Below are 140,273 nucleotides of genomic sequence, written 5' to 3'. Positions count from 1 at the left end.
ATATTACCTCTTAAATTCATTTCAAATATCTGAACTGCTGCCCATAAAAGCATTTGAAAAAAATAACTATACTCAAATATGCAAGCATATACCATTAATTCAATTCACTGTGAAAAACTGAACATTTGACAGTGGGTCACTGAAATTACTTGGCACAAGTGAGAAGTGTTAAGTCTGGAGCTTAGCCTCCAGCCCCTGACATCGATCCCAGCCAACTACCCCTGGGAGTTGCATTAGCCTGGATGCCAAATCCTAGCATTCCAGGTACAGACCCCCCCCAGGGAGGGGTCAGAAACACTACCACAGCATATTTAGGTGGGATCCTAGAGGAGAAATATTTGGTTCCATGTTTGCATGGGTTCCCCCCTGTCCTGTCTCCCAACATGGAATTGGCCATTGGAGGGAACTGTACTTAATAAAATGATGCGCATTTTGATTTGGTTTCATTTCACCTAATTGGACTTCTATGTGATAGCAGAGCTTCGCAATCTTAGGATTTTTTCTTAACAAGAAGGAAACACAGAACACACAAAAAACACTCTTTGGAGTTTATTGGAGGGGGCAGGCACAAGCCTAGGAAGTCAGTGTGCAGAGAGAGGGAGGAAGATGGCTCATCCAGCTTTTAAAAGCTGCCTGGTGCATGCACACAGGGGTTGACATGGCTACGTCCTATGCAGATGATGGGGCTCATGCAAGCGGGCAAGGGCTTAGCTGAGTCATACGTGGATCAGGCAGGAGGGCACCTTTAACATCCCTGGGTGCCTGAGGGCTTGTGTGCCCCTGCATGACCCCTAGAATCTACGAGTACAAACCATATGTGGCTTAATCCATTACAGTCACCACCAAACCAAGCGATGTGAAATGCCCATCATGAGCTGAGTATTACTGGATCTATCAAGTTATAAAGTAGGACATTTATAGCTGCAACCCATTATCAAATGGAAGTGGTATATTAGATATTAGAACCAAGTAGGACCTGAAGACACAAGGAAGATACATGAAGAAATGGCCAACTTCCAATGATTTCTCCTCTTGTTACGATGCCTTCTGCTGTGAAGCATGCACCTATAGTCTATTCCCTATAATTGCTTGAATGAGGAAGAGAAGACTAGGCCCTGGCTGATGGTTCAATCCATCATGCACAAACCACCCAGAATTAGGCAGCTGCAGGATTACAATCCCTGGCTGGGACAACCCTGAAAGATGCTTGTGAAAGGAAATGTTCACAGTGGGCAGAAATTCAAACAATACACATTTCAATGGGGTTTATTTGGAAGGAGAAATGGTCTAATCTACAACTAGCAATGCACTGATTGATAAGCTTTATCCAGTGATTTGACTGAATGCTGAGGGATTAGTAAAGAGCATGATTAGAAAATTGGTGAGAAGCCGGGTGGTGGTGGTGCACGCCTTTAATCCCAGCACTTGGGAGGCAGAGGCAGGCGGATCTCTGTGACTTCGAGACCAGCCGGGTCTACAATAGCTAGTTCCAGGACAGGCTCCAAAACCACAGAGAAACCCTGTCTCAAAAAAACCAAAAAAAAAAAATTGGTGAGAGAAGACATCTGAGGAAGAAGAATGTGAATAATCTCTGTGAAAGGGAAAGTGGTATAAAGATCCTTGTATTCCATGTAAATGCTGATAAAAAGGTGAATTCAGAGCCAGGCGATGGTGGTGCACGCCTTTAATCCCAGGACCTAGGAGGCAGAAGCAGGCAGATCTCTGTGAGTTCGATACCAGCCTGGTCTACAGAGCTAGTTCCAGGACAGGCTCCAAAGCCACAGAGAAACCCTGTCTCAAAAAACCAAAAAAATAATAAAAAGTGAATTCAGCTGAGGAGGAGTTTAATACTCTTCCATGTACAGTCAGCCTCTTTTCCCAGTTACTCATGTCAGTGTCCAATGGGCCCATGACCAAAGTTCCCCTATTGACAAAATGGGAGATAGGCATGGGGTCAGCAACATGGAATTGCACTCATCATGGCTGACTTGGCTACAGCTTTTGCTGAGTCACCATATCACACATCAGCAGAGACCAAAACTTAGCCCCATGTATGACACCATTACTAGAGTGACCAGACACCAACCTACTGGAAGGTTGACTACACTGGAAAACTTCCTCTGTGAAAAGGACATTTGGGCTTCAAATGCTCTTAAACCAACAGACTAAAGAAAGAATAACAGCCTTGGGCAGAGTGATATATCCAGATTATCATGGGGAAATTGGATTGTCTCTTCACAATAGAGATAAGAAAGATAATATGTCTGGAATACAGAAGATATTTTAGGGCATCCCCTTGTGATACCATGTCTTGTCATTAAGATAAATGAGAAACATGAACAGTATACTCCAATAAGTATGACAAAAGTCACATATCCATCAGGAATGAAGGCATGGATCACTTCTCTAGGGAAAGACCCAAGACCTTGTGAAGTGCTTGCAGAGGTTGGGAGAAATACAGAATGGGCAGCATCCTCGTTAGTATAGTGGTGAGTATCCCCGCCTGTCACACGGGAGACCGGGGTTCAATTCCCTGACGGGGACCCAAAAAAGAGAAAAAAAAGAAAAAAAAAGAATGGGCAGCAGACTATGGCAGTTCTAAATACCATCTAAGGCCACATGACTATTGCAGCAATGTAACTTTAACTGATATGAGTGCTTCTGTTGTATTTTGTTGATAATGCATTTGTAAAATTATTTCTATGTCCTTTAAATTTCCTTATCATATGTAGTGTAAGACTTTAAGACAATTCGTAAGCTATTTCTGACAATTCTGAATTCTCTCAGCCTCCTTGTCATAGTGCTTCCTCTCCTCCCCTGGGAACCAAGGACCTAACAGCTACACATGCACGTACTCAGTTCCTGAACAATTACCCATATACGTATATTTTGATTCAGTCCCCTGGGAAACACGGTCAAAATGACCCCTTACCTCATCTGATCTGGCAACAGCTCTTCAGCCAATTATTGGTAATAGCCATTTTGAATAAGCCAATCAAAACCCCTTTGCTTCTGTGGTCTTCTCCTTTAAAAGTAGCTTGTGCCTGCTATTCGGGGTCTCTCAGCTTCCCAAATGCTGAGGGACCCTGTCATGACAGAATTAATAAAATCCTTATGATTTGCATCGGCCGTGGTGTATGAGGTGATCTCTGGGGGCGACTCCTCCTTTGTGTTTGGATGCTAGAGTCCAACATTTAGTTCCCTGACCAGGAATCTAGTTGCTCCCAGACACACTATAAACCCAGTTGGTGATATAAAGAAATGAGCTCATTTTTATATATTGAAACGGGGCTAAGGGAGGAGGCAGACGTGTTCTGAGATCCCTTGCCCTAGCCCTGAAAGACGTTTCACAGGCATTTATGGAAGGAAGTAGTCTCTAGGGGAGGCATGATCCTCCATCTGTATTTTTGGATCTGCTGCCACGCGGCTTTGAGTCTATGTCTGTCTTTTTGTTCTTGTGTATTTTCAGTTCTGCACCAGAGTGGTGGTGAGAGCACAAGTTTCTCTGAGTTTTGCAACTTGTTTCCATGAATGCATCAAACCTGTTGAAGTTGACTAGAAAGGTGTTTGTACACACAGCTTCCTGCTCCCAAAACTCTAAGCAGATTAAACCACAAAGGAAAGTCATTCAGAGGTCATGAGTTAGCAGGTACCATGTGGGACTTCACAATACAGGGAATATGGTGGCAGGTTCCCACCCAGATCCAAGGAGGATGCACCACATTGTCTTCTGCACCTGATCCTCTGCTCTTCCCCATCTGGAGACCGCATTCCCTCACTCACCATGTTGTGCTTCTCCAGCCCACCAAAGTTCTCAGCTCAACATCTCACTAAAGCAGCAACTGCACCCCAGAACAAGAATCCACTAGTGCCTGGTCCTCTTCAAACCAATACTGAAGGTGGCTGCCCAGAAGAGATCTGCCAGGCTTCTAACTGGCAGGTCACCTGGAGTGCATGATTATCTAGTGATTCCTGAGGGGCAAGAGCACCTCCCATAGTGCTATACAGTGCTTAAAGAGACAACACTGTTGTTCCTGGTCATTCCATCCAACCCATGAAAGATCTTTTCCAGGTCTGAGAGCATATGCATTTCAATAGTACTTGCCCCTGGCTACAAAAGCAGTCACTGTCCTCTTCCTGCCCTCCTTAGGAACTTTCCCTTTTTTTCTAGGACAGAACTTGGTTAGCTATCTTGTGCAGTGCTTTGTGCTAGGTGGGTGGAACAATTAATAACCTGTCCCATAGGGGGAACGATGCCTAGAAAATTAATAACTAAAGAGAGTTTTAAAGTTCCAAAATGAATAATAAAAATAAAAGTAGTTTCATGTTCAAATTTGAAAATGTAGAGAATAATGGAGCTAGGAAGAATGTCTTCATGAGCACTCTTTTCAGTCAGCACACAGTCAAATGAATAAAATATACAACTGCAGCATTCAAGATTTTCTACATGAACAGGACAGGTAGAATGAATCTCACCAAGTATTTTAAAAGTGGGCTTATTAGAATGTCTCACAAGCTGTGGTTCAGGTAACTTAAGAAGAGCTGCCTACCAATGGCAACTGAAGAATCCAATAGATTGCTTCTCAGCCTTTTGTCTCAGATCAAGTGAAGAATTCAGTAGTTGTTCAGCCCACAAAACTCAGCATCGCAGCTGGTTTTAAGTATTCACCAAAATTACAATGAAATAGGCTCTAATGCTAGTATAGAAATGAGTTTGGTAACCAGAGCTAGAGCACAGAGGCAATAAAGAGACTTTTCTTCTTCAAAATACTTTATACGTGACTGCTGCTACCAGAATGTAAGATGCTGATTAAAGTTCGCTCATAGTCTTCATTTGATTCAGATTTTTTTTGGAGATTTCAAGACAGGATTTTTCTGTGTAATTGTGGAACTCATTCTGTAGGCCAGGCTAGTCTCCAACTCAGAAAATCCTACTACCTCTGCTCATGAGTCATGGTGTTAAAAGTGTGCACTGCCACCAAGCAGCTGAAGATGGGTTCTATAATCCCAAATTATACAGATTAAAGGAGGGTTTTCCCATTTCAAAACCTTTAAGTAAAATCTCTCTCAGGTATAATTAATTCTTTGTGTATTAGATAATCACAGAGAGAGTCAATTTGACTGCCAAAAGTAGACACCTCAAGAGCCAACACAGAAGAAATGAGAAAATATTTCCTGCCTGCAGGAGGTGTGAAGAGCATGGAAGTTATTTTCAAAACAGTGTTTTCCTCAACAAAGGAAACATGGGCATTTTACCTAGAGAGTCTGAACATGCTTATGTAATGTTTTCCCTTTTCTTAAACATGATCAATTAACAAATCAGCTTCTAAACATAATCACAATATAAAAGCAGGGACATTTAGGCACCTTCTTACCTAAAAGTCATGTAGGAACATAAGTTATCCCATGGCGCTATAGTGTGCTTCAAAACACAGCACAAGGTTCCTTGCTATTCCCTCCCCCATCAAAGATCTTTTCTAGATCTCCCAAGATATGCATTTCAATAGCACTTGCCCCTGTCTCTAAATCAGACACTGTTGTAATCTTGCACTCCATAGGAACTTTCCATTTTTATTCCTGGACAAAATATGGTTAGCTAGATTGTACAGTGCACTCTGCTAGGTGGCTGGAGTTATTCCCTGTAGAACAGGTGGAAGGAAGCACTGAATATTAACAAACAAAGGAGTTTTCAGGTCACAAAAGGAGATGCTTGTTCTGTGGCATCATGCTGAGATCAGATATACTGAAGGTAATTTTTACCTGGTATCAGCAATTTCAGACAACCATGAGAGAAAAGCAAGACCCAGATCTCAAACCAGATCTTACCCCAATCTGAACCCTGGATGATAGCTCCATGGTGTTTCAAGTTTAATACTGAAATGCAAAGCAATGTGGAAACTTATATATGTAGAAAATAATGGTGCCAGGAAGAATGACTTCTGTGTATTGTTGTTAGCTAGCACATCTTCCTCCATGGACTGCTACATAAAAATGTGCAGTTGCATTATTCAAGATTCTCCACATGGACAGGACTGGTAGAATGAATCTCACCATTAAAGTAGAAAGTGGGCTTATTAGAATGTCTCCCAAGCTGTGTTCTGGGTCACCTAAAAATAGCTGCCTAGCGATGGAAATTTGAAGAATATAGGAGACTGCTTCTCAGTATTTTCTCTAAGATCAAGTCAAGAGTGCAGCAGTTCAGTCCATGAGACTCGATGTCTAAGTTGATTTACAGGATACACCACCATTCCAAAGAAGTCGGCTTTAATGCTAGTAATGGAATGAACATGGTAGCCAGAGCTACTGGAAGGAGGCAAAAAGAGAGAACCTTCTTCTTTAATATCCTTTATATGTGTCTGCTGCCATGAGAAGGTGAGATCCAGGTTAAAGGTGGATCATAGTCATTGCTTGGTTCATTAATTTTTTGTTTTTTTTCAACACAGGATTTATCTGTGTTGCTGTGGAACTCATTGTGTAGACCGGACTTGCCTCTGCCTCCTTAGTGATAGTGTTAAAGGTGTGCACTACCACCAAGCAGCTAAGGGTGGATCCTATCATCTCAAACAATCTAGATCGATAAAAGATCTACCCATTTCAAAAACTTCAATTAAGTAAAACCCCACTCAGATATAACCATTTTTGTGTGTGTATGAATTAATCCCAGAGGTAGTCAGTTTGACTACCAAATATAACCATCTCAACTGCCAAGTGAGAAGAAATGAGAAAAACCTCTTGCCTGCATGGGAGTTGTTTCAAAAGTAGCTTTTTTCCTTGATAATGGAAGCATGGGGATTTTACTTAGGGAGTCTAAACATGCTCATATAATGTTCTTCCTTTTCTTTGGCATGCTTAGTTAACAAATCTACCTCTGCACATGATCATAATGTAGAGTCATTTAGGGGCATTCTTACATCAGAGTCATGGAGGAACATAGGAAAATTACAAAAACAATGGAAAGAAATGTCTCTATGTTCATATTGCACCATAAGGTCTTAGTTGAAAATCAAGTAATTGACACTGTGAAAAGTAGATTGTCAATCTTGATGCTTGACCAAACAGAAATGTGCCAACATCATAATTCTCACAGACATAAAAGATAGAGATCAAAAACCAGAAAACTTCAAGAAAAATTAACTAACAGCCCTCTATATAGTGCTCCTGGATAAACGGTTATGATGACCTCTATTAATTCCAGTGCAAAGCTGTTTTTGCTCTGAGCAGGGTTACTAAGCAGAAGGCCACAGTTGTTTCCATGCAAGACAAGAAGCAGTCCATTTTTAACTAGCCCTGGCTTGCAGTTTGTCTCAAGGGTATGACATCAGTGTAGAGAATTTCATTCATTCTTTTTTTTAACTTTTAAAAATATTTGGTTAATTGGTGTTTTCACTGAATATGCCTGTGCACAGTACGTACAGAGGGCAGAAGAAGGGAGGAGATGGCTGGGACTGGAATTAGAGCAAATGGCTAGCTAAAATGCAGGGTCCAAGAACAGAATCATGGTCCTCTGTAAAAGCACCCAGGGCTCTAATGGCTGAGCCATCTATCAAACCCCCATTTTTTTTTTTATTTTTTATTTATTTTATTTTATTTTTTTTTTGGTTTTTCGAGACAGGGTTTCTCTGTGGTTTTGGAGCCTGTCCTGGAACTAGCTCTTGTAGACCAGGCTGGTCTCAAACTCACAGAGATCCGCCTGCCTCTGCCTCCCAAGTGCTGGGATTAAAGGCATGCGCCACCACCGCTCAGCTCAAGCCCCCATTTTAATTTAAAAGTTAGCCTCATGAATTTTTAATTAAAAAGTATTATATCACTTTTTGCTTTCATCTCTTCATTCCGTCCCTGCCCCCAAAACCTTCCAACTTCATCCCTGTCAAATATGGGTAAATAAGTATGCTGAAATACATGAATACAACCTCCTGCTTCCATTTTTTTTGGATGTGTATATATAATGCACTGACTACTCATATTGGATTAACAATTAAGGAACTATTCACTTCTTCAGGCTAATTCTCTCAAATGAGGAAAATTGTACTTTTAAATCATCTTCAGGTTTCTGACCCTGACTAGGCAACCTTGGACAGGAAACATAACCAAGAATAGAAAACGTAGGATAGAGAATTCCTCAGCTAAGTGGTATGGTACCTGCAGTTAAGAGCACTGGGTATTCTTTCAGAACATACAGCTTCCATCCCAATTACATACAGAAGCTCTCTACTATCTTTACCTCCAAAATCAGGGGTTCTGAGACCTTCTTGCAGATTCCCTGGGTTCCATAAGAAGAGGAGATTTGCACCATAAAAATATTTTCCAAGCTGTGTGTGGTAGTAATGTTTTTTTAGTGCCAGTAATCTGGACACAGAGGCAGAAAGATCACTATGCACTTTACAGCCTGTGCTACCTAGTCTATATGCAAACATGAAGAGACACACACAGGAAAAAAGAAAACTGAATAATATACAAGGAAAGGAGCACTGGAGAATGGGAACAAGATTTTTCTCGAATTCATCTCAAGTGTGTGCTACTGGTGCCCAAATAATCATTTCCAAAACTAAATATAGTCAAGCAGGTAATAATGTTCTATTAATTCCAGGCACTGGGACAAACTGACCAATGAACAGTGGGCCCATAATGAACTGGGTATTATCAGACCCATCAAGTCATAAATTAGGACATTCACAGAAGCAACCATTTTATCAAAAAGTAGTGGCATAAAAGAGATCAGGACCAAGTAGCTTCTGAAGGCACAAAGAAGCTACATAAAAAAGTGGCCAAATGCCAATGGTTTCTACTCCTGTTACAATGCCTTCTGCTGCCAAGCATATATCTATAGCTTATTCTCTATGATTGGTTGAATGAGGAAGAAAAGGATAGACCCTGGCTGGTGGTCCTTTACATCAACCTGGCACAACCAAGTATTGGATAGCTTCAGGATTTAACCCCATTTTGGAACAACCCTGAAAGATACTAGTGAAGGGAAACCTTCACAGTGGGCAGAAGAGCAGGCAGTAAACATTCTCATAAATTATATTTGCAAGGAGAAATGGCCTAATGTGTTACTGTGCACTGATTGATGGACTCTATCTAAGAAACTAGACTTTTAAATGCTAATTAACCCAATTAAAAATGGGGTACTGAACTGAACAGAGAATTCTCAACAGAAGTTCAAATGGCCAAAAGACACTTAAGGTCATGCTCAACCTCCTTAGCGATAAGGGAAATGCAAATAAAAACAACTTTGAGATACCATCTTACACCTGTCAGAATGGCTATAATCAAAAACACCAATGATAACCTTTGCTGGAGAGGATGTAGAGTAAGGGGAACACTTATCCATTGCTGGTGGGAACATAAACTTGTGTAACCACTTTGGAAATCAGTGTGGCAGTTTCTTAGAAAATTTGGGATCCATCTACCCCAGGATCCAGCAATACCACTCTTGGGAATATACCCAAGAGATCTGTATTATACTATAAAAGCATTTGTTCAACTATGTTCATAGCAACATTATTTGTAATAGCCAGAACCTGGAAACAACCTAAATGCCCCTCAATGGAAGAATGGATAAAGAAAGTGTGGAATATGTACGCATTAGAGTATTACTCAGTGGTAAAGAAACAATATCTTGAATTTTGCATGCAAATGGATGGAAATAGAAAAAACTATCCTGAGTGAGGTAACCCAGACCCAAAAAGGTGAATATTGTATGTACTCACTCATAAGTGGATTCTAGTCATAGATAAGTGACATTGAGCCTATAACCCGTGATCCTAGAGAAGGTAAATAAGAAGGTGAACCCAAAGAAAAACATATAGATATCCTACTGGATATTGGAAGGAGACAAGATTGTCAGGCAAAAATTGGAAACTTGGAGGTGGGGGTGGTGTTGGGGTAAGAGGATATGGAAAGAAAAAAGTGAGAAGAGGGGACAGGTTCAAATGATATTAACCCAACAGACTAAGATAGGAATAACAACCTTTGGCAGGGTGGTATTTCCAGTTTACTGTGAGGAAATTGAATTGCCTCAATGTGAGGGAAGTAAGAAGGATTATGTCTGGGATGCAGCAGATCCTTTGGGGTGTCTCTATCTGAAATTGTGCCTTGTGATTGAAGTTAATGGGAGATGACAACAATCTAATACAATAAGTATGACAAAGGTCACATATTCATCAAGAAGGAAGGAATAGGTCACTTCTCTAGGAAAAGGTGCAAGACCATGTGAAGTGCTTGCAGAGGGTGAAAGAAATACAGAATGTGTAGTAGTGATGGCAGTTCTAAATACCATCTAAGGCCATGTGACCATTGCAGAAATGTGAACTTTAACTGACGTGAGTGCTTCTGTTGTATTTTGTTGATAATGCATTTGTACAGTTATTGATATGTTCTTTTAGTTTTTTAATCATGTTTCAATATCAATAATGAGTATATCTGTGGTATTAGAAATAATTTTGAAATAATAGAAAAATGTGCTCCAAGGGACATTGCCACTATTCTAAATAGATAATACATTTACAATTGTATTTGGTATACTTATATTATGTTTAGGCATACTTACAACCTGGTTATTAATTTTCATTTGGAAATTAATAAGTTGATATAATTGTATGCCAAGTTGACAAGTGATTGATTATGATAGCTGCTTTTGGTTGTTAATTTTGCTACATTTGGAATGAACTATAGTTCCAAAAAGGAGAACACAGTTGTGATCTGCACCTCAAAGCAAGAAAACATGCCTTTGATTCAGATACTGAGGATGGATGACTCCTGCCTTTAATCTAGACTTTGAGGCAGGAAGGTACATGTTTGGTCTGGGTCACACCTTTTGCTGATAGGAATGTGGGCTGTTATTTCTCTCTCTGCTTTCCCTCACCTTGTCAGCACATGTACTCATTGTCATTGAAGTCTACTTCTCTGGGATTCCAGAATATACATTAAACAACTGAGACACCCAGTCTTGTGGGACAGAGTAACTACTAGATCTTGTACTTTCCAGTCACTGACAGCAATTGTTGGAGTGCAGTCTTTAAGTTATTCCAGTAAGTTGCCATATGCACACACACATAGACAGACAGACAGATATATAGATGGAGAGAGAGATTTAGTCCTTAAGTTCTGTTACTCTAGAGAACCCTGACTAATATACTGTGATTTTTAGTCAATTAAATTTTTAAACTTCTAGTTCCCAATTTTTTTATTTATACCATAATTACACACCTGAAGCACTTTTTACCAAATACTTCAGTATCACATTATATACATATGAAGAAAATAACCTTTCATACAGTAATAGTCAAAAGAATATGGGAAAAATGAAGTGTAATATTGTTATTTCTGATGAAAAATTTATCAAACAGTTTGAGCCATTAGATCTATGGAAATATTTAATCATTTGTTTTGATCAAGGTGAAGGTGCTTGTTCATTCTATTTATCTTTAAATTTTATCTTGCTGTCATTTATTCAAGTCTATTAGTTTTTGGTTTTTGGTTTTTCGAGACAGGGTTTCTCTGTAGCTTTGGAGTCTGTCCTGGAATTCCCTTTGTAGACCAGGCTGGCCTCGAACTCACAGAGATCCACCTTCCTCTGCCTCGCGAGTGCTGGGATCAAAGGCGTGCGCCACCACCGCCCGGCTTCTATTAAAATTTAAAATTAAGTAAATGGATGCTTGAAAAGTATATACCACTATTAAAGTTTAAACCACAGCAACGTAAACCCACTGACATTTCGTATTGGATATGTTGAATTAACAATCTGAAAATTTTTTCTGAGATAGATTTTATTCATAATTTCTAAAGTCTCTAGCTAGTAAATTATTGTATATTTAATACGAACATTTTAAGATTATTTTAACAGGCTCACTTATTTAAAACAGTGAAAGTGCTTAGACAGTATTTCTTCCCTTGAGAATTATGAAGTTGGCATCTACAATAAGTGCTAATCAGTTCTCCATTTTTATTTTAGGTATTGATTTCAGCATTTCCAAACAAATGGGTAGACCTTTGTTAGGTTTAAGAAATGTTAAAAAGAACAGCCGTCTGAAACGTTTGGGGAGGGGAAGTTTTGTTGACCAGGGTCTCACAAGATATCTTAGCCTGGTTTGAATCTATTGGTGATACTCCTGCATCAACTTGCTATGTACTGAATGAAATCTAAAGTATGAACCAAAAATCAGCATGAATTATGTTTGTTTAATGTTTTCTTTTGAGACAGGTTTTTGCTATGTAGACTAACTGGACCTGAAAGGCAAAATCCTCCTGTCCCCATATTTAGCGTATTGGGATTATTGGTGGGGAACAATGTGCCCAGCAAAATCTGTCTCATTTTCCAAGCTCTAATTGGTTTTAAGGCCCTCAGCCTTGAGCTGGGGAGATTGCTGAGAGCCTAAAATCACTCACTGCCAAAAGAATGATCTCAGTTCTATTCCCCATATCCATGGGGATTTGGAGAGGCAAGAAGTGAATGTGGCAGTTGTGTTGCTTCGCTGTTCTGTCAGCTTTACCCAATATCTGACTCTGGGATTTATTAATACTACTAATTAGCATCACACTTCAATTAATCATCTAGAATGTATTACCTAACTACTTATTTCTAAAGGGCACTACTTTAGTAAGCTTTCATGCTTCTTCTTGTCCAGCCCTTCCTCTGCTGGGACTACACATTCTTTAAAGTTGGTCCCTGAACTCAATTTGTACACAATCCATCTTCATTTGGAAGTTTGCACTATAATCCAGAAAAGGAGGAGGGCTCCCATTTAACAGTCTATTTTTTTTTCTCATGACCAGTTAAAGCCCAGCCATGAAACAGTTGCAGGACTTTTTAGCACTTGGAAGCAGAAGGAGGATTAGATGTGCAATGGAATTCTCAATGGCATAGTGTGTGGCCAGCCTAAGTTACAGGAGATATTGCTCAAAACATAAATAAGTAAACCAGACTCGATAAAAACTGGAAAGAAATCCTCAATAACCTGTAAACAATGGGGAATAGGAAGAAATAAGAGATTAGAGCGAAGATGCATTTAAAGAAATTCTAAGTTAAAAATTGAAACACATAGATTGTTTTAAAAACCGTGTAGCTGATAAAAACCATATAGGTAGACTGACTTTGAAAAACACTAAATTATTTTTTGGCAGAAGAAATGACATTAATAAGATATTATTCCACCCTGTCCTTAAATGTAATGTTAGCTGATGGGACCTATCACCAGACAAACACAGTTAGAGCTAATGGATACAAACATGACAAACAAGATTGATGTCTGTATATGAGAGCTCCTTTTTGGAATTTCAATATTCAATGGTTCAATTAACCTTCAAACATTGGACACCGAAATCTGGCCTGTCTTCATTACATGACATGGATCAATACATGCTGGGAAATTACAAAATCACTTATCCATGTACAATCATATCTTATTTCATAATGGAGACTTTAAAGCTGTTCGCCTTTAGTGATTCCCCTATAGTATACATAGCTTATCTATTCTATTAAGGTCTGAAGGCCAAAACCATGCTCCACACAAATCCTTTTTCTGTTACTGAAATGGAGTTGACTCCATGACAAAATTTGAAATTTCACAACTCGGTGGTGACTGAGATATTTAATCTAAAGATTTAGTTAGTTTAATCACCGGGAGAGCCAGGTCAATTCCCTGGGAAGCAATGGAGTGGGATCAAGGCTACCTGAGCCAACAAAAGAATTTTTGTTTCAGAATCATTTTTCTACAAGACTAGAATTAATATGCCTTCCCAGGAGTAAATCATTCCACACACTTAAACATTTAATTAACATAAATTGCTGTAACAACAGCCTGCATCTACTAGTGGTTAACGCTAAAAAGAGGAGCCAGCCTGGAAGACATTTTGCATTCCACATAAGCTGTCATCTTGGAGTTTCTTTTGAGTTCAGGACCAAGGTTATACTGTGAACAACATAAAAAGGGACAGGAGAAGTCAGGTGGTGGCAGCACACATTTTTAATCTGAACTCTAGGGAGTAAGAGGTAGACAGAACTCTGTGAGTTCAAGGCCAGACTCATCTACAAGAGGTAGTTGCAGGTCAGGCTTCAAAACTACAGAGAAACCTAGTCTTGAAAAACAAAACAACAAAAAGGAGAGGGAGACGGGAGAAGGCATGTCTAAACAGGTAGGTAGATGGAGATTTACAGAGCAAATCTATTGTTCTGATCAGGCAAGATCTAAAAGATACATTTAAAAGATATATCAACGTACATAGGAAACTGAACACAAATACAAAAATATAGGAAAGTGCTGTCCATATTGTAAAAGATTATCTTAAATGAACAGCTATTTTGAGCTCTTCCAACTTCAGAATAAGTCTTCTTTTGACACTGAAAATGGTGGTTCAAAGGAAGACCAGACATACTTGTAAGAAGGACCAAGAATAGTTCATTTTAACTAGCCCTGACTACTATCTGTTTCAAGGCTGTGAAATTTACTCTAAAGGATTTCGTTCTTTAAGCTTCATTTTATACGTATGGATGTTTGCCCAAATGTGTCTGTGTCAAGACCTGCAGAGGCCAGAAGAGGGAATCAGATCCCTTGAACCTGAGTTACAGGAGGTCTAGCAACATAACCTCTGCCGTCTTCAAAAACAACCATTGCTCTTAATTTCTAAGCTATCTCTCAAGCCACATTTTTATTAAAAATCCATTTTCACACATTTTAATTAAAATATATTACATCTCTTTACCCCTCTTGTGTCCTTTCTCTATCCCTTTCCAAATATTTCTCTTCCAATTCCTTCATTGTTAAATATGTACTAATAAGTATGGACAAATTTGTGAATAGAATCTGCTGGGTCCATTTCTGTTGGTTGTGTGTTATGCTTTCAGGACTGAACATGTTCATTTGAACACACAAATAAGGAGAACATCCATGTCTGAAGCTAATTCACCCACTTGCAGTAAAGTTTTATTTGTTATTGAGCAACATGATTCTGATCCTTAAGTGTCCTAAGCTGCCTTTTACAGAAAACATTAAAACTATGTTATGGGTATTTATTAATATTTATGTAATTTTAATATTATTAAGAATATGTAAACATGAAGAAAACCTATTTAAAACATAGAATCACCTATATACCTTTTTTTTTCTTTTCTTTTTTTTTTTTTTTTTTTTTTTTTTTTTTGCTTTTTCTAGACAAGGTTTCTCTGTGGCTTTGGAGCCTGTCCTGGAACTAGCTCTGTAGACCAGGTTGGTCTCGAACTCACAGAGATTCACCAGCCTCTGTGTCCCCAGTGCTGGGATTAAAGGCATGCGCCACCATCGCCCAGCCCTCATACCTTTTTCTTAAACAATTGCCAATCTGTTGTCCTAAGGCCAGAAGAATGCACCAAATCTTCAGAACTCCTACAGAGAGTTCTGTCCAATCCTATGTGTGTGCTAGGAATCAAAGATGTGTACCCAAGAGGACCAGTACTCATGAGACAACTCTCTGGGTCCCACATATGTCATTACAATGCTGAAGGTAAAGGTGACCCACTCTTCTTCCTGTGTCTTATCACTTGAAAGATAAAGTCACCTCTGGATGGTTGTCAAAGGATCCAATGGACAGAATGGGAATGAAATTTGTATATTCCTTCCTATTTTCTTTGTTAAGACAGCTCTATGTGAGTAAAGATTAAAAAGGATCATTGAATTCAGTCTAAGTCCAGCCAAATTTAATTAGGAAAGTTTCCATAATTTGAAGTAGGCTTTCTTCTGCGATTTTTTGAGACAAATATGTCTACATAAACATGGATGCCAGGAATTTATTATGAGGAACACGCTGGCCTCTATCCTTCAAACTCACTAAGATTGGCTCCACCCACACTCCTGTATACAGTGATTACAGCCTTACACCTCTAATTCCAGCTGAAATATGTATTTTAAAGGACATATCATTGAATGAGAGAAAAAAGAATAAAATAAGTTTTAAAGGGTAGCATGATTGTTTTGATATCAATATTTAGTCTCAGAGTGAGTTTGTAATAAGATTAGGCTATGGCACAAACATTTATAAGTTTTATTAACCATCTGGATCAATTGTTTATGAAGTGGCTGTTGTGTATTTGGGAGATTTTGGTAGGGCAGGAACATCTACCTAAAAAGGCGCCCAATGAAATGATAGGATAAAAGTGGAGATTATTGAATCTTCTCTACAAAGAATAAAGGGGGACATAGATATTATGAGACAAAAGGGTAGATTCTTAAATCTTTTTAAAATGCAACTGCTTATTTTAAATATTTTACATTGATATGGATATGTTTGCATTGGATACAAATTTGACATTATTTTTGTTCAAATATACTGTCTATACATTTATATTCTTGTTCAAGATATTGTACCTAATACAACTTACTTAACAATGTAAAGAAATATCTAGTCCTTGAAAGATATTATTATCAACTAATTAGGATATAAAGTACTGCATGTTAGTAGTTTGTCATTTATTGCAATTGAAATTATACTCAAGTTAGGTATTTATGAGGTTATACAGAATTTTATTAGCTGATTCAAATGTAGATGCTTTACAGAAAATGTTTGATGAAGTGAAGAAAATTTTATATCTTTGGGTATTAAAAATTAGTACTAAAATATACAAAGAGATTATATTTATATTTAGGACATAAAATACATCTATAAAAATTTGATCACAAAAGTTACAAATTAGGAGAGATCAACTGTGGGCTTCTAATGACTTTTAAAAATTCCTGGAAGGTATTGCTAACATATATTTTGGATTAATTCAGCAGCATTTATAATCAAAAGTCTTTTAGCAGCTATTGCTCTTTCCTCAGCATTCCAACAATTCAAAGACAACAAAATAACACACATTATCCAGACTCTCTGTGTATTTTTCATCATTATATGTGGTTTTATTTTAAACTTTATTTTTTCTTTTTCTTTTTAATTTTTTTTTGACGAAGGGTTTCTCTGTATATATCTGGCTGTCATAGATCTCATTCTGTAGTCCAGGTTGTCCTTGAATCAGATCTGCCTGCCTCTGCCACCCAGTATGGGATATGAAGCCATGTGTCCCCACAACCAACTACTCTCTTCCTTTTTTTATTAGAACTTTATCATTTTATTTCTATCCCAAGTCTACATATATTTTTAAACACACAAGAAACCATTTAAAGGTTTTTTCATTTGAATTTATCTTTAATGTATATCTCTCTTTTTCTGACCAAATGAGTCTATAATTTGCTAAGCAATATGGCTATGGATAAAACCTTGGCTTTGACAGCTGGATCCACCTGATTCCTTAGCTTTCTGAGAGTCTAGACTCATGGCTGATGTACTGGCAGGAGCCATGTTTATCGCCACAGTTCTATAGAGTTTCAAGGTCCCTATCACCACCAAGAAGCATGAGGGTGACTGTACATAAGACACCATTTAAGTGTTTGATGTGCTGCTTCTTAAAAGGGCTGCAAGGTTTTTACAGCTAAAACTGAGTCAGGAAGCTTCTCTTAAATGAGAAATGCTTGCCTCTATCAAACAGAGCCAGCTAAGAAAATGCTGATACCAAGAAACCATGCTTAACTGTTTTTTTTGTATCTAGAATTAATTTCCAAGCTCTCTCAGGTTTCAATTGGAACTAATTATCCACATTGACAACATTTGTTAACAGAGGTTTCTGTTCCAACTGGTTCTATAGTCATTCAGTCCCCAAAAAACAAACAGAGGTCTACATTGATTTTAAACTGGTGTGCCTATTAGATCATGCTTTCTATTAACCCTTACATCCTACAATCACCCATAATACTTGTCTGTGTCAGCCACATGGCTTGGTACCTTTAATCAGCAAGGCAATCTCATCTTTTGTCCTCTGCCTCTGGGTGATAACTACAGGCTGAACCTTTCCTCTTCCCAGAATTCTCCTGCTCTGATCTGCCTTGCCTATACTTCCTGCTTGGTCACCCAGCATATACTTCCTGCATGGCTACTGGCCAATGAACATTTTGTTAAAACAATAAATTGACAAATCTTTAAAAAGTCCATGACAAGCCGGGCGGTGGTAGCGCATGCCTTTAATCCCAGCACTTGGGAGGCAGAGGCAGGTGGATCTCTGTGAGTTCGAGACCAGCCTGGTCTACAAGAGCTAGTTCCAGGACACGCTTCGAAACCACAGAGAAACCCTGTCTCAAAAAACCAAAGGGAAAAAAAAAACGCCTGTATTAAAAAGTCTATGACCATTGCCCCACAGCAAACTTCATCTAATTTAGAATCAAAGGAATAGGTAAGGAACAGTTCAAAAGTACCCAAGTTACATGATCAAATACTTGTACCTGATTTCAGTATAGCAGAAAAAGTAGCAAGAGAAGTATAAATAATAGTCACTGAAGGGACCTGGTCAATTGCTCTTAGTTCTTGTTACAAAGAGATCAGAATTTTGGTTTTTAAACTCTTATTAGAAATTTTGTCTATTACACTAAAAAAAGAAACACATTTCAAAAAAAAACCAGAATGGAGTAAATTGGGAATGTCCATATGTCCCTTTCCATAGTAGACAGATAGTTTTCCCTGAAATTTTCTTTGGAAATGTAATGGAAGCTGAGAGGAATTCACCATGGTGATAGAATGAGACAGTGACAGCAAAGACACGAAATGAATGGGAAGTTTGTAAGCTTTCTTCAAATCTAGTACCAGTGCATCAACTCCCCCTATATTTTGTGTTTCATAAAGAAGTTTATGAGAACACACTAATTCTAATTCATGAAAAATTACATCTGAAAACTCAGTCAGTTGAAACCATCCTCCTTTAATTCAGAATGAATTACTTAGAATAGCTAGTAAAACATTGAACCCATTTCTCCTGTGTGGTTATGCAAGTGTAAAGATAGTTTCTATTGTATGAAATCACACAATAAAATATTACCATATTTTCACACACAAAAAAGGATATAAAGAAATACAAGTTTGGCCAGGAAATAGTGGTGCATGCTTTAAACTCCTGCACCTGGGAGGAAGAGACAGGCAGATCTCTGTGAGTTTGAGAACAACCTGCTGTATGGTTTGTGTGCCAGCAGAGCCAGATATACAGAGAAACCCTATCTTGAAAAACCCACTAAAGCCTTGTTGGCCAGAGAAGGGTGATGTACACCTTTAATCCCAGCACTAGGGAAGCAGAGACAGGTGTATCTCTGTGAGTTTGAGGCCAACCTGGTCTACAAGAGCTAGTTCTAGGCCAGGCTCTAAAACTACCTAAAATCCTGTCTTGAAAAACCAAAAAAACAAAAAACAAAAAAAAAACAGATCCTGTACCAGAAGACCCATCGGTGAGAGTCTTCATCTGGCACTAGATGGAGATAGAGACAAAGTCCCTCATCAGAGCAATGGACTGAGCCCCCAAGGTCCAGTTGAAGAGCAGAAGGAGGGAGAAGATGAACAAGGAAGTTGGACTGCGAGGAGTTGGTCGACCCACTGAGACAGTGTGCCTGTTCTAATGGGAGCTCACCAAATTCAGAGGAACCTGAACTGAATGAACATGTGATCAAACCAGACTCTCTGAAAGTGGCTAAAAATGGGGGCTGACTGAGAAGCCATTGATAAAGGCACTGGGACTTGTTTCTACTGCATGTACTGGCTTTTTGGGACCCTAGCCCATTTGTCTATTTGGATGCAAAGCTTCCTAGGACTGGATGTGGGGGTGGACTTCCCACAGGGAAGGATTCCCTGCCCTCTCTTAATGAGTGATGGGGAAGGAATAAAGGGTGGGGGAGCAGGAGGGGAAGGAGAGGAGGGGACGAAGTGTAAATTTTATGAATGGAAAAATAAAAAAAAGAAACAAAGAAAACCAAACCACCAAAAACAAACAAAAAAAGACTTCAAAGATACAGAAACCCCAGTCTTGTGAAAGTGTAAAGCAAACAAATGAGCAATAAGTTTAGAAACTTAAAAACTGAAGTTTAAGAAATATACTCATGATCCATTGGACCCTATATTCCACAAGTTCCACTCTGCCTCAAATCTCCAATTACACCCCTACAAACCCCCTGCCACAACCTCAATGGAACTCTGAAACACAGCCTGAAACTACTCAGAGGGGACCAAGAGGTGAGTGATTATCCATGCAGCAGGACACCACACTCTCTACGCCCTCCATACCAGAGCAAAATCCCAGGATACCCCTCCAGTGGCCTCAGCTTCCCTAGCCAGCTAGCCTGTGAGTTTCCTGAAAGTAGGCTGCTCCAACAGCCCCATCCCATCCATTGAACCTTGAAAGCTACAAATCCCACTCTGCCCCAAGCCCTCCTATCCATGCACCCACAACATAAGTGAACTCTGCAACACAGTCTGCTATTACACAGAAAGGACAAAGAGGTAAGTGATGACCCGACCAGAAGGACAACCTCTCTAGGACCTCCATACTGGGGCAAAACCCTGGGACCAAACACCACCTATTCAGTTCTCTAGCCTGTCAACAGGCAAGTTTCCTCCAGGTGTGCTGCTCAAACACCCACACACCATCCATCAGACCCTAAAAGCTACAAGTCTCACTCCACCCCCAAAACCTCCCAGCCCCTTGCAACTTCAGAGGAACATTAAAACACAAGATGCAGCTTCACAGGATGGAACAAGACAAGGACGCTGAAGCACATGCTGTGACTGCACACACTGGACCAAGAAAGTGACCCAGGAGTGCAGAGCAAAAGAGCAGGCCAAGAGAGAGTGCAAATACAGACCTCAGTGGCGTGGCTCTCTGAAACACAGAGTTGGCCAAAAACAGGTCTCAAAGACACAAACAACCACTTTAAGGATTGGACCAAGAGGCAAAGACACTGCTGGCACTAATTGAAGGATGAGACGGGTAGGTGCCAATGCAAGAATTCATCCAACAACATACAAAGCAAAATAGTAACACCAGAACCCAGTGGTCATACAACAGGAAGACTTAATCATCTTAACCCAGGAGAAGCAAAGAAAATGATTTTCAATGTATCTTTGTGAGGATGATGGGGTCCCCAACATAGCTAGAGGAGGGGGATGTAGGAAATAAAAATTCCCTTTAAGAAATCAACGAAACGACAAACAAAAAATTGGAAGACATCAATAAATGTCTCAAAGAAACCAAGAAAAAACAATCAAACAGATGAAACAAACAGCTCAGGACTTGAAGATGAAATAGAGGCAATAAAGGAAACACGAAGGAAGGGAATTCTGTATATGGAAAATCTGGGTAAACAAATGGGAACTACAGCAGGAAGTGTAACCAACAGAATACAAGAGATAAAAGAGAGAATCCCAGGTGCTGAAGATACTATAGAGGAAATCAAATCATTGGTAAAAAAAAAAACAATAAATTCAACAAATTCCTTACACAAAACATCCTGGAAATCTGGGACTCCGTGAAAAAAATTAAAACCTAAGAACAAGAGGGATAAAAGAAAGAGAACAACACCAACTCAAAGACACAGAAACTGTATTTAATAACAACAACAAAAAATCATAGAGAAAAACTTTCCCAAACCAAAGAAGAATATTGCTATGAAGGTACAAGAAGCTTAGAGAATACCAAATAGACTGGACCAAAAAAGCCCACCAACGTATAATTATCAAAATGTGAAACATAGAGAATGAAGAAAGAATATTAAGAGCTGCAAAAGATAATGGTCAGGAATAATATAAAGGCAGACCTATCAGAATTCTCCATGGAATTCTCCATGAAAACCATGAAACCAAGAAGGCCCTGGACAGATGTGCTGAAGGCACTAAGAGACCACAGACACCAGACCCACCAAAGCTTTCAAACACAATAAATGAAGAAAACAAGATATTCCATGGCAAAACCAGATTTAAATAATACCTATCCACAAATCCAGTCACACAGAAAGTACTACAGGAAAAACTCCAACCCAAGGAAGCTAACTATAAACACAGGCAACAGATAACCTAACATCTGCAAACCCCAAAGAAGGGAAACACACAAACACCACTATTGAAAAATATCAGGAACTAGCAATCACTCGTTATTTACATCTCTTAATATCAATAGACTCAATTAACCTATAAAATGCACAGACTAAGAAAATACATACAAAAGCAGGATCCATCCTTTTGCTTTATACAAGAAACACACCTAAACCTCAAAGACAAACATTGCCGAAGAGTAAAGTGTTAGAAAAAGATTTTCCAATCAAATGGACCTAAGCAGCACACATGTATAGGTATCATAATAGTGAACAAAATAGACTTCAAAGTAAAGCCGAGCCGGGCGGTGGTGGCGCACGCCTCTAATCCCAGCACTTGGGAGGCAGAGGCAGGCGGATCTCTGTGAGTTTGAGACCAGCCTGGTCTACAAGACCTAATTCCAGGACAGGCTCCAAAAACCACGGAGAAACCCTGTCTCGAAAAACCAAAAAAAAAAAAAAAAGTAAAGCCGATCGGAATAGATGAAGAAGGACACTTCATTCCCATAACAGGAACAATCCATCAAGATGAAGGCTCAATCCTGAACATCTATGCCCCAAATATAAGAACACCCACACATGTAAAGGAAACATTACTAAAGCTTAAATCACTTTACAAGAATATTCGGAGACTTCAACACCCCACATTCCCCAGTGGGCAGGTCAACCAGACAGAAACTAAACAGAGAAATGAGACAACTAATGGATGTTTTGACTTAAATGGACTCAACAGACATCTACAGAACATTCCACCAAAACACCAAAGAATATACCTTTTTCTCAGTACCTCACGGAACCTTTCTAACATGTACCACAAACATGGTAACAAAGCAAACCTCAACACACAAAAAAAATGGAACAACCCCTGTGTCTTATCAGATCACCATGTTTTAAATTTAGGATTTAACAACACTAATCACAGAAAGCCTAAAAACTCATGGAAATTGAACAGTGCTCTATTAAACCACCCCTAGGTCAAGGAAGAAATAAAGAAAGAAATTAAATAATTTGTAGAATTCAACAAAAATGATGGGACAGAATACCCAAATCTATGGGACACTATGAAAGCAGTGCTAAGATGAAAGTTCATAGCACTAAGTGCCTACATAAAGAAAGTGAAGAAAACTCACACCAGTGACTTACCAGCACACCTGAAAGCTCTAGAAAAAAAAGAAGCAGACTCACTCAGGAGGAGTAGAGGACAGAAAATAATCAAGTTGAGGGCTGAAGTCAATAAAATACCAAAATTAAATCAAGACCAGATGAACAATTCAAATCAGCTTATAACCTGCAAGGAAAGAGAAGAAGTCATCAAAAGCCTTCCAACCAAAAAAAAAAAGCCCATAGAAAGACAGTTTCAGTTCAAAATTCTGTCAGAACCAAGAAGTCATAACTATACTCCTCAAAGGGTTCCACATAATAGAAACAGAAGTAAGATTGCCAAACCCCTTTTATGAAGCTACAGTTACCCTTATACCAAACCACACAAAGATTCAAACAAGGAGTATTCCAGACCCATCTCACTGATGAACATAAATGCAAAAATACTCAATAAAATACTAGCAAATCAAATCCAAGAACACATCCAAAAAATCATCTACCATGATGAAGTCAGCTTCATCTCAGAGATGCAAGGGTGGTTCAATATACAAAAATCTATTCAGGATCCTGCCCTCTTTAAGTTCCTACCATGACATCCTTTAACAGTGAACAACAATATGGCAGTATAAGCCAAATTATCCCTTTTCTCCCAATCTTGCATTTTGCTCATAGTGTTTCATCACAACAACAGAAACCCTAATTAAGACACCATGTTTGGTTGATACGTATGAGAGACCTGTTCTTCTCTAAAGTTAAACAAAGAAGAGAGATTTGGGGGAAGGTTGGGACAGACAGCAACAGTGTGAGGAAACACGGCAGTCAGGATGAAAAGGGTTAAAAATAAAGACTACTAGTGGGAGACTGTTTGTGAGTTCATTTCATGATTCTCTTCTGTCTCTGTTGTACAGGGTGGTAAGAAAGACCATAAACAATCCTGTAATAAGTGGGGTGGGGGGTGTTCAGAGCAGGTCTGTTGAAATGTCATTTCTGCTGATGCTTGGAAGTACCATGAGCTAGAATGTAGTTATGTTGGTCCATGTGGTTCATGTTGGCAGTGGACCTTGTTCTCTGAGCCTCTTTGTGTATAGAAATACTGCAGCCCTGGAATGGAAGGAAATGATGCTGGTTGTATCTCTGTCCAGAGTACACACACGGGCACTGCTTTTGTTGTACAGTGGGAAGAGAGATTAGAAAACTGAAGGTTTAGTTTCTAGAAGTTCTGAATATTGCATTCCAATTTCAGGTTTGTGTTATAAAGATTACAAATTGTTTAGGACATGGTAGAGCAATAGTTGAGTAGAGTGCTTTTAACATGGTGTTACCACTAGCTGCAATGGTGTGATCCAGTGAAGCTTAGTTCCAGGGGACAAAAAGAGTTTCTGATGTGCAGAGATTTCTCGGTGTGCAGTGTGTTAGACTGGTAGATAGGGCACAATCCACACATTCTGCTCTATTCCATGTAGCAGGAAGCATATTTTAAATCATTTTTTAGGTTGTTTTGATATTGTAAAAAATTAATTAATTTAACACTTCATCAGGCATCTTAAAATATATGCTCAGTTAACAGAAAGGAGTAATTAAGGCCATACAGAAAGGTTACACAATAGATTATTAACTTTTACAGTTTTAAATGCTAGTAAAAAGGAAACAACAGCTGTGGGGAGACATTAGATAATAAAAAACCCTGCTATATTAAACCAACCTGTATGCTTTAAAGATTCATTGCATTCAGAATACAAACCAGTTTAGAGAGTTTGTATTTAGTACACATTTTCCCACTCTACTAGAGCACATCTTCTTCCTCATCTAAAGCACAGGGTCCTTTGTGTGCACATTCCATTACATACCCACTTTCCAGTTCAGCCATCCCATTGGTTCAGAGATGGGAAATCCTGCAGACAAACATGTCACATTCATAAAGTAACTACTGTTACAGTGTAACTGTGGTTACTTTGTAACTGTTGTTAAAGAACAGACCAGGAATTAGAAAACAATCCAGGGATCCTAGGGCTTCGAGGCAGCAAGGAGAATGTAAATATAAATGGAGATCGTATGTAAAGGTTATATGCAAAGTGCTCAATATCGAGAAGATACTGAAGAAACTAGGCTTCCCTGACTTTGGCATATTGAAGTTGAAAAGAAAGATGTTTGTACACACAGCACCCTGTTCTCAATTCTCTAAGAAAATTAAGCCCAAAGCAATTATTGAGAGGTCTGTCCCTAGGTCTTGGTATTAACAGGACCATGTGGGACTTCACAATGCAGGGAATCTGGCGGCAGGTTCCCACCCATATCCCGGGACAACACAACATACTGTCTTCGGCACCTCACCCTCTGCTCCTCCCCATCTGGAGAAAGCATTCCCCTGCTCACCATGTTGTGGTTTCTCAGCTTGCCAAAGCTCTCAGTTCATCAACTCCCTGCAGCAGCAACTTCAAGGCAACACAGGAAACCAACCATGAAAGCTCCTCTGCAAAACGGAGACTGAGTGCAGAAGCCCGGAAGAGCTCCGCATAACATCTGACTGGCAGGTCACCTGGAGGGCCTGATTGGCTAATGAGGCCTGAGTGCCAAGAACACCTCCCACAGGACTGAAGTGTAATTAAAGAGACAGCACAGAGATTTTGGACCATTCCGTCCACTTGAGTCAAAGATCTTTTCTTGATTGGCTGAGATATGCATTTCAATAGCACTTGCCCCTGGCTATAAAAGCCAACACCATCGTAATCTTGCACTCCTTAGGAACTTTCCATTTTACCTCCAGAATATGACGCGGCCAGTTAGCTTGTGCTGTGCTAGGTGGGTGCAGGGATTTCCTGTCCCTCTGGGGAAAGAATGCCAGAATATTAACAGCTAAAGAGAGTTTTAAGGTCACAAAAAGAGATGTTTGTTCTGTGGCTTCCTGCTGAGGTCAGATGAACTGAAAGTACTTTTTACATGGTTTTCACAGGGAATCACGCAACAGAAAAGAGAAAAGCAGGAGCCAGATCTCAAACAAGATGATAGGTGTTTCCCCCATCAGAAGGCTGGATGATGGCTCCATTGCTTTATGGGTTTTATTACTGAAATTCAAAGCAAACTCCAGGAAAATGAATAATAATAGAAAGAGTAGTGTTCATAGAAATGTGAATATGTAGAGAATAATGGAGCTAGAAGGAATGTCTTCATGAGCACTAGTGTCAGCCAGCACATCTTCCTCCATGGTCAGGTGGATAAAATACACAACTGCAGTATTCAAGATTCTCTACATGAACAAGACTGGTAGAATGAATCTCAACATGTATGTAAAAAGTGGGCTTATTAGAATGTCTCACAAACTATGTTTCAGGTTGTCTAAAAATAGCTACTTATAAATGACAATTAAAGAATCCAGTAGATTTCTTCTCAGCCTTTTCCTAACGATCAAGTGAAGAACCCAGTAGTTGTTCAGCCCATGAGTCATGATGTCTCAACTGTTTTTTTTTTTTTTTTTGGTTTTTTCGAGACAGGGTTTCTCTGTGGTTTTGGAGCCTGTCCTGGAACTAGCTCTGTAGACCAGGCTGGTCTCGAACTCACAGAGATCCACCTGCCTCTGCCTCCCAAGTGCTGGGATTAAAGGCGTGCGCCACCACCGCCCGGCCTCAACTGGTTTTTTGTATTCACCAAAATTTCAAAGAAGTAGTCTCTAGTACTAGTAAAGGAGTGAGCTTGGTAGCCAGAGCAAGTTGACAAAAAAGAGACTTTTCTACTTCAATATACTTTCTATGTAACTGCTGCTACCAGAAGGTGTGAAGGTTAAAGTTAGATCATAGTCTTGTTTGATTCAGATTTTCTTGTTTTGGTGATTTCAAGACAGAATTTTTTTCTGTGCAGGTTTGGAAATCATTTGGTAGGCCAGATTGGTCTCAAACTCAGAAAATCCCAGTGCCTCTTGTTGTGCCCAGATTATGACCACCAGAGAGAGACCACCAGATAGGTCCAGACTGTAATAAGCAAGGTTTAATCAGCATAATGCAAACATGTTTGGAACTCATCACTCCCCTTACAGCAAGGGAGAGAGGAGTTGTATCTCCTCTGTGGGGTAAGCTTTTAAAGGCTTAACTACAAAGAGAATCTTTGATGTTGCCTTGGCATGGGTACAAGGACTTTTGCTCCCTCCCATTCTGTTAAGTCAGCTTTCTCCTTGTTCTTAGAGCAAGGCCACTGTCCTTGAGTTAGGCCATCTTTAACAGCCTGTACCAGGTGGCTGGCTGGGCTGACCTAGGTGACCTTCTGCTTGGAATCTTGCACGTAGGAGAGGGGAAGGCCACTATCTTCCTGAGAAAACATTCTGCTAGGAAATTTCTTCTTGCCCCTTTGATAATAAAGGGTGAGGGTCCCACACTTCTTGCTCCTGAGTCATGGTGTTAAAGGTGTTCATGGTGACCAAGCAGCTAAAGGTGGGTTCTATTATCTCAAACTATCCAGAATAATGGAGGATTTTCCCATTCCAAAACCTTTAAGTAAAATCTCTCTCAGGTATAATTAATTCTTTGTGTATTAATTAATTCCAGAGGTAGTCAGTTTGACTACCAAAAATAGCCATTTCTTTAGCCAAGACAAAAGAAATGAGAAAAAATTATAGCTTGCAGCAGGCACAAAGTATACGAGAGTTATTTTCAAAACAGTGTTTTTCCTCAACAAAGGAAGAATGGGGATTTTCCTTAGGATGTCTGAACACACTCATGTTATGTTTTCCCTTTTCTTAAGCATGCTAAATTAACAAATCCACTAGTGAACATGATTACAATGTAAAAACAGATATTTAGGAACATTCTTACCATGAAGTGTTTTAGGAACATACTTAAATTAGACAAATGATGGAAAGAAATGTCTCTGGCATGTTCATATTTTACCATAAGGTCTTACTTGAAAATCAAGTAGATGACACTGTGAAAAGCTGATTGTCAATCTTGATGTTTGATCTAAAAGATAACTGTACCAACACCATATATCTCACAGACACAAAAGATAGAGAACACAAAACCAGAAAACTTCAAGGAAAAGTCACCTAACAGCCCTCTATACAGTGCTCCTGGATGAACGGTTTTGATGATCTCTGTTACTCTCAGAGCAAAGTTGGTTTTGCTCTGAGCAGGGTGGCAAGACAGAAGGCCACAGCTGCTTCCATGCAAGGTAAGAAGGAGTCCATTTTAACTAGACCTGGCTTGCTGTCTGTCTCAGGGTCAAGACATCACTGTATAGAATTTCATTCTTTCTTTTTTCTAACCTTAAAAAATCTTTAGTTATATAGTGTTTTGCTTGCATGTGCCTATGCACAATACCTACAGAGGAGAGAAGAAGGGATGAGATACCTGGGACTTGAATCCGAACAAACGGTGAGCTAGCATGCAGGGTCCAGGAATGGAATCAGGGTCCTCTGTGAAAACACCCAGTGATGAGCCATCTATCTAGCCCCTCTTTTTAATTTATAATTAATCTTTAAAAATTGTTAATCAAAAGACAATACATCACTTTTTTATCTGTTTATTCCATCCCTGCCACCATTCTCTTCCAATTTAATTCTTGTTAAGTGTGGGTAAATATGTATGCTGAAATACATAAATATGTTATGCACAAATCTGCAAAGTCTCCAAAAAGCCAACAAGGAGATCAAGTCCTATATATAAAAGCAAAGAGCCTTTATTTTATGCAAGTTTGCAAACTCAGTTTCTCTGCATGTCCAGTGTATTGGAATAACTGGAGAGCCCTGAGCTGAGTTAGAGTTGGGGTTTCATAGTAGTAAAGGTGGGGGTGAGTGGTTTCTAAGGTTCAGGACCCCTGATTGGCTGACATTTGCCTAGTGGTGTCCTGGTGAGTGTGTGCTTCCAGGTGATCCTATCTACAGCTGTTGGAAGGTTAGGCATTTCCTTTGGATGGTCTATATATACACACACACGTATTTGTTTCTAATATCAATCCAAGGATTGTACCTATATACCTTATTTAACAATTCAATGCAAATTTGTAGGCCTTGAAAGTTATTATTATCAACTAATTAGAATATCATGAAATATAAATTAGTAGCCATCAATTATAATCCATCTTGTAGTTATATTAGGTATATTTTCAAGGTCAAGATGAGAGATATTTTAGATAGCCTATGACAATTGGGCATGACTTACTGTGGGTATGTTTTTCTCTGTAAATGTGACCAAAAAAGGGAGTAGAAGTTTATGTTCTCTCTTTGTTAGTCAGAGCTGGTGCAATTCTGGCTGTTGGTCATCATAGCTCTTGGGAGAATTACATGACAGGAGCATCTATAACAGTGACCTCTTCCTAGTTCTCTATTTCTGAGTTTATTTTTCCTTTGAACCCTGAATAAATTGTTAAATACACTTTTGTGGGTTTTCACTTTAATAGGAAGCATGGAGGTGTGCATGCAGACTTGGTACTAAAGAAAGAGCTGAGAACACTACATCCAAATCACTAGGCAGCAGGTAGTGAAAAATACTTATATGTCCCTTGACCAAAGAATGAACAAGGAAAGTGGGCTACATTTACACAATTGAGTACTACACAGTAAAATAATGAAATCTTGAAATTTGCAGGCAAATGGATGGATCTAGAAAACACTATATTGATTGAGGTAACCCAGACCCCGAAAGAAATATTGTATGTACTCACTCATAAGTAACATTTAGACATAAAGCGAAGAAAAACCAGCCTAAAATTCACAATTCCAGAGAACCTAGACAACATGAGGACCCTAAAAGAGGCATACATGAATTTAATCTACAATGGAAGTAGAAAAAGACAAAGTCATGACATCTGTTAGTTCTCAAACACAGTGGTGTTGGTTTATACAGCTTTTTGCCATGTAATAGAAAAGAACTTTTTCAATCCTGTGCTATTAAAATGATATTTTTATGAATTTTGATGTTATCATCACATTTCCAAACAATAATTATTCAGTTTCTACATTTCCTTATGCTAAAGGACCTGACAGACCCATATGGGATATAATGTGTGCTATGTATATAAGACAAAGCCTATTCCTGATTATATCTTGAACCTGAAGAAACAATGGAGTCAATTCTGCATCATCTGGTATAAATTCTGTGGCTTCAATATGCAAAATTACTCTTTCTGCATATTTCAAATCAATAACTATTTTGAGAAGTCCTTTAAAATCCCTTAGTACAGAAAATAGAACACTAAGACAAATAACTATTAAAGGGGCTAAAGATAACCTAAGATAAACTATAATTGTGCTCTAAACCTACATCATCCAAATCTCTCCAGAATCACAAAAGTTCAAATCACCTGATTGTTCTTGCAGAAGGCCCATTGTAGGTGTGGCGTTCTTCTGAGAACAACTGTTAACAGTTGTTTAGTCCTGTACCATTAGGCAGAAATTCACAATGACTGGAAAGTTACTGAGAAGTTTCTTTATGACATGGGGACTAGAAAGCAGAGAGAAAAAATACAGGAAAGGCCAGGGAAATATATAACTTGCACGGCACATCTCCAGTGACCTACTTCCTCCAACTATACTCTAAAGATCACACTAACCCCAAATGGTGCCACCATCTGGGAAACAAGTCAATAAGCATATGAACTATGGGCTCATTTCATTTTCAAACTCTAACCATGGCAATGAACTCCTAAACACTAAAGCTAGACTTCACAATTGCTAGCCATTCTGTGTCATCTCATTATCTAACATCTATCCATCTGTTCACACTGTTTTCATAACCTGCTTTTTAGGAGATGGCAATGGGGCATGGGGGATGTTAAAGTCCTGTGTGCAAGAATTAGATACCTGATTTTGGGTTCCCAGGTCCCACATAAAATGTCAGGTTTTGGATGACTATGCCTGTAATTCCAGGTAAGGGGAAGAAGCAAACATGGAGATTCCTGGGATTTATTGATTAGCTAGTGTAGTAGAATTTAAGCACTCCACTTTGAGATACTCTCTCAAAAATTAGAAAGACAGATTGAGAGGTAGATATATAGGTAGGGAGATAAAGCACTTGGGGTCCACTCTAAAGACTACATGGAACTATCTTAAAAACTAAACCAAAACTAAACAATGCTGACAGAATATCTATAGTTGAGAGGGCCTGAGAAGATAGGTGAGCTTTTCTTGTGAGAAGAAGGAACTCGGTTTGAGCCCAAGAATTCATGCTGAAGAGAAAAAGAAAAAAGGTATGGTCATGAGACCTTTTAACACCAGTAATGGGAAAGGGACATGGAGACAAATAAGTACCTGGGGCTTGTTGTTCAGCTAGCCTAGTCTACTTGGAAAGTTACAAAGCAATCAGAGACCCTATCTGAAAAGAAATAGAAAATAAATTTGGTGAAATCAAAGGCCTGAAACCAGAGATTCACTTCTGTCTTCCAAATATATACACACACAAATATATACAATTACATACTTATATTTCCACAAGTATATACACACAGAATGTCCAAACATACACACACACAGATGTACAATAGCACATACAAATATATGTACATGCAATTCATTGCTAGCTTTGATTGTGTCTTTCTATGTTTATTTATGCTGGTTTATATTTGTAACACACACATCCTCAGCTATTGAGTAGGTTCGATGTAAAAAAGATATCAGCTTCGTGACAGGTTTTGAATATTTTGCAAAGCAAATCCCATGTACAAGGAACATCTGAGGTGGAGTGATTATTCTGTTGTATACTCTGAAGAATTGTCACTCAATTTGTTTTAATAAAACAGTGACTGGCCAGCAGATAGGCATGAGACAGAGGGAGCATGTCTAGATTGTGTCATGCTAATAAATGTTCTACTATGTGGAGAATATGTGTTAACTTAAAAATGTCACAGGTAGTTAGTAATAAGCCTGATATATTGGTCAAGTATTTTCAATTATTAAAAGCCTTGATGTAGTTACTTTGAACTGTTATGTAGAAAAGAAATGACTGTTTAGAAATGGCATTCCTATTTGTGGCCAAAATTTTCACATAAAATCTGAAATACCTTGGAAAAGGAATCTAAACACAAAACTACATAGGCAAATGCAGCTTCTTGGTAACTGCCTTTTCTTTGGTGGGCTATGCTAGAGTTCAGTGATCAGAGGCTTGCCTCCTTTTACAGATGGCTTTCTGAATCGGAATTTGCAGAAAATATGCAATTCTTTTAAGAGACATCAAGTTTACTCGTACAGTGTCTTCTTTCTCTTGCTGACCTGAGAGCCTAGGTTATGAACCTGCTGGCCACACCCCTGTATTTCTGAAAATAAAAAAATATCAAAGAATGTGTGGAGCCCTGACTTGATTCTCCAGGACAGACATGCTCAGGTGTTAAGGTCATATGTTTGCGGCTGAAGCCCACCTTTGGTCTTTGATTTGACATGACTGTATCTTAAATAGTTTCTAGACAGCATTATTGGGAATTACCTTCAACACCTTCACAGAAATGTCCTTTCTTAGTCAGTACACTGATCTCCTTTGCTCCTGTGCACTATATCATATAGAAATTTAACATAAAGTTCTGTGTTCAAAGATATGATTGCTGACTTGTACTGCGGAATAGTATTTTCCCCATTTTTAATTCTGTGCCCAATTTCTTAATAGTTCAGAATTTTGAGCTATATAAATGCATGATGATTGATTATGGTCTACAAACAAAAGTCAGGATAAGAGAAAATTTTAAACTGTGAATACAAAAGTGATGTGTTTGCTGTCATTAGAAGGTGCCACCAATAAATGATAACAACATGATTGCTCTTTCTGGCCAACAAAGAATGATCCACAACCTTGTAGAATGAACTCAAGCAAGGGTACACCTGATAAGTGAGTTTTTATGTTCCAATTATGGTCAATTGCTTTGGTTAAATAGCCAACTATCTTTTAAAGACTTACATTTTCACCTTGTTTCCTGATTATTTGTTTTGTACTTTTCCCTCATTTGAGGAAGATTTGGGCTCAGGAATTCTTGAAGAACCAAGACTATGTTAGTTTCCAATACTATCAATCCTTTTTTTCTTCTGGGTCAAGGCTGAGTTAAGATAAACTTAGATCAGCCTTTTATACCTTACTGCTATTAATGACAGGTTCATGAGGCTGAAAAGAAGGCTCAGCACTTAGAACATTGGTGACTCATCCAGAGAATCTTTGATACCCAGCACCCACAAGACAGTTCACAGCTCTCTGTACCTCCAGTCACAGGAGAGTAGACACTGTCTTCTGGTCATTACTAGTACCTGAGATACACTTTCTACACTCACTGGTCAAATTCCTACATCTAAATTGGATTTCATTCCTTTTTAAGGTAACAGACACATGAAGAAAGCCTAGTTGAAATACAGAATCAAATACAGATCTGTCTTTCCAGTATTTGCACATTTTGCACGCTAAAAGGCCAGAAGGATGCACACAATCTTTAGGACCTCCAATTACAGGGAGTTCTGTCTTATCAGATATCGTACTATGAATCAAACTAGGGTATCCAAGAGGAGCAGTATTCCTGAGACAACTCTCCAGGTCCCACATGTGTCATTATTCTTAAGGTACAGGAGTCACACTGTTCCTTCTGTCTCTTATCATTTGAGGATAAAGTTCACTCTAGATGGTTGTCAAAGATTCAATAGATGGAATGTGAATGGAATTTGTATATTGCTTCTTATTTTAATTGTTAAGAGAGCTCTCTCTATGTGAGGGATCATTTAAAGGTAGGTTGAAATCCATTTGACTCCAGCTAGATTTAATTAGGAAAATTTCCTTAACTTGGGATAGGCTGTCTTTTGTGATCTTTTTGAGATAGGATATGTCCATATAGCCATTGATGCCAGTTGTGCATTATGTGGTACAAGTTGGCCTCAAACTCACTGAGATTAGTCCCACCCACACTCCCATGTTCTGTGATTAGAGTCATTCACCTCTAAGTTGAGCTAAATGTTTTTAAAGGACTTACTGAGTCAAAAAAAACATAATGAAAGACTTAAAAGGGAACTTCATTGTTTTGATATATAACAATATTTCTTCAAATTGTATAATTTAAATGCACAAATCATTTTATAAGTTCACAATAATGAGTTATTTCTATTGCATTGTCAATTCCATCCATTTAAAAATGTTTGAAGTGTGTTTTTGTGAATACACCTGTGCCATGCTGTGTATGTAGCACAGGTAGAAAAACTAACAGGGGTCTATGATCTACTTCCACTTTGTGAGTTTTAGTCCTTAAACCTAGGGAGTCATTTGACTGCAAATACACTCAAAGACACTTCCTTTGGTTTAAAAATTATTTGTGAATGAGATGATGTAGGAGTGTGTATATGTAACTGATGAAGTCAACAAATATGAAAAAAATTTGAAAGAGTATAGGGTAAAAAAGATATAGAAGCCAGGTTATCAGACTTAGAGGCAATGAACTTTAATAAATGATGCAATTTTCTGGAATGTGATTTTGGTTCTGAGAAAGTATAAATATATGTCTTGTTCTCAGAATGAAAAAATTAAAAAATCTGTGCTGGTAAGAATATTTTCACATGCATAGCAGATTGACTATTCAAATTGTCCCATGTCCTCTATTCTTGTATGAAATTACACTTACAATTTGAAAAGAAAACAAGACTTTAATGTTATATTTCTTTTAACTGAATTTGAGCACCAATGAGATGACTCAGTGGGAAAGGACTCTTATGGGCAAGACTAGAATCCCAATCTTGATTACATCTTGAATTTTTCAGGAAAATGGATGGAGCTAGAAAACATCATTTTGAGTGAGGTAACCCAGACACAGAAGACAATTATCACATGTACTCAGTCATTAAGTGGGTTTTAATCATAAAGCAAAGAAAACCAGCCGACAAATCACAGTACCAGAGAACTTAGACAACATGAGGACATTAAGGAGACATACAAAGTTCTAATATACATGGGAATTATTAAAAGACAAGTTCTCCTGAGTAAATTGGGAGCATGGGACCCTGTGGGAGGGCTGAAGGGAAGGAAAGAGGCAGGAGGGAAGCAGCAAAAAATGTAGAGCTCAATAAAGATCAGAAAAATTTAAAAGAAAAGAACATTAAGTTATGATGTCAGATAAACAGTTGTTTTTCTTTTAAACACTGCTTGGCCCATTATATCTAGCTTCTTCTTGGCTAATTCTCATGTATTAACTTAGTCCATTTCTAATAATCTGTGTAGCACTGTTAGGTGTGCTCACTGGGAAAGATTCAGCATGTCTGACCTGGTGGCTTGCTTCATCGCGTCTGCCCTGGCGATGAGCTGTATGGTGTCTGAGCTCACTTCCTCTTCCTCCCAGCATTCTGTTCTCTCTACTCCACCCACCTAAGGGATGGCCAATAAATGGGCCAAGGCAGTTTGTTTATTGACCAATGACCTTCCTCCATCATTTCCCCTTTTTCTGTTTAAACAGAAAAAGGCTTTCACTTTAACATAGTAAAATCACACATAACAAAACAGTTATCAAGCAATATTTACAGTTACAATATCTATATCTACTTTATCCTTTATCATAACTAAGGAAAACTATAACTATAACTATCTATGTATTCTTCAACTCCATCAAAGACTCCAGAAGGATATAATATTACCTAAGCAAACAAGAAATGAGAAACTTACAAAACTCTAGAAATCACAGACATCTTGCTGCCTGGACAGTCACCCAAAGTTCCTCTGTACCGTTGGGGCATCCATCTTCAGCCTTCAGGCCCATAGTATCCAGAGATGTTTCCATGAAGCAGGAAATTTCAAAGACAGTCACTATCTGCTGTGTCCTGCAGAATGTCTCACAGACTCTTTCATGAATCAGGAACCCCAAAAGATCATCTCACTTTTAGGCAAGTTCAGCAGTCCTCTCACTGTCGGTTCTCTGTGTCCAGTTTATGCAACAGCCAAGCAAGAGCAGTTTCTTACCCAAATGGCTATCAGACTCCATTGGGATACTCTTCGATGCCCATCTTCCTCCTTAAGTAGATTGGTGCTGCCAGGAGCAGACATGTCTCATTGTCATGAAAAACCCTAAGTTATTAAAACATTACATGTCCTATTTTGTAGTCTTTGAAAGATGTGAAGAATGTCTATCTAAAATATATCTATGCACATCTAGAAAATCTAACTAACATGATTACAAGCTTGACTATTATAGATGACTATTCATTAGCCTATATTTCCTAATTACACATTACATTTTTAAATGAACTATACCTTAATCAATATCAGAAATATATATATATACACATATACATGTAATAAAATTGACCTTAATTTTAAATCACTAAAGCAAAATCCATATCAATGAAAATTATTCATATCTATATCATATCCCCCTTTAAATGGAAAAGAACATTTATAAACAGTATTTGGGAAATGGGCGCAGTTTTTTCTCTCCAATGGTTGATTGCTGATTATACTACTTCATTACATCTATAAAAGATAAATGAAAATACTTCTTTGAATACACATAAAGTATTTAATGTTTCTTATTATTTATTTTATCAGTCATTATAATGCGAATATTGTCAAATTCTGTTGAAAAACCACACACATTTGGAGTTCATTATCGACTTGTATACAGGGGGCAGAAATATGAGCATCATGAGTTCAAAATTATCCCTGAATTTTTACTGACATCCAAGCTAGGACTAATAATAAACAAAAGCTGAAGGGAATTTGTGAAAAGATAAAAATCAAAACCAGAAACAACCCAAAACATTTACTTGAAAAGTATGTTCCCACAAGGCCTGACACTTCAATAACCAATGGGACACAAGTATGATGGGTTTACCATTCTACACATTATAGCAGAAAAATACCCATCACTAGGTAATGGCACAATAAATGATGAACAAAATCCATAGAAGTAATATAAAGACTACAATAGAATTCATTAAATGGATTTGCCACACATATAGCTCACTTTAGTATGTGCCTCAAATATTTCAATGTAGAAACCACAATGCAATGATCACCAGGCGTGATTATACATGGTATGTAATTTACTTCCTTCAAGGCTATGATAACAATTTTACTTAAAGCTAAAGAAAACTGAGATGTCTAAAGGAATTAACCAATTGTTGTCATGAATTGAACTTTCTTTTTTCTAAGAGTGTGTTCCTATTTCCAGATTTCAAAAAGATATAAATAGACTTAAAATATTTAAGGCACTAGAGTCCTGCCTAGGTGAGATCTAATGTCACATGTTTGACAGCTTCCTGTAATTTCTTCTGCAATAATATCTAAGGTATTATCTTTATGTGGATACAGAATGTACATTCAAATACACACAGAGACACACACATACATGACATAATTACAATTAAAACAACTTTTAAGACAGTTTTTCACGCATGAACACTTTTCTCCTGTAAACATTCATTCCTGTAAAAGAAGAGCTGAGAGTCATCGTACAGCTTACTTACACAATGAATTGGTTCTTATAAAGAAAAGCAAACTTAGACTTGAAGTAAAAGAAATTAATTCTCCTAAGAAAGTTTTCCAGGCCGAACAGTGGTGGTGCACACCTTTAATCCCAGCACTTGGGAGGCAGAGGCAGAGGCAGGTGGATCTCTCTGTGAGTTAGAGGTCAGCCTGGTCTACAAGAGCTTGTTCCAGGACAGGCTCCAAAGCTACAGGGAAACCCTGTTTTAAAAAAGTAGAAGAAAAACAAAAAAAAAGAAAGTTTCCCAGTAGAAATGTCTGGTGCTGATCTCCTCCACTCCCAAGGGAACATTTCATAATATATGTCCAATTCTTCTGTCATCTTCTGAACTAAGTAAATTCCCAAACAGAAGCATCAATTGTATCTTGGCTCGACTCCAGGATTTTCTGAAACATTCCAGTGAAAGAGGTATTCTCATAAATCTTGAATCAGATTTATTTGAGAAGGAAGAAAACATGAGTATGAATACCTATGCCAAATGTGGAAAGGGGCAGCTGCATACTGAATGAGCATATGGCTCAAATAGGACTTCTTAGTAACAGAGAGCAAAGGAGATTTTGATGGTGGGAATTTGCTGAATTTCAATCCCTAATCCTGAAAAAGCTCAGAGATGAGCTTGGTTTTATGCCAAGGGATTCGTTGCTTTTGTGCTCAGTTGGACAAGGATAGAGTTTGTTTTTATGGTTCTGGTTTGAGAGCCAAATTGTTTCTTTGTTGGCCCTTTTTAATGTTTTAGCTGTTTTAAGAGATGTTGTTTCTTTAACTACTTCTCGATTCAGAGACAAGGTACTTTCTTTTAGCTCTAGTTTCAGTACCAATGTATATTTCTTTGAATATCCTTTCTCCAACCTATAATGCTTCATAAAATGTTTGTCCATTAGTTTGCTACTTCAAACTAAAATAAAAAGATGTATCATGCTGCTTGAACAAATTAAATATAACACTATAAAATTCTTTTCTATACAATAACTGCTTTTGGTTAAAATATTTGTAATGATAAATTCCTTTGTGTCATGGTTTACCATTTCATCTCTACCTATCCCTATTATTTTTCTATGATATTTTTCACATTTTTGAAAAGAACTGCATACACTGAGTGCTTTACCAACTTTACTGCATTCATAAATTTTACTATACTATGAATCACTATACATTAGCTAAGTGAACTAAGACACCAAGAAGTATTTTCACAGAAATAGAACTCATGGGGATTTTTTGTAATGTGAGTTTGTTTATGTACTAACAATGATGGTAGAAAATCAATTACTTGTATACTTGGATTTAATTGAACAACTATACTCTACATGGGAACTACAGCTTATCTTCTAATTGTTCTTAATGAGATGTATGCTACATCTTTTCATATCCATATTCTCATACCATTGTGTCAAGAGTAACATATGATATACATAGTAAAGGAAGAATAGTGAATAAAAGATTTCCACATTGAATCCTCATGGTTTGACTTGCTGTTCCTCATAGACTTGTGGTATAGATATTAAGGTTTCTCCACAACTGCCCCTTGATCTTTGACTCTAACTGCCACTTTCACTAAACTTAGCAAGTCACAAAAAGTATATGAGTAATCCAAGTCTTACCATAGGCTATTAATTTAGTAGAAAGTTTGCAGCTATACTCATCACTGAAATGTGTATACACTTTTTGTCATAAGTAGCAAGAAACAAATGGACTGGCAGATCTACTACATAGCTCTCATGTTGCTATGACTCAAATGGTGATATCTGTTTAGTCATTGTTTCCTTGACTTTTTCTTAAATTAATGCCTTGCAAATGCAAATACAATTTACAATTGAGAAATTGAGGTATATGAATATGTGAGAATTTAATAACCATCAATGCATTTAAAGCTGTGCTTATTTACACTGTTGCTTTTGATTAATTGTTCCAGGACATATTACAAACTAGTCAGAGGCACATTTTTATGAACTTGCACAAGAAAATTACCTTGCAGGTCTTCTAGAACATTGACTATGTTCCTCAGTGTTAAAGTCATCCAAAATGTACCCTGAAATACAGTACCAGAATATGTATGTTATATTATTTAATATTGTACAACAATTAGCTCATTATCTTAAGTGCACCTAACAACTATGATTGTGTTATTCATCTCATTTTCTTCTTTCTAAATCAAATTACAGAACAACATTATAAGTCAAGGAAAAGTTGTCTCCATATTTTGAAACATGAAGGAAATTCATTTTTACCTATAGTAGTGAGGTTTCTGATGGTCTCCAGCATCACATCTTTGTAGAGATTCTTCTGGGAAGGATTCAGAAAATCCCACTCTTAATGAGTGAAGTTGATATGTAGATTATCATAGGTCACTGCCTTCAAAAATATACCATACAGGCGGGTGGTGGTGGCACATGCCTTTAATCCCAGCACTCGGGAGGCAGAGGCAGGCGGATCTCTGTGAGTTTGAGACCAGCCTGGTCTACAAGAGCTAGTTCCAGGACAGGCTCCAAAAACCAAAGAGAAACCCTGTCTTGAAAAACCAAAAAAAAAAAAAAATACCATACATGTGTACCATGCAAGCAAGACAGTGACATCATTGGAAATGTATACTTCTTTGAAAGTATAGTTGTATGATTCTGATGTTCCCCACTCTTATTCCATCATATAATCAGTTACTTTAGAAGTAAATTGAAAAGGACAGTCGATTCTGTCATTTCTATAAACTTTGAATGGGATTTCACCTTATAAGAACAATATCTATTAACAAGGTGAGACAAGAAAAAAGATCAACAGTAAATTGTATGCATGAGAAAACTTTATGGAATATTACTCATTACAGAAAGGAAAAAAGATAGACAAATGGGTGAATTGGTGTTTTGTGCCTTTAACCACAACACTCAGAAAACAGAGGTGGGTATATTTGTCTCTGAGTTGAATGCCAGTCAAGTCAATGCAATCAGGTCCAGGAGAGGTGGCAGTACACATTAAGACTCTGTCTCCACTGCAAACCTCAATGAAACAAACAATGGGATAGAAAAACAAACAGGCTTTTATTGAAGTTTCTACAAAGAGTTGTTTTCACTCCAGTTTTGTAGTCATCTTCCAGACCCTGAAGTATCCTAATATAAACTGCAATACCAATGACATTTTGTAGAAAATGAACTTCCTGTATAAAACAGTTACAAGTGGACATACGAAAACAGTAGAAGTATATATGTTGGTCATAAATAATCAATACAGACCTGAAGAGAGAACAGATTAATTCAGCACTCTTGCTGATCTTGAATGGAGATGGACAAATTTGCCTGTATTTACATGGGGATTACAATTATCCATTTTTCCAGGGTCAGAATTTCTGATATCCTTTGATCACTCTCATGATCAGGTATCCATAAGGTACATATCCATGGAGGCATATAAAACAGTCAAAGTGATTTTTAAAAAATCAAAGCAAGCATAACAAGCAAGAAGATGTTTATGCAACTGCAATTTAATGACTCAAAATACTCAGGCAGTATTAATGCTATCAATCCATGGGATGGCATCCTGGGAATCAGAGTGATAAACTCTGTCAAATTTCAAAATTCAAGATAAGCATAAAGCTCGGTACAGCTGCATATACTTGACATAAAAAATACCTGCATTCCAGGGCCATCATCCAATAACATAGAACAAGTAGAGCCAGCAATGATGCCTCCCTTTAGTTTCAGGAATTTAGAGCCGCACAATTACTCAGATAATCAAACAAAACAATTAAAACAGCAGGTTGCCAAACTCCTGAACACTGAATAACAACTGTTTCTGCTCTATCTTTTGTAATTTAGAGATCAAGCATTTCAGTATAAGTAGGAAGTTGGCTGATTAATGTCAAGCACAACACAGTAGATATAAATGTCAGGAAATTACTTAAGGGTATTGAAACTCATAGCATACAATGAGGAATTTCATCTAGAAAGGCTTCTCCTACTAAAGATCCATAGAAAATTGAAATAAAACCAATAAGGAGAGAAAGTTCTTCAAATACATGATATTTTCTGGTGGGTTGTTTATTCAATCAAGTACATTCTGAACCCAGTCACTATTGGTCCATGATCAACAACTGAAAAAAATCATTTCATCACTTCAAAGATTCATATTTAATGATCCTTAAAGAAGGACTCTTATCAGAAATGCAACACTAGCTCAAAATTGAGAAATAGATGTTTATTTATCAGGGATAGACTCACAAATCAGAATCCTATGCTTGAACTGAGTTCAGAAACCGAATCATGCAGCCAGAAAAGAAGCTGGACTCATGCTCTATACTGGCATATATAATATAAGAGGCCATGCCCCAGTGGTCGGGAAACCACTGGCTGTAAGACTTCCTACAACACCTCCCCCTTTTGTTTAAATAAGAGAGTTCTAAGCCCAATACACAATTATATACAATAAGAACAATATATTCATTAATGATAATATCTGAACTAGTTTATGTCTTGCATAATAACTTGGACAAGTCATGAGAGGAAAGTAACTTCAACTATCTAGTCTTCAACACCATTGAAGATCCGAGAAGGGAAATCATATTACTTGAGTAAGCAGGGAGTGCAATCAAGCAACTTTCAAAATGTACAACAAATTACAGAGACAACTGGCTCCCTGGGCAATCATCCAAAGTCTCATTTGCAATGTTGAAGCAACCAAATTTGGCAAAGACATAGAATACTGACTGACTATTTAAGGATGTAGGAAAATTTTAAAAAACCATTTTATCCTGTCTTCGCAAGACTAACAGTCCTGCTTATCCATTTTTGGATATCATGTATCTTGTCAGTGATTGAGACATGAACATGTCTTTGCCCAAAGGCCAGTTTTGCGAAGAAGAAAACAAGCTCCAAGTAAAGTTCCCAGTGTTCAACATTCTCTCAGGAATAGAATAATGCTAGCAGCAGCAATTGTGTCTCACTTCAACATAACTCAAAGTTATTTAAATGCTATAGTCTACAACTCTTTGAAGTGGTTGAAGATTACCTATCTATGTAGAATATAATCTTTACATATCTAAAGAACCTAATTATTCTAATTATAACAAACATAAATGACTATTGAACTATAATTCTTAATACCTATAAACTTAAAAACTAAGACTCATATTAGAATATTATACAATAAACAACTGCGAAACAAATGAGGACAATGTATAAGTATCTTGATCAGAGGTAGAAACATATGTTGCAATATGATAAATATATATCAATCCATAAAAATGTTTTAAGCAGAGGTAGAAGCATGAATGCATACAATATTCAATATAATTTCACATTATATCAGTATACAAGAATCTATAGCAATGCAATTGCCTGTAAGTAATAACGCACAAAAATTCACTCTATTACTCACTATTATTATTAGTGTGAGCCTACTTACACTAATCTATTATTCCATCCAATTTTCCCATTTTTTTTCAAAGAGATCCCTCAGCCTCTAAAATTTTCTCTCCAACCTGCAACCTTATACCAATTATAATCAACCCCTAAATGATGTCTCGAATTCTGAGAACAAACTTTGTTGGGAGAGGAGACGTTGTCTTTTAGAATTACTTCCAGCTATCATGATGGTGATTTTCTTTCTATGGGATCCTGTGAAAGTAAAATGATGGTTAAATTCCAAGATTACTGTCTGGTATAATTGCAAATAGTCTCTGTGCATTTGGTAAGGTTTTTCTAAGCTTCCTATTAGAAGGTCTGTCTAGAACATTGTAAAAAGTGTACCATTTCAGCTAACCAAGTTAGAACCATCTTGAGCAGCTGGTACTCAAAACAAATCTTGTAGTAGCGCTATCATCACCATGATGTAATATCAACCAGGTTGAGTTGATGTTCTGGGGCCCCATCTTCTTCCTGGAAACTTCAAAATTTACTGCAGGAAAATTTATTGTTCATTGTGCAAACCTTCAACATTAATTATATAGACATATACAGATGAATATATTTAATGACATGTAAAATAGAGACAAAAATAGATATAAAGAAAAGTAAAATTTTTTTTTTATTCTTTTTTCTTTCTGTCCCATGCTCCTGACATGAGACAGAAACTCTGAATTTTTCTTTTAACAACATGTTTGGTTTTATAGAGGGACAGAGCCATTGCTCAACTCCAAAACCAACTCTATATATTCATAAACATTTATCCACCTACAAAAGGCACCCAATGAAATCATAGGATAAAAGTGTAGATTATTGAATCTACTCTTAAAAAATAAAGAGGCATATATATGTATGATGAGATAAAAGGGTAGATCATTAAATTTAATTTTAAAAAGTAACTACTTATTTAAATATTTTACATTGATATAGATATGTATGCTTCATTTGATACTAATTTGACATTATTTTTGTTAAAACATACTGTCTATGATGTTATATTCTTTTTTTTTTTTTTTTTTTTTTTGGTTTTTCGAGACAGGGTTTCTCTGTGGTTTTGGAGCCTGTCCTGGAACTAGCTCTTGTAGACCAGGCTGGTCTCGAACTCACAAAGATCCGCCTGCCTCTGCCTCCCGAGTGCTGGGATTAAAGGCGTGCGCCACCACCGCCCGGCTTATGATGTTATATTCTTACTCAAGATATTTTACCTAAAACAACTTAAATATGTAATGAAAATGTCTAGTCCTTGAAAGTTATTATTATCAAGTAATTAAGATATAAAGAACTGCATATTAGTAGTTTGTTACTTATTACAGTTGAAAGTATAATCATGTTAGGTATGTTTTAACATTATACAGAATTTTATTATGCCTGCTGTTTTTCTTCCAGTAACCTTGATGGCGGTGAGTAACATCTGTGTTAGCCAACAGAAAAAGTAGTTATCTCAAAGTGACCCTTAAACTGTTGTTTCTGACCTCTAATTACTGATCCTTCTTCCAAAGACAGAAGTCTCATGATATAGATGTTCTCTTAGCAAACAGAAGAGATTGCTTGTGATGGCTCTCCAGCCTCTTGTGCTTCCTTCTGGTTTCAGACAAATGCTGCTCCACTAATACCCAATCCCAAACAACCTAGAAAAATGATTTGAGGAAGAGTGAAGGAAGCAGGTGGTTGGGGATCCCTGCCTGAGAAGTGGGCCTGAGGCATTTGAGGAGGCTGGGAGTGAGGACCCCCCAGCTACAGGTTCTGGGACCAGCTCTGGAGTCCCCAGAAGCCAAAAGGAGCACTTTGGGGACAGCATCATTGAGGTCCCAGAGCTAGAACTTATCAAAGCTTCAGGGAGTCAGGGAGATAGAGGAAGAGGATGAGAAGTTAAAGGAAATACAAAATGAGATAGAGAAGCAGATGAATAAGAGTACAACCCCAGGCAATACTGGCTCAGTGATCAAGTCTCTTGAGGGGAAGATGGAGGCTGATGCCAGTTCCATCTGTGTTGACAATGTAGACCAATGGTGCAACAGAAGAAGATTGGAAGCTCACTTTCAGGGCCGTGGTTCATTCAACTATGTTACTACAGTCTGTGACAAATTCAATGGCCTTGCCATATATAGAATTCTTAGACAAAGAGTCAGTGAGGACTTCCCTGGCTTTAGATGATTCCCTGTTTAGAAGGAGACAGACTAAGGTGATTCCCATCAGCACAACAGAGAGGTTACCCATGTGCCCAATACCGTGCCTGAACTACCAATTACAACAGCTCCCAGTCTGAATTCTACAGTGGTTTAAACAGATGGCCCTTGGATCAAAAAAGGAATTTTTAAAAAGAAAAAAAAAAAAACAGAAGGTGGAAAATTACTTTTTCCAAAAGATATACTGTGGAAGGGGGAGAATCCCATAACTAACTGAGGAGGGACCTGCTCTGGGCAGTAGGGCAGGCCCAGGGAGTGGGGCAGTGGTGTGTGGCAGCGTAAATGAATGCAGAAAGATTATAAAAATATATACAGCTTTAATAAGGAAATAGACTTACAGGACCACAGGTTCCCGCAGAGAACAGGAAAAGCAGAGCAAAAAGGGCTGCTGGGATCACGCCCGGCAGATTTATCAGTAAACATTAGCCCAAGGCGAACACGCCCCCAATGAGTGGGGCTATATCCCTACATCTCCCCCTTTTGTCTAAATAAGATAGAACTAAACCAAATACAACTATATGCAATAATAACAAATAATAAATATAACAAACAATATTGAGAACAAAAGTTTTGATAAACATTATATCTCAAGGAGTCTAAGTAACATAGAGAGTAACTACAATTATATAATCTTCAACTCCGTCAAAGATCTGAGAAGGGAATAAATATTACTTAACAAACGAGAGATATCCAAAATGTGCAACAATTGACAGAGACAACTGACTACCTGGGCAATCAACCAAAGTCTTGTTTGTAATGTTGAGCCAACCAACTTTGGCTAAGGCCTGATATAACTGACATAACATTTTTAGAACTATCCTATCCTGACTTGGCAGGATAAGACAATCCTGTTTCATCCATTTAGGTATATTTTGTATCTTTGTCAGAAGTTGAGGTATGGGCTTTTATTAATCCAAAGGCCAGTTCTGCCAAGAAGACAAGCTCCCAGTGGAGTGTCTTTGGTGCTCAACGTTCTCTCGGGAGTAGAGTGGTGTTGCCAGGAGTAATTGTGTCTCGTTGGCACAGAAATTTTAGGTTAGATTAAAGGCCATTTTTTACAGCTCTTCGAAGAGGCTGAAGATCATATTATCTATATTAAATATAATCTCTATGTAATTAAAAGACCTAATTAATTTAAAAATAAATATGACAAACATATAATTTTCAATACCTATCTAACTTGAAGACTAAAAGAATAAACAATTGTGTAATATATGAAGACAATGATCTTCAATTGTAAACAATGTCATAGTATCAGAGGTAGAAATGTACAATGTAATATGGTAGATGTATCAATACATTATAGACAAAGTTATAAGCATACTCATACAAAAATAGAGGTAGGAACATTCACATTCAATATTCAATATATCAATATACAAGAAACAGTACCAATACAATTTTTATAAACAGTAATTTATAAATACCAATCATCCCATAAAACCAGTTAATTCCTTCTTTTTCCTCTTTTTTTTGTCCATAAAAATATCATCCCATCCCCTCAACCCTAAACCAACCATTAAAAGATGTCCCTAACCCTGAGGGCAAACTCTGTTGGGAGAGGGGATGTCGTCCTCTAAGATTGTTTCTAGCTGACATGGGGGCCACGTTCTTCTTAGGGGGTCCTGTGAAAACAAATGTTGGAAAAATTTTCCAAATTAACCTTTGACCTAAGAAAATTGTAACTAGTCTCAGAGCGTTTTGATAACGTCCGGCCAGAGTGTTGTCAAAAATGTGCACTATTCGAAATTGTCTCATGCAGTTGGTACCAAAAAACAGGTCTAATATTAGCGCTTTAAAAAAAAATTTATGATACTCCCCGGGCTCCCTGCAGGGGCTCTACCCCCCCATACTGCCTCTCTCTTCTTGCCCCACCCAGCTTGCATCCAGAACCCTTCTTCCTTCTGTCCCCTTTCCTCTTTGGGCACATAACACCATCCAGCTCAGTCTGTCTGGCGCTGGGGGCAAATCCTCAGGGCAAGTAGGCAGGCGAGACCTCCTTTGCCTCACTGGCCCACCTGCACCAACCAAGGTAGGCGCTTTGTTTACAAACTACCCAACCTGCACGGAGATCTGATCTCGGCACCAGGAGAGACAGCAGTGCGGTGAGTTTGTGACCAGTGGCGGCGGAAGCAGCCCTGGACAGGAAACTCTGAAGTTCCTCATCCCCCTTCCTATACTCCCCGGGCTCCCTGCAGGGGTTCTACCCCCCCATACTGCCTCTCTCTTCTTGCCCCACCCAGCTTGCATCCAGAACCCTTCTTCCCTCTGTCCCCTTTCCTCTTTGGGCACATAACACCATCCAGCTCAGTCTGTCTGGCGCTGGGGGCAAATCCTCAGGGCAAGTAGGCAGGCGAGACCTCCTTTGTCTCACTGGCCCGCCTGCACCAACCAAGGTAGGCGCTTTGTTTACAAACTACCCAACCTGCATGGAGATCTGATCTCGGCACCAGGAGAGACAGCAGTGCGGTGAGTTTGTGACCAGCGGCGGCGGAAGCAGCCCTGGACAGGGAACTCTGAAGTTCCTCATCCCCCTCCCTATACTTCCCAGGCTCCCTGCAGGGGCTCTACCCCCCCATACTGCCTCTCTCTTCTTGCCCCACCCAGCTTGCATCCAGAACCCTTCTTCCCTCTGTCCCCTTTCCTCTTTGGGCACATAACACCATCCAGCTCAGTCTGTCTGGCGCTGGGGGCAAATCCTCAGGGCAAGTAGGCAGGCGAGACCTCCTTTGTCTCACTGGCCCGCCTGCACCAACCAAGGTAGGCGCTTTGTTTACGAACTACCCAACCTGCATGGAGATCTGATCTCGGCACCAGGAGAGACAGCAGTGCGGTGAGTTTGTGACCAGCGGCGGCGGAAGCAGCCCTGGACAGGAAACTCTGAAGTTCCTCATCCCCCTCCCTATACTCCCCAGGCTCCCTGCAGGGGCTCTACCCCCCCATACTGCCTCTCTCTTCTTGTCCCACCCAGCTTGCATCCAGAACCCTTCTTCCTTCTGTCCCCTTTCCTCTTTGGGCACATAACACCATCCAGCTCAGTCTGTCTGGCGCTGGGGGCAAATCCTCAGGGCAAGTAGGCAGGCGAGACTTCCTTTGTTTCACTGGCCTGCCTGCAACAAGCAAGGAGAGACATCACTAGAACACCAGGAGAGCTAGCACTGCAGAGAGCCATCACTGGGAAGGTACATCAGTAGGCAAGGAGACCTGATCCGGTAAAAGAAGATCCAGAGGGGAGCATTCGGAGAAAGAGATGGGCAGGCGCCAATGCAAGAATTCACCTAACAATCTGAAAAACTATATGAAACCACCAGAACCCAGCGACCTCCCAACAGGTGGACATGAACACCTTAATCATGAAGAAGTAGATAAAATTGACTTTATGAAAGTGATTGACGCCCTTAAACAACATGTAAAAAATGCCCTTATAGAAATGGATGAGAAGTATAACAGAAAGTTTGAAGAATTGAGTAAATCAGTGAATGATACCCTAGGAAACCAAGGAAAAACAATCAAACAGATAATGGAAACAGTTCAAGACTTAAAAACTGAAATGGAGGCAAAGAAGAAAACACAAACAGAAGGCCAGCTGGACAGGGAAAATCTAGGTAAACGAATAGAGACTACAGAAGCAAGCATAACCAACAGAATACAAGAGATAGAAGAAAGAATCTCAGATTCTGAAGATAACATAGAGAAAATAAACACGCTGATCAAAGAAAACAGCAAGGCCAACAAATTCTCATCACAAAACATTCAGGAAATATGGGACACAATAAAAAGACCAAACCTAAGAATAATAGGAATAGAAGAAGGAGAACAAGTGCAGCTCAACGGTCCAGAAAATATATTTAATAAAATTATAGAAGAAAACTTTCCCAACCTAAAGAAAGATATACCTATGAAGGTTCAAGAAGCATACAGAACACTGAATAGGCTGGATCAAAAAAAAAACATCCTCTCGCCATATAATAATCAAAACACAAAGCATACAGAATAAAGAAAGAATACTAAGAGCAGCAAAGGAAAAAGGCCAAGTTACTTATAAAGGTAAACCTATCAGACTTACACCTGACTTCTCTATGGAAACCATGAAAGCCAGAAGGTCCTGGATAGATGTACTGCAGAAACTAAGAGACCATGGATGCAAGCCCAGACTACTATACCCAGCCAAGCTTTCGTTCACTACAAATGGAGAAAACAAAATTTTCCAGGATAAAAACAAATTTAAACAATACGTAGCCACAAATCCAGCCTTACAGAAAGTAATAGAAGGAAAATCACTAACCAAGGAGTCCAACAATGACCACAATATCTCAGACAACTAGAGACCCTTCACCAGCGCAACACAAAGAAGGGGAACACACAAAATTTACAACTTAAAAAATGACCGGAGTTAACAACCACTGGTCATTAATATCACTTAATGTCAATGGACTCAACTCTCCTATAAAAAGGCACAGACTAAGAGATTGGATACGAAAACAGGATCCAACATTCTGCTGTTTACAAGAAACACACCTCAACCACAAAGACAGGCACCTACTCAGAGTAAAGGGTTGGGATAAGGCTTATCAAGTAAATGGACCTAAGAAACAAGCAGGGGTGGCCATACTAATTTCTAACAAAGTTGACTTCAAACTTAAATCAATCAGAAGAGATGGAGAGGGACATTTTCTACTCATAACAGGAACAATTCATCAGGATGAAGTCTCAATCCTGAATATCTATGCCCCTAATATAAAAGCACCCACGTACGTAAAAGAAACATTGTTAAAACTCAAAGCAGCCATCAAACCGCACACATTGATAGTAGGAGACTTTAATACTCCTCTCTCACCAACGGACAGGTCAATCAGACAGAAACCTAACAGAGAAATAAGAGAATTAATGGAGGTAATGAATCAAATGGACTTAACAGACATCTATAGAATATTCCACCCAAATAGGAAAGAATATACCTTCTTCTCTGCAGCTCATGGAACCTTCTCAAAAATCGACCACATACTCGGTAACAAAGCAAACATCCACAGTTACAAAAAAATATTAATAACCACCTGTATCTTATCAGATCACCATGGATTAAAGCTAGAATTCAGCAACAATGCTACCCCCAGAAAGCCTACAAACTCATGGAAACTGAATAGTCAACTACTGAACCATACCTGGATTAAGGAAGAAATAAAGAAAGAAATTAAACTCTTCCTTGAAGACAATGAAAATTAAGAAACAACATACTCAAACCTATGGGACACTATGAAAGCAGTTCTGAGAGGAAAGTTCATAGCACTAACTGCCCACTTAAAGAAAACAGAGAAAGCACACATTGGAGACTTAACAGCCCACCTGAAAGCTCTAGAAAAAAAAGAAGCAGACTCACCTAGAAGGGGTAGAAGACTGGAAATAATCAAACTGAGGGCTGAAATCAACAAAATAGAAACACAGAAAACAATTGAAAGAATCAATGATTCAAAAAGCTAGTTCCTGGAGAAAATCAACAAGATTGATAAACCCCTATTCAAACTAATCAAACGGCAGAGAGAGAATTTGCAAATTAATAAGATCAGAAATGAAAAGGGAGACATAACCACAGACACAGAGGAAATTCAGAGAATCATTAGATCTTACTACAAAAGCCTGTATGCCACAAAACTGGAAAATGTAAAAGAAATGGACGCTTTTTTAGATAAATACCATTTACCAAAGTTAAACCAGGACCAGGTGAACAACCTAAATAGACCTGTTAGTCGTGAAGAATTAGAAGCTGTTATCAAAAACCTCCCTTCCAAAAAAAGTTCCGGAACAGATGGTTTCAATGCGGAATTCTACCAGAACTTCCAAGAAGACCTAATACCTATTCTCCTTAATGTATTTCACAATATAGAAACAGAAGAGTCATTGCCAAATTTCTTTTATGAAGCTACAGTAACTCTGATACCAAAACCACACAAAGACCCAACCAAGAAAGAGAATTACAGGCCAATCTCACTCATGACCATCGACGCAAAAATCCTCAACAAAATTCTGGCAAACCGAATCCAAGAACACATTAGAAAAATTATCCATTATGATCAAGTAGGCTTCATACCAGAGATACAGGGCTGGTTTAACATACGCAAATCTATCAATGTAATCCATCATATAAATAAACTGAAAGAAAAAAACCATATGATCGTTTCATTAGATGCTGAAAAAGCATTTGACAAAATTCAACATCCCTTTATGATAAAAGTCTTGGAGAGATTAGGGATACAAGGGTCATACCTAAATATAATTAAAGCTATATACAGCAAGCCGACAGCTAATATCAAATTAAATGGAGAGAAACTTAAAGCCATCCCACTGAAATCAGGAACACGCCAAGGCTGTCCACTCTCTCCATACCTCTTCAATATAGTTCTCGAAGTTTTAGCAATAGCAATAAGACAACATAAGGGGATAAAGGGGATTCAAATTGGAAAGGAAGAAGTTAAACTTGCATTATTTGCAGATGATATGATAGTGTACATGAGCGACCCCAAAAACTCCTCCAAAAGAACTCCTACAGCTGATAAACGCCTTTAGTAATGTGGCAGGATACAAGATCAACTCCAAAAAATGAGTCGCCCTCTTATACACAAAGGATCTGGAAGCAGAGAGAGAAATAAGAGAATCATCACCTTTCACGATAGCCACAAACAGCATAAAATATCTTGGGGTAACTCTAACCAAGGAATTGAAAGATCTATTTGACAAAAACTTTAAGGCATTGAAGAAAGAAATTGAAGAGGATACCAGAAAATGGAAGGATCTCCCTTGCTCTTGGATTGGGAGAATCAACATAGTAAAAATGGCAATTCTACCAAGGGGAATTTATAGATTCAATGCAATCCCCATTAAAATCCCATCAAAATTCTTCACAGATCTTGAAAGGACAATAATCAACTTTATATGGAGAAACAAAAAACCCAGGATAGCCAAAACAATCTTATACAATAAAGGAACTTCTGGAGGCATTACCATCCCTGACTTCAAACTCTATTACAGAGCTACAGTAAAGAAAACAGCGTGGTACTGGCATAAAAACAGAGAAGTCGACCAATGGAATCATATAGAAGACCCGGATTTTAACCCACAAACCTATGAACAACTGATTTTCGATAAAGGAGCTAAAAGTATACAATGGAAGAAAGAAAGCATCTTCAACAAATGGTGCTGGCACAATTGGATGTCAACCTGTAGAAGAATGAAAATAGACCCATATCTATCACCATGCACAAAACTCAAGTCCAAATGGATCAAAGACCTCAATATCAATCTGAACACACTGAACCTGATAGAAGAGAAAATGGGAAGTACCCTACAACATATGGGCACTGGAGATCGCTTCCTATGTATAACCCCAGCAGCACAGACATTAAGGGCAACATTGAATAAATGGGACCTCCTGAAACTGAGAAGCTTCTGTAAAGCAAAGGACACTGTCATTAAGACAAAAAGGCAGCCTACTGACTGGGAGAAGATCTTCACCAACCCCGCAACAGACAAAGGTCTGATCTCCAAAATATATAAAGAACTCAAGAAACTAGACTTTAAAAGGATAATCAACCCAATTAAAAAATGGGGCACTGAACTGAACAGAGAATTCTCAACAGAAGAAGTTAAAATGGCCAAAAGATACTTAAGGTCATGCTCAACCTCCTTAGCGATCAGAGAAATGCAAATCAAAACAACTTTGAGATATCATCTTACACCTGTCAGAATGGCTAAAATCAAAAACACCAAGGATAGCCTTTGCTGGAGAGGTTGTGGAGAAAGGGGTACCCTCATCCATTGCTGGTGGGACTGCAAACTTGTGCAACCACTTTGGAAATCAGTGTGGCGGTTTCTTAGAAAAATTGGGATCAACCTACCCCTGGACCCAGCAATACCACTCTTGGGTGTATACCCAAGAGATGCCCTATCATATGACAAAAGCATTTGTCCAACTATGTTCATAGCAGCATTATTTGTAATAGCCAGAACCTGGAAGCAACCTAGATGCCCTTCAATGGAAGAATGGATGAAGAAAGTGTGGAATATATACACATTAGAGTACTACTCTGCGGTAAAAAACAATGACTTCTCAAATTTTGCATGCAAATGGATGGAAATAGAAAATACGATCCTTAGTGAGGTAACCCAGACCCAAAAAGAAGAACATGGGATGTACTCACTCATAATTGGTTTCTAGCCATGGATAGGGGCCACTGAGTCTATAATTTGTGATCCTAAAGAAGCTAAACAAGAGGGTAAACCCAAGGAAAAACATATAGATATCCTCCCAGCTATGGGAAATAGACATGACTGATGGGCAAAAAATTGGAATCTTGGGTGTGGGGTGGGATGGGGATGAGGGGTGATGGGGAGAGAAAAGTGTGAAGGAGAGGATGAGGGGAACTGGGGGAATTGGGGTGATTGGGGATAAAGGAAGGTTGGATAGGGGAGCAGGGAAACTCATACCTTAGGTAAGGGAGCCACCTAAGGGGTGGCAAGAGACTTGAACTTGGAATGGCTACCAGATGCCCAGGGCAATGTCCCCAGTTAGTTCATTGGGGCACCTGAGGATAGGGAACCTGAAATGAACCTATCCTATAATCATACTGATGAATATCTTGCATATCGCCATAGAACCTTCATCTAGCGATGGATGGAGATAGAGCCAGAGACCCACACTGGAGCACCGGACTGAGCTCCCAAGGTTATAATGAGGAGCAGAAGGAGAGAGAACATGAACAAGGAAGTCAGGACCATGAGGGGTGCACCCAACCACTGAGACAGTGGGGCCGATCTATTGGGAGCTCACCAAGGTCAGCTGGACTGCTACTGAAAAAACATGGCATAAAACCGGACTCTCGGAATGTGGCGGACAATGAGAGCTGACGAGAGGCCAAGGAGAATGGCACAGGAACTTTCAACTGGCGATAGATCGAGAGAGAGACAGAGACCCAAATTGGAGCAATGGTCTGAGCTCTTAAGGTCCAAATGAGGAGCAGAAGGAGGGAGAACATGAGCAAGGAAATCAGGACCACAAGGCGTGCACCCACCCACTGTGACAGTGGAAATGATCTATTGGGAGCTCTTCAAGGCCAGCTGGACTGGGACTGAATAAGCATGGGTTGAAACTGGACTCTCTGAACATGGCGGACAATGAAGGCTGATGAGAAGCCAAGGACAATGGCACTAGGTTTCAATCCTAATACATGAACTGGCTTTGTGGGAGCTTAGCCTTTGTGGATGCTCACCTTCCTGAGCCTGGATGGAAGTGGGAGGACCTTGGTCTTCCTGTAGGGCATTGAATTTGGACTGCTCTTCAGTATCGAGAGGGAGGGGGAATGGACTGGGGGGAGGAGAAGAGGAGTGGGGATGGGGGAGGGGAGTGGGGGGAGGGGGCAATGTGTGGGAGGAGGGAAGGGAAATGGGAAACGGGGAGCAGTTGGAAATTTTAATTAAAAAAGACTAAAAAAATGAAAAAAAAATTTATGACGTCATAAGAAACAGATTGAGTTGATGTCGTGGGGCCCCATCTTCATCCTGGAAACTTCAAAGATTACTGTAGGAAAATTTGTTGCTTGTTATGGGAAATTTAAACATTAACAACAAGGACATATATTGACATATAAAGAAAGACATAGATATGAGGAAAAGCAAAGAAAGTTTAAGACATATGTATATAAAAAAAATTAATACTAACAGAACATGTCCCTCTATCAGTAATTAAATATTCGGGGTCCCTTAAATCCTTTGAAGATGGGTATTTTCCTGTGGAGATAAGAAGAGAACCCTGCCCCCAACCTATCTTTATTACTTACCATCAGTATGATTGCCATCCATGTGATTGAATTGTAAATGGATGAAGCCCGTGTGGGTCCAACACAGATAATTATTTTCCCTAACTGGACTGGAATGGAGTCACGAGGAATGATCAGACACAACTTACAGGGTCATCCTTGTAGGGCAAGATCTCTCGAAGATCTCTTCTTGTTTGTTATCCAAACACCTTATATATCATCACATAAATTGAATGGGAAAACACATTAGGCTGTGTCCCAGGCAACCAGGTGAATGGACTTTTAGTCACGTCCACATCTACCTGTACGCTAGCTGTCTCATAGGCCATGAATTAGTATCTCTATAAGACTTGCTCCAAATTACCAAGAAATAAGCACCAAACATCCTGACCAGTTTCAGCCAACACCTCTCCTCAGGAGATCTACATTTCTAACAAAAGAAGAAAGGAGCTATATATCCTTGCTATTGTTAAGCAGAGACAGCTTGTCTGCTGAGCCACGTGATCAGCTCAGACCGGGCCTATGGCTTTTATGCCTGGCTGCTACACCATACAGAAATATGGGCCTACAGTTAATAAATCTCTAATATTTCCAATTCAGCAAACTTCCTTTCAGTATGTCACCTGTTTGTGTGTGTGTATGTGTGTGTATGTGTCTGTGTGTGTATGATATTCTCTATTATGCACAAACACAAAAATAGCAGTAACCTTATTTTCAAAAGTGCTTGGAACTTATAGAGCAGTTGGAGTAAAGCAAGTTGCTTTATATGTACACTGATTCTTTAAAAATTTGTTCTCTTGACATTCCATTTAAAAAGATTTCATTTCCTCACTGTGATGCAGACTTCAATCACCAATTGTAGGAAGCAACATGGTAAGTGATCCTAACAGACATCATTTTCTTTATCATAAGAGAATGAGATGATTTGAGTAATCAAAAATATATTCTGTAAAGTGAAAGCACCAGAAGACTTCAAGAGAATATTGTAAATTTTGGTGAAACAGCCCTTTTCACCAAACCCATTTTGTATTATTGGTAAAGGAGAGAACAAGAGTCTACAGGATGCATGATGGCCAGTGATTTCTTGGGAATTGATTTTGATTAGAATCTTACAATTCTTCTTTAAGAAATATATATATATATATATATATATATATATATATATTTGTGTTTGTGTCTTGTTTGTCAATGGTGCCATCTATATTGTTGATTTTGTGAACCATAATTTAATCATATCATTCATTGTTTTTGAAAATGATGGACCTTCCCCAGTTTGTACTCAGAATATTTCTTATACTCTTTGGTGATAAACAGTTCTACATTTCTCTTCTTGATCTCAGATGCTTGCTTCTAATTATTTTATTTTATTTTTTCATTTATATTTTAATAATAAAGCATGCCTGAAGATTATAAAGTAAAACAGATGCCATGGCCAGCCTTACACTCCAGGCAATACTAACACACGCCTTTAATACCAGTAGTCACACCAGTTTGTTGTAGAGTCAATGCTGGTGTCTCATATCTTTAATTCTATCACTAATGAGTTGCAGATAGGAAGTGACATGTCTGGGCAGAGAGAGGAATATAGGGTGGTATGAGAGAGGAGCTGAGGTTTGAGTGGTTTGTAGAAACAGCATTCACTCTGAGGACTTATAGAGACAGGATACCCCATTTAATCAGTCTAGCAAAATTCACCTAGGGGTTCCCTTGGAGGGGATGGTGAGGCTAAGGAAAAGTTAGATTAAGAGAGATGAAGACAGAATCATAGGTTAGACCTAGAGGATGAAAGGTCAATAGAAAACAGCCTGAGTTTATTTCTCAGCCAGCATATATACTAAACACAGTCAAAAGGCAGATGACAAAGCAGTACAATCAGCTCCCCACTTCCCTGTACTGTGCTTAGAGGCAGCTCAAACCTGTGCATTATCTGATCCAGCTAAGCAGCTTCTAATCACTAACAAGGAGTGACCCTGGCTGGCCTACGCTAGCCCAAATCTTAATAGAAAAAAATGGACTCTTTCAGCTGGGTAAAATGCTTTTTCTGTTGGCTAATGCAGATATTACTCACAGCCCTCAAGGTTACTGGAAGAAGTACAGCAGGCATGCTTGAACTCAAAGGGCTTCCTTAAGTCTGAAATGACTCCAGATGATCATTATGATTATTAATATTATGGCAAAAGGGATATTTGTTGTTAATCTCTCCCAAGAAATTACTGCAAGCACTTTGCCAGTGTTTACTTCCTGTCCATAATGATTCAATTTTAACATTAGTAAAACAGTCTATAATTTAACCTTGGTTAATTCTTGCTAATAGATGAAGTTTCAATTTTCTTTTTAATATCAACTCAGATTTTTTTCCACATAACTTTATAGCTTTTAGTCTGTTTATATGGTAAAAATATTGATTTTAAAATAATATCTTTCCTCTGCAATAAAATTTCTATTGGGGAATGCATAGAGGTTAAAATGACTAGAATGAAGACCATGAGGTGGTGGCTTAGCCTTTAATCCCAGCACTTGGGAGGCAGAGGCAGTTGGAGTTCGTGACCAGCCTGGTCTACAAGAGCTAGGAGTAGTACATGTTCCAAAGCTAAAGAGAAAGCCTGTATCAAAAAAAAATGTCTTGAATGTAACCAAACTTCAGATCCAAACAATCCGTATGTGCGTCCTTTAATTTTATTTCCACTTAACCAATTTTTTTTCTCTGCTTTAGATGATAATTCTCTTTGACCATTTAAATCTTTGTCACCTTTTATAATTTGGTTCTAATTACTGTTTTGAATATTTTACCCAAATAGTGGGATATAGATGGTCAATGCCTTGCAGCAATTTCAGAAAATTATTAAGATTCCACAAATAATCTCTCCTAATTTTTAAATTTAGGGCTCAAACTTTTGTAAAAGCATTTTACATGCTGAATAATTAATAGAGTTTCCTTTTTGTATATTTTAAGAAGTAATTTTTAATCCCCAAGGAGACAAAGCTTGCTTTACTTCAGCAAACATTTTCTCTAAATTATGTTCATTTGAATCATCTAATAAAATTTTATATAATGTTGAAAATATACCTAACTTGAGTATAATTTCAATTATAATAAGTAACAAGCTACTAACCTGCAGTATTTTATATCCTAATTTGTTTATGATAAAACTTTCTGAGACTAGAAATATTCATTGCATGTTTAAGTGTGTTGTATTAGGTAAAATATCTTGAGTAAGAATGTAACATCATAGACAGTATGTTTTAACAAAAATTATGTCAAGTTTGTATCAAAAGAAAGCATCCGGGGCTGGAGAGATGGCTCAGAGGTTAAGCGCATTAACTGCATTTCCAGAAGTCCTGAGTTCAATTCCCAGCAACCACATGATGGCTCACAACCATCGGTAATGAGATCTGGCGCCCTCTTCTGGTGTGTGGGAAGCAGAATGTTGTACACATAATAAATAAATTAATTTTTAAAAAATTTAAAAAAAGTCGGGCGGTGGTGGCGCATGCCTTTAATCCCAGCACTCGGGAGGCAGAGGCAGGCAAATCTCTGTGAGCTCGGCACCAGCGTGGTCTACAAGAGCTAGTTCCAGGACAGGCTCCAAAACCACAGAGAAACCCTGTCTCGAAAAACCAAAAAAAATAAATAAATAAAAAATAAATAATAAAAAAAGAATGAAGCATCCATAGCTATATCAATGTAAAATGTATAAATAAGTAGTTACTTTTAAAATTAATTTTAATGGCCTACCCTTTTATCTCATCATATATACATATGCCACTTTATTTTTTTAGAGCAGATTCAGTAATCTACACTTTTATCCTATTATTTCATTGGGTGACTTTTTTTAGGTGGATGTATATTTATGAGTGTATAGTGGTAGAAACTGGCTATGTCCCTCTATAAATCCAAGCATATTGTTAAAATAAAATTTTAGAGCTTTTGTTTCATGTGAGGAGCATGGGACAGAAAGAAAAAAGAATTTAGATTTTTTTTCACTTTTCTTCATATCTATTTTTGTCTCTATTGTACATGCCTTTGAATATATATGTCTGTATATGTCTATATAAATAGTGTTTAAGTTTTCCACAATGAACAATGAATTTTCCTGCAGTAATTTTTAAATTTCCTGGTAGAAGATAGGGCCCCACAACAACAACTCAACCTGATTGATATTACGTCAGGATAATAATAGCACTAATACATGATCTGTTTTCAGTACCAGCTGCTCAAGATGGTCCCATCTTGGTTAGCTGAAATGGTACATTTTTTACAATGTTCTGGATTGACCTCCTTATAGGATGCTCAGAAAAGCCTTACCAAATACTAATACTATTTGCAATTATACCAGACAGTAATCTTGGAACTTAACCATCATTTTATTTCACAGAATCCCAAAGAAAGACCATTGCCCCCATGACAGCTGGAAGTAATTCTAAAAGGCTACATCCCCTTTCCCAGCAAAGTTTGTCCTGAGGGTTAGGCACATCATTTAGGGGTTGATGATAATTGGTATAGGATTGTGGGTTGGAGGGGAAATTTTATAGGGTGAGGGATCTCTTTGAAAAAAAATGGGAAAATTGGTTGAAATAATAGATTACTGTGAGCTTACACACACTAATAATAGTGACTAATAGAGTGAATGCTTGTGAGTTATAATTTATAGGCAATTGTATTTGTATAGATTCTTATATATTGATAAAATGTTAAATCATATTGAATATTATATGCATTCATGCTTCTACCTCTGCTTAAAATATTTTATATATTGATATATATTTATCATATTGCAATGTACATTTCTACCACTGATCAAGATACTTATACATTGTTTACACTTTGAGGTCATTGTCCTCATTTGTTGCAAGTTGGTTATTATATAATATTCTAATATGAAATCTTAGTCCTTAAGTTATAGAGGTATTAAAAATTATAGATCAATAGTCATCTATGTTTGTCATACTTATAGTGAGAATAATCAGGTTCTTTAGATAAATAGAGATTATATTCTGCATAGATAGGTAATCTTCAACCACTTCAAAGAACTATAAAATATGGCATTTAACTAACTTAGGATTCTGTTGAAGTGAGGCACTATTGCTCCTGGTAGCATTGATCTATTCCCCCAGAGAATGTTGAGCACCGAAAAAATTCCACTTGGAGCTTGTTTTTTTTTCCTTGACTAAACTGTCTTTTGGACAAAAACATGCTCATGCCTCAACTATTGACAAGATAGATGGTATCCGAATATGGATAAGCAGGTCTGTTAAATCTTGACAAGACAGGGTAAGATGGTTTTGAAAAATTCCCTACCTCTGAAAATGATCTGTCAGTTATACTAGGTCTTAGCAAAGTTGGTTCCTTCAACTTTGCAAATGAGACTTTGCATGATTGCCCAGGTAGCCAGTTATCTCTGTAATTTGTTGCACATTTTGAAAGTTGCTTAATTGCACTTCCTGCTTACTCAAGTAATATTTCCCTTCTTGGATTCAATGGGGTTGAAGACTAGATAGTTGTAGTTACTTTCCTCTCATGACTTGTCCAAATTATTTATTAAACAAGAATTAAACTAGTTAGGATGGGATAATTATTGAATATATGGTTCTTATTGTATATAATTTTGTATTGGGCTTAGAACTCTCTTATTTATACAAAAGGGGGAGATCTTGTAGAAAGAATTACAGCCAGTGGTTCCCCACCCATTGGGGTGTGGCATCTTATACTATATTTGCCAATGTGGAGCATGAGTTTGGCCTCTTTTCTGGCTGTGTGATTCAGATTCTGATCTCTGTTCAAGCATAAGATTCTGATTTGTGAGTTCATCCCTAAATAAATATACATTTATTTCTCAATTCTAAGCTGGTGTTGTATTTCTTTAAAGCACCCTTCTTCAAGCAACATTAGATGTGAATCAATGAATTGACTAAATGCATTTTTCCATTGTTGACCATGAACTAATAGTAACCGGGTTCACAATGTACTTGACTGAATGAACAACCTCCCAGAATAGATCATGTATTTGAACAAGTTTCTCTCCATAGTGGTTTTCTTTCAATTTTCTGTGAATCTTTAGTAGGAGAAGAAGCCCTTCTAGATGAAATTCCTCATTGTATCCTATGAATCTCAATACCCTCAAGTAATTTCCTGACATTTAAATCTACTGTGTTGTGTTTGACATTAATCAGCCAGCTTCCTACTTATACTGAAAGGCTTTTAACATCATTATAGGCTCGATCTTTAAATCACATAAAATATAGCAGAAACAGTTGTTATTCAGTGCTCAGGAGTTTGGTAACCTGCTGTTTTAATTGTTTTGTTTGCTTATCTGAGTAACTGTGTGGCTCTCAATTCCAGTAACTAAAGGGAGGCATCATTACTGCCTCTATTTGTTTTTATGTTATTGGATGATGGTCCTAGAATGTAGGTATTTTTTATGTCAAGTATATGATGCTGTGCTGAGGTTCATAATGTCTTGAATTTTAAAAATTGACAGAGGGCATCACTCTGATTGCCAGGATGCCATGTATTCATAACATTAATACTGCCTGAGTATTCTGAGTCATTAACACTGGAGTGAAAACAATTCTTTGTGGGAAGTTCAATAAAAGTCTTTCAGTTCTTTCTATTCCACTGTTTGTTTCATTCTGGTTTGCAATGGAAACAGGGTCTTAATGTGTATTTCCACCTCTCCTGGACCTGAATGCTTAGACTTGACTGACATTCAATTCAGAGACAAATGTTCCCACCTCTGTTTTCTGAGTGTTGTGGTTAAAGGCACAATACTTCAATACACACAGTTTGTCCATCATTTTTCCCTTTCTGTAGTCAGTAATTTTTTATACAATTTTCTCAAGCATACAATGTACTGTTAATCTTTTCTCTGTTTCTCTCCCTACGAATAGATATTGCTCTTATAAGGTGGTATACCATACAAAGGGTAAAGAAATAAAAGAATTTACTCTCCTTTTAAATTTCATTCTAAAGTGACTGTCTATGTCATGGAATAAGAGTGGGTAACACCAGAATCATACAACTGTACTTTCAAAGAAGTATGCATTCCAATGCTGCCACTGTCATGCTTACATTGTACACATGTGTGGTATATTTTTGAAAGTAATGACCTATGATGATGTGCATATCAACTTAACTAAGGAAGAGTGGAATTTGCTGGATGCTTCCCAGAAGAATCTCTACAAAGATGTGATGCTGGAGACCTACAGGAACCACAATACTATAGAGAAAAATAAATGTCTTTCATGTTTCAAAATATGGAGACAACTTTTCCTTGGTTTATGATGTTGTTCTGTAATTTTTTTATTTGTTTTTATTTTGTTTGTTTGTTTTTGTTTGTTAGTTTTTCGAGACAGGGTTTCTCTGTGGCTTTGGAGCCTGTCCTGGAACTAGCTCTGTAGACCAGACTGGCCTCGAACTCACAGAGATCCGCCTGCCTCTGCCTCCCAAGTGCTGGGATTAAAGGCGTGCGCCACCATCACCCGGCTGTTCTGTAATTTGATTTAGAAAGAAGGAGAATGAGGTGAATAACACAGTGATAGTTCTTAGGATAATAAGCTAATTATTGCACAATGTAATATAACATACATATTCTGGTACTGTATTTTAGGATACATTTGGGAAGACTATAACACTGAAGAACATTGTCAATGTTGTAGAAAGCATGCAAGGTAATTTTCTTGTGCAAGTTTATAACAATGTGCCTCTGATGAGTTTGTAATGTGTTATGACACTTTTAAACAAAACAACAGTGTAAATAAGCACAGATTTAAATGCATTAATGGTTATTAAATTCTCACAAATCCATATAACTCAAATTCCTGTATGCGAATTGCATTTGCAAGGCATCCATTTAAGAAAAAGTCAAGGAAGCAATGAATAAACAGATTTCACCATTAGCCATGAGAGCTATATTATACATCTGCCAGTCCATTTGTTTCTTGTTACTCATGACAGAAAATGTATACACATTTCAGTGATGATGAATATAGCTGCAAAACTTTCTATTAAATCAATAGCCCATGGTAAGCCTTGCATTACTCATATACTTTTTGTGACTGTGTTAAGTCTAATGAAAGCAGCTGTTGGAGTCAAGGATCAAGGGGCAGATGTTGTGGAGAAACCTTAATATCTATACCACAAGTCTGTGAGGAACAGAAAGTCAAACCGTGAGGATTCAATGTGGAAATCTTTTATTGACTATTCTTCCTTTCCTATATATATCATATGTTACTCTTGACACAAGAGTATGAGCATAGGGATATGGAAAGATTTAGCATACCTCTCCTTAAGAACAATTAAGAAGATAAAATGTAGTTCCTATGTACAGTATTTTTTTTTTTTTTTGGTTTTCTGAGACAGGGTTTCTCTGTGGTTTACTTGTTGAATTTGATCAAGAATATAAAGTTAATTCATTTTCTACCATCATTTTTTTAAGATTTATTTATTATGTATACAACATTCTGCCTCCATGTATGCCCACACGCCAGAAGAGTGCGCCAAATCTTATTACAGATGGTTGTGAGCCACCTTGTGGTTGCTGGGAATTTAACTCCGGACCTTTGGAAGAACAGTCAGTGCTCTTAACCACTGAGCCAGCTCTCCAGCCCCCTTCTACCACATTGTTAATACATAAACTCACATTATAAAAAAAAACACGATGAGTTCTAGGTCTGTGCAAATACTTTTAGGTGTCTTAGATCACTTAGCAAATGTATAATGATTCACAATATAGTAAAATTTATAAATGCAGTAAACTTAGTAAAGCACTGAGTGTATGCAGTTCTCTTCAAAAATGTAAAAACATAATAGAAAAATATAGGTATAGATGAAAAGGTAAACCAAGGCACAAAGGAATTTATCATCACAAATATTTTTTGAGATGCAAAATGACCCCTAATGGGTGAACAAAACATGAATTTAAACTAAGCTATAAAACGATAATGTTTGATTCCTTTTTACAATTGGAAAAAAATATGAACTTAATTCATATAGATATGAGGTTTAACAGTGCACTGAATGTGGTGAAGCTTTTACATGTGTACATTATCCTTGCAGAATTGAAAGAAATCAAACTGGAGTGACATTTTCCGTATATTCTCACCGTGCTAAAGCCTTGTCTTATAACACTCATCTTCTAAGGAATGAAAAAACACATACCGGAGAAAAATGCTCTAAAATTAAGCAATGTGATAAAACCTTTGTTTATCACAATCATCTTCAAATGCATAAAAGAACACATACTAGAGAGAAACCCTATGAATATAATCAGTGTGGTAAAGACTTTACTCAATACAGTGTTCTTTAAACTCATAAAGGAACACAAACTGGAGAAAAACCCTATGAATGTAACCACTGTAGTAAAGCCTTTGGATGTTATGGTATTCTTCAAGTGCATATAAGAACACATACTGGAGAGAGACCCTATGAATGTAATCAGTGTGGTGAGCCTTTGCTAACAACAGTGCTCTTCAAAAACATAAAAGAACACATACTGGAGAGAAACCCTATGAATGTAATCAGTGTGGTGAGGCCTTTACATGTCATTATCAACTTCAATTGCATAAAACAACACATACTAGAGAGAAACGCTACGAATGTAATCAGTGTGGTAAGCCCTTTGCATGTCATTATCAACTTCAGTTGCATAAAAGAACACATACTGGAGAGAAACCCTATGAATATAATCAGTGTGGTAAGGCGTTTGCCCAACTTGGTGGTCTTCAACTCCATAAAAGAACACACACTGGAGCCAGGCGGTGGTGGAGCACGCCTTGAATCCCAGCATTCAGGAGGCAGAGGCAGGCGGATCTCTGTGAGTTCGAGACCAGCCTGGTCTACAAGAGCTAGTTCCAGGACAGTCTCCAAAACCACAAAGAAACCTTGTCTCGAAAAAAAAAAAAAAGAAGCACACACTGGAGAGAAACCCTATGAATGCAATCAGTGTGGTAAGGCCTTTGCATGTCATAGTCAACTTCAAAGGCATAAAAGAACACATACTGGAGAGAAACCCTGTGAATGTAATCAGTGTTGTAAGTCCTTTGCTCTACACAGTCATCTTCAAAGGCATAAAAGAACACATACTGGAGAGAACCCTATGAATGTAATTAGTGTGGTAAGTCCTTTGCATGTCACAGTCATCTTCAATTGCATGAAAGAACACATACTGGATAGAAACCCTATGAATGCAATCAGTGTGTTAAGACCTTTAAATATCAAACTAGTCTTCATATTCATAAAAGAATGCACACTAGAAAGAAACCTTATGAATGTAATCAGTGTGGTAAGGCCTTTATAGACCCTTGTACTCTTGAAAGGCATAAAATAACACATACTGTAGAGATAATGATGAATGGAATCTGTGGTAGGTGGAGGAAGGTCATTGGTTAATCAAGAAACTGCCTTGGCCCATTTGATAGGCCAGCCCTTAGGTGGGTGGAGTAAATAGAACAGAATGATGGTAGGAAGAGGGAAGTGAGGCAGACATCATTTCCTCTCCTGTCTAGGACAGATGCGATGCAGTCAGCCACCAGGTCAGACATGATGAATCTTTCCTGGTAAGCGCACCTCATGGTGCTACACAGATTAGAAATGGGCTCAGTTAATATGTGAGAATTAGCCTAGAAGAGGCTAGATATAATGGACCAAGCAGTGTTTCAATTAATACAATTTGTGTGTTGTTATTTTGGGGCATAAGCTAGCCAGGTGGCCGGGAGCTGGGTGGCAGGAAGCGGCCCGCAGTTCCTTCAACAGAATGGTGCCCACGTGGACAACTGCTTCCACATAAAGCCTGAGAAAGCTTGGGAAAGAATAGAGTAAAGCATGTTTTCTTGGTAGCAGCAATTTCTCAGGTCTGCTCTGCTTGCTAGATGCAAGCAAGTGCTCTCATGTAAGAGAGGCTTCCTGATTGAGCTTTAGCTGCAAAACCCTGCAGCTCTTAAGAGGTTATGCCAAGAAACACTTAAATGGTGTTGATAAAAGATGACTGAATGCTTGTTTGTTTTCAGCAGTAGCAGGAAAAAAGTTGTGCCATTTTAAAATGCCAGCTTTTTCAGCTGTCCTGCTAGGGCAAACTCTGACTCTTTCAGGCAGGCAGTTGACTGAGTGTGGTCTGGGAGAAGAATGCAGCAGCTTGCTTGCTGGCAGGGACCTTGAAACGCCATAGACTTGTGGCAATAAACATGGCTATAGCCGGTACCTCTGCCATGAGGCTGAAAGCTAAGGAATGGGCTGGATCTAACCACCAAAGCCACGGCTTTAATCCTACCCATATTGCTCAGTAATTTGAAAGCTCATGTGGTCAGAAAAAGAGAGATAGATATATAGTAAAGAGATTTAAAAACAAAGAAAACCTTTAAATGATTAAAAATATATGCAGGCTAAAAGTTAAAGTTCTTAAAGTAAAAAACAAAAAAAAAGGAAGAAAGAGATTAGTTGGGTGTGGTAGTACACACCTTTAATCCCAACACTTGGGAAGCAGAGGGAGATTGACCTCTGTGACTTCAAGGTGTGGTAGCACACGCCTTTAATCCCAATGCCTGGGAGGCAGAGACAGGAGATCTCTGAGAGTTCAAGGACAGCCTGGTCTACAGAGTTATTCCAGGACAAAGATATACAGAGAATATAAAATAAAACAAAATAGAGGTTAAAATAAAGCTGCACAAAGATGTAAAATACACAGAGAATCTTGATACTGTATGCTATTATGCTCTCTTTGAATTGTTTTAATGGTGAGGAAAGACCAACATCTGCTAAAATATATTTGTTTATAAATGCTGCTGAACTAATCCAAGATAGATATTTTGAAAATACCTTGACTTCAGAATTTGGATCTAAGGATATGATACTTTGGAAAAGAGATTCTTCTTTTGTTTTCAGAGGATAAGACCCTATGGATTGCTTCTATTCTAATATGGTATGATAGACCACGCCCTCCTGAAAGGTTGCTGTGAACACCTTCAGAGAATTACTTAACTGCTGACTGAGATGAATCTAGCACACAGGTTATACCCTCAAAGACCTGATTAACAGTGCCCCTATAAACCAGGAAGCAGTTTGGAGAGAAATAACTATGTCCACATTCCTAAATGTTTTTTTACATTTAAAGTGGGATATGATATAGATATAAATAATTTGAATTGATATGAATCTTGGTTTACTGATACTAATTTAAGGTTAATTTTGTTGTGTGTATATATTTCTGATATTGATTAAGGTATTGTGATTGTGTAGTTCATTTAAAACTGTAATGTATATCGATTGTTAATAGATAATCATCTATAATAGTCAAGTTTGTAGTCATGTTAGTTATATTTTTTAGATGTACATAGAAATATTTCAGATAGGCATTCTTCATATCGTTCAAAGACTGCAGAATATGGCATTTAAAATATTTTAATAACTTAGGGTTTTGCATGGCAATGAGACACATCTGCTCCTGGCAACACCAACTACTTCAAGAGGAAGATGAGCATTGAAAAGGCTCCTTATGGAGTTTGATAGCCATTTGGGCAAGAAACTGCTCTTGCCTGGACTATTTCATAAACTGGACACAGAAAACCCTCAGAGAGAGGACTGCTGACCTTGCCTAAAGGTGAGATGATCTTTCGGGGTTCCTGATTCATGAAAGAGTCTGCAAGACATTCTGCAGGACACAGCAGATAGTGACTGAACTGCCTTTGAAATTTCCTGCTTCTTTGGAGTATCTGCTGGAAACTATAGGCCTGTAGGCTGAAGATGGATGCCCCAACAGTATGGAGGAACTTTGGGTGACTGTCCAGGCAGCGAGATGTCTCTGTGATTTCTAGAGTTTTGTAAGTTGCTTACTTCTCATTTACTTAGGTAATATTATATCTTTCTGGAGGCTTTGATGGAGTTGAAGAATAGATAGTTATAGTTTTCTTTAGTTATGATAAAGATATAATAAATGTAAATATTGTAATTCTTAATTGTAACTGTTTTGTTATATGTAATTTTACTATGTTAAAGTGAAATCCTTTCCTTTTTGTTTAAACAGAAAAAGGGAAATGATGGAGGAAGGTCATTGGTTAATAAAGAAACTGTCTTGGCCCATTTGATAGGCCAGCCCTTAGGTGGGTGGTGTAGACAGAACAGAATGCTGGGAGGAAGAGGGAAGTGAAGCAGATATTATTTCCTCTCCTGTCCGGGGCAGACACGATGCAGCCAGCCACCAGGTCAGACATGCTGAATCTTTCCCGGTAAGCACACCTCATTGTGCTACACAGATTATTAGAAATGAGCTAAATCAGTACGTGAGAATTAGCCTAGAAGAGGCTAGATTTAATGGGCGAAGCAGTGTTTAAATGAATACAATTTGTGTGTTATTCTGGAGTGTAAGCTAGCCAGGCAGCTGGGAACTGGGTGGCAGGAAGCAGCCCTCAGCTCCTTCAATCATCTCCAAATACATGTAGAGAAACTCTGAAATTAATGTGTTTATTCTTCAAAAACATGAGAAAACATCATACTGTAGTAAAACTCTATAAATTAATTCAGTGTCATATTGTTTTGTGCTTCATATAAGAGTTGACTTTGTGTGTAATCAATCTGAAAAAGCTTGTACATATTATCATAATCTTTTGAACCTGAGGAAAAAACTAGGGGTTTATTTTAAAGTATTCCTTAAGATCTTAAGCCACTTACATTTAGTTAACCAAAGCAGCTTTGTGTAGAGGAAAATGTGATAGTGTCCACAATCTGTTTAGGCATCATGATACCTCTTTTTATTTTAGTTTGAGCCAGGATTGTATTTGATAAAACCTTTTATGAAGTATTATGGGCTACAACAAGGGTATTCCAACACTGGGCCTGAAACCAGAGTCAAAGAAAAGCACTTTGTTTCTGAATCTAGAACCAGGTTAAAAAAAAAATCTCCCTGAAAACAGACAAAACATTAAAAAAAGGGGGGGGGGCTAGTGAAAGAAACACAATTTGGCTCTCAAACCAGAACCATATAACCATAAAATTCAACGATGTTTTTAAGCCCAAAGGATACCATTAAGTGAAATATGAGACGCATAAAGAGTCAAATCTCTCATACGTTTACTTGTATGTTTTGTTTAAAAGTTCCCTTACAAGTTGGGGTATAATTATGGTTATCAGAAGATTGGGAGTGGTCATCAGGAAGGTAGACAGAAGGTGGTTACAAGGAAAAGTTTTTGAAAAAAGATGGCTAGAATTAATATATTATGGAAACATCACCGTTAACAATAGCCAGAAATAATATAAAATATTATGGAATAACGTATTAAAGAAGTGAAAGGACTTTAGGAAATGAACATTAAATCTTTGAAGAAAACAACTGAAGAAGACACCAGAGAATGGGAAGATGTCCCTTGCCCTTGTTAGGTAGAAATCAAGATAGTAAAAATGAAAACCTTTCCAAAAGCAATATACAGGTTCAATATCATTCCCATATAAATATCAGAAAAATTCTTCACAGACCTCAAAATAAAAATACTCAACTTCATATAAAAAAGCAAAAAAAAATTGCAGGATAACCAAAACAACCATATACAAAAAATAATTTCTGGAGTCATCACATTCCCTGACTTCAGTCTACTACAGAGCTACAGTACTGAAAAGAGCCTGGTATTGGCACAAAAACAGACAGGATGACCAATGGAACTGATTCTAAGAATTGGATATCAATCCACTCACCTACTACATCTGAATTTTGTCAAAGAATCAAAAAATATAAGATGAGCCCTTTCCCCTGGCTAGCATCATGGAGGCCACACAATGCCTGGAGTTACTGTAAAAGACGTTAACCAGCAGGAGTTTGTCAGAGCTCTGGCAGCCTTCCTCAAAAAGTCTGGGAAGCTGAAAGTCTCTGAATGGGTGGACACAGTCAAGCTGGCCAAACAGAAAGAGCTTGCCTCCTATGATGAGAACTGGTTCTACACACGAGCTGCCTCTACAGCACTGCACCTGTACAAGCATGGTGGTGCCAGGGTTGGCTCCATGACCAAGATCTATGGAGGATGGCAGAGAAACGGTGTCAGGCCCAGCCACTTCAGCAGAGGCTCCAAGAGTGTGGCCCGTCACATTCTCCAAGCCCTGGAGGGACTGAAATGGTGGAAAAGGACCAAGATGGTGGCCACAAGCTACACCTGAGGAACAGAGATCTGGACAGCATTGCCGGACAGGTGGCAGCTGCCAACAAGAAACATTAGAACAAAGGATGCTGGGTTAATAAATTGCCTCATTCATAAATATATATATATATATATATATATATATATATATATATATATATATATATATGATGGAAAAAGAAAGGATATTCAACAAATTTGCTGGCATAACTGAATATCAAGGCAGAGAAGAAGGAAAGTAGATCCACATCTATCATCATGAAAAAAAAACGCAAGTCCAAATGGATCAAAGACCATAACAGAAAGCCAAATACACTAAACCACATATAAGACATAGGAAGTATACTTGAACACACTGGCAAAAGAGACCACTTTCAAATTATAACCCCAGCAGCACAGACACTGAGAGAAATAATTAAGAAATGTGAACTTCTGAAACAAAAGTTTCTGTGAACCAAAGGACATGACCAGAAATACAAAAAAAGGCTGCCTGTAGTATGGGAAAAGATCTTCACCTACCCCACATTGGACAGAGGACTGATCTTGAAAACATACAAAGAAATAAAAAAATTAGTCATAAAAAGAACAAATAATCCAATATAAAATGGAGTACAGACATAAACAAAGAACTTTCAACATATGAATCTAAAATTACTGAGAGACACTTAGTGAAATTTCCAAACACCTTAACCATTAGAGAAATAAAAATCAGAACAACTCTGATCAAAACAAAATCATTGATGACAACTTAAGCTGGAGAGGATATGAGATTAAGGGAACACTCCTCTGTAACACCTGATTCTGTGTTACCCCCTCGGTACAATTCAGGCACCACTGTACAGTACACAAGTCAGGCAAGGGCCTGGAGATTGACAGAACACACAAAGAGATCTGGGTCATTCAAAAGGAGATCAGCTGAATGCCATTTATTCAACCTTGGGGAAATCCTTATGTACCTAGCTGCTGCACAAGGATTTCCTCCCAGGCAGGTGGGAAATTACCATGCCAAAGATGGAGTCAGCAATGCCCTACAGCTAATCACCAGGCAGGGCAGGGGGAGCACAGGAACAAACTGAATGCTTTAGTTAGCAGGCTGACCAGAAACTGTCCCCAAGATGCACCCCAGGAGAAGGGTAGACCCGGGCCCTACACTCCTCCATTTCTGATGGGGTTACAAACTCAGTCTGCTACATTGGCTATCAGTATGGTTATTTCTCAGAAAATTAGAAAGCCACCTGCCTGGGTGTGAGACATGCCTTTAATCCCTGCACTTGGGAGGCAGAGACAGATCTCTGTGATTTCAAGGCCAGCCTGGTCTACAAGAGCTAGTTCCAGGACAGACTCCAAAGCTAAAGAGAAACTATGTCTTGGAAAACATGTATTTCTTTGGTGCTGGTTTGAGAGTCAAAGCAGATTTCTTTCACTGTCTGTTTTTTATGTTTGACTGTTTTCAGGATGATGTTGTATCTTTCACTAGTTCTGGATTTAGGGGCAAAGTGTTTTCCTCTGTATCGCATTTCAGTACCAGGTTGTGATTCTTATCCTGGCTCTATCTCCTTCCCATAAGACTTCATAAAATCACAAATTGGGTTTTTTTTTCAGATTTATTTATTTATTATGTGTACAGTAGTCTCAGTTTTCTGTCTGCGTGTATGCCTTCAGGTCAGAAGGGGGCACCAGATCTCATTACAGATGGTTCTGAGCCACCATGTGGTTGCTGGGAATTGAACTCAGGACCTTTGGAAGAGCAGGCAGTGCTCTTAACCGCTGAGTCATCTCTCCAGACCCACGAGTTAGGTTTTGTCCATCAGTTTCCTGGTGCAAATATAATAAAAGCCGGTATCATAATGCTTGAACAGGTTGTTGACACTATTGTTTCTTTACAGAATAAATACTGTTGGTTAATAGACTGTAAGGGTGATGGCTTCAGGTATGTAAACACTATCAGATTGATGACACACAAAGAGTTTTTAACCTGTAAAAACTACAAAACATATACCACACTAAGTTTATTTTTTCACTACAGTATGGTTATTCTCATGTTTTTGAAGACTACATTCCTTAAGTTTACAGATTCTCAACAGGATGGTTTGCTTCATGTATTTGGAGATTATTATGACAAAGGATTTGAAAAACAAATTCCATTCACAAGTTTCTCTCCAATCTGTTTTCTTTTCTGCATTTGAAGATGAATAAGACCTGAAAAGACTTTTCCAACTCATTTCACGCATACTGTTTCGCACCCGTGTGTGTTCTTTGATGCCTTTGAAGAGCACTGTGTTGAACAAAGGCCTTACCACATTGATTACATTCATAGGGTTTCTCTCCAGTATGGGATCTTTTATGCATTTGAAGATTTCTGTGTTGAGAAAAGGCCTTACCACACTCTTTACATTCATAGGGCTTCTCTCCAGTATGGGATCTTTCATGCCTTTGAAGATGACAGTGTTGAGCAAAGGACTTACCACACTGATTACATTCATAGGGTTTCTCTCCAGTATGTGATCTTTTATGACTTTGAAGAGCACTGTGTTGAGCAAAGGCCTTACCACACTGATTACATTCATAGGGTTTCTCTCCACTATGAGTTCTTTCATGCATTTGAAGACCACTGTGTTGAGCAAAGGCCTTACCACACTGATTACATTCATAGGGTTTCTCTCCAGTGTGTGTTCTTTTATGCGATTGAAGATTGCTGTGATATGCAAAGGCCTTACCACAATGAGTACATGCATAAGGTTTCTCTCCAGTATGTGTTCTTTTATGATTTTGAAGATGACTGTTTTCAGCAAAGGCCTTACCACACTGATTACATTCATAGGGTTTCTCTCCAATATGGGATCTTTTATGCCTTTGAAGAGCACTGTGGTGAGCAAAGGCCTTACCACACTGATTACATTCATAGGGTTTCTCTCCAATATTTGTTCTTTTATGCAATTGAAGGGTATGGGGCCCTCCAAAGGCCTTTCCACACTGATTACATGCATAGGGTTTCTCTCCAGTATGTGTTATTTTATGCAATCGAATATTACAGGGCTGTGCAAAGGCTTTACCACATTGATTACATTCACAGGGTTTCTCTTCAGTATGTGTCCTTTTGTCCATTTGAAGAGCATTGTGATGAACAAAGACTTTATTACACAGATTAGATTCATAGGCTTTCTTACTATCGTGTGTTCTTTTATTCCTCTGAAGTTGACTGTCATATGCCAAGGCTTTAACACATTGAGGATGTACTGAAAGTTTCCTTCCAGAATTACTTCTTTCAATCCTGCAAGCATAATTGGAACATATAAAAGCTTTATCATATCCAATACTGAATTGAACCTACATATCTCTATGTATTAATTTTATAATTTATTCCAATTGTAAATAGAAATCAGATATTAAGGTTTTATACCTGCTTAAACTCATGCTTTCTTCTTTAATTAAGGGTTGTTTTGCATTTTTGAAGACACCTGTCATAATAAATTCCTTTATTACATGGTTTACCTTTTCACCTTTAGAGAAATATTTTTCTATTTGACATATTTCTCATATTTGAAGAGAACTGGATAAACTCAGAACAACTTTATTACATTCTTAAACTGTCCTATACTGTGAATCATACTACATTTGCTAACTGAACTAGATCAGAAGTATTTGCACAATTCTAGAACTTGTGTGGCTTCTCTGCACTGCCAGTTTATTTACATATTAACAGTGATGTGTGAAAATCAATTATTTATATAGTTGAATCAATTTCAGCAAGGGTACTCAACATGGGAACTAATGCTTATCTTCTAATTGTTTTTAGAGAGAGGTATGCTGCGTTTTCCCATATTCCTTTGCTCATAGGCTTGTATAGAGAGTAATATGTGGTGTACACAGTAAAGGAAGAATCACAAACAAAAAATTTCCACACTGAATTATCACGGTGTGACTTTCTATTTCTCGTAGATGTGTGGTAGAGGTATTAAAGTTTCTTCACAACAACTGCCACTGAACTCTAACTGCTTCTCTCACCAATCTTAACATAGTAATAAGAAGTATATGAGTAATACAAGATTTACTATGTGCTCTCGGTTTAGTAGAAAGTCTTGCAGATATACTTATCATCACTTCAATGTATACACATTTTGTATATGAGTAGCAAGAAATAAATGGATTGGCAGATCTACAGAACAGCTCTCATGGTACAATGATTCAAATGGTGATTTCTGTTTAGCCATTTCTCACTTGTCTTTTTAATTAAAAGGATGCCTTGAAAATGCAATTCACCTACATGAAATTTTATGAGGATTTTTCAGAAGTTAATAATCATAAATGCACTTAAACCTGTGCTTATTCACACTGTTGCCTTGATTTAAATCTTCTAGGACACATTATCATTTCATCAGAGGCTCATTGTTTTCAGCATGCACAAGAAAATTACCTTTCATGTCTTCTAGAACATTGACAATGTTCTTTACTATTATGTTCTTCCCAAATGTATCCTAAAATGTAGTACCAGAAAATGTATGATATAATATTGAAGATTGTGCAATATTTAAGTAGCTATTTTAAGTAAACTTTAGAACCATGCCTGCTTTATTTACCTCATTCTTCTTCTGCTTTCTAAATCAAATTATTGAAGAATATCATTAACCAAGGTAACGTTGTCCCTTTATTTTGAAACATGAAGGAAATTTATTTTTACCTATAGTAGTGAGGTTCCTGTAGGTCTCCAGCATCACATCTTTGTAGAGATTCTTCTGGGAAGGATCCAGCAAATTCCACTCTTCCTCAGTGAAGTTGATATGCACATCATCATAGGTCACTGCCTTCTAAAATATGCCATATATGATAGTGACATGATAGTGACAACATTGTAAATGTATACTTCTTTGATAGGATAGTCATGTAATTCTGCTGTTCCCTAATCATATTCCAAGACATACACAGTAATTTTAGAAGGAAATTGAATAGGAGAGTCTTCTCTGTCATTTCTGTACTCTTTAAATGAGATATCACCTTACAGGAACAATATATATTAGCAGAGAGAAACAAGGAAACAGATCAACAGTTCATAGTACAAATGAGAAATTTTTATGAAGATTAACTAACTACAAATAGAAAAATAAGTTGGACAAACTGGGTGTATTGACTCATGCCTTTAAGATCACACCTTCAAAAGCAGAGGCAGGTATGTTTTTCTATGAGTTAAATGCCAGACATGTCTATGCAATCAGGTCCAGGACAGGTGGAAGTACATAGTAAGACCCTATCATCCAGGAAGTGGTGATGCATGCCTTTAATCCCAGCAATCAGGAGGCAGAGGCAGGTGGGTCTCTCTGAGTTTGAGGCCAGCCTGTTCTATGAGAGTTAGTTCCAGGACAGGCTCCAAAGGTACATAGAAACCCTGTCTCAAAAATCAAATAAACAATAAACAAACAACAAACAAAAAGGCACAGTTCCATTGCAAAAATCAGCAAATCAAGCAAGAAGAATAGAAGAACTCAGAGGTTTTTACTGAAGTTCCTACAAAAAAGTATGTGTTCACTTCAACTTTTCTATTTATCTTCCAAACATCCGAAGTGCCCTAATTTAAACTGTAATACCAATAATATTTTACTAACAGAGCATTATGTTTAAAACAGTTACAAATGGACAGATGAAAACATTAGCAATATATATCTTGGGCATAAATAATAAACCCAGGCTGGGAGAGAGTTGACTGAGTAGTACCTAGCTTTTGATGATCTTGAATAGATGTGGCAGAATTACCAGTACTTATTTGGGAATCATAACTATCCGTTATTCCAAGTTCACAAATTCTTAGATCCTTTGGTCATGTTGATGACCAGGTATTCATGTGGTGCATAGTCATGCCCATACATAAAATAGTTATACTAATTTTAAAAATGTAAAGTAAGCATAACAAGCAGGAAGAAGTACATGCACCTATAATTCAATGACTCCGAATGCTTAGGCAGTACTAATGTCATGCCTACTGAATGACTTCCAGACCCCAAAATGGAGAAAAAAGCTACTTCTATCATAGGCAACACAGACCAGAATACCAAAGAGCAAATAGAAACCAAAGAACCAAACCTGCATCCAACAAAGACAAACAGAGATACTGGCACCTAGACCTGCAGTCACCTCAAACCCAGACACCTGGACAACAGCATAACATGATTAACAACAGACAGAACAATATGTCACTACCATATTCAAACTCTCCTACTACAGCACACCATGAATATTCAAACACAGTCCAAGTACAATTAAGTTAGTTCAACTATGAAGATGTTATATGTCCTTAAGAAGGAAGTGAATGAATTTGTTAAAATAAGCAAGGGAAAGATAAATGAAATATTGGAGAATAATAATAAACTCCTTAAAGAAAGTCAAACAAGCAAACAGTTGACAGAAATGAATAAATCAGTTCAAGAACTAAAAATTGAAATAGAAGCAAGTAAAAGAATGCAAACTGAAGGAATTCTGGAGATTAAAAAAAAAACTAGATAAATGAAAAGGAAAAACTGGCAAATTAAGGTGAAATCTATCCTATCTTTCTGAGTCTAAACTTTTATATATAATTTACACACACCATAACTAAGGAAAACTTTAACGATATAATCGTTTTCAACTCAATCAAAAAACCCAGGGCATAACATTAGCCTGGAAGGTCTGTGGCAGCAAAAGCAGAGCCTCTTTTCCAAAGTAACAAGCCCTTAGGCTCAAATTTTGAAGTCAAGATACCTTTAACATATATGTGGGGTTACCATAGCAGCCCCTAAATCAAATGTCTCTCATTGCAGTCCAAAAATTCAAAGAAAGCACAATGTGTAACCCAGACACTGTGTGTATTTTCTATCTTTTCAAGGCCCATTAATTGTTTTATTTACTTTTTCTTTAAGTACCTCAGTGTAAATTCCTTAAAAAACTATTTTTAATCTATGACTCTGTCTATATTTATCCTCTCTGTCTTAAGCCCATGGACATTTATCAAATAAACTATCACCCCCTCAGAGGCCTTTTTATCTGAACGTTTTTACTGTGTATTTGTAATCCTTTTCTGATGAGGAGAGTTTTTGTAATTGAAAGCTGCAATTGACTTCCATTTTTGTGCTTTTATTTTTTTTAAATATTTATTTATTTATTTATTATGTATACAATATTCTGTCTGTGTGTATGCCTGCTGGCCAGAAGAGGGCACTACAACTCATTACAGATGGTTGTGTGCCACTATGTGGTTGCTGGGAATTGAACTCAGGACCTTTGGAAGAGCAGGCAATGCTCTTAACCTCTGAGCCATCTCTCCAGCCCCCATTTTTGTGCTTTTAGAATCCCTTGTTTTAAACTTTCTTAGGGTTTATGTGGACTTAGTTGTCAAACATTTGGTGTCATAATGTAAATGGGGACTACACTTTCATCTTTTGACTGCCTAGACCCAAAAATGACACACAAACTATATAATTACAACAGTGTTTGTCCAATGGCTCAGGCATATTCCTGGTTAGATTTTACATGTTCAATTCATCCATTTCTATTCATCTATGTATCACCATGAGGTTGTGGCTTACACGTAATGTTTTGGGATATTTCTTTCACCTTCAGTGAATACATGGCATCTCTTTGTGCACCTACCAGTCTGGTCTGTCTTCATAAAAAAAAAATCAAGTAACAAATGCTGGAAAGTAATGAAATTGCTCTCCAACTACAATCAGGTTCTTTTTCATAATTGTGACTCCAGCAGCCCTCTTTTCTTGTGCAGTGCACACTCAAAACTGTTGCTTCTATTCTGGACTGAGGTAGAAAACACTCTCCACATGCAAATCCTTTTCTTTTTCCTTTACCTGCAATGGATATTCAGTTTCATAACTCAAATTTATAACTTTGAAACTGGTGGTAGAATCATTTAATTAAAGATTTTAAAGTTGTTTGTGGGCGGTGGTGGCACACGCCATTAATCCCAGTATGTGGGAGGCAGAGGCAGGCGGATCTCTGTGAGTTCGAGGCCAGCCTGGTCTACAAGAGCTAGTTCCAGGACAGGAACCAAAAGCTACTGAGAAACCCTGTCTCAAAAATCCAAAAAAAAAAAGGTGTAATGTAGGACAAGGTCATTGCTCAGGAGAGGAGAAGACAGGGACCAAATACTTTTATGTCAAGATAAGATAGATAGTGTTAAAAAATTTTCTGAAATACTTGAAGTACAGCAGTTCTAGAATTAATATGACTTTCTAGGGAGAAATCACTCTACATGTTTGCGAGAACAATAAAGAAAAAAATCATTTAATAATATTCACATACATCTCTGACTAATGCTCAAAGAGGACCCAGGCTAGAATAATTTTTTGCATTTCACATATTTTCTTATCCTTATGTCTTTTAGGTTCAGGATCCACACTCAACAATTTAAATAGGGATGGAAGGCTACAAGTCTACCCAACTAGACAGATAGAAGACTTACACAGTAAAGTCTTCCCAGCATTATTTCTCATATAAACCAGTGACCTTAAACAGTAGGACCATCTTCAGTGACAGGATCATGAGATGTCAGACTTTTCTTCCATTTTTACAAGGTTTTCATTAGCCACTTAAATGAGTTGATGGCTCTGATTTTGGTACATTTCTATCTAGAGTTACAAGATGGAGATTCCAGGGGATGTGAAGGATAGGAAAAGTATAAGGCAGAAAAGATAAAAACAGGTTAGGGAAGTCTTGCACAAGCTATGTCTCATGTCAAGTAAATTTCCAAAGAAGAATAGATTAGGGCTGGAGAGATGGCTCAGCGGTTAACAGTATTGACTGCTCTTTGAGAGGACCTGAGTTCAATTCCCAGTACCCACATGACAGCTCCTAAATATCTGTAAATCCAGTTTCATGAGATCTGATACCTACATACCAACACATATAAAATAAAATAGAATAACTCATAAAATATCCAGTATTTATACTGGCTGAGAAATAAACTTGGGGCTCTTTCATATTGACTTTCAGTCCTCTCAGTCTGTTTTATGCTTCTGTCTTCATTTCTCTTAATCTAACATTTCCTCAGCCTCAGCATCCCTTCCCAGGGAACCCCCAGCTGAATTCTGTTGGACAGACCATATGGGGTATCCAACTATGCTTGAACAAAATTTACTGCAGCTTCTGTATGATGCTGCTTTTGATACAATGAATTACTTTGAATATTCTTTCCATAAATTAAGAGCTTAGGTGGATAGAGCCTTACACTTTAGGGCTCCTTGTTAAGATTTAAATGTAAAGCAAGGGCCTTCTCTTTAGTTGTGTAAAATCCTTGAAAATTCCTCTTGTTTTCACTACTGGACAGCCATCTGAAACAACCTAGTGCATTTTTCCTCAAAAAAACATAGATTTTTTTCATTCTTCTTATGTTTCTTTTGCACTGTAGATTTGAAGAAGTCAGCAGTAATAACCATCCAGCAGAAATAATATTTTGTCTAAGATATCAGTCCACTAATTTTTAATTCTGCCTTAGGCACTTTCTTGGGACATGGAAAGTTTAAGAAAGATTGGGGGCCAAAGTGTCACACAACTTATCTCCAGCAAACTTTTTATGAAGTTTTCTAAGCTCCTGCGCTTACTTACCAGGCCAAAATAAATCAGTAGGGCCACAAGGAATAAAGCCAGGCTTGGGCTGGAGGGACCAGAACAAGATGAGGTTATGAGAGCAATCAGAATTATTATATCTTTATAAGAAACAGAAAATAATGGCAATTTCCAGGATCAATACAGTGTAGTTGCCAGGATATCTTGAAGACGGCAAGCTATACAGGGAATACAGGATTGTGGTCTCAGACCAACTGTACTGTTGAACTTCCATACTTCCTTGACCACTAAGGGATTACCCAGAGAAACACAGATTAGCCTGAATGACTCACTGCTCGAGGGAGTGCACCACCATGTCAGCAACTTAAAAAAACATACTGTGCTCCAGGAGCCATGGATTTTAATGTGAAATAACTAAGACACATGTCTCTCAGGGTAGATGGGCCAATCCAGCTCCTTTGTTCCCTGCAGATCCTTTTGTCCACTAAAATCCTATAACCTTGACCTCCACTGCTTGCCACTACTCTCAATACTCCTGTCTTTAAGGCCCTACAATCACAGTCAGTTAAGCTGTGTAGAGTTTTCTATGACTTTTGCCATCTAAAATCCTGTTAGCTTGAAAATTCTTCCCCAGTCAATATTCCCAAGTCCATTGCAGCAACAAAACCACTTTTATGGTACCATTTTTATTCCAACTTGCTCCTTTGTTCCTGTGATTAAATTATCTAACCTAAAGCAACTCTGGTAATGGACACGTTGATTTGTTTGTTACCCCTAAGTCAGAATCCACCACTGTGGGAGCTTAGGATAGGAACTCAAGTTAATCACTGGAGGCAAAAGCTTTGGAACCATTCTTTCCTGGTTTTCTCTTGTGCTTTGTCACTGTTTGGTGCTCAGCTAGCACCCTTAATCAGCCCAGGCCCACTTGCTTAGAGACATTGCCAACTCAGTGGAAGAGTCTTCTTCCAATATCAATCATCAATCAACATAATCACTTTCAGACAGAAATCAGACATTCTGATCTAAGCACATACTCAATTGACAATTCCTCAGATGACCCTAAGAAGTCATTAAACAATATCATGTGAGTTTGGGGGGGATGTTAATCAGACAATTCTACTCAATTGGAACACAGGGTATCTCAAGAACTTTACTAAGAGCACACTGGCCTGGGGACTGATAACCATAGCTCCATATGGTGAAAGGGTTGGGTTCTTAGGGCCTAAGGAACCCCTCCACAAAGGCCTTGGCACCAGACCATTACCAGCTCTCCAAAGCATATTCCTGGTTTTAGAGAAGGAGCTCTGTTTTATAATCAATACATGAGGTCCTTAGGGAAACTCACAAGGTTAGCCCCCAGGCTGTTACTAGATCTCCTAGGAATGTCCCTGCTCCCTGCCTGAGGGAATAAATAAAACCCGTGTGGAAGAACAGTGCTTTTCTAAAGAAGAAAACTGGAACTTTGAGCAACATCAGGCCTTAAGGTTGTTTAGGAACATGTAATGCCTCCTTGAAAAGCTTGCTAGAGGGTTTTTTATATGGGGATGTGCCTGATGTCTGGTTTTAAATCAGTGGTGGCTTCTCTGTAGTAATTTGGAGCTAAATATCTGGACAATCCAGTTGAACAAAGTGTGCCCTAGCATCCTAATCTCTAACAGGCTGATTAAAACACATTTATCTTTTGGGTGATGTAGAGGCAGTCCTCCCTCAGCTAATTTTACTTTGTGAGACTGAACTATTTCCAAGGCATTGGAAAATCCTTTATATCAGCAATTCAACTCTTCTACGTGGCAGCTTAGAAGTGCAGCGCTACCCAACAGGTGAGCTGCCTTGATACCGTCCACATAATTAAACACAAATGGAGATTTATGAAAGGTTAAATGCAAAGTGCTCAATTTTGAGAAGATACTGGAGAAACTAAGCCTCTCTGAGTATGGTTTATTGAAGTTGAGAAGAAAGATGTTTGTACACACAGAATCCTGCTCCCAATTCTCTAAGCAGATTAAGCCCACAGCACAAGGTCTAGGAATTAATAGGACCACATGGGACTTCACGAGGCAGGGAATATGGCGGCAGGTTCCCACACAGATCCCACAAGGATGCAACATGCTGTCTCCTGAAACTCACCCTCTGCTCCTCCCCATCTTGAGACAGCATTCCCCCGCTCACGATGTTGTGGTTCCCCAAATCACCAAAGCTCTCAGATCGTCCTCTCCCTGCAGCAGCAACTTCACCACAGCACAGGAAACAACTGGCACAAGCTTCTCCACAAAGCCGAGTTTGAAGGTGGATGCCCGGAAGAGCCCTGCACTGTTTCTGACTGGCAGGTCACCTGGAGGGCCTGATTGGCTGGTGTGGTCTGAGTAGCAAGAACACTGTCCACAGGGCTACAGTTTGCTTAAAGACACAGAGCAGTAGTTCCTGGCCATTCCTTCCACCTGAGTCAAAAATCTTTTCTAGATTGGCCAAGCTTTGCATTTCAATAGCACTTGCCCCTTGCTCCAAAAGGAGACACTGTCACAATATTGCACTCCATAGGAACTTTTCCCTTTTCCTCCAGGACACAATGTGGCTAGCTAGCTTGTACTGTGCACTGTGCTGTGCTAGGTGGATGCAGTGATTTCTTGTCCTACAGGGGGAAGGGTGCACAGAACATTAACAGCTAAAGATAAATTTAAGGTCACAAAAGATGATTATTCTGTGGCTTCATGCTGAGGTCACATGAACTGAAGGTACTTTTAACATGGTTTTCACAGGGATTTCACAAAACAGAAAATAGAAAAGGAGGAACCAGATCTTAAACAAGAAGATTTGTCTAATCCAAATGATGGCTGGATGATGGCTCCATTACTTTATGGGTTCTATTCCTGAAATTCAAAGCAAATTCCAGGCAAATGAATAATAATAAAAAAGTGTAGTGTTCATGAAAATTTGAATACATAGATAATAATGGAGCTAGGAAGAATGTCTTCATAAGCACTATTGTTAGTCAGCACATCTCTTTCCTTGGTCAGGTAAATAAAATATAAAACTGCAGTATTCAAGATTCTCTACATGAGCAGAACAGGTAGAATGAATCTCACCATGATTGTAAGAAGTGGGCTTATTAGAATGTCTCACAAGCTGTGGTCCAGGTAACTTAAAAATAGTTGCCTACCAATGGTAATTGGAAAAATCCAGGACATTACTTCTCGATGTTTTGTCTAAGATGAAGTGAAGAATTCAGTAATTGTTCAGTCCACGAGACTGGCTATTGTGTGTGTTTTGTTTTCTGCTATGAATTTGAGTAGTATGCTATCAAGGTCTGTGAAGAATCATCTTGGGATGTTGATGGAGATTGCATTAAATATATTAATTGCTTTTGGTAGGGTTGCCATTTTTATTATGTTGATTCTACCTATCGAAGAGCATCTTTCCATTTTCTTGTATTTTCTTCAATTTCCTTCTTTAAAGACTTAAAGTTTTGAAATAACAGGTCTTTCACTTCTTTGGTTATTGTTACCTGAAGATATTTTAAATTATTTGTGGCTATTATAAATGGTGATGCTCCTCTGATTTCTTTCTTAGCTTCTTTGTCATTTCTATATAGGAGGGCTACTGATTTTTTTGAGCTGATCTTGTTTCCTGACAAATTACTGAAGGTATTTATGGGCTGTAGGAGTTCCCTGATAGAGTTTGTGGGGTCACTTATTTATACTATCATATCATCTGTGAGTAGCAAAAGCTTAACTTCTTCCTTTCCAGTTTGGATCCCCATGATCTTCTTTTGTTTTCTTTTTTCTCTAGCTAGAATTTCAAGAACTATGTTTACTAGGTATGGTGAGAGAGGACAGCCTTAAATTGCTCCTAACTTTAGTGGGATCATTTTGAGTTTCTCTCCATTTAATTTACTCTATGTTTTCTGTATATTTCTTTTATTATGTTAAGATATCTTCCTTGTATCCCTGATGTCTCCAAGACCTTTATCGTGAAGGGGTGTTGGATTTTGTCAAATGCTTTCTCAGCATCTAATGAGAGGATTATGTTTTTTCTTTCAATTTATTTATATGGTGAATTACATTGACAGACCATATGCTTCATATGTTAAACCATTCTACATCCATGGGATGAAGCTAGGTTCATCATGGTGAATAATTTTTTTGGTGTGTTCTTCGATTCAGTTTGTCAGTATTTTATTGAGTATTTTTGCATTAATGATCATGAGGGTGATTAGCATATAATTCTCCTTTTTGATTCTTTGTATGGAATTAGTATCAGGGTAACTGTAGCATCATAAAATGGAAATGTTTGTGTGGAAATGCTCCTTCTGTTTTTATTTTGTGTAACCATTTGAGGAGTATAGTTGTTACCTCTTCTTTGAAGTTCTGGTAGAATTCTTCACTGAAACCCTCCAGTCTTTGGTTTTTTTTAGGTGAAGGGAGGCTTTTGATGTCTGTTTCTATTTACTTGAAGGTTATAGGTGTATTTGAATTGTTCACCATGTCTTGATTTAATTTTGATATGTGGTACCTATTCAGAAAATTGTCAATTTACCTTACATTTTTCAATTTTGTGGAATACAGGATTTGAGGTATGATGAAATGATTCTCTGGATTTCCTCAGTGTCTGTTGCTATGCCCACCTTTTCATTTATGATTTTTTTAATTTGGATGTTCTCTCTCTGCCTTTTGGTTAAGTTGGATAATGTCCTTAATGTCTCTGCTTTTACATTGTGATTAAGGTTAGAAATGGATTTGTTAACTGAGCATGCTTCAGGAAAGGGAGAACATTGCATGAGCATGTTCAGACTTCCTACATAAAATCCCTGTGCTTCATTTGTTGGGGAAAACACTGTTTTGAAAACAACTCCCATGGTCTTTGTGCCTCCTACAGGCAAGAATTTTTTTTTCTCATTTCTTCTGTTGGCTGTTGAAATGGCTATTTTTGGTAGTTAAAACTGACTACACCTGGGATCATCTTATACACAAAGAATTGATTATACCTGAGAGATTTTACTTTAAGGTTTTGAAATGGGAAAATCCTCCATTAATCTGTGTAATTTGAGATGATTGGCCCCACCTTAACCTTCTTGGTGTCTGTGTACACTTAACCAGTGAGCCATCTCTCCAGCCCGTGTCTGTGCACAGTTTTAACATCATCACTCATGAGCAGGGGTAGTGGGATTTTCTGGTTTGAGATCAGTCTGGCCTACAGAATGAGTTCTACAAATACACAGAAAAATCCTGTCTTAAAATCCCCCCCCCAAAAAAAACTGAATCAAACAAAGACTATGACCCAATTTTAATCAGCATCTCCCATTCTGTTGGAGCAGCAGTCACATATAAAGTATTTTGAAGAAGAAGAAAAGTCCTTTTTTTTATTTTTTTTGAGACAGGGTTTCTCAGTAGCTTTTGGTTCCTGTCCTGGAACTAGCTCTTGTAGTCCAGGCTGGCCTCGTCTGCCTCTGCCTCCCGAGTGCTGGGATTAAAGGAGTGTGCCACCACTGCCCCGTGAAAAGTTCTTTTTTTGCCTCTGTGCTCTAGCTCTGCTTACCAAGCTCATTCCTTTACTAGCATTAGTGCCTGGTTCATTGTAATTTTGGTGAATACTTAAAACCAGCTGAGTCACAGAGCCTTGTGGGCAGAACAACTACTGGATTCTTCACCTGATCTTAGTCAAAAGGCTGAGAAGCAAGCTATTGGATTCTTCAATTGCCATTGGTAAACAGCTGTTCTTAAGTTACCTGGACAACAGCTTGTCAGACATTCTAATAAGCTTGCTTTTTACATAATGGTGAGATTTATTCTACCTGTCCTGTTCATGTAGAAAATCTTGAATACTGCAGTTGTATATTTCATTTAACTGACCATTCAGGGAGATGTGCTGGCTAACAATAGTGCTCATGAAGACATTCTTTCTAGCTCCATTATTCTCTACGTATTCAATTTTCCATGAACACTACTCTTTTTACTATTATTCATTTGCCTGGAGTTTGCTTCAAATTTAAGGAATAAACCCATAAAGCAATGGAGTCATCATCCAGCTTTCCAATGGGGGAAAGACTAATTATCTTGATTGAGACCTGGTTCCTGCTTTTCTCTTTTCTATTGTGTAAAATCCCTATGAAAACTGTGTAAAAAATTCCTTCAGTTCATCTGACCTCTGAATGAAGCCACAGAACAAATATTTCATTTTAAAATTTTAAAACTCTCTTTAGTTCTTAGTATTCCAAGCATCCTTACCTCTGTGCAACAGGAAATTACTCCACCCACCTAGCACAGTGCACCTTACAAGTCACATAGTGTGCTGGAAGAAAATGGGAAAGTTCCTAGGAGAGCAAGATGATGACATTGAGCCGGCGGTGGTGGGTGGTACCGCACGCCTTTAATCCCAGCACTCGGGATGCAGAGGCAGACGGATCTCTGTGAGTTTGAGACCAGCCTGGTCTACAAGAGCTAGTTCCAGGACAGGCTCCAAAACCACAGAGAAACCCTGTCTCGAAAAAAAAAAAAAAAGAAAAGGATGACATTGACTGCTTATGTAGCCAGGGGCAAGTGCTATTAAAATGCATATGGTCTCAGATCTGGAGAAGTTCTCTGTTGGGGTGAATGGATTGGACAGGAACCAGTATTCTGTCTCTTTAAGCACCCTATAGCCCTATGGGCGGTGCTCTAACCACTCCGGACTCACTAGCCAATCAGCATTCCAGATGACCTGCCAGTCAGAAGCAGTGGAGGTCTCTTCCAGGCAGCCACCTTTAGTCTTGGCTTTGAAGAGGAGCTGGAGCCAGTGGATTCCTGTACTAGTGTGCAGTTGCTGTGGCAGAGAGACGATGAACTGAGAACTTTGGCAAAATGGAGAAGCACAACATGGTGAGTGAGGAAATGCTGTCTCCTGATGGGGAGGAGCATAGGGCGAGGTGTGGAAGACACTATGGTGTTACCTCCAAGGGTCTGGGTGGGAACCTGCTGTCAAATTCCGTTTTGTGAACTCCCTCATGGTCCCTGCCAACTCAAGGGCCTAGGGGCAGGCCTCTGAATAACTTTGCTCTGTGACTTCATCTCCTTAGAGTATTGGGAGCAGGAAGCTCCAAAACTTCCTAGTCAATTTCAACAGGGTTGATGCATTCATGGAAACAAGTTGCCAAACTCAGAGAAGCCTCGTTTCCTCAGTATCTTCTCCATATTGAGCACTTTGCATTTAAGCTTTAAATATAATCTGAATTTATATTTAAATTTGTGGAGGTTATCAAAGGCTTCTCACATGTTGTGTAGCTTTCCACTACTGTACCATAATGTTGAGAAGTAGAATTGGTGATACAATAGATTGACCAATGCTTAAAAATAATTAAGTCCCACAAAGTAGAATTTAACAGAGGGAGAACTGCGTCTAAAACACCCAAAATGTAAGTATATGCTAATTAGGGCTGGAAGAGATTAGAATGTCTGATAGAATGATTATTCATCAGGATTTTCCAGATATTTGACTCCAAACCATTTCAAAGAAGCCATCACTGATTTAAAGGTGGTGGTGGTGCACGCCTTTAATTCCAGCACTCTCGAGGCAGTGACAGATTGATTTCTTTGAGTTCAAGGCCAGCCTCATCTACGAGAGTTCCAGAACAGGCTCCTCAGGTACAGGGAAACCCTATCCTGAAAAATCCCTGAGTTCTGGGATTAAAGTCATGCACCACCACCACCCAGCAAAGATGCTATTTTTCTTCAGAAGCTTACTAGGCATGGCACGAATCTTCTGCAACACCTCCTCATTCTATCTTTTATATCTTTTACTTTTCCAGTCCAGTCTTTCTCCTCCCTTGTGATCTTCACCTTAGAACCCTGTCAGTGAAGAATGACCTGCTGTAACAAGTCACGGGTGTACTTGAGAAAATATTCTGAGAATATTTTTTTTTTTTTGGTTTTTTTCGAGACAGGGTTTCTCTGTGGTTTTTGGAGCCTGTCCTGGAACTAGCTCTTGTAGACCAGGCTGGTCTCGAACTCACAGAGATCCGCCTGCGTCTGCCTCCCGAGTGCTGGGATTAAAGGTGTGCGCCACCACCGCCCGGCTCTGAGAATATTTTTGCCTAAATATTTAGACTGGCAAGTTGCCTGTTTCTATTTCCATTGTTCAGAGTATAATCTGGATCATTATCCTAAGGGATACTTATGAATAACAGCATATATTGAATGCAAAATCTGTCTAACCTAGCTCCCCTTGAGCATTGGACAGAGATCAATGCATAACATCATTAAAGAGCCTTTTTTTTTTTTTTGGTTTTTCGAGACAGAGTTTCTCTGTAGCTTTGGAGCCTGTCCTAGAACTCCCTTTGTAGATCAGGCTGGTCTTGAACTCAATTAAAGAGACTTTTCTTTATTAATCTTCTAAGTGTGTGATGTGATTTCTCAGTGGAAAGGCATATTAATTCTTGAAGAGCTGCATTTCCATCCTGATAGAATTATTGTTTCTGAGACAACTTCTGTTATGTTGACTCAGGTGGCCTTGGTCCCTGTCTGTTGCTTTCCTGGACAGTGACCTTGAGTGTCCTCTATATTATACCATCAAAGTTGTTTTTTGTTTTTGTTTTTGTTTTTTGATTTTTTGAGATAGGGTTTCTCTGTGGCTTTGGAGCCTGTCCTGTAACTCACTCTGGTAGACAATGCTGGCCTCAAACTCACAGAGATTCACCTGCCTCTGCCTCCGGAGTGCTGGGATTAAAGGCGTGCACCACAACCGCCCGGCTCACCATCAAAGTTCTTAAATAACTGTACCAATTCACAGTTTTAAAATTATGTAGTTTCCGGTCAGTGGTGGTCCATGTCTTTAATTCAAGCACTCGGAAGGCAGAGGCAGGCAGATCTCTGTGAGATTTAAGCCAGTGTAGTCTACAACAGCTAGTTCCCGGACTGGTACCAAAGTTACACAGATACCCTGTCTCAAACAAAACCAATAAAATAAAATCACGCATTTGAACCATGTAGTTGACTGCAATGCAGTCGCAGGAAAAGGATTTGCATATGGAGCATTTCTTCTGTCCTCAGATGACAATAGGAAGAATAGATTATTGTGTGCACTGCAGGGGCACAGCACAGGCAATCAGCTGTTGGAGCCACCACTATGAAAAAGGGCCTGACTATGGTAGCAGGAGAGGTTTGTAATTGCCCAGCATGTGTAAATTAATGTCATGTGAATGAACCCAGATCAGATTGTGTGGATGTCCAGATTAGGAAGGTTATCTTGAGTGAAGGAAAATTGAATTTGCAATTAGGCAACTATCCTCTGCAGATATGATCAATCTTTGTTTATTCATATTTATTTTTTTTTTAGTTTTTTTAAAATTTATTTATTATGTATACAATGTTCTGCCTGCATGTATGACTGCCCACCAGAAGAGGGCACCAGATCTCATAGATGGCTGTGAGCCACCATGTGGTTGCTGGGAATTGAACTCAGGACCTCTGGAAGAGCAGCCAGTGCTCGTAATCTCTGAACCATCTCTCCAGCCCTTTATTGATATTTATTGAGCTCTATAATTTTCTTTGCTTCACTCGCTGCCTCTCCACTCCCCCTTCAACCCTCCCTCAAGGTCCCCTGAACACAATTTACTCAGGAGATCTTGTCTTTTTATACTTCCCATATAGAGTAGATGTATGTAAGTTTCTCTTAGCATCCTCATTTTTGTCTAAGATCTGGGATTGTGGTTTGTAGGCTGGCTTCTTTGCTTAATGCTTGAAAACCACCAATGAGTGAGTATATGTGATAATTATCTTTCTGTGTCTGGGTTACCTCACTCAAAATAATGTTTTCTAGCTCCATCCATTTTCCTGAAAAATTTAAGATGTTATTATTTTCTGCTCTGTAGCACTCCTTTGTGTAAATATTCCACATATTTCTTTTTTTTTTTTTGATTTTTCGAGACAGGGTTTCTCTGTAGCTTTGGAGCCTGTCCTGGAGCTAGCTCTTGTAGACCAGGCTGTACCACATTTTTCTTATCCAATCTTCTATGGAGGGGCATTTAGGTTGTTTCCACATTCTGGCTATGACAAAGCTGCTATGAAGATAGTTGAGCACATGTCCTTGTGGCACGATTGAGCATACTTTGGTTACATACACAAAAGTGGTATTACTGGGTCTTGAGAAAGGTTGTTTCCTAATTCTCTGAGGAATTGCCACACTGACATCCAAAGGGACTGTACCAGCTTGCATTCCCACCAGCAATGCAGAAGTGTTTCCATTTCCCCACAACCTCTCCAGCATAAGTTGTCATTGGTGTTTTTAATCCTGGCCATTCTTTCAGGTGTTAGATGGAATCTCAAAGTTGTTTTGATTTACATTTCTCTGATTAATGATATTGAACATTTCCTTAAGTGTCTTTCAGCTATTTTAGATTCCTCTGTTGAGAGTTCTCTGTTTAGGTCTTTACTCCATTTTTTTATTGGATTATGAGTTCTTCTGGTGTCCAATATCTTGAGTTTTTTGTATATTTTGGAGATCAGACCTCTGTCTGATGTGGGGTTAGTGATGGGGTTAGTGATGATCTTTTCTCATTCTGTAGGCTGTCGTTTTGCCTTGTTGATCATGTCCTTTGCTTTACAGAAGCTTTTTAGATTCAGGAGGTCCCATTTAATTGTTTCTCTCAGTGTCTGTGCTACTGCGGTTATATTTAGAAAGTGGTTCCCTGTGCCAATGCCTTCAAGTGTACTTCCCACATTTTCTTCTATAATATTCAGTGTGGCTGGCTTTATGTTTAGGTCTTTGATCCATTTGGACTTGAGTTTTGTGCATGGTGATAGATATGGGTCTATTTTCATTTTTCTACATGTTGATATCCAGTTATGCCAGCACCACTAGTTAAATATACTTTCTTTTTTCCACTTGATATTTTTTGCTTTTTGTTCAAATATTAGGTGTTCAGAGATATGTGGATTGATATCTGTGTCTTCTATCTGTTCTTATGACAATACCAGGCTGTTTTCAGTACTGATTGAAGACAGGGATTGTGATGCTTCCAGAAGATCTTTTATTGTATAGCATTATTTTGACTAGCCTGGGTTTTTTGTTTTTCATATGAATTTGAGTGCTGTTCTTTCAAAGTCGATGAAGAATTTTGCTGGGATTTTGATGGGCATTGTATTCAGTCTGTAGATTGCTTTTGGTAAGAAATATGTATCTTGCTTGACAGAGTTATGTCGGCTTGAAGATTTGAAAAACAGGCCATTGACTAACTCTATGTGTCAGGTTACAGGTCTCAGCAGTCAACATATGTAAGGGCACCATCAATCTGTCTCTTGTTAATGACATCCCCTCTCCTAAGGAAGGGCCTACTCTTTTTAAAAGTCAATATAGAAAATTTTATTAAATCTTAAAAGTGCATTTCTTGGTGTATTGAGACAGGGTTTTTCTGTAGCTTTGGAGCCTGTCCTGGAACTAGCTCTTGTAGACAAGGCTGGCCTCAAACTCACAAAGATCTGCCTTCTTCTACCTCCCGAGTGCTGGGATTAAAGGCATGCACCGCCACTGCCCAGCTAAAAGTGGATTATTATCATCACTTTAAAAATCACTTTTTGGGGGGCTGGAGAGATGGCTCAGTGGTTAAGAGCATTGCCTGCTCTTCCAAAGGTCCTGAGTTCAATTCTGGAAACCACATGGTGGCTCACAACCATCTGTAATGAGGTCTGGTGCCCTCTTCTGGCCTGTGGACATACACACAGATAGAATATTGTATACATAACAAATAAATAAATATTAAAAAGAATCACTTTTTTGTACCAGTTTCAAATACTTTCTTTAAGTATATTGCTGCTATTATCTCTATTTGTTTCTGTTCTCCAATATTTTTAAGTCATTGATAGTTTCATTTCATTTCTTTCAAGTTATGTTGATTTGTTTTTTTTAATAATTTTTTTATTTTTTCATATTTATTTATATATTATGTATACAATATTCTGTCTGTGTATATGCCTGAAGGCCAGAAGAGGGTGCAAGACCTCTTTAAAGATGGTTGTGAGCCACCATGTGGTTTTTGGGAATTGAACTCAAAACCTTTGGAAGAGCGGGCAATGCTCTTAACCACCGAGCCATCTCTCAAGTCCAAGTTATGTTGATTTCTATGTAGAGCAATGTATCCTATACATTAGGCTAGCCTCATGATATGTAATTGAGAATTATTTTGAAAACCTAATCCTGCCTCTGATGCCCAGGTCTGGGAAGACCGTCCTGCAACTCCTTCCAGGTTTGTCCTTCACTAGTCAGTGAGAAAGAAAAATAGAGCAGTTAATGAGTGTCTGCTAGTCATTCTGGCTTTTATTAGGGACTAGAAATGAAGAGGGATTGGTATAAAAATTGAACTCATTGACCAACTTTGAAGCTGGTGGAGACACAGTGCAGGAAGTGAGAGGTTGGCCAGAGGGTCAGAGCTTTCCTCCTTCAACTGAGATTACTTATGTGGAATCAGGTAGTCAATTGTGATGCTGTATGATTGTCCTGATTGACCATCGTTTGCAGTTCGCAGATAATGGCAATCTAGGCATGGGATTGACCTTATCTTAAAATCTAATTGTGATATATACAATATTTCATCAAAAATAAATGATCTGGTTAAAACGTTGTGGCCTTGCTTAACAGGACTGTTACTTTTATGGAATAAGATCTTCATCTTTAGGGAAAATACATGAGAAATATTTATTGTGCTCTAATACAAATCCTTAGTCTCTGGAGCACATGACCATAAAGTGTGTTTCAAGTTTTCAAAATAATTTTTGAGATTCAAACTGTATCATATCCACATTGTCTTTGTTCCCTCCAAGCCATAACATGATCCTGATTGTTTTCTAATTCATGGTGTGTTTTTGTTTAACAACAGTTACAAAGTAACCACAGTTACATAGGAACAGTGATTCCTTTATGAATGTGACCTGTGTTTGTCTTCAGGATTTCCAATCTCTGAGGCAATGTGGTGGCTGCACTGGAAAGTGAGTGTGCAATGGAATGTACACACAAAGGACCCTGTGCTTTGGATGAGGAACAGGATGTGCTAAAGGGGAGTGGAATAATGTATACTAAATACCAACTTTCTAATCTAGGCCCCTGTCTGGTGGGCTGGGAGGGCAGAACTGGAAGGACTGTGCTGTCTGAGTCTTTTGATCTCTGATCCTTCTATAGAGTAGTGGCTAATATTGTGAGGCCCAGCGAGGTGGCCCTAGCCAGTAAGGAATTCTGAGAAGGGTTAGAAATCAGGAGTACTAGTAGCAGACAGTTTGTGGGTTCTTTCCATGATTCTATTCTTCCTCTGCAGTAGGAGTAGTAAGGAAGATCACAAGCTATACCATGGTGAGTGTTGGGTGTTCAGGTCTGTTGAACTGTCATTTCTGCTGTGACTTGGACTGATCATGAGCTAGCATGTAGTTATGTTGGTCTGTGTGGTTCATGTTGACAGTGTCCCTTGTTCTCTGAGCTTCCCTGTCTGGAAATTCAGGATATGATCATGATTGTCTAGAGTCCACACATGGACACTGCTCTTAGTGTGCAGTGGGAAGAGAGATTAGAAAACTGAAGGTCTAGATTCCAGAAGTTCTCAATATTGCATTCCAATTTCAGATTTGTGTTATAAAGATTACAAACAGTAGGACCTTGGGAGCTCAGTCTGGTGCTCCAGTGTGGGTTTCTGTCTCTATCTCCATCCATCGCTATATGAAGGTTCTATGGTGATATGCAAGATATTCATCAGTATGGCTATAGGATAGGGTCATTTCAGGTTCCCTATCCTCAGCTGACCAAGGAACTAACTGGGGACATTGCCCTGGGCACCTGGTAGCCACTCCAGGTTCAGTCTCTTGCCAACCCTTAGGTGGCTCCCTTAACTAAGATATATGCTTCCCTGATCCCCTAGCTCCCAAGGTCCTAATGTGGAGCAGAAGGATGGAGAACATGAGCAAGGAAGTCAGGACAACGAGGGGTGCACCCACCCACTGAGACAGTGGGGCTGATCTATTGGGAGCTCACCAAGGCCAGCTGGACTGTGACTGAAAAAGCATGGGATAAAACCGGACTCTCTGTACATGGTGGACAATGAGAGCTGACGAGAGGCCAAGGACAATGGCACGGGGTTTTATCCTACTTCATGTTTGGGTTTGTGGGAGCTTAGACAGTTTGGATGTTCACCTTCCTAGACCTGGATGGAGGGGGGAGGACCTTGGACTTTCCATAGGGCAGGGAACCCTGACTGCTCTTTGGACTGGAGAGGAAAGAGAAGAGGAGTGGGGGAGGGGGGGAGAGTGGTGGGAGGAGGGGGAGGGAAATGGGAGGCGGGGAGGAGGCAGAAAATTTTCTTTTCAATTAAAAAAAAATTTTTAAAAATCTAAAAAAAAAAAGATTACAAACAGTTTAGGAACTGGTAGGAAATGATGGTTTGATGTTCTTCTAGCAATGCATGGTTAGAATGCTTTTAATGTGATGCTGCCACTAGCTGCAATGGTGTGATCCAGTGAAACTTAATTCCAGGGGACAAAGGAATTTCTGATCTGCAAAGATTTCTCAGGTGTGCCTTGTGTTGGGCAGATAAATAGAGCATAATCCACATCTTGGACCATAATCCACATAGGAGAAAATAAATTTTAAATCGTTTTTCTTTCTTTCCATAAACAACTTTCCTCCTGACACATTATTTTTAAAATCCCCATCCCTTGTAATTGAGTTTAAAAAATAAACACAATCCAGCTCCCACCTCCTTATTCCCACTCCTTCCCATTCCCTCCAAATAAAAGGGAAAAGTGTAAAGAAAAAATAATACAAAACAAGGACACCTGGTAAACAACAAGAAAACAACACTGCAAAACTTCCCAAAACAAAGTTGTGTATTTCCCCAGGGGTAAGTGGAATTAACACTGAATCCACTGGGAGTGAGTTCTTTCTGCTACAAAAATCTGCAAAGAAAGAAACTCAAGACAGAAAAATAAACACAAAGGAACCAAAAAACATTCACCAGACCAAGTGGAGAGGCAGGAGCCCTGAGGAAAGAAGGGAAGGGTGTGCCTAGACCTGGTAAATCAGGAGCAGGCAGGGACTAAAAAAGGCAGAGAGAAGATGAGTGAAGGAAACAAACTGGACAGATTGGTGCCCTCCAGAGCTCTAGGTAAAAAAAAAAAGGACTCCTACCATCCATGCCCACCTACCCTTGAGCAGGCCCAAAGAGAGTGATGTGGAGCAGGAAAATAGGGAGCAGGTTGCACATTTGAGAAGTGTCCATATCGAATCTCCAGAGGGAACAAGTCACCACTGCCCCACTCCCTGGACCTGCCCTACTGCCCAGAGCAGGTCCCTCCTCAGTTAGTTTTGGAAAAAGTAATTTTCCACCTTCTGTTTATCTTTCTTTTTTTAAAATTCTTTTTTTGATCCAGGGGCCAGCTGTTTAAACCACTGTAGAATCCAGACTGGGAGCTGTTGTAATTGGTAGTTTGGGCACGGTATTGGGCACACGGGTAACCTGTCTGTTGTGCTGAATGGAATCACCTTGATCTGTCTCCCTCTAAGCAGGGAATCATCTAAAGCCAGGGAAGTCCTCACTGACTCTTTGTCTAAGAATTCTATATATGCAAACCCTTTGGCAAGGCCACTGAATTTGTCACAGACTGTGGTAACATGGTTGACTGAACCACAGCCATGAAAGTGAGCTTCCAGCTCTTCTGCTGTTGCACCATGGTCCACATTGCCAACATAGATGGAACTGGCATCAGCCTCCATCTTCTCTAGAGACAAGATCACTGAGCCAGCATTGCCTGGGGTTGTAGTCTTAGTCATCTGCTTCTCTACCTCATTTTGTAGCTCCTTTAACTTCTCATTCTCTTCCTCTATCTTCCTGACTCCATGAAGCTTTGATCACTTCTAGCAATCATACAGAGAATATCATACACAAAAATATACAAACATACACAAAAAATAGCAGCAACCTTATTTTCAAAAGTGCTTGGAACTCCAAGCAGTTGGAGTAAATCAAGTGGATTTACATGTACACTGATTCTTTAAAAATCTGTTCTCTTGAAATTCCATTTAAAAAGATTTCATTTCCTCACTGTAATGCAGACTTGGATTCCATCACCAACTATAGGAAACAGCATTGTAAGTAATCCTAACAGACATCATTTTCTTTATCACAAGAGAATGAGATGCTTTCAGTAATTAAATCTGTTTTCTGTAGAGTAAAAACATAAGAAGACTTCAAATGAAAATTGTAAATTTTGGTGAAACAGCCCTTCTCACCCAACCCATTTTCTATTATTGGTAAAGGAGAGAACAGGGGTATACAGGATATGTGATGGCCAGTGATTTCTTAGGAATTGATTTTGAATAGAACCTTCTTGTTCTTCATTTATTTATTTATTTATTTATTTATTTATTTATTTATTATGTATGCAATGTTCTGTCTTTGTGTATGTATGCAGGCCAGAAGTGGGAACCAGACCTCATGACAGATGGTTGTGAGCCACCATGTGGTTTCTGGGAATTGAACTCAGGAACTCTGGGAGAGCAGGCAATGCTCTTAACTGCTGAGCCATCTCTCCAGCCCCCCTTCTCGTTCTTCTTTAAGATACAATACTATATATATATATATGTGTGTGTGTGTGTGTGTATGTGTGTGTGTGTAGATTTGTGTTTGTCAATGGTGTCATCTATATTGTTGATTTTGTGAACCATATTTTATTTATATTATTCATTGTTTTTGAAAATGATGGACCTTCCCCAGTTTGTACTCAGAATATTTTTTATCCTCTTTGGTGATAAACAGTTTTACTTTTCTCTTCTTGATCTCAGATGCTTGATTCTATTTTTTTTTTTTTTTTTTTGGTTTTTCGAGACAGGGTTTCTCTGTGGTTTTGGAACCTTTCCTGGAACTAGCTCTTGTAGACCAGGCTGGTCTCGAACTCACAGAGATCCGCCTGCCTCTGTCTCCCAAGTGCTGGAATTAAAGGTGTGCGCCACCACCGCCCAGCTTGCTTCTAATTATTTAATTTTATTTTTTAATTTATATTTTAATAATAAAGCTTTCCTGAAGATCATAAAGTAAAACAGATGCTATGACCAGCCTTACACCTCATTCAAGGCTGACACATAGATTTAATCCCAGTAGTCACATCATTCTGTTGTGGAGTCAAATGCTGGTGTCTCATATCTTTAATCCTGTCACCAAGGAGTTGCAGATAAGAAGTGGCATGCCTAGGCAGAGAGAGGAATATAAGTTGGTATAAGAGAGGAGCTGAGGACTGAGTGTTTTGTAGAAATAGCATTTACTCTGAGGACTTACGGAGACAGGATATCCCATTTGGTGAGTCTAACAACATTTATCTAGGGACTTCCCTTGGAGGGAATGCTGAGGCTAAGGAAAAGTTAGATTAAGAGAAATGAAGACAGAATCATTGGTTAGACTGAGAGGATGAAAGGTCAATAGAAAACAGCCTGAGTTTATTTCTCAGCCAGCATATATACTAAACACAGTCAAAAGGCAGATCAAAAAGCAGTACAGTCAGCCCCCCACCTCCCTGCACTGTGCTTGGAGGCAGCTCAAACCTGTGCATTATCTGATTCAGCTAAGAATCTTCTAATCACTAACAAGGAGTGCCCCTGGCTGCCCTACACTAGCCCAAATCTTAATAGAAAAATTAGGGCTGGGTGGTGGTGGCGTGCACCTTTAATTCCAACACTCGGGAGGCAGAGACAGGCGAATATTTGTGAGTTCGAGTCCAGCCTGGTCTACAAGGGCTAGTTCCAGGACAGGCTCCATAGGTACAGAGAAACCCTGTCTCGAGAAACCAAAAAAAAGAAAAGAAAAGAAAAGATAGGCTCTTTCATCTGGGCAAAATGCTTTTTCTGTTGGGAAACACAGATGTTACTCACAGCCCACAAGGTTACTGGAAGAACAGCAGGCATGCTTGAACACAAATGGAATCTTCAAGTCTGAAATGACTTCAGATGGAAACTGAGTCACATGTGGGCTCCCATATTGGACTGCAAATTTCATAAAGTTAGGAACTAGTGGGTAGATGCTATGCTTCTCTAATCTTTCAGCTTTCAGCCCTACTATCTGACTACAGATTTTATGAATAAGATCAATTTGCACTATATCTAAAATCTAATTTTAAAAATGTGTAGTAGGGAACTGCAGGCTGCATTCCTGCCACCCGGCTCTCGGCCGCCTGCCTAGCTTATGCCCCAAAATAACAACACACAAACTGTATTCTTTTAAACACTGCTTGGCCCTTTAGCTCTAGCCCTTACTGGCTAATTCTCATATCCCGATCAATCCATCTCTAATAAACTGTATAGCACCAGTCTTACCAGGAAAGATTCAGCATGTCTGACCTGGCTGCTTGCTTCATCGCTTCTGCCCGGGAGAGGGGAGCATGGCGTCTGAGCTCACTTCCTCTTCCTCCCAGCATTCTGTTCTGTTTACTCCACCCACCTATGTTCTAACCTATCAGGGCCAAGCAGTTTCTTTATTAATTAACCAATGACCTTTCTCCATCAAAAAAGGCTTCTTCTTAATTCCTGTTCATGATTTTGGGTCTAAATCTCTATCAAGTAACTTAAAATTATGATTTTGAATTCTGTATACAAATAAAAAAAACTATGCTCCTTTAACCTCTTTGAGCTTTACTACATATAGCACTTAAAAGGTTTTCTACAGTAAACTATGATCATTCTTAGCAGTGACCATTAAAATCTTAAACAAGGGCTTAAGGCCCCACACCATTGATTCCTCCTAGAGTGTGGTAATGCCACTAAACTGACTACCCTCCTCCAAAGGTCAGCTTTGGGCTATAAATTATTCAGGACAATTCCAAGATTACTATCTAAGATGGTCCTCATGCACTACACTAGCCAGAACTTGAGATAATTCCTCCACTTTCCCATTACACAAAGACTGGACAAGAGATAATACAGGCAATTCTCCCATGAATTGAAATTATCCTAGGTTTATTTCAGGGACCCTTATAGATGCCATTGCCCACAGACAACAAAAAATAATTTTTAAAACACGGTTCCCATATTTCCAAGAGTTGGGGTGCCACGCCAGCATGGGCTGGAACCAAGAGTCTTGGCGGAGGGTGTCCAGGTTGAATGAATACACAGAGCAGGAGGTTGAGGTGCAACAGCTTCCTTTATTGTCTGCTGGGCTGGTTTTATAACATGGCACCAAATGAGGAGGGGTCTGCAAAGGGACTGTAACCTGACCCTGGCAGGGATCAAGGACCAGTCACCATGCACTCAAAATTCCTTCCTTCCCCGCTCCAGGAGCAGAGGGAATTTATTATGTTTTCCTTGCAGATAAGCACCTCAAATGGGGGCAGGGATATCAACTCGGGGCTGCAATTCTCACATTGGGGTAAGCAGTTTGATCATGCATTAGGTCATGATTTATATCATCATTGAGGTGGAGGTGGTAACAAGTTACTATGGGTAATGGTAAAAAATATAAACAAAGGAGATAATATTCAGTTATCTTCTGAAAAGAAAAAGGGAAGATGTATAAATTATAGGATAAATGATAGATTACTAAATTGACTTTAAATAAAAACAACAATTTTTATTAAATATTTTACATTAGCATGGCTTTTATATATTAATACGTATTTGAGATTATTTTTGTTATATTATGGATGTTTCTAATCTTATTTAACATATTGTGTATATTCATGCAAATTCAAGGTTATTTTTGATAAAACATACTATAAATACTTTTCAACTCTTATGTATTGTTTTGTGTCCAACAAGTCACTTTACGATGTAAAATAAATCTCTAGTTCTTAAAATTACTATTAAAAGCTATTTAAATTAATAAAATTACAAGTTAATAGTTACATGTTACAATCATACTTGTGATCATGTTAGGGAGTCTTTCACAGTGAAACAAAAAGACATTTCATTTCCATTTTTTTTATGATAGGGTTCCTTTGTATTACTCTGGATTTCCTGGAAATCACTTTGTAGACCAGCCTGGCCTTTGGCACACTGAGATCAGCCTTCCTCTGCCATACAAGTACTGGGATTAAAGACAGGCACCATCACTGCCTGGCCAAAACTACATTTTAAATAATTCATCAAACATTTCCTATTCAAAATATGGCATTTAAGATGGTATGAGGTGTTCCTTACAACACCAATCCACTTCAGAGAAATGATGGATATCATAGAAATGACTAAATGTAGTTAACTTTATGCTGGCAAGACTTAGGCACTGGCAACAAACTGCCCTTTGACTTAACTACTGACAGGATACTGTCTAAGTTAGATAGGCAGGACACGAAAGAAAGTGACAGCTGAGTGTTGCCATAGCAAGGCAGGAGAATCCTTCAAAATTCCTGCTTCACAGAAACTTGGTCAGATCTTCTAGGTGTATAGGCTAAAGTTAAAAGTCCAACAGTACAGTGGAATCTTGGGTGACTGTCCAGGCAGTCAGTTGTTTTTGTCATTTCTTGGTTTTTTAAAATTGTTTTTATTGAGGTATATATTTTTCTCTGCTCTCCTCCCTTCCTCTCCTCTTCTACCTTTTCCCATGATCTCCATGCTTGCAATTAGTTCAAAAGATTCTGTCTTTTTCTACTTTCCATGTAGATTATATCCATGGATGTCTGTCTTAGATTCCTCTTTGTTATCTACGTTCTCTGGGGTTGAGAATTGTAGGCTGGTTTTCTTTGCTTTAGGTCTAAAAGCCACTTATGAGTGAGGACATTGTATATTTGTCTTTCTGGGTCTGGGTTACCTCACTCAGTATGATGTGTTCTTGATCCATAAATTTGCCTGCAATTTCCAAATGTTATTATTTTTTTCTGCTCCATTCTGTAAATGCAGCACATTTTCCTCATCCATTCTTTGGTCAGGGAGTGTTTAGGTTGTTACCAGGCTAATACAAATAGTGCTGCTGTGAATATAGCTTCACACATGCCCTTGCGGTATGATTGAGAATCATTTATGTTATACCTAAAAGTGGTATTGCTTGGTCTTGAGGTAGGTTGTGTCCTAATTTTCTGAGAAATCACCATTCTGATTTCTAAAGTGATTGTACCAGTTTGTGTGCCCACCAGTGTGGCGGCGCAAATGAATGTAGACAGATTATATAGATATATACAGCTTTAATAAGGAAATAAACTTACAGGACCAAAGGTTCCCGCGGTGTACCGGAAAAGCGGAGCAAAAGAAAAGGGGCTGCTGGGCTCACGCCCGGCAGATTTATCCGTAAACATTAGCCCGAGGCGAACACGCCCCCAATGGGTGGGGCTATGTCCCTACATCTCCCCCTTTTGTCTAAATAAGATAGAACCAAACCAAATACAACTATATACAATAATAACAAATAATAAATATAACAAACAATATTGAGAACAAAACTTTTGCTAAACATTCTATCTCAAGGAGTCTAAATAACATAGAGAGTAACTACAATTATATAATCTTCAACTCCGTCAAAGATCTGAGAAGGGAATAAAGATTACTTAACAATCGAGAGATATCCAAAATGTGCAACAATTGACAGAGACAACTGACTACCTGGGCAATCACCCAAAGTCTCGTTTGCAATGTTGAGTCAACCAACTTTGACTAAGGCCTAACATAACTGGCATACCATTATTAAAGGCAAGGAACTTTCTTAGGACTATCCTACCCTGTCTTGGCAAGATAAGACAATCCTGTTTCATCCACTTAGGGATATTCTGTATCTTTGTCAGAAGTTGAGGTATGGGCTTTTCTTAACCCAAAGGCCAGTTCTGCCAAGAAGACAAGCTCCCAGTGGAGTGTCTTTGGTGCTCAACGTTCTCTCGGGAGTAGAGTGGTGTTGCCAGGAGTAATTGTGTCTCTTTGGCATAGAAATTTTAGGTTAGATTAAAGGCCATTTTCTACAGCTCTTCGAAGAGGCTGAAGATCATACTATCTATACTAAATATAATCTCTATGTAACTAAAAGACCTGATAAACTTAAAAATAAATATGACAAACATATAATTCTCAATACCTATCTAACTTTGAAGACTAAAAGAATAAACAACTGTGCAATATATGAAGACAATGATCTTCAACTGTGAACAATGTCATAGTATCAGAGGTAGAAATGTACAATGTAATATGGTAGATGTATCAATACAATATAGACAAAGTTATAAGCATACTCATACAAAAATAGAGGTAGGAACACTCACATTCAATATTCAACATATCAGTATACAAGAAACAGTACCAGTACAATTTTTTATAAACAGTAATTCACAAATACCAATCATCCCAAAAAACCAGTTATCCCCTTCTTTTCCTCTTCTTCTTCTTCTTTTTTTTTTTCCAAAAAAAAAATCACCCCATCCCCTCAACCCTAAACCAACCATTAAAAGATGTCCCCAACCCTGAGGGCAAACTCTGTTGGGAGAGGGGATGTCGTCCTCTAAGATTGCTTCTAGCTGACATGGGGGCGACGTTCTTCTTAGGGGGTCCTGTGAAAGCAAATGATGGTAAAATTCCCAAATTAACCTTTGACCTAAGAAAATTATAACTAGTCTCAGAGCGTTTTGAGAAGGTCCGACCAGAGTGTTGTCAAAAATGTGCACCATTCAAAATTGTCTCTTGTAGTTGGTACCAAAAAACAGGTCTAATATTAGCGCTTTAAAAAAAAAAATTCATGACGTCATAAAAACCAGATGAAGTTGATGTTGTGGGGCCCCATCTTCATCCTGGAAACTTCAAAGATTACTGTAGGAAAATTTGTTGCTTGTTATGGGAAATTTAAACATTAACAACAAGGACATATACTGACATATAAAGAAAGACACAGATATGAGGAAAAGCAAAGAAAGTTTAAGACATATATATATATATAAATTAATACTTACAGAACAAGTCCCTCCATCAGTAATTAAATATTAGGGGTACCTTAAATTCTTTGAAGAAGGATATTTTCCTGTGGAGATAAGAAGAGAACCCTACCCCCAACCTATCTGTATTACTTACCATCAGTATGATTGCCATCCATGTGATTGAATTGTTATTTATCTTTCCCAACTGGCTTCTCTTCATCAAAACGAATCTTTATCAATTTTGATGGAATCCACAATTTTTCCTCACCTGTGGAGACAAGAGCAAATCCCCTTCCCCAACGCAGCACATCTCCTGGCTTCCATTGTGAGGTCAGCACATCCTTGAAATAAACTGGTTGATTTAGTTCAGTAGACTTTTCCATTATCCAATGTCTTTCTGCAGCCGATGTTCCCTTCTCATTAGCGTTGAGGAAATTCAAGGTTAACAAAGCATTATGTAACCTATTTCTGGGGGTGTTTTCCACCCCTTTCTGTTTGTTCAACATATCCTTTATAGTTCGATTTGATCTTTCTATGACTGCTTGACCTGTAGGATTGTATGGTATACCTGTAACATGCTTGATATTGTAATAATCAAAAAACCGTTTCATTTTCCTAGAGACATAAGCAGGACCATTATCTGTCTTTATTTGTGTAGGTATACCCATGATAGCCATGACTTCTAATAAATGAGTGATAACTGAATCAGCTTTTTCTGAACTTAAGGCCGTTGCCCACTGAAAGCCTGAATACGTGTCAATGGTGTGATGAACATATTTTAATTTGCCAAATTCTGCAAAGTGGAACACATCCATCTGCCAGATTTCATTCCTTTGGGTGCCCTTTGGATTAGCCCCTGCAGGCAGTGGCGTTTGGTTATAGAAAGAGCAAGTAGGGCATTTCTTTACAATCTCCCTAGCTTGTTGCCATGTAATAGAAAACTCTTTCTTCAAACCTTTGCTATTAACATGATGTTTTTTATGAAATTCCGAGGCTTGTAGCACACTACCAATCAATAATTGATCAATTTCTGCATTACCTTGTGCTAGAGGACCTGGCAGACCCGTATGGGATCGGATGTGTGTTATGTACATAGGGCAAAGCCTGTTCCTAATCAAATCTTGCACCTGGATAAACAAAGAGGTTAGTTCTGTATCATCAGGTATAAATTCAGCAGTTTTAACATTTAAAATAACTCTTTCTGCATATTGTGAATCAGTAACTATATTAATAGGTTCTTTAAAATCCCTTAGCACCATAAGAATGGCATATAATTCTGCCTTCTGGACAGAATCATAAGGACTTTGTTTCATCTTATCCAAGTTTTCTGATTTGTAACCTGCCTTTTCTGATTTATTGGCATCAGTATAGAATGTACGGGCTCCAGTTATTGGAGTATCATGGATGATTTGAGGAAGGATCCAAGAAGTTCTCTTTATGAAGTTAAGCCTCTTGCTTTTTGGATAGTCGTTATTAATGTCTCCCAAAAAATTAGCATAAGTTCTTTGTCATGGTTCATTATCTTCCCATAATTTTTTTAGTTCATCAGCAGTGAAAGGCATTATAATTTCTGCTGGGTCTATGTCTGCTAGTTGATGAAGTCTCAATTTGTCTTTTATAATTAACTCAGAGATTTTTTCCATATAAGTTTTTAGTTTCTTACTTGGTTTATGTGGTAAAAAGATCTATTTCAAGATAATATCATTTCTCTGCATTAAAATTTCTGTAGGGGAAATTTTTGATGGTAGTATGACGAGAATACAATCGAGTTCTGGATTTACCTTGTCCATATGTGCCTGTTGTAATTTTTTTTCAATCATCGTTAGTTCCTTTTTTGCTTTAGCTGTTAATTCTCTGGGACTGTTTAAAACTTTGTCACCATCCAAGTTTTTGTTTAAATGAATTATTAGATTAGGTGTTATCCCAATAGCTGGCTGTAGACTGGAAATGTCCCCTAACAGTCTTTGACAGTCATTAAGAGTCCGTAGGTGATCTCTCCAAATTTGTGCCTTTTGTGTCTTAATTTTTTTCAAATTTATTTTATAACTTAAATAATTAACAGAATCTCCCTTCTGAATCTTTTCAGGAGCAATTTGCAATCCCCATTTAGGTAAAAGTATTTTTATTTCTTTAAACAGTCTGTTTAAGGTATCCATGTTTGAATCGGATAACAAAATGTCGTCCATGTAATGATATACTATCGATTTGGGAAATTTCTTGCGTATTATTTGCAATGGTTGATTCACAAAATATTGGCACAGGGAGGGGCTATTTAACATATCCTGGGGCAGGATGGCCCAGTGGTACCTCCTTGAAGGTTGAGAATTATTATAAGTAGGCACTGTGAAGGCAAATTTTTCTCTATCTTCTTTTTGTAAAGGTATAGTGAAAAAATAATCCTTTAAATCAATAACTATGAGAGGCCATCCTTTTGGCAATAAAGAGGGCAAAGGAATTCCAGATTGCAGAGGGCCTATAGGTTGAATAACCTTGTTGATAGCCCTGATATTTGTCACCATTCTCCATTTACCTGATTTTTTTAACCATAAATACAGGAGAATTCCAAGGCCTGGTAGATTCTTCTATATGTCCAGCATCTAATTGTTCTTGTACCAACTGTTCTAACTGTTAATTTTGGTATTCCATTGTTGTAATAGGTCATGACCCCATAAATTCATTGTAATATTGGCTACATATGGCCTTAATTTTCCTATTTGTCCCTTTGGTCCTATACATTTAACCCATCTTGTGCTCTGCCTTATTCGAGATAGGGTTCCAATTCCCAGGAGCTGAACATTTACATTCTGAGGAGGTCAATACGGATGCCAAGATTCTGGGGTAATGATACTTATATCTGCACCTGTGTCCAGCAGCCCAGTAATAAAAATGCCATTTATACACATTCTCAGCATTGGTCTTTGATCATTTATAGAAGTTTGTCAAAACATATGGAACTCATCTTTCTGATCATTATTGCTTGTAACAGTAGGCATGGGGCTTCCTAATTGTCCTGACAAGTCATGTTCTCTGTAGTAACTGGAAATGACTGAACCATGTTTGCCATGGGGGCCTGTGAGGCCCCCCTCTCATGTTCCCCATCTGTATCAGGTTGTCTTGTCTATCTCTTGTAGACCTGCATTCATTTGTCTAATGTCTACCCTTTTCATATCTTCTATACAAACCTGAAGGCTGAGTCCTCCTATTTCTGTTATTTCTAGAAGATGTATTATTATTATTTCTGAAAATCCGTTGTCTACAATTCCTTTTCATATGACCCATTTTGCCATAATTAAAACATTTGGTATTCTGATGTCTCCTTTTGCTATCGGAAATTGCTTCTTCTACCCATGCTTCAGTGCCGTAGTCAAATGTATCAACATTCAGTGTATGCAAGACCCATTCTTTCAATGGCACTGATCTGAGCTTTAAAGGTCCCAAAATCCTTTTGCATTCCATATTTGCATTTTCATAAGCCAAAGTCTCAATCATTATACGTCTTGCTTCTGGGTCAGATATCCCTATTTGTACAGCTTTAGTTAGTCTTTGTAAAAAGTTAGTAAAGGGTTCTCTCTGACCCTGTTTAACTCTGACAAATGATTCCATCCTCTGTCCTGGGTCTTGCACCCTGTCCCAAGCCCTTAAGGCTGCTGTAGTACACATGGAGAATGTGTTTTATCCAAATTAGCTTGTTCCTGAGGGTCAGAAAATAGCCCCTCTCCTAGAATTTGATCTATGGAAATCTCAACTCCCTTTGCTCTTTCCTGCTGTTCTAAAAGTCTAGCCTCTTGCCTGAATAAGCATTTCCATTTCAATTGCAGTCCACTCTCAAGGACAGTAGAGCTCAGTTGAAACCAGTCAGAGGGCGTGACTTTATTTTGTGTGGCCCATGATCTTAGCATCTCTTTAATAAAAGAGGCATTCATCCCAAATGTCATTACAGTCTGTTTAATTTCTTTGAGATCATTTATACGGACAGGTCCCCATGTATCTTCCTTGATGACCCTAGGGTTTCTGGAACCAACTACTTTCTCTGTTGTTACAACTGGAAAGGCAGATAGAACTGTGGGTAGAGCTTCGTGGGAATTGTCCCGGAGTGATTTACCCATAGATTTAGTTAAAATTTGCCTTTTTTTTTTGGTTTTTCGAGACAGGGTTTCTCTGTGGCTTTGGAGCCTGTCCTGGAACTAGCTCTGTAGACCAGGCTGGTCTCGAACTCACAGAGATCCACCTGCCTCTGCTTCCTGAGTGCTGGGATTAAAGGCGTGTGCCACCATCGCCCGGAAAAATTTGCCTTTCTATCTCTTGCTCTTCTTTCTCAGAATTTAAAAATTCCTCAATCTTTTCAATTTTATTCACCATTGCCTTCTGTAATGTCTGAATCTCCTGTCCAGAATTATGTTCTAAAGCCTTCATTGAGGATTCTAAAGTATGAAGTTTGTCCATTAGAGATAACATCTCATCTTTGGACATAATTTTTATAGCATATACCGTGCCTTCTTGTATTGACAATCTTTCCACCAATCTGTCATAAGCTTTAGACAAAATCCGATTGTCACATTCAGCAGTTTTGATTCTCTCAGTTAATGTTTCAGTTCCTATTGAAAGGGACTGAAACTTATGATCCAAATCAGCTGTTCCCTCTTCCATAGTAATGAATTTCTCCTTAACATCAGCCTGTACCTCTTCTAAATTTTGTTCAGTTTGTTGAGTTGCATTAAACAAAGATCTGTTCTCTGCCTGGAGAACTTCAAGCTGATTTTTTAGAAGATTGTTGTCATGCTCAATTGTTTTTAAGCGTTCAACCTTGTCTCGTAAAGACTTTATCATATTTCTATTATCAAACCATATAGTACCAAGGAAAACTACGAATCCCAGAAAGATCCATATCTGTGGGCTGACAGACATTTCTTGTAAAATCTCCCACATGGTACAATTGAAAAGGCTGTTAAAGTCTTGACTGGTAATTTTTTAGACATTTTTCTTATTTATAAAAGAAAATTATGTACTTGTAATGACGTTTTCCTGTCAGTGGTGGCGAAAGAAATGCACCTGAGTCCACGTGGTCTAAACCAGAGCCGGTCTGAAACAATTAACTCAAATCAAAAATTATTGTACTGCCTGATAAGGGAAGGGGTTGGCGGCTTTTGCTTCAAAACCGCAGGTGCTTCCGTTAAATCAGGCAGTGAGGGTTTGCTCTGTGGGGGTCGCTGCTCTGCGACTGTATCGTGGCCTGGAATGGGGGATGGGAAAGCGAGCAGGGAGCGCGCTGTAAAAGCTAGCAGGTTTTACTCGCCCATTCGCACTTCCTGAGCTCTGGTAACTAACTTGCTCGCATAGGCTGGGAAAGATGGAGCTTGCGCCGCCCCCCCCCCCCCCCCGTGTCGGGTTGGGGGCAAAATAGCCCCACGTTGGGCACCAAAATGTGGTGGCATAAATGAATGGAGAAAGATTATAAAAAAATATACAGCTTTAATAAGGAAATAGACTTACAGGACCACAGGTTCCCATGGAGAACAGGAAAAGCAGAGCAAAAAGGGCTGCTGGGATCACACCCAGCAGATTTATAAGTAAACATTAGCCCAATGCGAACACGCCACCAATGGGTGGGGCTATATCCCTACAGTAGTGACATGTTCCCTCTGGAGATTTGATATGGACACTTCTCAAATGTGCATCTTGCTTCCTGTTTCTCTGCTCCACTTCACTCTCTTTGGGCCTGCTCAAGGGAAGGTGGGCTCGGATGGTAGGAGTCCATTTTATTACCTAGAGCTCTGGAGCACACCAATCTGTCGAGCTTGTTTCCTTCCCTCATCTTCTCTCTGTCTTTTGCAGTCCCTGCCTGCTCCTGATATACCAGGTCTAGGCATACCCTACCCTTCTTTCCTCAGGATCCTGCCTCTGCAGTTTGTCTGGTGAATTTTTTTGGTTCCTTTTTGTTTATTTTTCTGTCTTTCTTTGCAGATTTTTGTAGCAGAAAGAACTCACTCCCAGTGGATTCAGTGTTAATTCCACTTACCCCCGGGGAAATACACAACTTTGTTTTGGGAAGTTTTGCAGTGTTGTTTTCTTGTTGTTTACCAGGTGTCCTTGTTTTGTTTTATTTTTCGTTTACCTTTTTCCCCTTTATTTGGAGGGAATGGGAAGAAGTTGGAATAAGGAGGTAGGAGCTGGATTGTGTTTATTTTTTAAACTCAATTACAATGGATGGGGTATTTTAAAATAATGTGTCATGAGGAAAGTTGTTTATGGAAAAAAAGAAAAATGAAAATTTATTTTCTCCTACATGTATTATGGTCCAAGATGTGAATTATGCTCTATTTATCTGCCCAACACAATGCACACCTGAGAAATGTCTACAGACCAGAAATTCCTTTGTTCCCTAGAATTAAGTTTCACTGGTTCACACCTTTGCAGCTAGTGGCAGGATCACATTAAAAGTATTCTAATCATGCATTGCTAGAAGATCAATATCTTCATTTCTTACCAGTTTCTAAACTATTTGTAATCTTTATAACACAAATCTGAAATTGGAAAGCAACATTGAGAACTTCTGGAATCTAGACCTTCAGTTTTCTAATCTCTCTACCCACTGCACACCAAAAGCAGTGCCCATGTGTGTACTCTGGACAATCACCATCATATCCTAAATTTCCAGAGTCTCCCCTGCCCCAATAAATTCATACATAGGGACACTCAGAGGACAAGGGACACTGCCAACATGAACCACATGGACCAACATAAAGTCTGGCTCATGATCAGTCCAAGTCACAGAAGAAATGACAGTTAAATAGACCTCAACACCCAACACTAATCATGGTATTGCTTGTGATATTCCTTACTACTCCTACTGCAGAGGCAGAATAGAATCATGGGAACCCACAAACTGTCTGGCACTAATCCTCCCCATTGCTAACCCTTCCCAGAATTTCTCACTGGGTAGGGCCACCCAGCTGGGCTTCACAATATTAGCAGCTCCCCTATAGGAGGATCAGAGATCAAATGACTCAGACAGCACAGTCCTTCCAGTTCTGCCCTCCCAGCCCAGTAAACAGGGCCCTAGTTTAGATAGTTTGTATTTAGTACACATAATTCGACTCTCCTACACCACATCCTGTTTCTCATCCAAAGCACAGGGTCCGTTGTGTGCACATTGCATTGCACACTCACTTTCCAGTGTAGCCATACCATTGCCTCCAAATGGGAAATCCTGAAAACAAACACAGGTCACATTCATAAAGGAATCACTGTTCCTGTGTAACTGTGGTTACTTTGTAACTGTTGTTAAACAAAAACAAACCATGAATTAGATAACAATCAGGATGATGTTAGGGCTTGGAGGGAGCAAAGACAATGTGAATATGATTTAGTTTTAATCTCAAAAATTATTTTGAAAAGTTGAAATACATTAAAGGCCATGTGCTCCAGAGACTAAGGATTTGTATTAGAGCACAATAAATATTTGTCATGTATTTTCCCTAAAGATGAAGATCTTACTGCAGAAAAGTAACAGTCCTGTTAAGCAGGGCCACAACGTTTTACCCAGATCATTTATTTTTGATGAAATATTGTATACATTGCAATTAGGTATCAAGATAAGGTCAGTCCCATGCCTAGGTTGCCATTGTCTGTGGACTGCAAACAATGGTCAATCAGGACAATCATACAGCATCACAAGTGACTACCTGATTCCACATAAGTAATCTCAGTTGAAGGAGGAAAGCTCTCACCCTCAGGCCAACCTCTCACTTCCTGCACTGTGTCTCCACCAGCTTCAAACTTAGTCATTGAGTTCAATTCTTATACCAATCCCTCTTCATTTCTAAGTCCCCAATAAAAGCCAGAATGATTAGCACTCTTTAACTGCTCTATTTTTCTCTTTGACTGACTAGTGAAGGAAAAACCTGGAAGGAGTTGCAGGACTGTCTTACCAGAACTGGGCAGCAGAGGCAGGACTAGAGGTTCAAAATAATTCTCAATTACATAGCATGAAACAAGCCTAAAGTATAGGAGACGTTGCTCTACATAGAAATCAACATAACTTGAAAGAAATAAAATGAAAGTCTCAATGACTTAGAAACATTGGAGAACAGAAACAAATAGAGATAACAGCCACAATACACTTAAAGAAAGTATTTGAAACTGATACCAAAAAGTGATTTTTAAAGTGATGATAATAATGCACTTTTAGCTGGGCAGTGGTGGCTCAGGCCTTTAATCCCAGCACTCCAGAGGCAGAAGAAGGCAGATCTTTGTGAGTTTGAGGCCGGCCTGGTCTACAAGAGCTAGTTCCAGAACAGGCTCCAAAGCTACAGAGAAATCCTGTCTCAATACACCAAAAAATGCACTTTTATGATTAAATGACATTTTCTGTATTGACTTTACAAAAAAGAGTAGGCCCTTCCCTAGAAGAGGGGATGCCATTAACAAGAGATAGATTGATGGTGCCCTTACATATGTTGACTTCTGAGATCTGTAACCTGACACATAGAGTTAGGCAATGGCCTGTTTTTCAAATCTCCAAGCCAACATAACTCTGTCAAGCAAGATTGTTCATATTTCTTATCAAAAGCAATCTACAGATTGAATATAATGCCCATCAAAATCCCAGAAAAATTTCAAAGATTTCAAAAGAACAGTACTCAAATTCATATGAAAAAACAAAAAAAAAACAACCCAGGAAAGCCAAAAGAATCTTATCCAATAAAAGAACTTCTGGAAGCATCACAATCCCTGACTTCAATCTTTACCACAGAGGTAGAGCACTGAAAACAGCCTGGTATTGACATAAGAACAGACAGGAGGACCAAAGGACCTGAATAGATGATGTGGATATCAATACACATATGTTCAAACTCCTGATATTTGACAAGGAAGCAAAACATATTAAATGGAAAAAGAAATCATATTAAACAAGTGGTTCTGGCATACCTAGATATCAACATATAGAAAAATGAAAATAGACACATATCTATCACCATGCACAAATCTCAAGTCGAAATGGATCAAAGACCTCAACATAAAGCTAGCCACACAGAAAATTATAGAAGAAAAAGTGGAAAGTACACTTGAAGGCATTGGCACAGGGAACCACTTCCTAAATATAACTGCAGCAGCACAGACACTGAGAGAAACGATTAAATGGGACCTCCTGAAAGTAAAAAGCTTCTGTAAAGCAAAGGACATGATCAACAAGGTGAAATGACAGCCTACAGAATGGGAAAAGATCATCACTAACCCCACATCAGACAGAGGTCTGATCGCCAAAATATACAAAGAACTCAAGATATTGGACACCAGGGCTGGAGAGATGGCTCAGCAGTTAAGGGCACTGACTGCTCTTCCAGAGGACCCAGGTTCAATTCCCAGCACCCACATGGCAGCTCACAACTCTCTGAAAATGCAGTTCCACGAGATCTGACACCTTCACACTAATGAACATTAAATAAAAGTTAAATAAATCATTAAAAAAAAGATACTGGACACCAGAAGATCACATAATCCAATTAAAAAAAATGGAGTAAAGACCTAAAGAGAGAACTCTCAACAGAGGAATCTAAAATAGCTGAAAGACTCTTAAGGAAATGTTCAATATCGTTAATCAGAAAATGCAAATCAAATCAACTCTGAGATTCCATCTAACACCTGAAAGAATGGCCAGGATTAAAAACACCAATGACAACTTATGCTGGAGAGGTTGTGACGAAATGGAAACACTTCTGCATTGCTAGTGGGAATACAAGCGGGTACAGTCCCTTTGAATGTCAGTGTGGCAATTTCTCAGAAAATTAGGAAACAACCTTTTTCAAGACCCAGTAATAACACTTTTGGGTATGTGACCAAAGGATGCTCAATTGCCCCACAAGGACATGTGCTCAACTATGTTCATAGAAGCTTTGTTTGTCATAGTCAGAGCCTGTAAACAACCTAAATGCCCCTCCATAGAAGAATGGATAAGGAAAATGTGATACATTGACACAATGGAGTACTATACAGCAGAAAAAAATCTTGAATTTTACAGGAAAATGGATGGATCTAGAAAACATTATTTTGAGTGAGGTAACCCAGACACAGAAGGATAATTATCACATGTACTCACTCATAGGTGGTGTTTAAGCATAAAGCAAAGCAAGCCAGCCTACAAACCACAACCCAGATCTGAGACAAAATGAGGATGCTAAGAGAGACTTACATATATCTAATCTATATGGGAAGTATAAAGTATAAAAAGACAAGATCTCCTGAGTAAATTGGGTGCATGGGGACCTTGGGAGAGGGTGGAAGGGGGGGATGATGAGGCAGGGAGTGAAGCAAAGAAAATTGTAGAGCTCAATAAATATCAATAAAAAACGATCAATCATATCTGTAGAGGATAGTTGCCTAATTGCAAATTCAGTGTTCCTTGACTCAAGATAACCTTCCTAAACTGGACAACCACACAATCTGCTCTGTGTTTATTCACATGACATTAATTTACACATGCTGGGCAATTACAAACTGCTACTGCTACCTCAGTCAGGCCCTTTTTCATAGTGGTGGCTCCAACAGCTGATTGCCTATGCTGTGCCCCCTGCAGTGCACACAATAATCTATTATTCCTATTGTGGTCTCCTGCGACTACATTGCACAGTCAGCTACGTGGCTCAAATGCACTATTTTATTTTATTTTAATATATTGGTTTTGTTTGAGACAGGGTATCTCTGTAGCTTTGGTGCCTGTCTGGGAACTAGCTCTTGTAGACTACACTGGCTTCAATTTCACAGAGATCTGCCTGCTTCTTCCTCCAGAGTGATTGGATTAAAGGCATGCACTACCACTGCCTGGCAAATACATAATTTTAAAACTGTGAATTGGTACAGTCATTTAAGAAATTTGATGGTGAGCTACGTGGTTTTGATGCACGCCTTTAATCCCAGCACTCAGGAGGCAGAGGCAGGTGGATCTCTGTGAGTTTGAGGCCAGGCTGGTCTACCTGAGCGAGTTACAGGACAGGCTCCAAAGCCACAGAGAAACCCTGCCTCGAAAAACCAAAAAAAAAAAAAAAAAAGGTGCTGGAGAGATGGCTCAGAGGTTAAGAGCATTGCCCGCTCTTCCAAAGTTCCTGAGTTCAATTCCCAGTAACCATATGGTGGCTCATAACCATCTCTAATGGGGTCTGGTGCCCTCTTCTGGCCTGCAGGCATACATGGAAGGAATGCTCTGTATACATAATAAATAAATATTAAAAAAAAGAAAGAAAGAAAAGTTTCCATTTTTAAAATAAAAGGAAGTTTCATGGTGTAATATAGAGGACACTCAAGGTCACTGTCCAGGAAAGCAACAGACAGGGACCAAGGCCACCTGAGTCAACATAACAGAAGTTTTTTCAGAAACAGTATTTCTTTTTTCTTTTCTCAAACTCACAGAGATCCGCCTGCCTCTGCCTCCTGAGTGCTGGGATAGAAACAGTATTTCTATCTGGATGGAAATGCAGCTCTTCTAGAATTAATATGCCTTTCCACTGAGAAATCACATCACACACTTAGAAGATTAATAAAGAAAAGTCTCTTTAATGATGTTATGCATTGATCTCTGTCCAGTGCTCAAGGGGGGCTAGGTTAGATAGATTTTGCATTCAATATATGCTGTTATCCACAAGTATCCCTTAGGATAATGGTCCAGATTAAACTTTGAACAATTGAAATAGAAACAGGCAACTTGACAGTCTAAATATTTAGGCAAAAATATTCTCAGACTATTTTCTCAAGTATACCATAACCTGTTACAGCAGGTCATTCTACACTGACAGGGTTCTAAGGTGAAGATCTCAAGGGAGGAGAAAGACTGGACAAGTAAAAGATAAAAAAAGATAGGGTGGGGAGGTGTTGCAGAAGATGGGTCCCATGCATAGTAAGCTTCTAAGGAAAAATAGCATCTTAGCAAGGTGGTGGTGGGGCACACCTTTAATCCCTTCACTCCAGGATTTTTAGAGACAGGGTTTCTCAGTTCCTTAGGAGCCTGTCCTGGAACTCTTGTAGATCAGGATGGCGTTGAACTCAATGAAATCCATCTGCCTCTGTCTCAAGAGTGCTGGAATTAAAGGCATGCACCACCACTGCCTTTAAATCAGTGATGGCTTCTTTGAAATGGTTTGGAGTCAAATATCTGGACAATCCTGGTGAACAATGCAAACCCCATTCTAATCTCTTCCAGCCCTCATTAGCATATACTTACATTTTGGGTGTTTTAGACGCAGTTCTCCCTCTGCTAAATTCTACTTTGTGGGACTTAATTATTATATAAGCATTGGTCAATTATTGTATCACCAACTCTACTCTACAACATTATGGTACAGTAGTGGAAAGCTACACAACACGTGAGATGCCTTTGATAACCTCCACAAATTTAAATATAGACTCAGATTACATTTAAAGCTTAAATGCAAAGTGCTCGATATCGAGAAGATACTGGACAAATGAGGCTTCTCTGAGTTTGGCAACTTGTATCCATGAATGCAGGCACCCCGTTGAAGTTGACTAAGAAGGAGTTTTAGAGCTTCCTGCTCCCAATACTCTAAGGAGATGAAGCCACAGAGAAAAGTTATTCAGTGGCCTGCCCCTAGGCCCATGAATTAGCAAGGACCATGAGGAACTTCACATACAGGGAATATGGCAGCAGGTTCCCACCCAGACCCATGGAGGTAACACCATAGTGTCTTCTGCACCTCGCCCTCTGCTCCTCCCCATCAGGAGACAGCATTCCCTCACTCACCATGTTGTGCTTCTCCATTTTGCCAAAGTTCTCAGCTCATCATCTCCCTGCAACAGCAACTGCACCCGAAAACAGGAATCCACTGGCGCCAGCTCCTCTTCAAAGCCAAGACTGAAGATGGCTGCCTGGAAGAGACCTGTGCTGCTTCTGACTGGCAGGTTACCTGGAGGGCATGATTGGCTAGTGAGTCCTGAGGGACAAGAGCACTTCCCATAAGGCTATAGTGTATTTAAAGAGACAGAATACTGATTCCTGTCCATTGCTTTATGGGTTTTATTCCTTAAATTTGAAGCACACTCCAGGCAAATGAATAATAATAAAAAGAGTAGTGTTGATGGAAATTTGAATATGTAGAGAATAATTGAGCTAGAATGTCTTCATGAGCACTATTGTTAGCCAGCACATATCTTTCCATGGTCAGGTGAATTAAATATACAACTGCAGTATTTAAGATTCTCTACATCAACAGAACAGGTAGAATAAATCTCACCATTAAGTAAAAAGTGAGCTTATTAGAATGTCTCTTGTCCAGGTAACTTAAGAACAGCTGGCTACCAATGGCAATTGAAGAATCCAATAGCTTTCTTCTCAGCCTTTTGTCTAAGATCACGTGACGAATCCAGTAGTGGTTCTGCCTATAAGGCTCTGTGACTCAGCTGGTTTTAAGTATTCATGAAAATTACAACGAAGTAGGCACTAATGCTCCTAAAGGAATGAGCTTGTTAACCAGAGCTAGAGCACAGAGGCAAAAAAAAAAAAGACCTTTCTTCTTCAAAAGAGTTTATATGTGCTCGCTTCGGAAGCACATATACTAAAATTGGAATGATACAGAGAAGATTAGCATGGCCCCTGGGCAAGGATGACACGCAAATTTGTGAAGCGTTCCATATTTTTTGAATTTTGCATGCAAATAGACAGAAATAGAAAACACCACCCTGAGTGAGGTAAGCCAGACCCAAAAAGAGGAACATGGGATGTACTCACTCATATTTGGTATCTAGCCATAAATAAAGGACATTGAGCCTATAATTCGTGATCCTAGAGAAGCTCAATAAGAAGGTGAACCCAAAGAAAAACATATAGGCATCCTCCTGAATATTAACCTTCATCAGGCGTTGAAAGGAGACAGAGACCAAGACCCACATTGGAGCACCAGACTGAAATCTCAAGGTCCAAATCAGGAGAAGGAGAGAGAGCACAAGCAAGGAACTCAGGACCGAGAGGTGTGCACCCACACACTGAGACAATGGGGATTTTCTATCGGGAACTCACCCACGCCAGGAGGCCTGGGTCTGAAAAAACATGGTATAAAACCAGACTCGCTGAACATAATGGACAATGAGGACTACAGAGAACTCAAAAACAATGCCAATGGGTTTTTGTGGGAGCCTAAGCAGTTTGGATGCTCACCTTACTAGACCTGGATGGAGGTGGTTGGTCCTTGGACTTCCCACAGGGCAGGGAACCCTGATTGCTCTTAGGGCTGATGAGGGAGGGGGACTTGATTGGGGGAGGGGGAGGGAAATGGGAGGCAGTGGTGGGAAGGAGGCAGAAATCTTTAATAAATAAATAAATTTAATAAAAAAAAAAGACTTTATATGTGACTGCTGCTACCAGAAGGTAAGGTGCTGATTAAAGTTGCGTCATAGTCTTGTTTGATTCAGTTCTTTTTCTGGTGATTTCAAGACAGGATTTTTCTGTGTAGTCATAGAACTCATTCTGTAGGCCAGACTGGTCTCAAATATAAAAAATTCCACTACCTCTTCTCATGAGTGATGGTGTTAAAACTAAACACACATGGGCTGGAGAGACGGCTCACTGGTTAAGTGTGCACAAGCACCAAGCAGCTTAAGGTGGGTCCTATAATCTCAAACTATACACATTAATGGAGGATTGTCCCATTTCAAAACCTTTAAGTAAAATCTCTCCCAGGTATAATCAATTCTTTGTGTATCAGATGATTCTAGAAGTAGTCAGTTTTGTCTACCAAATATAGCCATTTCAACAGCCAAGACAGAAGAAATGAGAAAAAAATTCTTGATTGTAGGAGTCACAAAGAGCATGGGAGTTGTTTTCGAAACAGTGTTTTTCCTCAACAAAGGAAGCATAGAGATTTTACGTAGGGAGTCTGAACATGCTCGTGTAATGTTCTCCCTTTGTTAAGCATGCTCAGTTAACAAATGCACTTCTAACCATAATCACAATGTAAAAGCAGAGACATTTAGGGACATTCTTACCTCAAAATCATGTAGGAACAAATGTAAATTGAACAAATGATTGAAAGAAATACTTCTGGCATGTTTATATTGTATCATAAGTTCTTGGTTGAAAATCAAGTAGATGACACTGTGAAAAGTTGATTATCAATCTTGAGGCTTATTTTAAAAGATAACTTTGCCAACACCATTTTTTCACAAACACAAAAGATAGAGAACACAAAACCAGAAAACTTCAAGGAAAAGTCAAATAACAGCCCACTATACAGTGCTTCTGGAGGAACAGTTATGATGATCTCTATTAATCTCAGAGAAAGCTGCTTTTGTTCTGACCAGGCTGACTAGGCAGAAGGTCACAGCTGCTACATAGTCTACAAAAAAAAAATCACAAAACTCAGGAAAATAAGACACCTGAATAACATACAAAAAAAGGAGCACTAGAGAATTGGAACAATAATACCTCTTAAGTTCATTCCAAATATCTGCCACTGCTCCCCTAAAAGCATTTGCAAAAATAAATATACTCAAATGTGCAAGCACATACTATTAACTCAATTCACTGGAAAGAGGTGAACATTTGACAGTGGGTCACTGAAATTACTTGGCACAAGTGAGAAGTGTTAAGTCTGGAGCTTAGCCTCCAGCCCCTGGCATCCATCCCAGCCCCCCTGGCCTAAAAGTTGCATTAGCCTGGACTCCAAATCCCAGCATGCCAGGTACAGACCGCCATGGTGGGTCAGGACCACGGGAGGTGGTGGCGCACGCCTTTAATCCCAGCACTCGGGAGGCAGAGGCAGGCGGATCTCTGTGAGTTCGAGACCAGCCTGGTCTACAGAGCTAGTTCCAGGACAGGCTCCAAAACCACAGAGAAACCCTGTCTCGAAAAACAAAAAAACAAACAAACAAACAAACAAACAAAAAAAACAAAGCTTATTTAGGTGGTATCCTAAGGTTAAACACTTGGTTCCCAGGTTGCATGGGCTCCCTCCTGTCCTTTCTCCAAACATGGGATCAGCCACTAGAGGGCACTGTACTTAATAAAATGATGGGCATTTTGATTTGGTTTCATTTCACGTAATTGAACTTCTATGTGCTAGCAGAGCTGTGCAATCTTAGGATTTTTTCTTAACCAGAAGGAAACACAGAACACATAACAAACACTCTTAGTAGTTTATTAGAGGCAATGTGCACAAGCCTGCGAAGTCAGTGTGCAGAAAGAGGGAGGAGGATGGCTCATCCGGCTTTTAAAAGCTGCCTGGTGTATGCACACAGGGGTTGACATGGTTACATCATATGCAGATGATGGGCTTTATGCAAGTGAGCAAGGGCTTAGCTGAGTAATATGTGTATCATGCAGGAGGGCGTCTTTAACATCCCCGGGTGCCTGAGGGCTTGTTTGCCCCTGCATGACCCCTAGAACCTAGAACTATCAACCATATGTGGCTTAAATCATTACAGTCACCACCTTACCAAGTGATATGAAATGCTCATCATGAGCTGGGTATTTCTGAATCTATCAAGTTATGAAGTAGGACATTTACAGCTGCAACTTGTTATGAAATGGAAGTGGTACATTAGAGATCAGGACAAAGTAGGTACTGAAGACACAAGGAAGCTACATGAAGAATTGGCCAACTTCCAACAGTTTCTACTCCTGTTACGATGCCTTCTGCTGTCAAGCATACACCTGTAGTCTATTCTTTATGACTGGTTGAATGAGGAAGAGAAGACTAGGCTCTGGCTAATGGTTCAATATATCATGCACGAACCACCCAGAACTAGGCAGCTGCAGGATTACAATCCTGGCTGGGACAACCCTGAAAGATGCTTGTGAAAGGAAATGTTCACAGTGGGCAGAAATTCAAACAATACACATTTCAATGTGGTTTATTTGGAAGGAGAAATGGTCTAATCTACAACTAGCAAGGCACTGATTGATAAACTTTATCCAGTGGTTTGACTGGATGCTGAGGGATTAGTAAAGCGCATGATTAGAAAATTGGTGAGAGAAGACATCTGAGGAAAGGGAATGTGAATAATCTCTGTGAAAGGGAAAGGGGGATAAAGATCCTTGTATTCCATGTAAATGCTGATCAAAAGTTGAATTCAGCTGAGAAAGAGTTCAATACTTAAGTAGACAAGTAGACTTTTCTTAATAGAAATACTACAGGAAGAATTGACCAGCCTAACACAGAAGAGGGAGAAAAAATAATTTTAAACATAACCTTGGTGGGCGGTGGTGGTGCACGCCTTTAATTCCAGCCCACAGGAGGCAGAGGCAGGTGTAGTGTGGAGCTGCGGGCCTGCTTTTCGTCCTGCCCAGCTCCTAAACGGCTAGCTTTATACCCGAAATAATCACATGGAAACTGTATTCTTTTAAACACTGCTTGGCCCTTTAGCTCTAGCCCTTACTGGCTAATTCTCATATCGTGATCAACCCATCTTGAATAATCTGTGTAGCACCAGTCTTACCAGGAAAGATTCAGCATGTCTGACCTGGCAGCTGGCTGCAATGCATCTGCCTCTGAGAGGAGCTGCTCTGCATCTGAGCTCACTTCCTCTTCCTCCCAGCATTCTATTCTGTCTACTCCACCCTCCTAAGGGATGGCCTATCAAATGGGCCAAGGCAGTTTGTTTATTGACAAATGACCTTCCTCCATCAGGCAGGCAGATCTCTGTGAGTTCCAGGACAGCCTGGTCTACAAGAGCTAGTTCCAGGACAGGAACCAAAAAGCTATGGAGAAACCCTGTCTCGAAAATAAATTAAAAAAAAAAAAAAACAAAAAACCATAACCTTAAGACGATGATGGACAGATTTAAAGAGGAAATAAAAAAATTCACTTAAAGAAATGGAGGAAAAGGCAAACAAAAAACAATTGGAAGAAATCAACAAAAATCTTAAAGAAAACCAAGAAAAAATAATCAAACATGGGAAGCAAAGAGTTGAAACACTTCAAGACTTGAAAACTCAAATAAAGGCAATAAAGAAAACACCAAAAAAGGGACTTCTAGAAATGGAAAATCCATTTAAACAAATGGGAACAACAGATGCACACGTAATTAATCAAATAGAAGGGATGGAAGGAAGAATATCAGCAGTTGAAAGTGCAGAAAAATAAATATATTCATTGGTAAAAGAAAATTTTAAATTCAACAAATTTTTAACACAAAACATCCAGGAAATTTGGGACATCATGAAAAATTCAAACCTAGTTCCGGGCGTTGGTGGCGCACGACTTTGATCCCAGCACTCAGGAGGCAAAGAGAGGTGGATCTTTGTGAGTTTGAGGCCAGCCTGGTCTACAGAACTAGTTCCAGGACTGGCTCCAAAGCTACAGATAGACCCTGTATCAAAAACCAAAAAAAAAAAAAAAATATTCAAACCTAAGAATAGCAGGTATAGAAGAAGGAAAAGATCTCCAGCTCAAAGGCACAGAATACATATTCAGCAAAATCATTGAAGAAAACTTTCCCAACATAAAGAAGTATATCACTATGAAGGTAGAAGAAGCTTACAGAACACCAAATAGATTGAAACAAAAACAAGTCCCCTCACCATATAATAATCAAAATGCAGAGCATACAGAAAAAAGAGAATATTGAGACTTGCAAAAGTAAAAGGCCCACTAATATATAAAGACAGACCTATCAGAGTTAAACCTTAATTTTTAATTGAAACCAGGAAATCCATAAGGTCCTGGACAAATGTGCTGTAGACAGTAAGAGACCATGGATAAAACACAGACAATTAGCCCCAGCAAATGTTTAAATGGCCATCTGTGGAGAAAACATAATATTCCATGACAAACCCAGATTTAAACAATAATTATCCACAAATTCTAGCTTAAAAAAAATAGAAGAAAAACTCCAACTCAAAAAAGATTATTGTACCCACAAAAACACAAGCAACAGATAACCCCTTATCAGCAAACCCCAAAGAAAGGAAACACAAGCACTACCACCAAAATAACAGGAATTATCAATCACTGGTTATTAATACCTCCAAATATTTTTTGGACCCAAGTCACCTACAAAAAGACACACACAGGCTAAGAGAATGGATATGAAAGCAGAATATATCCTTCTGCTGTATATAAGAAACACACCTCAACCTCAAGGACAGACATTGCCTCAGAGTAAAGGGTTGTGAAAAGATTTTCAATAAAATGAACCTAAGAAACAAGCAGGTATAGCTACCCTAATATCTAACAAAATAGACTTCAAACTAAAATCAATCAGAAGAGATGGGGAAGTACACTTCATAGTCATCACAGGAAAAAATCCATCAAGACTAAATCTCAATGCTGAACATCTGTGCCCGAAATACAAGTGAACACACATAGAACAGAACACACATATGTAAAAGAAACAGTACTAAAGCTTAAATCGCAGTCCAACCCTACACACTAATAGTAGGAGACTTGAACACCCCACTCTCCCCAGTGAAAAGGTCAACAACACAAAAACTTAACAGAGAAATAAAACAACTAACAGATGTCATGACACAAATGGACTTAACAGACATCTACAGAATATTCCTCACAAACACAAAAGAATATAAATTCTTCTCAGCACCTCATGGACCTTCTCTAAAATTGGCCCCATACATGGTGATAAAGCAAACCTCAACAGACACAAAAAATTGTAATAACCACCTGTGTCTTATCAGATCACCCTGTTTTAAAGTTAGAATTTAACAACAACACTAATCACAGAAAGTCTACAAACCCTTGGAAAGTGAATAGTGCTCAGCTGAATCAACAATGTGTCAAAGAAGAAAGAAAAAAAGAAATTAAAGACTTTGTAGAATACAATGAAAATGAAGGCACAACATACCCAAACCTATGGGACACTGTCAAAACAGTGCTGTGAAGAAAGTTCATAGTACTAAGTGCCTGCATAATGAAAGTGGGGAAATCTCATACTGGTGAGTTAACAGCACACCTGAAAGCTCCAGAACAAAAGAAGCAGACTCACCCTGGATGAGTAGATGTCAGGAAATAATCAAATTTAGGGGTAAAGTCAGTATTATAGAAAGGAAAACACTACAAAGAATCAATGTAACAAAGAGCTGTTCTTTCAAAAAAATCAAGAAGATAGACAAACCCTTATCCAACTTAACCAAAAGGCAGAGAGAGAACATTCAAACTATCAAAATCATAAATGAAAAGGTGGGCATAGCAACAGACACTGAGAAAATCCAGAGAATCATTTCATCATACCTCAAATCCTGTATTCCACAAAATTGGAAATTGTAAGGTAAATGGACAATTTTCTGAATAGGTACCACACACCAAAATTAAATCAAGACCTGGTGAACAATTCAAATACACCTATAACCTTCAAGTAAATAGAGGCAGACATTAAAAGCCTCCCTTCACCTAAAAAATAAAAAGCCAAGGACTGGATGGTTTCAGTGAAGAATTCTACCAGAACTTCAAAGAAGACGAAGACGTAACAACTATACTCCTCAAATGGTTACACAAAATAAAAACAATAGGAACAGTTCCATACAATCATTTCCATTTTATGATGTTACAGTTACCCTGATACTAATTCCACACAAAGAAATAAAAAGGAGAATTATATACCAATCACCCCCATGATCATTAATGAAAAAATACTCAATAAAATACTGACAAACTGAATCAAAGAACACACCAAAAAAATTATACACCATGATGAAATTAGCTTCATCCAGGGATACAGAATGGTTTAACATATGAAGCATATGGTCTCTCAATGTAATCCATCATATAAATAAATTGAGAGAAAAAATATAATCATCTCATTAGATGCTGAAAAAGCATTTGACAAAATCCAACACCCCTTCACGATAAAGGTCTTGGAGACATCAGGGATACAAGAAGATATCTTAACATAATAAAAGAAATATACAGAAAGCATAGAGCAAATTAAATGGAGAGAAACTCAAAATGATCCCACTAAAATTAGGAACAATTCAAGGCTGTCCTCTCTCACCATACCTAGTAAACATATTTCTTGAAATTCTAGCTAGAGAAAACAGAAAACAAAAGAAGTTCATTGGGATCCAAACTGAAAAGGAAGAAGGTAAGCTTTTGCTACTCACAGATGATATGATAGCATAAATAAGTGATCCCACAAACTCTATCAGGGAACTCCTACAGCCCATAAGTACCTTCAGTAATTTGTGAGGAAACAAGATCAGCTCAAAAAAAAAAAAAAAACAAACAAACAAACAAAAAAACAGTAGACCTCCTATATACAAAAAAAAAAAAAAGAAGCTAAGAAAGAAATCAGAGGAGCATTACCATTTACAATAGCCACAAATAATGTAAAAAATCTTCAGGTAACACTAACCAAAGAAGTTAAAGACCTGTTATTTCAAAACTTTAAGTCTTTAAAGAAAGAAATTGAAGAAAATACAAGAAAATGGTGGAAAGATGCTCTTGGATAGGTAAAATGAACATAATAAAAATGGCAACCCTACCAAAATCAATTAATATATTTAATGCAATCTCCATCAACATCCCAAACTCTTCTTCCCAGACCTTGAAAGCACACTCCTCAAATTCATAGCAGAAAACAAAACACACACAATAGCCAGTCTCGTGGACTGACCAATTACTGAATTCTTCACTTCATCTTAGACAAAACATTGAGAAGCGATGTCCTGGATTTTTCCAATTACCATTGGTAGGCAGCTACTTTTAAGTTACCTGGACCACAGCTTGTGAGACATTCTAATAAACCCACTTCTTACAATCGTGGTGGGATTCCTTCTACCTGTTCTGCTCATATAGAGAATCTTGAATACTGCAGTTGTATATTTTATTTACCTGACCAAGGAAAGAGATGTGCTGGCTAACAATAGTGCTCATGTAGACATTCTTCCTAGCTGCATTATTATCTATGTATTCAAATTTTCATGAACACTACACTTTATTATTATTATTATTCATTTGCCTGGAATTTGCTTTGAATTTCAGGAATAGAACCCATAAAGCAATGGAGCCATCATCCAGCCATCAGTTGGGGAAAGACCAATCATCTTGTTTAAGATCTGCTTCCTCCTTTTCTCTTTTCTGTTGTGTGAAATCCCTGGGAAAACCATGTTAAAAGTAACTTCAGTTCATGTGACCTCAGCAGGAAGCCACAGAATAATCATCTTTTGTGACCATAAAGTTATCTTTAGCTGTTAATATCTGTGCACCGTATCCCCTGTAGGACAAGAAATCACAGCATCCACCTAGCACAGTCCAGTGTACAGTACAAGCTAGCTAGCCACATTTTGTCCTGGAGGAAAAGGGGAAAGTTCCTATGGGGTGCAAGATTAGGACCTTGTCTCTTTTTGGAGCAAGGGGCAAGTGCTATTGAAATGCAAAGCTTGGCCAAACTAGAAAAGATCTTTGACTCAGGTAGATGGAATGGCCAGGAACCAGTGTGCTGTGTCTTTAAGCACACTGTAGCCCTGTGGACAGTGTTCTTGCTACTCAGACCGCACCAGCCAATCAGGCCCTCCAGGTGACATGCCAGTCAGAAACAGTGCAAGGCTCTTCCGGGCACCGCCTGCAGACTCGGCTTTGTGGAGGAGTTTGTGCCAGTTGTTTCCTGTGCTGTGGTGAAGTTGCTGCTGCAGGGAGAGGACGATCTGAGAGCTTTGGTGATTTGGGGAACCACAACATGGTGAGCGAGGGAATGCTGTCTCAAGATGGGGAGGAGCAGAGGGTGAGTTTCAGGAGACAGCATGTTGCATCCTTGTGGGATCTGTGTGGGAACCTGCCGCCATATTCCCTGCCTCGTGAAGTCCCATGTGGTCCTGTTAATTCCTAGACCTAGTGCTGTGGGCTTAATCTGCTTAGAGAATTGGGAGCAGGGTGATGTGTGTACAAAAGTCTTTCTTCTCAACTTCAATGTGCCATACTCAAGAGGCCTAGTTTCTCCAGTATCTTCTCAAAATTGAGCACTTTGCAGTTAACTTTACATACAATCTCCATTTGTGTTTAACTATGTGGACGGTATCAAGGCAGCTCACCTGTTGGGTAGCGCTGCACTTCTAAGCTGCCACGTAGAAGAGTTGAATTGCTGATATAAAGGATTTTCCAATGCCTTGGAATTAGTTCAGTCTCACAAAGTAGAATTAGCTGAGGGAGGATTGCCTCTACATCACCCAGAAGACAAATGTTTTAATCAGGGCTGTTAGAATTTAGGATGCTAAGGCACACTTTGTTCAACTGGATTGTCCAGATATTTAGCTCCAAACTACTACAGAGAAGCCACCACTGATTTAAAACTGGACACCAGGCACATCCTCATATAAAAAAAATACCTCTAGCAAGCTTTTCAAGGAGGCATTACAGGTTCCTAAACAACCTTAAGGCCTAATGTGGCTCAAAGTTCCAGTTTTCTTCTTTAGAAAAGCACAGTTCTTCCAGATGGGCAATAGGACACCAGGTGACATATATTTGAAAGGCAAAACATTGTTGTGAGGAGTTACCTGATCAATGAAGGGTTTTATTTATTCCCTCAGGGACATTCCTAGGAGATCTCGTGACAGCCTGGGGGCTAAGCCTTGTGAGTTTCCCTAAGGACCTGAGCTCCTCTAAAACTAGGAATATGCTTTGGAGAGTTGGTAATGGTCTGGTTCCAAGGTCTTTATGGAGGGGTTCCTCTAGGTCTTAAGAACCCAACCCTTTTACCATAGGGAGCTATTTTTATCAGTCCCCAGGCCACTGTGCTCTTAGTAAAGTTTTTTTTTTTTTTTTGGTTTTTCGAGACAAGGTTTCTCTGTGGCTTTGGAACCTGTCCTCGAACTAGCACTAGCTCTTGGAGACCAGGCTGGTCTTGAACTCACAGAGATCTGCCTGCCTCAGCCACCCGAGTGCTGGGATTAAAGGCGTGCACCACCATCGCCCGGCAGTAAAGTTCTTGAGGATACCCAGTGTTCAAATTGGGTAGAATTGTCTGACTAACCTCCTCCCAAATTCATATGATATTGTTTACTGACTTCTTATAATTCTCCCATTTCCTCCCATTTCCCCTCTGGAAGTATCCAAGATGCTATTTTTCTTTTACTCCTTTTTTAAAAATTCTTTGAAACAGTGTTTCTCTGTAGGACTGTCCTGACTATCCTGGAACTCACTGCAGAGTCCAGGCTGTCCTTGAACTCATAGAGGTCCCTTGGCTCAGCAAGGGTATGAGCCATCAATGCCAAGCAAGTTGCTGTTTTTCTCAGGAAGCTTACTAGGCATCTGCAAGACCTCCGCACCCTAAATTTTTAACTTTTCACATTTTACTTTTCCTAACTTTGTCATCCCCTGTGACTTTCAACTTAAGACCCTGTCACTGAAGTATGATCTGCTGATGGAGGTCACCAGTGTACAGAAGAAATTATCCTGGAAATATGTTTGCTCTGTAACTCTCTTATCTGCCTAAATATCTAGCCTGGCAAGTTACCTGTTTTTATTTTAATTGTTCAAAGTGTAACCTAGAGCCTAATCCTAAAGGAAGCTTAAGGACAACAGCAAATGTGGAATCTGTCTAGCTGTCTCCTCTTTGAGCATTAGCCAGAGATTGATGTCTATCATCATTAAAGATGTAATAATCTCCTAAGTGTATGAAGTGATTTTTCAATGGAAAGGCATATTAATTTTAGAACAGCTGCATTTCCATCCTGTTAGAAAAATAGTTTCTGAGACAAATTCTTATGTTGACTCAGGTGTCCTTGGTATACTACACTTTCAAAATTCCCCTAAAAAATGCCTGTAAAACCTCACAGTTTTAGACTTATGCACTGGAGACATGTGGTTGACTATGCAATACAGTCATGGGAAAAGGATTTGCATATGGAGCATTCCTTCTGTACTCAGATCAGAATAGGAGGAATAGTTTGTTTATTGTGTACACTGCAGGGGAAACAGTGGAGGCAATCAATTATTGAAGCCACCATTATGAAAAAGGGTCTGATTGTGGTAGGTTCAGTGAATTTTTAATTTCCCAGCATGTGTTATTAAATTAATCCTATGTGAATGAATGCAGATGATTTGTGTGGGTGTACAGATTGGGAAGGTCATCTTGAGCCAATGAACATTGAATTTGCAATTAGGCCACTATCCTCTGCAGATGTGGTTGATCTTGCTTGACACAGTTATGTCAACTCAGAGATATGAGAAACAGGCCACTGACAAACTCTTATGCGTTAGGTTACAGATCTCAGCAGCCAACATATTTATATGGGCACCATGAATCTATCTCTTATTAATGACTTCCCCTCTCTTATAGAAGGGCCTACTCTTTCAAAGTCAATATAGAAGCCGGGCGGTGGTGGCGCATGCCTTTAATCCCAGCACTTGGGAGGCAGAGGCAGGCGGATCTCTGTGAGTTCAAGAACAGCCTAGTCTACAAGAGCTAGCTAGTTCCAGGACAGGCTCCAAAACCACAGAGAAACCCTGTCTCGAAAAACCAAAAAAAACAAAACAAAACAAAAAAACCAAAGTCAATATAAAAAGCTTTATTTAATCTTAAAAGTGCAGTATTTTTGTCATTTAAAAAATCACTTATTTGTGTCATTTTTCAGATATTTTCATTAAGTGTATTGCTTCTCTTGTTTCTGTTTATGTTCTCTAACATTTCAAAGTCATCAATATTTGCACTTTATTTCTTTCAAGTGATGTTGATTATTGATTTCTGTGTAGAACAATGTGCCCTATAGTTTAGGCTTGCCTCATGCTGTGTAATTGAGAATCATTTTGAACTCCTAATCAATCTTTCCTCTGCTGCCTAGTTCTGGGAAAACAGTCCTGTAACTCCTTACAGGTTTGACCTTGATTTGTCAATGAGAAAGAAAAATAGAGTAGTTAATGAGTGTCTTCCGATCTTTCAGGCTTTTATTGGGGACTTAGAAGCAGAGGGACTTGTGCAAAAGTTGAGCTCATTGACAAACTTGACACTGGTGGAGACACAGGGCAGAAACAAAAAGGTTGGACTGAGGGTGAGAGCTTTCCTCCTTCAATAAAAGTTGAGATTAGCTATGTGGAATCAGGGAGTCAATTGTAGATGCTCTATGATTGCCCTGATTGACCATTGTTTGCAGTCCACAGACCTGAGCAGTCAAGAATCTTGGAAAGGGACTGACCACATCTTTAAACTTAATTGCTCTATTTACAAAAGTTCATCTAAAATAGAAGATCTAGGTAAAATGTTGTGGCCCTGCTTAAAAGCACTGCTACATTTCTGCATTAACACATTCAACTTTAGATAAAATATACGAGAAATCTTTAATGTGCATGAATACAAATCCCTAGTCTCTGGAGCAAATGGCCATAAAGTGTGTTTCAAGTTTTCAAAATAATTTTTGATATAAAAACTATGTCATATTTACATTCTCTTTGCTGTCTTAAAGTCCTAATATGCCTGGATTGTTTTCTAATTCATGGTCTGTTATTTTGACAACAGTTACAAAGTAACCACAGTTACACAGTAACAGTAATTCTTTGATGAATGTGACCTGATTTTCTCCAAAATTTCGCATCTCTCAGTCAAGGTGATGGCAGCACTGGAAAGTGTGTAATGGAATGTGTACCCAAAGGACCCTGCACTTTGGATGAGGAACAGGATGTGTGTGCTCTAGGAGAGTGGAATAATGTGTGCTAAATACAAAGTTTTTAAACTGGGACCTGTCTGCTGGACTGGGAGGGCAGAACTGGAAGGGCTGTGCTGTCTGAGTCATTTGATCTCTGATCCTCCAGTAGAGGAGCTGCTAATATTGTGAGTCCCAGCTGCGAGGTCCTAGCCAATGAGGGAATTTTGGGAAGCATTGGCAATCAAGAGTACTAGTGGCAGATAGTTTGTGGGTTCTTTCCATGACTCTCCTCTGCCTCTGTAGTAGGTAGCTTTAAGGAGGACAACAAGCTATCCCATGCTGAGTGGGGGTGGTGTATAGAACAGGTCTGTTGAACTGTTATTTCTGCTGTGACTTGGAAGGATCATGAGTCAGACTGTAGTTATGTTGGTCCATGTGGTTCATGCTGGCAGTGGCTTTTGTTCTCTGAGCCTCCTTGTGTGTAGATTTACTGGGGAAAGGGAGACTCTGCAGCCCTGGAATGGAAGGATATGATGCTGGTTGTATCTCTGTCCAGAGTATACGCATGGGCACTGCTTTTGTTGTACAGTGGAAGAGAGATTAGAAAACTGAAGTTCTAATTTCTAGAATATTGAATAACTGAATATTGCTTTCCAACTTCAGGTTTCTGTTCTAAAGATTACAAATTGTTTAGGAACTGGTAGAGCAATATTTGAGTAGAATTCTGTTAATGTGATTCTACCATTGCCACAATGGTGTGATCCAGTGAAGCTTACCAGGGGACAAAAGGAGTTTCTGATGTGCAGAGATTTCTCAAGTGTGCATTGTGTTAGCCAGGTAGATAGGACACAATCCACCAATTCCGCCATAATGCATGTAGCACGAAGCAGATTTTAAATCATTTTTTAGGTTGTTTTGGGATTGGACATCAGTGGGACTGTGTTTACCTTCAACCAGAAGATAGCACAAGGATCTGGAGAGCTGTGGTAAGAGATATTCTCTATTTGCAAAGAGAGCATCTATATCATGTGGCTGCATCTCAGAAGACAGATCAGTAACTGAGGGGTCAGAAACAACAGTTTAAGTGTCACTTTAAGATATCATTGTGAAAGTTGTACAGTTTAAGTTTATTTAATTTCTGTAAACACATAATCAAAGATAGCTGGGGAACATTGACCAAGATTACACTTTTCCTTGCTTAAGTTTACTTTGGTCTTTTGATTAAAAATTGACTACACATTCCTGATTTTGTTCACGGTTTTTTCCCTTTAACACCTTTATTCTTTCACAAACATTGTACACATTCTTGATTGATGGATCTTTGTGAAAAATGCAGAAAGCATATTATATGAATCTGTATACGATTTTTTTTGTAATCTACAACTGAAATCTAATTTATTATTCACTTTCTTGAAAATGATGGACCTTCACCAATTTTACTCAGAAAATTTCTTACATCATCAGTTCCTTAAGTTTGAGGTTTGGGGGATGTTTCTGTGCAGATTATTTTTTTCATCTTAGATGCCTACCTCTTTCCATTTCCTAGCATATCTGTGTGTTCCAGTTGTTGCTATCTTCACATTTGAGTCTTTGCTACTTTAATGTTGATGTGATTAACACACAATCCCAATGAGCATTCTGAGGGTTTCCACTATGAATGTTACTTTGTGATTAGCTTTTCTCTTATAGATTTTTGGACGAAGTTATTGAGTTGTATTCCTTTAATGCTCCAAATTTACCTTACATATCATCTTAATTCTGATGCCTCATATTCCCAAAAATCATTTCTTTATTTCTATATTTATGTCTTGTTTTTCTTTTTTGTATTAATCTGAGAAAGACTTGGCTTCTTTGATAAAATTTATTATGTGTCTTTGCAGGTGGCCCAGCACATATTTTTTCCCCTGTGGATGACCTGAGTTTAAACCTACATTCAAGTTTGCAGGTTAACGGATCTCTACTACTCCCAATCCAAGAGATCTGACAATCATTGTTTTGTATATCACAGGCATTTTGTCTCATGAACAAACATACTCAAAAAATAGGAATAACCTTGTTTTCAAAATTGTTTGCTATTTATAAAGCAGTCAGAGTAAAGCAAGTTACTTCACATGTACAGTGATTCTTTAAAAATCTGTTCTCTTGAAATTTCATTTAAAAAGTTTATACTTCCTCACTCTGATACAGACTTAGAGGCAATCACCAATTGTACGAAATAAAATGGTGTCTAATTGATCCTAACAGACATCATTTTCTTTATCATAAGAGAATGAGATGATTTTAGTATTGAAAACTATTCCACAAAGCAAAAATATCAGAAGGCATCAAGTGAATCATGTGAATTTTGGTGGAAGAGCCCTCCTTACCCAACCCTTTTTCTGTTATCGGTAAAGGAGAGAACTGGAGTGTACAGGATGAGTGATGGCCAGTGATTTTCTGGAGTTTGATTTTGACTAGAATCTTTTAGTTCTTGTTTAAGGGACCATAATATATATTCGTAGGTCTGTCTTTGAGTCTTGTTTTTGCATTGTGCCATCTATGTTGATTTTATGGACCATAATCTAATTATATCATTAAAATTTCAAAAATAATTGACCTTCATCAATTTGTATTCAGAATATTTCCTCTGCTATTAGTCCCTTAAGTTTTTGTTTTGAATAGTTTCTGTGGAGTGACAGTTTTAGTTTTCTCTTCTCGATCTTAGATCCTTATCTCTTTCCATTTTCTGGCAATCTGTGTTTTCCATTTGTTGTTATCCTCATATTTAGGTCTTTGCTGCTTAAATGATTGACAGGAATAATACATTATATTTTTGGTTCTTTAAAACATTCTCCTACAATATTGTCTCTGTGTGAAAATTAGCCTCAGCTGTCAACAAGACAAAGCCTAGGGTCATCTAGGAATTATCAATTGAGTGTGTGCTTAGATCAGAATGTCTGATTTCTGTCTGAAAGTGTTTAGGTTGATTGCTGATTGATGTTGGAAGAAGACTCTTCCACTGAGTTGGCAATGTCTCTAAGCAAGTGGGCCTGGGCTGATTAAGGGGGCTACCTGAGCACAAAACAGTGACAAAGCAGAAGAGAAAACCAGGAAAGAATGGTTCCAAAGCTTTTGCCTCCAGTGATTAACTTGAATTTCTATCTAAGCTCCCACAGTGGTGGATTCTGACTTAGGGGTAACAAACAAATCAACCTGTCCATTACCAGAGTTGCTTTAGGTTAGATAATTTAATCACAGGAACAAAGAAGCAAGTTGGAATAAAAATGGTACCATAAAAGTGGTTTTGTTCCTGCAATGGACTTGGGAATATTGACTATGGAAGAATTTTCAAGCTAACAGGACTTTAGATGGCAAAAGACACATAAAAAGAATGAAAAAAAATCTATGTTTTGTTGAGGAAAAATGCACTAAGTTGCTTCTGATGGCTGTCCAGTAGTGAAAGAAAGAGGGACTTTCAAGGATTTTACACAGCTAAAGAGAAGGCCATTGCTTTACATTTAAATCTTAACAAGGTGCCCTAAAGTGTAAGGCTCTGTCCAGCTAAGCTATTAATTTATGGAAAGAATATGCAAAGTAATTCTTGTATCGAAGCAACATCATACAGAAACTGCATTAAATTTTGTTCAAGCATAGTTGGATACCCCATATGGTCTGTCCAACAGAATTCAGCTGGGGATTCCCTGAGAAGGGATGCTGAGGCTGAGGAAATGTTAGATTAAGAGAAATGAAGACAGAAGAATAAAACAGACTGAGAGGCCTGAAGTCAATATGAAAGAGCCCCAAGTTTATTTCTCAGCCAGTATAAATACTGGATATTTTATGAGTTATTCTATTTTATTTTATATGCGATTGTATGTATGTATCAGATCTCATGAAACTGGATTTACAGATATTTAGGAGCTGTCATGTGGGTACTGGGAATTGAACCCAGGTCCTCTCAAAGAGCAGTCAATACTGTCAACCGCTGAGCCATCTCTCCAGCCCAAATCCATTCTTCTTGGGAAATTTACTTGACATGAGACATAGCTTGTGCAAGACTTCCCTAACCTGTTTTTATCTTTTCTGCCTTATACTTTTCCTATCCTTCACATTCCCCGGAATCTCCATCTTGTAACTCTGGATAGAAATGTACCAAAATCAGGGCCATCAACTCATTTAAGAGGCTAATGAAAAGCTTGTAAAAATGGAAGAAAAGTCTGACATCTCATGATCCTGAGATGGTCTTTCTGTTTAAGGTCACTGGTTTATGTAAGAAATAATGCTGGGAAGACTTTACTGTGTAAGTCTTCCATCTGTCCAGGTGGGTAGACTTGTAGCCTTCCACCTCTAATTAAATTGTTAAGAGTGTGGAGCCTGAACCTAAAAGACATAAGGATAAGAAAATATGTGAAATGCAAAAAAATTATTCTAGCTTGGGACCTCTTTGAGCATTAGTCAGAGATGTATGTGAATATTATTAAATGAGTTTTTCTTTATTAATTTTGCAAACATGTGGAGTGATTTCTCCCTAGGAAGTCATATTAATTCTAGAACTGCTGTACTTCCAGTATTTCAGAAAATTTTTTAACACTATCTATCTTATCTTGACATAAAAGGATTTGGTCCCTGTCTTCTCCTCTCCTGAGCAATGACCTTGTCCTACATTACACCTTTAAAATCTAAATGATTCTACCACCAGTTTCAAAGTTATAAATTTGAGTTATGAAATGGAATATCCATTGCAGGTAATGGAAAAGGAAAAGGATTTGCATGTGGAGAGTGGTTTCTACCTCAGTCCAGAATAGAAGCAACAGTTTGAGTGTGCACTGCACAGGAAAATAGGACTGCTGGAGTCACAGTTATGAAAAAGGACCTGATTGTAGTTGGAGAGCAATTTCTTTACTTTCCAGCATTTGTTACTTTTTTTTTTTTATGAAGACAGACAAGACTGGTAGGTGCACTATTTTGAAGGTGAAATATCCCAAAACATTACGTGGTGATACACAGATGAATAGAAATGGATGAACTGAACATGTAAAATCTACCTAAGAATATGCCTGAAGCGTTTTTAAAATGCTGATGTAATTATATAGTTTGTGTGTGATTATTTGGGTCTAGGCAGCCAGAAGATGAAAGTGTAGTCCCCGTTTACATTATGACACCAAATGTTTGGCAACTAAATCCACATAAACCCTAAGAAAGTTTAAAACAAGGGGTTGTAAAAGCGTAAAAATGGAAGTCAAATGCAGCTTTCAATTACAAAAACACTCTTCATCAGAAAAGGATTACAGATACACAGTGAAAACATCCAGATAAAAAGGCCTCTGAGTGGGTGATAGTTTATTTGATAAATGTTCATGAGCTTAAGACAGAGAGGATAAATATAGACAGAGTCATGGATTAATAATAGTTTTTTAAGGAATTTACACTGAGGTACTTAATGAAAAGGTAAGTAAAACAATAATGGACCTTGAAAAGATAGAAAATACACACAGAGTCTGGGTTACACATTGTGCTTTCTTTGAATTTTTGGACCGCAGAGAGAGACATTTGATTTGGGGGCTGCTATGATAACCCCACACATACTTTAAAGCAATCTTGACTTCCAAATTTGTTACTTTGGAAAAGAGGCTCTGCTTTTGCTGCCACAGACCTTCCAGGCTAATGTTTTGCCCTGGGTTTTTTGATTGAGTTGAAAACGATTATATTGTTAAGGTTTTTCTTAGTTATGGTGTGTGTAAATTATATATAAAAGTTTAGACTCACAAAGATAGAATAGACTTCACCTTAATTTGCCAGTTTGACCTTTTCATTTATCTAGTTTTTTATCTCCAGAATTCCTTCAGCTTGCATTTTTTACATGCTTCTATTTCAATTTTCAATTCTTGAACTGATATATTCATTTCTGTCAACTGTTTGCTTGTTTGACTTTCTTTAAGGGGTTTATTATTATTCTCCAAGATTTCATTTATCTTTCCCCTGCTTTTTTAAAGAATTCATTCGCTTCCTTCTTAAGGACGATAACATCTTCATAGTTGATGTAACTTAATTGTACTTTGTGTTTGAATATTCAGGGTGTGCTGTAGTGGGAGAGTTTGAATATGGTAGTGACATATTGTTCTGTCTGTTGTTGATCATGTTATTGTGCTGTTGTCCAGGTATCTGGGTTTGAGGTGAATGTAGGTCTAGGTGCCAGTATCTCTGTTTGTCTTTGATGGATGCGCATTTGGTTCCTTGGTTTCTATTTGCTCTTTGGTATTCTGGTCTGTGTTGCCTATGATAGAAGTCGCTTTTTTCCCCATTTTGGGGTCTGGAAGTCTTTCAGTAGGCGTGACATTAGTACTGCCTAAGTGATGGAGGTGGGTCTTGTATTAATCTGTTGCTTTCATTGGTTAATTAATAAAGAAACTGCTTGGCCTCTGATAGGGTAGAATTTAGAAAGGTGGAGTAAACAGAACAGAATGCTGAGAGAAAGAAGCTGAGTCGGGGAGTCGCCATGATTCTCCCATTCCAGACAGACGTGGGTTAAGATCTTCCCTGGTAAGCCAGCTTGTGGTAGTACACAGAATATTAGAAGTGTGTTAGATCAATATGTAAGAGCTAGCCAATAAGAGTCTGGAACTAATGGGCCAAGCAGTGATTAAAAGAATACAATTCTGGTGTAATTATTTCGGGGCATAAGCTAGCCATGTGGGCAGCCAGGTGCCGGGGATGCAGCCCCGCCATTCCTATTACTACACCTAAGCATTCTGAGTCATTGAATTATAGATGCATGAACTTCTTCATGCTTGTTATGTTTACTTTACATTTTTAAAATTAATATAGCTCTTTGATGTATTGGCATGACTATGCACCACATGGGTACCTGGTCCTCAACATAATCAAAGGATCTCAGAATTTGTGAACTTGGAATAATGGATAGTTATGATTCCCAAATAAGTACTGACAATTCTGCCAAATCTATTCAAGACCATCAAAAGCTAGGTACTACTCAGTCATCTCTCTCCCAGCCTGGGTTTATTACTTATGCCCAAGATTTATATTGCTTATGTTTTCATCTGTCCATTTGTAACTGTTTTAAACATAAAGCTCTGTTTGTAAAATGTTATTGGTATTACAGTTTAAATTAGGGCATTTTGGATGTTTGGAAGATAGAGAAGTGGAGTTAATGCATACTTCTTTGTAGAAACTTCAGTAAAAACCTCTGAGTTCTTCTATTCTTCTTGCTTGATTCACTGATTTTTGCAATGGAGACAGTGCTTTTTTGTTTCTTTTTTGTTTGTTTATTATTTATGTGATTTTTCAGACAGATTTCTCTGTAGCTTTGGAGCCTGTCCTGGAACTAGCTCTTATAGAACAGGCTGGGCTCAAACTCACAGAGACCCACCTGCCTCCGCCTCCTGATTGCTGGGATTAAAGACATGCATCACCACTTCTTGGATGATAGAGACTTACTATGTACTTCCACCTGTCCTGAACCTGATTGCATAGATTTGTCTGGCATTTAAATCAGAGAAAAATATACCTGCCTCTGCTTTTGAAGTTCTGAGCTTAAAGGCATGAGTCAATACACCCAGTTTGTCCAACTTATTTTTCTATTTGTAGTTAGTTAATCTTCATAAAAATTTCTCATTTGTACTATGAACTGTTGATCTGTTTCCTTGTTTCTCTCTGCTAATAGATATTTCTCTTGTAAGGTGATATCTCATTCAAAGAGTACAGAAATGACAGAGAAGACTCTCCTATTCAATTACCTTCCAAAATGACTGTCTATGTCTTGGACTATGATTAGGGAACACCAGAATTATGTGTCTATACTATCAAAGAAGTATACATTTACAATGTTATCACTATCATGTCACTATCATATATGGCATATTTTAGAAGGCAGTGACCTATGATGATGTGCATATCAACTTCACTGAGGAAGAGTGGAATTTCCTGGATCCTTCCCAGAAGATTCTCTACAAGGATGTGATGCTGGAGACCTACAGGAACCTCACTACTATAGGTAAAAATGAATTTCCTTCATGTTTCAAAATAAAGGGACAACTTTTCCTTGGTTAATGTTGTTCTTCAATAATTTTATTTAGAAAGGAAAAGAAGAATGAGATGAATAAAGCAGGCATGGTTCTAAGGTTTACTTAAAATAGCTACTTAAATGTTACACAATATTCAATAATATAACATACATTTTCTGCTACTAAATTTTAGGATACATTTGGGAAGAACATAACAGTAAAGAACATTGTCAACATTCTAGAAGACATGAAAGGTAATTTTCTTGTGCATGCTGAAAACAGTGAGCCTCTGATGAAATGATAATGTGTCCTAGAAGATTTAAATAAAAGCAACAATGTTAATAAGCACAGCTTTAACTACATTTATGAATATTAACTTCTGAAAAATCCTTATAAAATTTCATGTAGGTGAATTTCATTTTCAGGCATTCTTTTAATTAAAAAGACAAGTGAGAAATGGCTAAACAGACATCACCATTTGAATCATTGCACCATGAGAACTATGCTGTAGATCTGCCAATCGATTTATTTCTTGCTACTCATAATACAAAATGTGTATACATTGACGTGGTGATAAGTATATCTGCAAGACTTTGTACTAAACCGAGAGCACACAGTAAATTTTGTATTACTCATACACTTCTTATTACTATATTAAGATTGGTGAGAGAAGCAGTTAGATTTAAGTGGCATCTACGAGGAACAGAAAGTCACACCGTGATAATTCAGTGTGGAGATTTTTTGTTTGTGATCCTTCCTTTACTGTGTATACCACATATTACTCTCAATGCAAGCCTATGAGCATTCAAATACGGGAAAATGCAGCATACCTCTCTGTAAAAACAATTAGAAGATAAACATTAGTCCCCATGTTGAGTACCCTTGCTCAAATTGATTCAACTATATAAATAATTGGTTTTCACACATCACTCTTAATACATAAACAAACTCACAGTGCAGAGAAGCCACATGAGTTCTAGAATTGTGAAAATACTTCTGATTGTCCTAGTTCAGTTAGCAAATTTAGTATGATTCAGAGTATATGACAGTTTATGAGTGTAATAAAGTTGTTCTGAGGTTATTCAGTTCTCTTCAAATATGAGAAATATGTCAAATAGAAAAATGTTTCTGTAAACGTGAAAAGGTAAACTACATAATGAAGGAATTTACCATGACAAGTGCCTTAAAAATGCAAAACAACCCTTAATTAAAGAAGAAAGCATGAGTTTAAACACTTATAAAACCTTAATATCTGATTTCTATTTAAATTGGACTAAATTATAAAAGTAATACATAGAGATATGTAGGTTCAAGAGTGTATTGAATGTGGTAAAGCCTTTATATGTTCCAATCATGCTTGCAGGACTGAAAGAAATAATTCTGGAAAGAAACGTTCAGTGATTCCTCAATGTGTTAAAGCCTTGGCATATGACAGTCATCTTCAGAGGAATAAAAGAACACATGATATTGAGAAACCCTATGAATCTATTCTGTGTCATAAAGCCTTTGTTCATCTCAATGCTCTTCAAATGCACAAAAGAACACATACTGAAGAGAAACCCTGTGAATGTAATCAGTATGTTAAAGCCTTTGCACAGCCCTGTAATATTCGATTGCATAAAATAACACATACTGGAGAGAAACCCTTTGTATGTAATCAGTGTGGTAAGGCCTTTGCTCACCACAGTGCTCTTCAAATACATGAAAGAACACATACTGGAGAGAAACCATATGTATGTAATTCGTGTGGTAAGGCCTTTGCACATCACAGTCATCTTCAGTTGCATAAAAGAACACATACTGGAGAGAAACCCTATGAATGTAATCACTGTGGTAAGGCCTTTGCTTACCGCAGTGCTCTTCAAATTCATGAAAGAACACATACTGGAGAGAAACCCTTTGTATGTAATTCGTGTGGTAAGGCCTTTGCACGTCACAGTCATCTTCAATTGCATAAAAGAACACATACTGGAGAGAAACCATATGCATGTAATCAGTGTGGTAAGGCCTTTGCTTACCACAGTGCTCTTCAAATTCATGAAAGAACACATACTGGAGAGAAACCCTTTGTATGTAATTCGTGTGGTAAGGCCTTTGCACGTCACAGTCATCTTCAGTTGCATAAAAGAACACATACTGGAGAGAAACCATATGCATGTAATCAGTGTGGTAAGGCCTTTGCACGTCACAGTCATCTTCAATTGCATAAAAGAACACATACTGGAGAGAAACCATATGCATGTAATCAGTGTGGTAAGGCCTTTGCACGTCACAGTCATCTTCAATTGCATAAAAAAACACATACTGGAGAGAAACCATATGCATGTAATCAGTGTGGTAAGGCCTTTGCTCAACACAGTGCTCTTCAAATTCATGAAAGAACACATACTGGAGAGAAACCATATTCATGTAGTCAGTGTTGTAAGGCCTTTGCTCAACAGAGTAAACTTCAATTGCATAAAAGAACACATACTGGAGAGAAACCGTATGAATGTAATCAGTGTGGTAAGGCCTTTGCACGTCATGGGCATCTTCAAAGGCATAAACGATCACATACTGGATAGAAACCTTATGCATGTAATCATTGTGGTAAGGCCTTTGCATGTCATACTCAACTTCAAAGGCATAAAAGGACACATACTGTGGAGAAACCCTATTAATGTAATCAGTGTGGTATGTGTTTGCTCATCACAGTACCCTTAAAAATACATGAATGAAATATACTGGAGTGAAACCCTATGATTGTAATAAGTGTGCTAAGGCCTTTGCTGAAAACAGTACTTTTCAAAAGCATAAAAGAATACATACTGGAGAGAAACCCTATGCATGTAGTCAGTGTGGTAAGGCCTTTGATCAACACAGTACTCTTCAGATACATCAAGGAACACATACTGGATAGTGAAACCCTTTGAACATAATCAGTGTGGAAAGGCCTTTGCTCAACACGGTGCTCTTCAATTGCATAAAATGAGTTTGGAAAAGTCTTTTCATGTCTTATTTATCTGCAAATGCAGAAAAGAACACAGATTGGAGATAAACTTGTGAATGGAATTTGTTTGGCAAATCCTTTGTCACAATAATCTCCAAATACATGAAACAAACCATCCTGGAGAGAAACTGTAAACTTAAGGAGTGTACTCTTCAAAAACATGAGAATAATCATACTGTAGTGAAAAAATAAACTTAGTGTGGTAAATGTTTGTACTTTTTACAGGAGTAAAACTTTTTGTGTGTAATCAATCTGATAGTTTTTAGGTACCTGAAGTCATCACACTTACAGTCTGTCAACCAGCAGTATTTATTCTGTAAAAAAAAGATAGTGTCCACAATCTATTCAAGCATTATGATACTAGCTTTTATTTTATTTGCACCAGGAAACTGATGGACAAAACCTAATTTGTGATTTTATGAAGTCTTATGGGAAGGAGATAGAGGCAGGATAAGAATCGCAACCTGGTACTGAAATGAGATACAAAGGAAAACACTTTGCCCCTAAATCCAGAAC

At 38.4% G+C, this 140,273-nt stretch overlaps 2 protein-coding genes, 1 non-coding gene and 3 pseudogenes across 5 annotated transcripts; 4 read left to right on the top strand and 2 right to left on the bottom strand.

Annotated features, from left to right (window-relative positions):
• Window positions 1-44,187: 44,187 nt before the first annotated feature.
• Window positions 44,188-45,111, top strand: LOC130866864 (polyadenylate-binding protein 2-like; annotated as a pseudogene).
• A 24,429-nt stretch (window positions 45,112-69,540) lies between these two features.
• Window positions 69,541-69,974, top strand: LOC130867043 (40S ribosomal protein S19-like; annotated as a pseudogene).
• A 2,145-nt stretch (window positions 69,975-72,119) lies between these two features.
• LOC130866863 (zinc finger protein 120-like) lies at window positions 72,120-94,656 on the bottom strand. The gene is made up of 5 exons (XM_057758471.1): window positions 94,583-94,656; window positions 86,106-86,259; window positions 74,575-74,701; window positions 74,311-74,371; window positions 72,120-73,167 (listed from the first exon to the last, which is right to left on the bottom strand). Exons 1-5 carry the CDS (start codon window positions 94,654-94,656, stop codon window positions 72,120-72,122), a joined length of 1,464 nt encoding a protein of 487 aa, XP_057614454.1.
• Window positions 94,657-94,732: 76 nt separating this feature from the next.
• On the bottom strand, window positions 94,733-115,007 carry LOC130866862 (polyadenylate-binding protein 2-like; annotated as a pseudogene).
• A 769-nt stretch (window positions 115,008-115,776) lies between these two features.
• On the top strand, window positions 115,777-115,883 carry LOC130867146 (U6 spliceosomal RNA). Its single transcript, XR_009056414.1, has one exon. It is a non-coding gene; the product is annotated as a U6 spliceosomal RNA (small nuclear RNA).
• Window positions 115,884-136,724: 20,841 nt separating this feature from the next.
• LOC130867106 (zinc finger protein 431-like) lies at window positions 136,725-139,332 on the top strand. Of its 3 annotated transcripts, XM_057758852.1 has the most exons (4): window positions 136,725-136,758; window positions 136,962-137,022; window positions 138,132-138,313; window positions 138,398-139,332. In XM_057758852.1, exons 1-4 carry the CDS (start codon window positions 136,725-136,727, stop codon window positions 139,330-139,332), a joined length of 1,212 nt encoding a protein of 403 aa, XP_057614835.1. The 3 variants fall into 3 exon arrangements, with proteins under 3 accessions (XP_057614835.1, XP_057614837.1, XP_057614836.1); XM_057758854.1 differs by lacking the exon at window positions 138,132-138,313 and having other exon boundaries at window positions 136,962-137,018; window positions 138,380-139,332; XM_057758853.1 differs by having other exon boundaries at window positions 138,300-139,332.
• The last annotated feature ends 941 nt before the right edge of the window (window positions 139,333-140,273 follow it).

This window comes from Chionomys nivalis, chromosome 26 (genome assembly GCF_950005125.1).
Source record: "Chionomys nivalis chromosome 26, mChiNiv1.1, whole genome shotgun sequence".
NCBI classification, from domain to species: Eukaryota; Metazoa; Chordata; class Mammalia; order Rodentia; family Cricetidae; genus Chionomys; species Chionomys nivalis.
Note: the sequence above shows the minus strand (reverse complement) of the source record. Positions and strands in the feature narration are given on the sequence as shown.

Excerpts from the sequence above, each read along its gene's own strand:
- LOC130866863 (XM_057758471.1), bottom strand. The coding sequence starts at position 94,656 with ATGGACACTTCTCAAATGTGCAACCTGCTCCCTATTTTCCTGCTCCAC. Across the intron at positions 86,260-94,582 it reads CTCTTTGGGCCTGCTCAAGG|TTCTCAGTTCATCGTCTCTC; the intron begins GTAGGTGGGCAT and ends ATTTTGCCAAAG. Across the intron at positions 73,168-74,310 it reads TGTTCTAGAAGACATGAAAG|GATTGAAAGAAGTAATTCTG; the intron begins GTAATTTTCTTG and ends TTATGCTTGCAG.
- LOC130867106 (XM_057758852.1), top strand. The coding sequence starts at position 136,725 with ATGCTGGAGACCTACAGGAACCTCACTACTATAG. Across the intron at positions 137,023-138,131 it reads CATTCTAGAAGACATGAAAG|GACTGAAAGAAATAATTCTG; the intron begins GTAATTTTCTTG and ends TCATGCTTGCAG. Across the intron at positions 138,314-138,397 it reads TCAAATGCACAAAAGAACAC|ATACTGGAGAGAAACCCTTT; the intron begins ATACTGAAGAGA and ends ATAAAATAACAC.